Source organism: Mauremys reevesii, linkage group 11 (genome assembly GCF_016161935.1).
Source record: "Mauremys reevesii isolate NIE-2019 linkage group 11, ASM1616193v1, whole genome shotgun sequence".
In the NCBI taxonomy this organism is placed as follows: Eukaryota; Metazoa; Chordata; order Testudines; family Geoemydidae; genus Mauremys; species Mauremys reevesii.
Genome location: NC_052633.1, coordinates 69,438,258 through 69,582,436, shown reverse-complemented (window position 1 = coordinate 69,582,436; position 144,179 = coordinate 69,438,258). Strand labels below are relative to the sequence as shown.

Genomic DNA, 144,179 nt, shown 5'->3' with positions numbered 1-144,179 from the left:
TAGCAAACACCACAACTCAGTCTGTTTTACATGGACCAAGACACTGAGCCAAATCTTCCCGCAGTTACCCCTTGCAGCCCCAGTGACATCAGTGGGATTGTGTTGGCGTGAATGAAGGCAGAATTAGCTCCTCTATATTAAATGGCTTTCCACATCCTTGTTGGCAATCTCTGTAGGAAAGGCAATGACTGAATGGGCCAAAGGTTACATCTACACTGCAACACAAGACCCACAGCACAGCCGCGGCTGGCCCAGGTCAGTCAGTAAGTACGTTTCAGAGCCAGGGCTCCAGTCTGAGCCCAAATGTCGATCTCCGCAGCCCTAGCCCTGCAAGTCCGAGTCAGCTGACCTAGGCCCTGAGACCCGGCGCTGTGGGTTATCAAAGCGTAGATGTATCCAAAGAGTCCACACTCTGCTCTTCCCACCTCGTGGTGCAGTGTGGAGGAAGCATGTATTGCCCCGCCTCTGTTATAGCTGTTCTGGGGATAGAGAGAAAATCTCAATCTGCAAAGCCTTCATCCACCAGCAACACACTCACTCGGTAAGCTGCTATTAAAGGCAAGCCTGCTGTGCAATATATTGTTGCCATTTCCCTGAAAGGATTCTGGTATTTCAAACTCTTCTCCTTTTTCTTTCAATAGTTTGCCACAGAAAAAATGTAAAACTCTTTCCTTTTTCAACAATCACACGGGCTGAATTGGCTCCACTATGGCTGCTCTTAAAAGTTGTGATCCACGTCTTACCTCCCATTTTCTTGTATGGAGACTAAGATCGGCTCAATTTCTTCCCAGTGTAATTTCAGCTCCAATTGCATCTGCAGCTGCTACGCAGACCGGGAACATCTCTTTGATTCTTGTCTGTCCCAGACTCACTTTGAGGCAGGCCAGAAAGAAAACTCCAGCTCAGAACACTCACCTGGGTTCTTTTCATTATGCCAACTGCTCAGCTTCCATTGGAAGAAGTTTGAATTTAAAACCTGCTTTGGAGGCCTGATTTCCGGGGTGGGTTTTAAACGTTTTTTTAAACTCGTGATAAAAGAGGCTGAAATTACAGCCCTGGAAAATGAAATGCTGCTAGTGCTACAGAACACACACATTGTATGGCCAGGGCAAGTTTCCCAGACATTATACCATTCTGCCAATGTGCTTCAGCCTTCGCTGGCTATCGGGGGTGCTTATTACCAGGGTGCCGTTACTATGGTACGGGGGAGTCAATTATTATTTGTCAAGGTCCAAATTTCTTGGTCAAGTGATAGTCAAGGTCCAGACTCCAGAGAAAATAATTTTAAAATGATTACAATGATAATAAGGAAATAAAAACATTTTGGGTCTGTTCAAAAGCATCTGGGAGTCTGGATTTGGCCCAAGGTCCACCTATTGACTACCTCTGCTGTAGTATCTAAGCATCTCACGGCCTTTTAACATATTTATCCTCACAACATCCAAACAGATAGGGAAGTGGTATTACCCACATTGTACAGAAGGGGAACTGAGGCCCAGAGAAGCTAAGTCAGTGGTCCCCAACGCAGTGCCCGCGGGTGCCATGGCGCCCGCGGGGGCATCTTAATGCGCCCGCGTCCTGGCCCCCGGGAGAGCACCCACCAAAATGCCGCAGAATTTCAGCAGCATTTCGGCGGGGACGCCTCTCGCTGATGACGCTTGCCATCGACAAGTGACGTCATCGAGAGGCATCGCTCCCGAATTTCGGCGGCGACACCTCTCGATGACGCTGCTTGCCATCGACAAGTGACGTCATCGAGAGGCGTCGCTCCCGAATTTCGCCGGGAACGCTTCTTGATGATGTCGCTTGTCGACGGCAAGCGGTGTCGTCAAGAGGCGTCACCGCCAAAATTCAGCGGCATTTCAGTGGGTGCTTCACTGCCACAGTGGTCCTTCGGCTGGCGCCCGCCAGCTAAAAAGGTTGGGGACCACTGGGCTAAGTGATTTCACACAGTAAAGCTATGGCAGAGCAGGGACTTGAGTTGATACCTCCCAAGTCCTGGGCTAGAATCCTAATCTCTGGCCCATCTTTCCTTTGACTTGGAGGGCCCACTTGTAGGAGACAGTAGGATTTTCCATTATTGTGATCCTTGCCTTCTCTCCTGAGGCTACCAGCTGTGGCGGCTGAGCTGCGGTGGTGTCTTTGCAGTTTAGACATGTGTCCACTAGCAGCCGAACTGAGACCCACCAACTCAGTCAGATGATCTTTGACTGGAGCTGAATCTCTCACCTAGGGATGACACGGTTGCTCCTTTTTGACCTGAGCATCTAGTCAAATTTCAGGGTTCTGTGGATGTTCCAGCCGAGAGTAGATATTGGTGATACTCGGTTATTTTTGTACAGTTTTGTTTATTTACAAAGAATATACAAAATCCAGTGTATCTGAATGCAGAAGGACCCAAGAGCAAAAGGAGCAGTGTCTTAGCTTATATCCCCCAAGGTGTTATCCATGTACTAAGTACAAAAGAACATGGCCAGAACAGGTCATATCAAAGAGTGGGTGCACTCGCTAGGAAAACCACTGCTAGGTGGAAGACTGGGTACAGACAGTCATGTGGAAGGTGTGGATCACAGCATGGCCCCAAACAGTGTGTTACCTTTGGGAAACTCTGCCATAATTTTGCAAAATGATTATTTTACCCACATTTCTGCTCCCGGTAAAGGTCCCAAACCCTGCACTTTACAACATTGCTACTAACATACGTGGGATACATACTGTAGAACTTTGTAGGGTTTGGGGGTTGTAGAGAAAAACAAGGTAAAAGAATAATGCTGTTGACAGCCCTTATGGAAAAGTTCTATTGAAGCAAATATGGATGAAACTAACGGGGCTTGATAGAAAGTAATAGGGTTCTATAGAGACTACTCTAAAAACCTGTAGACTATTGTTAAGAATGATCTCCTTCCTATAGTATATTTAATCCAGCCTATAGTCCTGCCACAGAATTCTACAGGATGGGTATATGATTCCTATCACCTGATTGTTTCCCTCTGTAAACTTCTGTAAGCCCTCCTCGATGGGGAAGGAAGGGAAACAGCTTCTGCTTCAAAATACACATTGAAGTTCCTCTTATAAAGTGCTGTATCGGGCAGGTGGATCAATAATAAATAAAATTATCCCTTCTGTTTCCCTAAAATTACTACTAGAATGTGACTCAGACTATGTGTGGATTTATGTAGGAATGTAAGGGAGTGAGGGGCCCTGGGATCTGGACATCTAATTCCCTTGGATTCCTTTGTCACCAATTGGCATCATCAGTCTCTTCAAAGAGGCCAAGGACTGAATGAGCCATGGAGACTGATGAGGGAGCCCCCAGGAGACCTGGGCATATGCCTTCCATGATGGGATTGAGGCATATCAGTGGAGGCAATGTGGGGAAACTTGCACTGCTTCCAGGGATGTTAGTAGCTCAGATTACCTGTACTCCTGATGATGGTTGAATTTATTTTTCCTTAAGAGAAGGTAAACTCGGAGGCCTGAAATGGATTGAGGTGACAGACTCTTCAGTGGTCAAGGTTGTTCTGTCTAAACACTTTGCAGTGATTTTAGAGGATTTTCCTAATGACACTTAACCATCTGTAAACAACACCAAAAAGTCCTATCTTTGTTTTCTATCAGGGATTTGTTAGAGGATAATATTTGTACTTGCATTTGTCTTTTCAGTTTCTTGGTGCTTGTGTTTGCTCTTTATTTGTCTGAATGTCTGAAGGGAGTAAAAGAGAGATGCTGTCTTATACATGCTAAAAAAATACAGTAAAAAAGAACCTACCCTATTTCTTTCCATTGAATGTTTGGATATGTTAATTCTTGACTATATTAGAAATGCGCGGTACACTGTAAGAAAGGTGCATGTGATAAACCAAGCAACACATTCAGGTCTGGTCCTCAAAGGAGTTACAACAGGGATGGGCATGGTCCTTTGTGACAGAAAGCATCTGTCCTGCTAATGTTTTCCACTGTTCAGATTCTGCATCCTGCATAATAAGACATTTTGTGGCGTGTAGACAATCCAGAGCCCTGCCTGGGACTGTGTTAATGGCCACTGAGCTATGGTATTTCACAGGGAGACCATTGCAAATTCCATACACATTCTCTCACCTGGGAAAATACTTCACCCTTGTTTATGTGCGGATCAGTCAGGGTCATCAAGGTGAATTCTGAAATGACCTTGGAACTGCGGAAACAAATCCTTTGAATAGAGATCAGTATGATTTGCTTGATAGTCACTCATGACTTGGATGGAAAATCATGATGAAACCAGTTCTTTTATGGGGAACAACAAAACCTTAACTCTTCCAATGTGCTGATTTACTATGGAATGTTACAATTAGTGCTGGTCAGAGAGTGGTCTCTATTCCCTGATCCTAGTCCCATCGCATAGATTACAATTACAAAAGGATATGGCCTTGTGACACAGTCAGGATCTCTATCCACTGAAAGTAGTGGCTATTGATAAACAGAAAGCTAGTAACCTATTGCTGCTGCTTCTGTAAATTGAATCCCTTAATACTGAAATTCAATCATGAGAGATTGCGGTTGGTTACTATGAACAAGTTCCTCCACCGTTTTTTTTATTTAGGACAGGTTCCATGTGGACTAGCATCCCTCTGTTGTGCTGCCTGAGTATATAGATTGAGCATTAGTGAGGTGAGGAGAGGCAGGACAAATCCTTGCTGGTCAAAGGTGTCCCAGGAAGTCAGTTTCTTAGTAGATTATATAAGGAACTCAGCTCTTTTCCTGAAAATGTTTATCGGGGCATTGGTCTAGTTTGTCATTGTCTTATTATTTGTACTACAGTGGCACCTGAGGTCTCAGCCGAGATTGGGGTCCCATGGTGCCAGACACTGGATAGAGCTGATTGAAAACCAGGATCTCGGCCCTACAGGAAATTCTGATATTTCTACATTTGTATTCATCCCAATTTGGGACAAAAAGTGAAAATATTGCAACTTTTCTTGGGATGAGAAGTTCAGAAAAATTACAAATTGGAAATGTCAAAACGTTTCATTTCCGGTCAGTTCAACATTAATTGTGTCCTCCTTAGCTACTGTGGTGCTTCGTGGGAATTATAGTTCAGGTGCATCTCATCCCCATTCTTACTGATGGGACAGACTCCTTGCCCAGACGCCATCTCCCATGATGCACTGTGGTAGCTCTGTCAAAGGGGAGACCACAGTGCATCATGGGAGATATAGTCAAGCCAGGATGCCCAATCTGCTCTAGCACATATATATACACAGTGAGAGAAAGTCCCTGCTCCCAAACAATTCACAGTCTAAATAGATGAGAGGGGAAACAGAAGGACAAAGAGGATCCTTGATTTGCCCAAGGTCACACTGAGCTGGGAGAGAGCCCAGGTCTCCTGACACCCATTCCATTGTCCTGTCCACTAGAGACCACACTGCAGTTCCTAAATTCTTCTACCTGCTCCCTTGAATGAGATACAGAGATTGGGTATCATTGTCAGTTTCCATGTAGGCAGGCCACACTTCTGATAGGTCAAGTTATGGATGGCAGTTCTGGATACATTGTTAGTATCCAGAAAAATGAAACCCCCAGTGGAAAATTTTCTTCGCAGATCCTTGCAAGAAAGAGGTAGGGCACAGAGGAGAGACTGGGCTTGAAATTTAAGTTCTGCTCTCCACACTATATGCCTTTTACCCTCTGGATGGGACTCCTTCCAAAGAGGATGGAATTTCAGAACCAACTTCCCTTATTATGAGCCCACTCCTAGAATCTGTTTTGCCCCTTTAATCATCATAATTAGCATTTAGTGGCTCATTCAAACTTATTTACCGCCATGCTTTCAGCACAGGATACTGTAATACGACATACCATCTTTAGCTATGTGACTCATAATTTTAGCCCAAACTGCTGCACAAGAATTAAGCACTGCCCCCAATAGCCATCATTTTTTGTCCATTAGGGCTGGGCAAATAACTTTGTCATACGTTGTGTATTTGACTTTCCCATGTCCTTTCAATTCAAGGATTGTCTCTTAACAGATGGTGATTTTCTTGAATTTATTCCTTATAAGAAATTATTTGCTGAATAATTTTAGTAAATGATTCATAGTCAATAGATTGTGGGTAGATTACTTCATTTATTGTCCGGTAAGGCACTTCTTGCACCTTTCTCTGAAGTCTCTGGGTCTGGCCACCATCAGAGGACACAATAATGAACTGGATGGGCCACTGTTCTGATCAAATACAGCAATTCATATGTTCTGCAACTCATTGGGAGTATTTGATTTTCAAATTTTGAAATTCCACCTGTTCCCACTGCTCACATAGGTCATATGGCTTGTTTATTCCCTTGATTGGGTGAGCATAATGCTTAGAATCGGGTTTCCAGAAAAATAAAAATGTTGAAATTTGCTTTCACTCAAATATTCTGTAACCTTCTCATTAAAATATGCTGCTTTGGAACCACATGAGACAGATGCTAGACAGGTCTTTATATGCACTACTGGAAGTTGCTCAGATATCAGGGTAATGGGCATAGTTTAATAGCCAGGATACTATAGAATTCTGTCAATAAATTCATTGACTAGACTAGTCAAGGAGAGTGAACACACAAGGGATGCTAACACATCTGAAGCAAATTTATTTTAAAACTCAAACAAATATTTGCAGAGCATTTTCTGCAATATTTGTCCAGTTCCAGTCATCAAGTGGATTGACTGACTGTGAGCTGAACAAAGGTCTTTGCTCCTGTATCTTCTATTTCCTTCATTTCTCTTTGTGTCTGGGAGTAAAACAGAAGAATTTGTAATATCGCCAGTTATTTATTGTATTTATTGATATGTCAGCTGGTGCGTGAAATTCTACAAGGATGATCCTCTTAAAGTCTTCCTACTTACTGAAGAGGATGCATGTCAGAGTCAAGACCTGGCTCAGAGAAGCACAGCCAGCATTGAGGCTACAACTTGCTACCTAAGCAGCTTTGTCGTGTCCTCCATAATGGTTCACAAATGTCATGGTTGAAAACCATGACATGAATAGCCAATTTTATCTCCAAGCAATTTCCTTCCCCAAGTAATAAGGTGACATTAGTCTCTTGAAACACCCTGGATCAGAGGCTGCTGAGGAGCATAGTCCTCAGTCTTCACAATGTGTAGCTATTTACTTCTACCGCCTTGATGGAATGATGAAAATTTGTCACCCAGCAGCACTAATAGTGGGTCATGGAGACTGCCATCTACAGAGTTGAACTGATAATACCTAGTGACCATGATTATAAACAAAAACAAAACTAAATAAGGCAATGGGAGCATGTAGGTTCTCAGAACTTTTGAAGATCAGGCCAGTTATTTAGGTGCCTAAGTAGGGATTTAGGGCCATATTTTCAAAGGTATTTAGGCACCTACAAGTGCCTAGTAGGAAGGCAATGTGAGTTAGGTATTTAACCTGTTTAAGCACTCTTGTAAATCCCAAGTGCCTATCTGCATCCTTAGGTGCCTAAATACCTTGACAATCTGGCCCTTAGAAACCTAATTTTAGTCTCCTAATCTTGGCTAGTGTATACAAACAACAAATATTGGTTATTGCCTTCGTAGCCATTTTCAGCATTAACTATGACCCATAAGCCTAGCAACTACATGCGTATCTGAGATGAATGTCGCTGGTTTTCAGCCTTAGCAGCCCCTACTGGTTTTTTCCTCCATTATCAATACAGACAAAGTTACTTTGGGTCCAAGATTCAATTTATTCTGCATAAGAAAAGCAATGTTGAAAGAAACCAATGATCCATCTCATCCTTTAGACTGTCTCCAAGAGTATCCAGTGCTGGTTGCTTCAGAGGAAGGTGTAATACTCCAGTTCACGCATCTTATTTTGTAATATTACATAGAGACACTTATCTGAGCAATGTTGCACATGCATGATCCCATGAAGTCTGCTTCAAATGCCCACCATGGATCAGATTCTGATCTTATTTGTACCAGTGTAAATCTGGAGTAACTCCACTGACTTTTAGACTTACACCTGGATAATGGAATCAGGCCTCACGAATGATCATCCTGGCAACATCTCATCCTATCTTCTTTCTCTGAATCTCCTTTTAGTCTCAGTCACTGTAGAGAAAATCCCATTGACCACAGTGGGGCCAAGATTTCACCCACTGCAAATAAAATGTATGGGGACTGCTTCTCCATTGCCTTACATCTTATTGAGTCATTTGCCCCAACAGAAAGTGGTTTAACAGTGTTGTATGTTCACCTGGCACTGGTGTAAATGACTGAACAAGGTGCAGGACAGTGGAGATCAGGCTCATTCATTGTAGTAACTAAGAAGGGACAAGCAAGGCTTGGTGCATGCAAGTTTTGAAGTGCCTGTAATGTCCTGGGATTTAGCTGTGAAAAGGAAATGTGGCTTGAAGGCATGAGACAGAATCAAAGAGAAGGGAAACATGGGACCAAGAGGTGAGAAGGTGGAGAAACAAATGAGGAAAGGGAATTGAAACAACTAGGTGGTCCGTGAGGGAAAAAGTAGACAGAGACAAACGTACTATGAGAGCAGGAAAATGAGAAAAATGGCAGAGAGGTGAAAGGACAGAAGCAGACAGCGGGTACCTCTAAACTGCAATTAAAAACCTGTGGCTGGCACATGCATGTAGCCAAACTTCAGTGTTGAGTCCCCAGTGAGAGAGATGGTTCCTACTCTGTCTGTGAGACCAAGAGAGAGGTGGAAATGCCTGGTAGTAGGTGAAGTGATAGGGAAGTTACAAGGATCGTGATGATCTGCTCCTTGCAAACTCTACTTTGACCATTACAAACAGTCACACCACATAGTCATAGGGGAGAGTATTGAATTTGTATGGTGCAAGATGAAATAGCTGAGAGCGTAAATGTAGATAACAATGCTAAATATGATGCATGAAGCTTAACTGATATGAGTACATAACATTAAGATGTGGTAGCATTTTCCTTTCCCGTCTCATTGGCAAACACCACTGTCAGAAGACATAGGTAGTTCTCCACACAGCTGGTTTTAATTCACATCGGGGTTCACCTGTGGAGACAAACAGTTCTGCAGTGTTGATACCAGCTAGTATTTAACATGTATAAACTCAGTAACTAGAGCTTCCTCCTTGTATGAGCAAGATGGGGCCAGGTTTTAAAGGTACTAAAGTGCCTAAAGATGCAGACAGGCAGCTAGTGGGATTTTCAAAAGCACCTCAGTGCCTAACACCCATTGAAATCCTAGTAGTTCTTTACCAGAATAGATCTAGTGTGTGTTAGAATCTCAAGACTTCATCTAATGGTTGCTTCACCATAGCACATTCCCACTGGAGTCCTCTAGGGATGATTGCAATGGGGTACATTGAATCCTCCACAAGCATAATTCAACAGAAGTGCAAAAGAAGCTCCTCTGCCTGTTTCCTCTTCCCTGCTTCCTGCATCCCATACACACAGAAGTACTTCTGGATGTTCCACAGGGTCTGGGCTCTGCTGGCTGGAAAGCAGATGGGAAGGCTCAGAGGAATAACCCACTGTGGAGATTTTTTTGGCATGAGTTAATACAGTGGACTTTGATAGCTGAAGCCCTGGTTAGTTCCTTCTGTCCTCAACTACTGGCAAAAGAATAGAGGGGAAACCCATGTCTGAATAACATCTGATTTGATTAGCCTGGTAATTCTTTCATGGTGATCGTCTCGCTCAGGGTAGGATTCATCTTTGGTGCTAGGGGCCAGTATGAGGTCTATGCATCATTTAAGTCCTAGTCAAGCCTGACTTTGAAAGCTTAAGTGGCTGGGTCTTGTGCTGGCATTTGTCAATGGCTTAATTTCACTGGCAGTTCATGCTTTTATACACAGATCCCTCTTTGTTATGTACACCCATTTATTACATCTGGGTGTCAGGCTCCTTTGGTAATCCCAGCCTAGAACTATATTCAGTAGAATTATTTTATGCAACATGAACTCCTACCACAATTTACTTTTTGTTTGTTGCCTTCTGAATTTATGTTAAACAATAAAATCCTACCTAAGCGATGAGGGGAGATTTTCCCTTGCAATGGAACAATGACATCTGCAGGGGTGTTAAAGACAATGTAACATCTGTCAGACATCCATGACTCTCAGTCAGCACTGAATACGTATTTATAAAAACCTTTTAAATGAGCTGCTTTTCAACTGGTTCAATTAGAAAAAGCACATAAAATAGAGAACAGCCTGAACTACGTTGCAAACTGCATTGTTCTAATAAATGATAAAATTGCAACACTAAGATAACAGCAACAAAGATACCAGAGAGCAATGAAGAAACATACTCAGTCCAAAAAACTGAGTGGAATGTTAAGGATGAGATTTACAACCAAACCCCCAATTCATTTAAAGATCTGATTGTGTTATTCTGTTCCCTCCAAATCTAATAGTGTGTCTAGGGTGACCAGATGTCCCGATTTTATAGGGACAGTCCCGATTTTTGAGTCTTTTTCTTGTATAGGCTCCTATTACTCCCCACCCCCTGTCCCAATTTTTCACATTTGCTGTCTGGTCACCCTAATTGTGTCACACCCTGTGGGTCTCGAGCCCAGCTTTGTGGGGACTCTAGGAATCTTCACACTCCAATGCTCCACCTAGCTCCTTGCAGACAGCAGCTGAGACCATAGTCCATGAAGCCCAGCTGGGAGATAAGCCCCACCCACTACCCTCTGATTGAGAGCTCCCAGGCTCCTGCTTGGGCCACAGACCCTATTTAACCCAGAGGAGGCAACAGGAAGTTGTCTGTAGAACTGGGCTTCATACTCTTGTCGACTGCTGGTATGCCTGTTCCTGCCTTCTGATCCCGACCTTCTGATATCCTGACTCAGCCTGACTCTTGATCCCTGCCCTCTGGTTTGTCTCTTGATTCCCATCTCCTGGAATTCCAGCTTGGCCTGATTCCTGGTAATTGGTCTCTGGACCCTCAGCCCATGCCCAGTGGTAACTCCTGGGCCAGGCCACCCACACCCCAACCCTAACATATTTGTACCTCTCCCTTCGCTGCCATCCCTATGTCTAATATGCCTCTCTTTCATATACATAGTATATGGTTCTTCGTTGTATTATCGTATGGCACTGTGCAATGAGAGGGACTGAACCATGCTTTCAAGATAACTGTGTGAATTTGCATGCCTAACTTGTGCACATCGTTAAATGAAGGGGCGGGGGGCAGGTAGCTCCCTTTTATGGCCACCCAGCCAGCCAGTTAGCTATAAAGTCCCTCTTGGTGGCTGTTCTCTGCTTGCTTTACCTGTAAAGGGTTAAAAAATGTTAAAGGAAAGGGAGTGGGCACCTGACCAAAAGAGCCAATGGGAAGGCTAGAACTTTTTAAAATGGGGGGGGAGCTTTCCCTTTGTTCTGTGGCTGTTCTCCGGAGAGAGGGAACAGAGCAAAGTCAGGGCTATGACTATGCTGTAAAAAGTTTTTTGCCGGATATGGAAATCATCCGATTATACCTAGAACTACCCAAATACATAAGTAGATTAGGAAATGTCTAAAAAGATGCAATTAGGTTTATTTCTTTTATTTTCTGTAAGGCTTGTGAACTCCTCTGTACAAACCCCAGATGCTTTTGTTTTGCTTGTAACCTTTAAGTGGAACCTCAAGAGAACTATCTTGATGCTTAATTTTTGTAATTGTGTCTTTTAAGATGTAGCAAAAAGCCTAAGTTCCGTATGTATTTTCTTTCTTTTTGTTTTTAATAAAATTTACCTTTTTTAAGAACAGGGTTGGATTTTTGGTGTCCTAGGAGGTTTGTGCACATTGTTTAATTAGCTGGTGGCAACAGCTGATTTCCTTTGTTTTCTTTCTCAGCTCTTCCTTGGAGGGGGGTTGAAAGGGCTTGAAGGTACCCCACAGGGAGGAATTCCCAAGTGCACCTTCCTGGGTCCCAAGGGGTTTTTGCATTTGGGTGGTGGCAGCATTTACCAAGCCAAGGTCAGAGAAAAGCTGTAACCTTGGGAGTTTAATACAAGCCTGGAGTGGCAAGTATTAATTTTTAGAATCCTTGTGGGCCCCCACCTTCTGCACTCGAAGTGCCAGAGTGGGGAATCAGCCTTGACAAACGTGCTTTAATTTTTTAATTTTCTTACTACTTTTTATTATTTGTTTATTTATTTAGCAAAATGCATGTTTAATTTTCTGTATCTGTCCCACTGTTTGGGAAAACATTCTTGTGCAAGTTTTTTTCAGTTGGGATGAATGTATTCTAGCAATCTACATAGGTTGTCTCACTGGTATGAAAGTGATTCTAGTAGATCACACAGGTATAATCAACTGCGGAGAGGTTCCCCTCTGTAATTACCACTCTGGGAAGGTTCATCATTGAGATAAGAATGGAAAAATGAGAAAACATCTAGGCATATGCATGATGGGGTTTCACTTGTTATTTACAGGGAATGAATGCCTGAACATTAAGCAACCAAATTGCTTGACTCTTATGATTGAGATTATCTTGCCTTCCTTCTTAGAGCCTGGTTTTAACATATCCCTGCTGAGAATCAATAGATTTTTGTGCATTTGCATCATGCAGTTTATAATGGTGGAAGCAGGATACTGATGCTCTAATGAATGTCCTGGTTGGGCTGAAAACGTGACCTAATGTGCCAGTGATGGAGAGACGCCCAGTGAGTTGAGAAGAGAAGTGCAATGCGCTGAATGAGCTTTGCCATATCCCGTACACAGTTCCTTGGCTCTGAGAGCCGGAATCCTCTGCAGGTTTAATAATGTGCACAATCCAACATAGCATGTTAAGGGACAGATGATCCCCATCACATTTGTACATATGGTACCACTTGCAAGATTAAAAACCTGAAAATATCCACTAATGGGGATCTATTGTGGGATGAAAAGTGATATAAAAATGTAAGAAGCTATTAATTGTTGATGATTATTCATAGTAATAGTGGATCCTATTAAAATAAACATCACAGGCTGGACCAGCACTGGTCTTTCTGTCCCTTTCTAATCTCCTGACAACTTCTCTTTTCCTGAGGGGATCAGCATCGTCTTGCTGCGTGCCAAGATTGGAGGATCCTGTGTAAGCGGATATTGCAGCAAAAGGAGAAGAGAGAGCAGAGATACAAGCTTGTTTGTGTCTTTGGAAAGCAGTGCCCCTTGACTGGACATCTAAGGTTAAGCTAGACCTCTGGGGTGAAATTCACTGCTGTGCAGAGGGCAACTGCAAAGCCTTTGCACCCATTTAAGTCTCACTTGAGCCCTGAGGTTCCTTTCTTTCCCTCTCCCTCCTGCAGTGCCCACACACAAAAAGAAGCCATAAATTGGCTACAGGCACTGGGGAGAGCAAACGAGTGTGCTGGCTGTGCTGCTCATGGCCCCAGAAAGGGCTCAGGGGGAGCCTTGTGAAGTCAACAAGCACAGGTCGGAAAGGGCAGCAATGGGTACACAAAAAGAATAGCCAACTCCCCTCCTCAGTGTGCTCCCCAACAGTGCCCTTTCCATGTTCTGAGTGCTAGACCTGGGGATTAATCAACTAGCCTAATTATTAATTAAGGGTGACATTTTCAAAAATGCTTAAGTCCCTTGTTATTTTCAAAAGTGACTTAGGTGCTTAGAAGCCATTGACTTGCAGTGAGATTTAAGCTCCTAAGGGTAGATTTTTAAGGCTAAAGATGCAACTAGACACCTAATGCAATTCTCAAAGGTGCCTAGTCTAAGGCAAATACCGTTGAAACTCTGACCTTCGGGAGGCCAAATCTCTTGAAAATGGGACTTAGGGCCACATTTTCAAAAATGCCTTAATGATTTAGGAACCAAGATCCTTTCTTTCTCAGGGTTGTCAGCTAAACATAGTAACATTCCGGTATCCAAATGATTATTTTATGGCTTGTTCTACAAAACCAGGCTAGTAGTTCCCTTGTCACAGGGTACTTCTCTTGGCCTGAGAGAATATTTCTGGCCCCGTTCTCTCCCAGCTACATGTGTACACACCAAGGTGGAGGAAAAAGCTGAAAGTGGCCATCAAAGACTATTGGAATTACAGTGCACGGAGAGACTAAACAAATGGGTGAGTGAGCGAGGAGAAGGGCATTTTGAAGACCCGCACGCCGTTGTGGCTGCACTTCTATATTTAGCATGCTAGCTCCACCCCGAGGTGGAAATTACATCTTCAAGCTGCAGTACAGATGCATCCTGAGACAGCTAAAGGACCAGGTAAATCAGCACAAGTCAACTGAAGTCAGTGCAATTATGCATATACATCCCGCTGAAGATCATCCCAAGAGTGGCAAAAAGCCGGCCGTATCACACAAAGGAGCTTAAGCTGGACTACACATAAAACAGATGAACGGGGAGTACAGAGGAAGACAGCAACTGGTAGCCTAGACATGATCAATATGTCCAGGGACTACGGTGTTTGCACAATAGTGAGCCCTCCACTAAGAAGTGAAGAAGTTCCCTACAGCTGTAATTTAGATTTGCTTGTCGGTTTAGGCCACAATGCAGTGTGCAGCCAACCACTCTTTTGTTTCAGGGTTTGTCTTTGTTTCATGAATCTTTGGATCCACTTTTGATCCCAGACTGTGAGCTCACTTGGAAGGCTTTCCTGGCCCCTGCCTGCTAATATCCCAATTATCTCAGAAGTAGACTTGTGTCATTTTCACCTTGCAAGTGCTGTCAATATCCAGATTGATAATGCTTAGAAGGATGTGTGTGCATGTCGTCCTGTAGAAACTGTCGATATTGGATAAATGGATGACTAGCATATAGGTTAGCCCAGGGGTAGCCAACCTGAGCCTGAGAAGGAGCCAGAATTTACCAATGTGCATTGCCGAAGAGCCACAGTAATACATCAGCAGCCCCCCGCCCCCGCATCAGCTCCTCACCCTGCTCCCAGCACCTCCCCCTCCCCACCATGCCTCCCGTGATCAGCTGTTTTGCATGTGCAGGATGCTCTGGGGGGTAGTGGGGAGGAGGGAGGGCATAGCATGTTCAGGGGCAGGGGCATTGGGGGAAGGGGTGGAGTGGGGACAGAGCAGGGGGTTGAGCAGGGAGCACCCCCCCTCCTCACATTGGAAAGTTGGTGTCTGTAGCTCCAGTGTCAACACCTATGCAAGGAGCCACATATTAACCTCTGAAGAGCCGCATGCAGCTCTGGAGCCACAGGTTGGCCACCCCTGGGTGAGCCAGTCTCTGAAGGATTAATAACATCCCAGCCTGTTGCATGCTTTGCCTCCATGATCCCTCTTAGGCTACCATACATTGCTTAGCTTTTCTTTTATCTCTCAGATGCGTTCCCAAAACTCCCGTCCAGCCAACCCCCTGCTAAAGTTTGCCAGGAGAGCTCAGGGATCAGTCCCTGAAGGGAGAGGTGATTTTTTTTTTAAACCCAGATTCCATCTAATTTAAACCAGACTGCTTCTATCCTGCCCGCCACTGGAATGTGCTTGAAGTTGCGGCATGTCCACGTTAGGTGGTGCTAAACGCCTATAAATGCAAACCAAGTGATTGCCAAGGTTGGCTTCTCTGTACTGTTTGCCTTACTTGGCAGTGCTGACGGCTCATCTTAATGCAACGAATGTATCCCTGGGGTGCTTGTAGCCCGCACTAAAGGTCACTTGGCCTGCTCAGAGGCTTGCCAGTCTGTGCTTAACACACTGTAAAATAAATCTAGACACATTATGCGAATAAAAAACTTCCAGCCTATTTATTTTCTGAAAATTATGGCCAGCATTATCAAACTTGAGAACCTGAAATTAGGCATCTGGGCCAAGATGTTCTGATCTGAAGTGACCAGTGAGTCTGAGTGCCCCAGTTCTGGGGTACTCACCTTGAGACACATTCAAAGGGTGGCTGATTTTCAGTGGATGGGTGCTCAGCACTTCAGAAAATCAGGCCCTTTAAAAGTGTCTGAAGTTGGGCCCATCAAATTACTAGAAATCTTGGCCCATGAATGAGATTGTCAGCAATGCTCAGCACCCAGCCTCTGCCATTTGGACACTTTACTACCTGAGGTCTGTAAACGGGAGCTGACCTCTTTGAAAAAATCTAACTCCAGCTGTGGGTGCAGAGCACTTTTGCAAATCTGGCCCCTAAATAGAGCTTTAGGGGACTGGAATAAATGCCTTGATTTTTTTAACAGCACGTCCAACTCCCAAAAGCATTGGGATAGGTTGATATGAAATTTAGATGCCTAGCTTTGGTCAGTTACATTTGAAAATCCTGACTGATGCCCTAACTCAACTGTGCATAGCTGGGTAATGGGACAAAGAACCTGGATAAAATACAAAAGGCACCTAGAGATGCATTCCTGAGAATGTAAAGTTCTGTGTGTATTTTTCACTGCAATATCCACACTTGCTGTAGTTTGGCTTTATTTGGATTCCATATGCCAGTTTTAATGACTAAGCATAAAAAAAATTAGATCAATGTTTCATTCAGAAAAGTACCCACTTCTTTACATGAGAACCTGAAACTTCTTTACTCTGCAAAGCTGAGCTGGAAACCTAATGAAAATAAGTCTTTTCATGATCTTCCTGCCATTTCTGCTTCTGGGCTCTGCAGGAAATAATAAGAATACATTTTAAGCACACATATATAATTAACCTGTGGAACTTATTGCCAGAAGATATTATCCAGGCAAAGATATGACTTGCCAAGATAGCTATTATAAGGGATAACAGCTTGTGACAAAGTTGGGACTCACCACCGTGGCGCCTCCCACTGGTTACCTCCGGGAATTAGCTCAGTTCATGGGGAGCGCCCTCTGCCAGTGGTGTCCCATCCGTCATCAGTTCCTCGCTGGTGTCTGGATCCACACTGCTCCCCGCTCAGCGGCATCCTCTTCAGGATGAATGCTTACCCACAGGAGTAGTGCCACTGAGTATCTGTTCACTAGTATGACCGATACTATTTGAGCTCAGTTTTTAACATGGTCAAAGCTGTGTCTGGAGGGGAGGTGGTTTCTGATCCAGCATGGATGCTGACTGAAGTGTTCTGGAAATGGCTCAGTGTAGAATGACTCTCCAGCAGTGCCCCCTAGTCCATCCTCATCCCCTTCCGGTGGGGGAGAGGGGAGGGTTAGCAACAGTCCTTACACTGGCCTCCGTGGCCAACCACAACCTCCAAAGTCTAGCCCCTTATCTCAAGGGCCGGTTGCTGTTTGTTTCAGCCACCCTACTGCATGGGCAGGTGCAGTACAAGGGGGTGGGGGGGACCCAAACCCGCCCACTACTCTGGGTTCCAACCCAGGGATCCTTTAGTGGCAACCTCCCTGCCCTCCTCTCCCCTTGTCCAACTGTCTCTGGGCCACTTCCCCTTCGGCCCCTTTGCACCAGCTAGGCCCTTCCCTCAGGGCCTGCAGCCTGGCAGGTAGTGAGCTGGAGTTCCCCTCTGCTCCCCTGAGCCTGCCCAGCACTGCGCTGTCCCAGGTGCTGGTTTCCTCACTCAGGAGACGGACCTTCCCCACTCCTTGCCTAGGCAGCCTTTATATAGGGCCTAGCCTAGCCATGATTGGCTGGCTCTAATGTCAGCCCTGATTGGCTCCCAGTAAGCCCTTTTTTAATTGGCTGCTGGCCTGCGCAGCCACTCTGACCTACTCTAGCCCCCTCTCACATGAGAGTGGGGCAGCTGCCCCACCACACAGCTCTTGTGTTGCAAGCCAAAAATTAATTGCTTGGGATTGGAAGAAATTTCTTCCATGCATGTGTTGTTGCATAATTCTCCATTCTGTTTTTGTAGCAGCTGAGGAGAAATCAATAGTGAAAAGAAAGGTTATCCCAATTTAACATTACTTACATGGCGGGAAAGAGTAATTCGCTCCAATGCAGGAATTACTGGGTGAAATGATAGGGACTGTGTCATTCAGGTCAGGCTAGGTGACCATAATGGCGCTTTCTGTTGTTAAAATCTGTGGGCTATGTTTAGCAACCCTTTCACTGGTGAATGCTTACCCACAGGAGTAGTGCCACTGAGTATCTGTTCACTAGTATGACCAAGAGCCTCAGTCTAGCCCCTTTACATCTGTCATTAAAGAACCTTAACGAAGATCCTATTTGAGCTCAGTTTTTTCCATGGTCAAAGCTGTGTCTGGAGGGGAGGTGGTTTCTGATCCAGCATGGATGCTGACTGAAGTGTTCTGGAAATGGCTCAGTGTAGAATGACAGCCTGCAGCGGATGGCTAGGGGTCGGCCTTAAAGCGAGCTGTTGAGTAATGAACAATCACAGGGAGTTCCGATGAGAAGGAGAACAGCACTGTACTACCTTCTTCTCTTTCTTCAGGCAAGCTGTGTTTGTGCAGTTAGAAGGGCTACATTTTTTTTCTTCCAGAACAAAATAAAAATCACTCACTGGGGCCCCCGGAAAACACTTTGAAGCTCAGGAATGAAAGAGAATTCTGCTGATGTCTGAAGTGCATATTCCTTAGCACTGTTACAATAAAACTCACTCATTCAGTTCACCAAGGGAAATGTCATTTAAGATTCAACACCCACCCCACCCCCAGCCAAATTATCCCTAGTATAACTCCATTGAAGGAGTGAGTGTAACTGCACTACAGCCGGATCAGCCCACTGCACTCATCTCTCGCATCTTTCCATGGTGAGGGCTGGAACTGTGAGAGGCTTCACCCAAACCTTTCATTGGGTTGTTGTCACTGTTCATATCCCAGTGCTGCTAAAAGCCCCAACCGAGATCAGGGAATCTGTTGTGCCGGGTGCTGTACAGTCATGGAGTAAGAGAAGGTCCTTTCCCAGAAAGAGCTTTCAATGTAACTAGATGAGACAAACGTCGTAGTGTTATCTCTTTGGGGTAGATACCATCTTTATGTTCTGTGTTTGTACATCAGCTAGCAATGTGGGGCCCTGGTCCATGACCAGGGCTCCTACAATCTATAATAATACAAATAATAATTATCCCCATTTTACAGATGGGGAACTGAGGCATACAGTAGATTTAGAAGACTTTGGCTGAGCCACAGATTGAACCCATGTTTCCCAAGCTCCTATATGTTAACGTCAAATCCGTCCCCAGCAGTCTTTGAAAGGGCACTTCTAATACACCAACCCAGCTCCACTCTGCACCTGCTCCTCTACCCCGTGCAGTGGTTAGCACCATTGACCCAAGTAGTATGGAACAGTCCTTTTGCATAGGGGTGCAAGAGGGACTCCTTCTGCCTGCTTGACCTCGACCACTCCCAATTGCATTCCGACCAGGCCCATTATGGTGCTGAAATTTTAATATCCCTGGGGCACAAGTCAATCATTGTTCACGTGTCCAGGAAGAACTATTCACACCCATTCCAGTGCTGTTTCTTGTGATGTGTGTGCACCGTGCCAGAGAGGCATTGCTCCTACAAGTCACCTTCAACAATTATTTGTTTCTAATGAATACATGTGTTTGGTTCAGTAGAGCGTGACGTTCTGCCTCTTTGTCTGAGCTCAGCCAGAGGCTGGGGGGAGGAGAAGGGGCTAACCAGCAAAATACAAAACTATACATTTTAGCTTACGGTGAAGAAACACACTGCATGTTTTATATTTTGGGAGCGCAAAGTGCACGCTGGGTGACATTAATGCTGAGTTAATGTTTCATGAGCCGGGGTCCCAATGGGCTTTATTCCTGCTATGCAAATGCTGTAGTGCTTGAGATGGTTCAAGTGCCTTAAAGATCGTGCCATGGTACCTTCCTGACAGCTGAGGTAGCCCTCAAGAGTTAGCAGGGTTCTGTTTAAATAAACCCTTGCCTGGATCTGGCCATGCAGGCAAAAATCAGAATTTTACTTTTAGGGAGAAGAATTATCATGCAGGATGTTCCCTATGGGTCAGACATAGTCCTGGGATCTCCAACTATCACCTGTCCTGCAGGATGGTAATATCTTTCTGCTCCAGAGGGCCTGGGCCTGGGCCTATTCTGTATTGCTGTTGCCCAGCCCCTGCTCCAGAGGGCCTGGGCCTATTTTGTACTGCTGTTGCCCAGCCCCTGCTCCAGAGGGCCTGGGCCTATTTTGCACTGCTGTTGCCCAGCCCCTGCTCCAGAGGGCCTGGGCCTCCTAACGTTGTTCCCTGTCACTCAAGCAGACTAACAGGAGACAAGAAGTGAGTTGGTGTGGCTCCCCTCCTGCCCACTGGAGGGTCGAGCCCCGACCAACTGATTACACTTTCTCATACCAAAACTCTTCCGTGAAATTCAGCCTGCATATATTGCATTGGTGGGCATACCGCATTGATGGATAGGCTATGGGCTTGTCTACCCTTGATATACTACACAGGCACAGCTGCAGCACTTCAGCGTAGACGCTTGCTCGAGCGATGGGAGGGTTTCTCCCATCAGCATAGGTAATCCACCTCCCCAAATGACGGTAGGTTAGGTCGACAGAAGAATTCTTCCAGTGACCTAGTGCTGTCTACACCAGGGGTTGGGTCAGCTTAACTACATCGTTCAGGTGGTGTGGATGTTTCACACCCCCTGAGCAATGTAGCTGGGTTGACTTAACTGTTTAGCGTAGACCAGGCCTATAACTTGCGTTGTAAATTTCATTTTTGTGACACTCACAAACTAGTTCAGTGGCAGATCTGAATGATTATCAGGCAGGCACGTAGATTAGAGATAGCCCATGGTTGCAAGCACATAAATTATTTAAGGTACTGTAGAGGCAGGCTGTTATTTTCAGTAGCTTCATTGCAAACTCATGTGCCTTCTGGACAGCAGTGATCACTCCTGAGAGTTCTCAACACTTTGTTTTCCATCCAGTTCTAAAGTGGCCGTTAGTACAGTTTGCAAACAATATAATGGACATGGGCGGTTTGGTTTGCATGGGGAAAAGGGGAAGGGCCTTTGCTTTAGTGTTACAGGTAGGATAAAGATAAAATACAGAGCATCCTCTCAGCTGAAGCCTTGGAGATGTAGCACAGCAGAACAAAAGACACTTATCAAACCTCCTGAGGTTCAACCGTCAAAGGGAATGCTCTTGTCATTCAGCTGGCTTACAATGGAGCTGGCAGCAACCAGTGCAAACTGTTCAGGTGAAGAGGAAGAATGTCAATGTTAATTTATTTCTGTGTTGATGGAAGGGGCTATCGAATTGGATAGCAGTAAGGTTTATTCAAATGCTGTGTACTTAGGGATAGGGTTTCAAAAGGGAACAGGATCCCGTTTTTCAAATGCTTGGAACCTATAACTAGGGCCAGATTTTCAGCATCCAGTATGCTCAGGTTTTGGAAATCTGGCCCTTAACACTGAATGCAATGGGAGCCTTCCAGGTTCTCACTGAAGTCAGTGGGAACTTGGATCAGGCCCTTTTATCACATCTTTTAACCATGGAGCTGAAAGAACATTTACCCACTGTATAATAAGCCTCACAACACTCCTTGGATACAGAAAAGTTATTGTTATCATGAATTATAATATCACACCCAAAAGTGTGCTGGATGCCTTAAAGAAACCACTCAAAGACTCTGAGCCCAAAACAATGTATAATTTAAAATTAAGATGCAATAATATAAGGAAGAGATCGCTCAGTGGTTTGAGCATTCACCTGCTAAACCCAGGGCTGTGAGTTCAATCCTTTAGGGAACTGGGGTAAAAATCTGTCTGGGGATTGGTTCTGCTTTGAGCAGGAGGTTGGACTAGATGCCCTCCTGAGGTCCCTTCCAACTCTAATAATCTATGATTCTATGAAACAGGTTTGGAGTGCAGAAAGATGTTAGAAGAAAAAGGAGCAGGTTGACCGAGAGGCAGACTTGAGTACAAGCTTCTTTATTGCAATAACTTGTTCCCCTCAACCCAATTGTTGAGTAAGCACTGGATTTGTTACAACACATTCTTTTTATTTAAGTTAGTATGTAAATGTCTACATCCAGTACAACACCCCAAAAACCCTTATTAAGTAATAGAAACACCCATGCAATTAGTATATCCACCCCTTTCTATTGTTCACAACATTACGCATATTATACAGACATTTTTACCTTGAAAATACATTTCTTTGCAGTAATTTATTGCTACAAATTTCCCTAATCAGCAGTGCTCGGGGGGGGGGGGGGGAAGGGGCCATGACCCAGGGCTCATTTATGTAGCTAGGAAAGGAAGGGAGGGGGAGATAACACTTTTTTTTTTTCACACAAAGGGTATACTTTAGACAACTACATTTCTTGTGCAGCTGCAAGGCTTATCAATTTTCAACAAGCAACAGGGAAGGGAAAAGAATGGCAACTTATTTATTAAATGAAGCAATACTGCTTGTCTGTGCCTTTCTTCCCTAATGCCATGTTTTTAAGAGGTTTTTAAGGTCAGGCTTGACAAAGCCCTGGCTGGGATGATTTAGCTGGGGAATTGGTCCCGATGTCCCTTCCAACCCTGATATTCTATGATTCTATGATTCATGTCAGCGTACAAGCAGCTTCCCATGTTTTTACTTAACCCTAACATCTCCCAACAAAAGACAAGGGTTATAATATACAGAATACATCTTACTTAGACTATAATTTCTTTAGCACAGGGACTGTCTTTCTGTTCTGTGTTTGTACATGCCTAGCACAACTGGTCCATGTTTCCTGGGTGCTACTGGAATACTACTAATAATAATTAAATAGCCTGTTTAGGCATATGAACCACATGGTGATTGTATATATAATATGGAGAAAGAGCTGGTTGTAATTTTTGAATCCCATTGTTACTCAACAATGGCCTTTTTTTCCTAAATCAAAAATTAGTAAAAATTGTCCATTTTTCATTTTAAACTTGTTGTTGTCAATATCATGTTTTGCTATTTGTCTTTTATCATTTTTGTTTCAATTTTTCTTTTTCTTTTTTTCCAGTTCCCCTATTTTTTTCCTTTCTTTAATTCCCTGGTTAATTTCAAAAATATTTTTAAAGTGCCTGGGGAAAAGAAGGAAAGGAACAGGGGGGTGGAGAAAGCAAAGGGGGAAACAAAAGGAAAATGAAAAATAGCAAAAAATACATCAAAACTTTTTAAATTAATAATGAGTTCATTTCAAAGTCTGCAAAATTTAAACAACTTCAAAATATCAACATTTTTCTATCAACTAATATATATTAGTTACAAGAAAACTAAGGTAGAGAAAGGTTAAGTGACCTACCCAAGATCAACTAGATCTTCAGTGGTGGGGCTAGTGTCCAACCCCAGGACCCTGGCTCCCAGGACCCTACTCCATCCATTAGACTGTTGTTTATTCTGTGAGGTCTATTCCAGAGACCACTCAATTCTTTGCTTTTGATACCAATCCCTCATGGTAAAAGACAAACTCCCTTATCCTCTATGATCCCAGGAAGCAACTGAAATACCTTGGCAAGCACTGGGGTGTTATTTACACAACTCTCCACTCAGTGTCCTCATCTGCTCGCTTTTGAACGAGTTGAAAAAAATGTGTATTATGTTTGTTAGAGGCAACGCCTGAATATCCACCCATATGTATAATCTCAACTTCTGTTCTGGTCACTGAGGAACATAAACATGTATTCTTCCACTCCATCAGTTTAACTCTCCATTAAGGATACAGGGTCTAAGTGTTTTAGGAGCTTAAGTTTCTTAAACGTACACTCTGATCATGTGATTTACTGTCAGCAGCGCCGGGAATATGCATGGAGTGCCACTGACGTCAGTAGGGGTTCGCATGGGCACATTGGTCCACCCATGCTTTGTAAATGGCACAGCTGAGGCCTAAAGGCTCAATCCAACTCCTTACAAAGTCAATGGGCGCCTTAACTTGGCTTCCACAAGAGCCAGATCAAACAATAAGAGTCTGATCCAAAGCCCCCAATAAAATCAATGGAAAGACTCCCAGTGACTTCAGAGGGTGTTGGATCAAGCCCTTAGACAACAAGAAATTATGAGCCTCATCATCTAAATAAATATCTTGAAGTATCAGATATAATACAAAATTTTGCTGGACCAACTATATTGAGCGTATACTGTAGGCCCTGATTCTGCAAAACACTTAGGTACATCTCTTAGGTGGCCTTTCTGTTGTTCCAGACACCACATCCTCATTCAGGGCCGGCTCCAGACCCCAGCGCGCCAAGGACGCGCTTGGGGCGGCATTTTGCCAGGAGGGGGGGCGCGGGCGCGGGACCTTCTCCGCAGTCTGCTGCCTGCTGGCCTGGTGCCGCCCCTCCCGTGGTGGTCTGCAGGCTGCAGTCAGCGGATGCTCCACCGCGGCCGTGGGACAGCGACCCCTCCAGAGGCACGTCTGGCAGCAGAGGGACCGAGGGCCGCCGTGCGGGGGCGTGGCGGCGCGCGGCAATTTGTCCTCATTATACAATTTTTTTTAATCTTTCTAATTTATTTTTAAAACATTTTCACAAACACTGAAGATAAAAATAAATAAATAAATAAAAACAGAACTCAACAGCTAAGTACAAATTTCCCTGCCCTCAACACTTTCCTCTCTTCAAATGGCTCAAGGGGAAGATAAATGAAAAGCTTTTTTTTATTTTTTTTGTATTATTATTTTTTGTATGGACAACGCCGGTCAGATTTTTCACCCAACAATTCCCCACTAATTTTGACAGTGTAATCAGAGGATTATCTCCCTCCAGGCCTTTTTCTCAAGCTTATTCCTTGTGGAAATCAAGGCCCTTTGTCCGATAGAGCATTATCTTGTACATGTGTATTTGATAACATTTTAAGGCTTTTTAATCCAGCTTAATTTGATCTTGATCCTTTGTTAGATGCTTTTAGTGGTTTTCTGTCTACTTTATTGAAGTTACAAACTTCTGAATCATAGTGATGTGGTACTGTGATGGGGTGTCCACCCCCACAGCAGCCCAGAAGGGCTTAAGGTGGCCTAGAAGAGGCCCCTTAAGCTTCACAGTTGCAGCTGAAGGGAATCCCAGGGATTTACGAATACAAATGGCTGACGAAGCCAAGCTGGGTAAGAACTATAAAGAGAGGAAGGTTGTAGCTGTACTGAGTGAATCTGCAGCCACTGGCTAGGAGCAGAAGTAGGAGGGGAATGGGAATGGGCCCAAGCCCAAGCCCTGGAAGAGGAGTGAGCTCCAGATGAGCTGTGATGAAAGAGAGCCTGAGAAGGCAGAAAAAAAGCCCAGGGAAATAGCAGCCAAGAAGGGCAATTATGTAGACCTTGGCTGCTGCTTATAGTGTCCCTGTCTGGAATCCAGTGTGAAGGGAGGGCCCTGGGTTCCCCTATCAGTGGCTGGGAAGTTGAGAGGTGCAATCTGGACAGCTGGTTCAGTGAGACTTCAATACCCTGGAAGGGAGGAGGACCATGTAGTGACCTAACCAGAGGGCTGAGACATGAAGAGGGAACACACTGAATTATAGAAAGAGATGCCACCGCAGCGACTGAGTGACCATCGTCATGGGGCACCATGTGGGTTGGAAGCTGCTATGCCATGCCTGGCCAGGAGGAGGTGCTCTTGTGGTGAGAGCTGTTACAGGCTTTTTTCTTTTTTTTTAATGTTAGATGCTAGCAGGCTACCTGGCTGTACCTAGCAGAAGTTCCTGGTACAGTCATGAAGACTGAGTCCCTTGGGCTGGGCACAGAGACAGGGCTGTGGAGGAAGGTGAAAAAGCCACAGAAGCTACTCCTTTCAGTTGGCTGGAGTGGCCATAAGGCAGTTCTCTTATGCTTCAAGGCTTGTTAAGCAGTGTGGGCTATTCGAGTCTCTCCTACCCTGAAGAGCTCCCTAGCAGCAAGTCAAGTTACTCAAGCTGGGTACCAAGAGCAGGATTTGTGCTGAAATACAAACTGACTATACAACTCTAAAGTCTCACCACACTCTTCTCTAGCCAAAAAGACCGAGCAAGAAAACCAATTCTATTTGGGTGTTTTGCATTATAGGAATATTGCTATTTATAAACAGTGATTGCTTTGGATTTGATCTGAAATACAATGAATTGCGAGTTGGAATTATGCACCAGTTAGTGTAATTATTGTGAAAGCCCAGCAAGGAAAGATTTGTAACAGCTAATGCACTCACTTCAGGGAACATTATAATTTTGCACTTATGAAATGTTGCTCTTTCACTGCTGATTGCAATAATTTTTTAATCAAGAAAACAGTGGGTAGAAATTTTGCTCCTTGGGAAAAAGTGAGAGGTTCATTCTGTGAAGTTAATTTGAAAAAGGAATATTTTGGAACAAAATGTTGATGCAGGCTAAGGAAGGAGAAATGGGCCTCTCATAGGAAGGGCTGAAAGTATTTTGAAAAATGAAGAAAAAGGGTAGACTGTGACTTTGAGCCCAGCCCTGAAGCAAAGGGTGGTGCTTGTGTTGCACCACCCCAGGAGTAGCCCTGGGACACAGATGTCCTGTAAGGAACAATTAATTCATAGATTATAATGCCAGAAGGGACCACTGTGATCATCTAGTCTGACTTCCTGCATAACACAGGCCATAGGACTTCCCTGAATTAATTCCTATTTGAATAGAGCATCTGTTAGAAAAATATCCACTCTTGATTTAAAAATGCCCAGTGATGGAGAATCCACCACTGCCCTGGGTAAATTGTTCCAGTTTTTTAATCACCCTCCCTGTCTAAATAATCTGCACCTTATTTCTACTTTGAATTTACCAAGCTTCAGCTTCCACCCATTGGATCTGGATAGACCTTTGTCTGCTAGACTGAGGAGCCCTCTCATTCAATTTCTGTTCCCCTTGTAGGTACTTAATTCATCCCCTGCTTCTGCCTTGCTCTACCTGTGCATGGGAGGGGAATAAGCTACTGATGACCTATGCCAGTAGCAATTTATGATCCAGTCACCGCATCAGCCAGCATGTAGGGAAGCTGAATGCAATTCCACCCACTTTGCACTCACCTCCAGGGCATGCAGTGCCTGATTACTCTTGTGTGCCTGAATCCAAGGTCTGATTGACCTGATGTATAAGGGAGTTTCTCACTGACTCCTTACCCTTTCATGAGCGTGGAGTACCTTCTCACAGCCTAGGTTAAACAGAAACAGAAAGCAAAGCAAGCTGCTTCACAGCCGCCCCGTACCATGTCACCTTCTCCCCTAGGGAGAAAGTAGGAGATGCTAGATATGGAAATGACTGACTGATTACCTTGCCCAGTTGCTACTTCCATGGTAGGTTATTCCCCACTACACCTGGTCGCATGATGGTTATCAACAAAAATGAAAAATGTTGTGTATTTATGGAATCATTTCTTCCAGTTTTCTGGGGAGGTCGTCAAAACCAATTTTGTTTTCAATTTTTTGTAACCAAAAATCCCTAAAAGGTGTGGGGGGATTGTTTGGTTTTAATGAAAACTCAACTAGTTTTGAAGAAAGTGACATTTAAATTGTTTTTAAAAGCCATTTTCTATTTAAAAAAAAAAGACTTTTTCCAGAAATTTTTCAACCAGCTGTATTCCATGCAACATATTTTCCAGTGCTTTGTCCATCTCTTTTATTAAAGCATTTGAATCATAGTCTATAATATTGCATGTGAACACCTGGCTGTCCAGTTATAAATGACACAAGTATCAGGACTTGAATCACTAATTCCTTGAAGGCCATTTCACAGTTGAAAAGTTGCCAGTAAGTATTTGGCTTAAATTGTTTAGCCACAAACAAATTTGTTTAGCTTTAAAGGACTAGATCACGCTGTATAAGCACAGCCCTCCCTTGGGACAGTAATAAAGCCATGCTGCCGTAAGGAAAGCAAAGGAGAAAATCAGTTTCTCAGAGGCTGCAATTCTAGCTGGCCCTTTCTCAGACCATGCAGGTTTTGAGGGTGCTTTATTCCCTCACTGTATTGGGTGCTCTCAGAAAGGCCAACCAGAATCAAGCCCAAAGAGATTTTTTAATGATTCTGAGATGTATCCATTGGTCAGAATTATCAAGGTTTGAAATATGAGGCCAAGTATCTGCAATAGATGAGCCGAGCTCTGAAATCCTGCTGAACTCTGCTTTCACTTTACATTAATGTAAATCTAGTGCAGGGGTCAGCAACCTTTCAGAAGTGGTGTGCCGAGTCTTCATTTATTCACTTTCATTTAAGGTTTCACGTGACGATAATGCATTGAATGTTTTTTAGAAGGTCTCTCTCTATAAGTCTATATATTATATAACTAAACTATTGTTGTATTGTAAAATAAACAAGGTTTTCAAAATGTTTAAGCAGCTTCATTTAAAATAAAATTAAAATGTTGATATTACGCCGCCGGCCCACTCAGCCCGCTGCTGGTCTGGGGTTCCGTTCACCTAGGCTGGCAGCGGGCTCAGCAGGGCCGGCAGCCGGGACCCCAAACCAGCAGTGGACTGAGCGGCTTAGCCCACTCAGGGGTTCCATCCGCCGGCTCCTGCCAGCCGGGATCCCAGCTGCCGGACCCGCTCAGCCCGCTGCCGGTCTGGGGTCCCGGCCCTGCCCACATACAGTGGGTACCTACCTTCTCCCTGGTTCTGGCCCATTCTCTTCCTCTCTCTCTGCACTGAGCTGAGGGTGGGAGTGCACTGAGCACAGGGCTGGGGGTGAAGGAGCAGGCTGGGGGTTGGGGTGGAGGGTCTGGACGGGAGCTAGAATGAGGGAGGGGGCTCAGGGTTGTGGCAGGAGGTTTGGGTGTGGAGTGCTTACCTGCGCTGCTCCCATTTGGTGCTCAGGGTGGGTGTGGGGATGATGCAAGAGTCAGGATGTGGGGGGTGCATGGGGTGTGGAGGGGCTAGGTATGTGGGGGTGTGCAAGAGTCGGGGCAGAGGGCTGGGGGATGTGAGGGGAGGTGCTGGTGTCAGGGTATGGGGGGGCCTGGGTATGTGTGGGGGTGCCAGAGTCAGGGCTGAGTCATGGGGGAAGGTGAAGGAGTCAAGCAGAGGGCTGGGTGTGTGTGAGGGGGGTACAGGACTCAGGGCAGGGGCCTGGAGGGTGTGCAGGGATGCAGGGCTCAGGGCAGGGGCCTGGGGGGGTGCGGGCTGCAGGGCTCAGGGCAGAGGGCTGGGTGTGGGGGGGGGTCAGGGCAGAGGGCTGGGGTTTGGGCTGGGGTCATGGGGTGTTCACGGCAGGGGGCTGGAGGGGATATGCCCCGATTCCACCCCCCCTTCCCCAAGGCCCCAGCCCCGCTTCTTCTTTGCCTCTACTGGGAGCAACGAGCACACTGACTCCACTCCTCCCCAACCCCCTCCCTCGCAAGGGCCATCAGCTGATCAGCCAGCAGGGAGGGAGGGACGGAAAGGAGGAGGAGGAGCAGGGGCAGAAACCTAGCACACTGTGGGAAGAGGCAGGGGAGCCGTCAGGACCAAGCTTCGGCCCCCACGGGAAGGGGTGGGGAGGGTGAAGGGCGGAGAAGAGTGGGACGGGCTGGGCTGGGCAGGATTTTTAATGGCACACTGCTGCCTGCCGGGACCCCAGCAGGCAGCAGCGTGCCATTAAAAATCGGCTTGCGTGCTGTCTTTGGCATGCGGGCCATAGGTTGCTGACCCCTGATCTAGTGACTAATGTAAATCCCAGTGAGTTCATTTGGATTTGGATCACACCACATTTCCCTGGACTTCAGTAGAGTTGCTCTGGATTTACAAAGGTGTGATTAGGTGACCACCTATGCCTTATTTTTTTCCACGTAAACTCTTGTTAACTTCAGTGGGAGTTTTGCCTAACTCAGGACTATGGCCCATTATTGTTACTGCAACAAAAGCCAATGAAAAATCACTATTTCGGGCTGTCATTACTAGCTATTTCATTGGTTTATTCTTAACGTAGATACATAGTCATGATTACTATCTTCTGTTGCCCAATGGAGGACAATCCTATGAAATGTTGCTAGGGACTGGCAGACAAAAAGACATTCAAAACTGATCCTGACAAACACAAACGGATTAGTAAATGCAAGAGAACTTTCTATTAAGTTAAAACATTTTGCCCTGTAGAACTGCTCAACTCTGTATGACATGATCCACTCTCGCTACTCCATATTTTCTGCACAGAAAAAGTGAAATTGACATATTTAATATGGTTATATTTCCCTTACCTTTTTCAACGGTGTCAACTGGACTTGTAAATCCTCTGTGGAAACTTCCAAAACAAAGATGATGCTAAAAAATATAATCCCCTTGGAAACTTAGTTTATCTGTAATGAGGATTTTCCCAGCAATCAGCTGCTGGGTTTCCAAGAACCTTTCCTGAACGTGAAACTTTTCAGAGCGCTCCATCAGAGTTCAAAAGCACAGAGAGAACGAGATTTGAGAACAATGCTTTTCTAGGCTACCAGAGCTGGCAGTCACCCCGGCCTTTACAATTTCAGCCTTTGAGCGATGACTCCTGTGGATTTACACAGTGCATGTGTGAGCACTTCCACAGAGTTCTGCATGCAGAAGTGGAGTTTTTAAGTATTTAATCTAAAAGCAAAAGAAGCTTGTCCTCCTTGCCATTGGGCCATTAATGGTGGTTTGGAATCTTGATGGCTCCCATCAACCAGGACAATTGACTTTAGATGGCTCTGTTTTACTTGTAAGTCTTCCTGTATACGTGTGTGTTGGCAAGTGGTAATGACGTCTTGTCACCTGAATTGGAATCCATCTTTAACCTGGTGTTTTTCCATTGAGAAGGAGGGGGTGGGAACCCAGAGAGAGACAAAGGATTCCCTCCTTAATCAAAAGATATATAAGTGGGTGGAACAGAACAAAAGGGGCGACCATCATGAGAAATCCTCTAGCTACCACCTGAGCTGGAACAAGGGCTGTACCAGGGGTAAGGATTGTGCCCAGGCTAGGAAGGTGTCCAGTCTGTGAAAGAAACTTATTGAAACATCTCTGAGGGTGAGATTTTTATCTGTATTCAGTTTTATTACTGTATTAGGCTTAGACTTGCATGTTTGATTTTATTTTACTTGGTAATTCACTTTGTTCTCTCTGTTACTACGTGGAACCACTTAAATCCTACTTTCTGTATTTAATAAAATCACTTCTTACTTATTAATTAACCCAGAGTATGTATTAATACTCTTAATTCAAACAGCTGTGCATCTCTCTCTATCAGCGTTAGAGAGGGCAAACAATTTATGAGTTTCTCCTGTATAAGCTTTATACAAGGTAAAACGGATTTATTTGGGGTTTATACCCCATTGGGAGTTGGGCATCTGAGTGTTAGTCAGGAACACTTCTCAAGTTGTTTTCAGTTAAGTCTGCAGCTTTGGGGCACATGGTTCCAACCCTGGGTCTGTGTTGGAGCAGACGGGCGTGTCTGGCTCAACAAGACAGGGTGCTGGAGTCCCAGGCTGGCAGGGAAAGCAGGGGCAGAAGTAGTCTTGGCACATCAGTTGGCATTTCCCAAGGGGGTTTCTGTGATCCAACCCGTCACACAGTGTTTTCTCCTGAACTGTGAAAATCAAACATTAGTCTTCTGATAAGCAACAAAAAGTTGGAAAGATGCAGGAGGCGCTTGTCAGACCCGGCAAGCAAGGCATAGCCTAACCAAGAATTCCCCAAAACCTTCAAAATACATTTTGCATATTCCTCTTTCATTGATGCATTTGTACGGATGTAAGGACACATTGTGACTTGATTTAAATGTCACAACTTGCTCTCTCCAGGAGCAAAATGCAAGGCTGGTAAGTTCGAAGAATGTAGCGCTGCGTGAGACTCAAATCTTGGGTAGCTAATAGTGCCTCAAGAAGCTGCCTTGTTACCGTGGCAATTTGCCACACCCAGGAGTCACCTTTATGGGTGTTGCTGTGGTACCACTGCTTGGTGAGGCCACAGTAGGATTGTTACACTTAAGCCCAGACTTCAGGGGGTTTGCAGCGTGTAGGGAAGGGGAAGGGGGGGCTGCATCCTGTGTCTCCTTGGCCTCCTCCCCCACGGATCAGGCCCTATGTGTCTTCACAAGGAGCAACCGCTAAGCCAGGCCTCCCTTGTGCTCTGGCCTTTATGCAAGCTCCAGCTCACAGGTCCTCCTGCTGCTGCTTCACTATAAACAAGGTAAGCTTTAAATAGCTATTATATATACACTGAATGGAGGTGGCAATGACTATCTTGTGATTTGTGTCTCACCTGTCAAAGTCACAAGCTACCACTGGAAGTCAGCATGTGATTTTTTTTTTCTTCTTTTTTCTTTTTTTGTGACATTGCTGGAAAAATGCAGGTTTCTGACTAGTTTAAAAGACACACCAGTTTCACTTTTATTGGCACTTTCGTTTCTTTAGTGAATTAAAAGCTGTTGAAAGCTGCCAGACTGACAGCACGGCAGATCGCAGACCTTTAGTGTTATGGCAGGAGTCACCAGGTGCCGCTATTATACATAGTCTGACATGTTCCCTTACTTCACGTGCGAGGAACATACTGTCTTCGAAGAAAGTCTCTCTTTTGTGATGTGAATTTTCTGAGGAACTGTTGCAAATAGCAAGAAAGTTTGCACTCTGCCTTAATCTCTCTAACAAGGATCAATTCTTGAGGCAGAGTTGCTTCCTGGCAACTGGGCACTGGTGTTTGGGTTGTGATTGCCTGCATGTTTGTGGCTACCTTTGTTCACGGATGGACTGATGCATATAGTGTAAATAAACAAGTAGCACTAAAAATATACCCAGACCCTGTGTCACTGATGTCTCCTCCAATGGGAAACAGATCTACAAGCCTCCAACATCTGCTACAACTTGGCAGAGGGGCAAAAATATCTGCAGAGCAGTTAAAGCCCAAGCAGCAGTAGTGCAAATCCCCACACTGTGCTCTGACCCTGTATTGCAGTGACTACTTTCAGGGTGAGCGTGTTGCTCCACCTTTTTTATGACGGTTTCAAGGGTACATCTACATTTCAAGTGGAGACGTGACTATAGCAGTGGTTCCCAAACTTGTTCCACTGCTTCTGCGGGGAAAGCCCCTGGCGGGCCGGGACGGTTTGGGTACCTGCCGCGTCTGCAGGTTCGGCCGATCGCAGCTCCCAGTGGCCGCATTCACTACTCCACTGGGAGTCATGATCGGGCGAACCTGTGGACGAGGTAGGTACCCAAACCGGCCCAGCCCGCCAGGGTCTTTCCCCGCAGAAGCGGTGGAACAAGTTTGGGAGTCACTGGACTATAGCATGGATAGGCATAGCCATGCTGGCTTTAATCTAACTACCACAGGTAACAGTAGTAGTGGAGAAGTGATGGCATGGGATGTACTGCAATAATCAGCTCCTTTTTCTTAGTGCTCTCAGAAAAGACTAGCCTCAGTTTCCCCATATGTAAATCTGAGACAGCAATCCTTACAAAAGACCGATTGTGAGGCTTGATTGCTCAGTGTTTGTCATGCACTATGAGATTGTTGGATGAAAAGTTCTAAGGGCCAGATTCTAAACTGATATTAATCCACTGACTTCAATGAAGCTATATTGATTTGCACCGGATGAGAATCTGTCTATTGTACTTTGCAGCTACTGGCACTCTAATTAACTCATTTCACATAGGCCATCAGGGCCAGATTTAAATCAGTGACTTCATGCTTGAAAAGGTTCCTGTCCTATAGTTAATTCTGTGAGCCACGCTGGCCCTATTCTCAGAGCCCCGTAATTTTTTGTTTCTTTTTGGAACGATTGCCTCTTTACTGATGCCAGAACATTATTCCCTAGCCCTTTATTTTAACTGTCCCTGAGTTTTTATTTTAAAATTAAAATGTGATTTAGCAGCAGCATGATGATCACTGTTGTTCCCTACTAAATCTTCCTTTTGCTTTATTAAATGTCCCTCGATGACAATAGTAGATAATGTAATGATCCTTCTCTGATGAATATAGATGGGTTCCCATAGTTTAAGCTATTAGCTGAGTGTGTCTGGCTATTCTATTTCTTGCGTGCTGGACACCAACCATGTCTTCCCAGCTGATCATAGAATATCAGGGTTGGAAGAGACATCAGGAGGTCATCTAGTCCAACCCCATGCTCAAAGCAGGACCAATCCCCACATAGATTTTTGCCCCAGATCGCTAAATGGCTCCCTCAAAGATTGAACTCACAACCCTGAATTTAGCAGGCCAGTGCTCAAACCACTGAGCTATCCCTCCCCTTGGTACTTTATACATGCAAATGAACAATGAAGTGTGAGAGCCTGTGTGGTCCAGACTTGAGAGCATGGGATCAATATTCAGGACTCCTTGTTTCTACTCCCGACTGTCACGGACCTTTTGGTAAGCCACTGGACCTCTCTGATCTGTCTACCCTGCAATAAAAGACCAGTGGCTTGGCTGCAGCTCTCTCAGGTCAGCTGACTCTGGCTTGCAGGGCTTGGGCTGAGGGGCTAAAAATTGCAGCGTAGATGTTAGGGCTCAGGCTGGTGCCTGGGATCTGAGCATCGGTGCTGTAGGTTTTTATTGCAGTGTAGACATGCCTTCAATGTCTTCGCTGTTCCATCAATCCACACGGTGTAGTGATAGTTATTTTGTCACACGGAGGTTGTTTCACTAACTGTTTGTAGCATGCTTTCAGATACTCCGGAGAAATTTGCCTATTTCAGGGTCCCATCCAAGGCCCATTGAAGACGATGGTGAGAATCTCATTGGGTTCAATGGGCATTGGATCAGTCCCTAAGTGCAAGAGAATTATAAAGCAGGCATTTGGGGCTGCTTACGGGACTCCTTCAGTAAACACCTAGGATAGGTGCCTTTTATAACAGTGATTATAAATTAAAGGAAATAAATAAAGAACTGAGCCATTTGAGAAAGAAGGAAGGGGTCTAGCCTTGGGATGGGTTGAGGTAAGGTAAATGAGATGTGTCTGTGCTGTTTTATCTGGGTTAGATGCTCACAACTCCTCTTAAGAAAATGGGTTGAGCGAGAGGGGAGGGTCTTGCAGTTCAGGCACAGCAGGGACGAGTTGGGAGTCCTGGTTTCGGTTTCCAGATCTGCCACAGACTCTGTGCTCTTGGGCAAGTCATTGTAGGGTCAGATGTTGAAAACAGCTGATGCCATGTAGGAGCCTACTCCTCAGTTCTCAGTCCCTCACTTCCCGGGTGAGGCTGAGAATGCTGCTTTTCTCCCACATTTTGTTTATTGAGACTGTAAACTTTTGAGGGTAGGGACTGTCTCTCACTATGGGCCAGATTCTGCCACCCTTACTCACGTTGAGTAGTGCCTTGCTCAACAATAGTCCAACAGTGATTTAATTATGGAGTAAGGTCCAATGCAGTGTGAGTTAGGATATCAAATCTGGCTGGTTTTGAACACTGAATGCAATGGGGCTCGGATCTTGTTTGGGAGCAGAGGGACTAATGGATACAAATAATAACAGTGCACATATGTATTTACCTTGCGGGGTGGCATGCCTTCTGTGAGTCACAAGAACAGTGTTATGGGGATAGAAAGGATTAGTGAATAATAAAAATGCCTCATTTTGTGACTCTTCCTTTAAACCACAGGTGCCGACTTTCCAAAGTGCCGGGGGTGCTCAACCCCTGGCACTGTCCCAGGCTTAGCCGCCATCCCGCCCCCGCTCCACTCCTGCCTCACCTGGTTCCCGCCTAGTTCTGCCCCCGAGCATGCCATGTCCTCGCTCTTCCCCCCTCCCTCCCAGCCTCCTGCACACCGCAAAACAACTGTTCGCCGTGAGCGGGAGGCATGGGGAGGGAGAGGGAGGTGCTGATCCATGGGGCCTGCCAGAGGGTGGGAGGTGGTGGGGGGTGAGCTAATAGGGGGGCTGCTGGTGGGTGCTCAGCACCCACCATTTTTTCCCCGGGGGTTCTCCAGCTGCAGAACACCCACGGACTCAGCACCTCTGCTTTAAGCTTTTGTTCCCTACTGAATTTAGCAAATGACAGGACTGATAACTCAGTTTAGGCACTGCTGTCATACCAATAAATTAGAGACCTCAGCCAAGATCAGGGCCCCATTGTGCTGAGCACTGTACAAACACAGAGTGTGGAATAGTTCATGCCATGAAGACATGACAGACAAAGGGGTGGAGGGAAGGGATGTAACATGCAAGAAGAGTGGACAATGGGCTGCAAATGAAATGGCCATACTGCCTTTTTAGGGGGAGGGCAGTTGTTCTTTTTCTATATCAACTTTGTGGGTGGGGGTTTTGTTGACAGGGAATTGGCTAAACAGAGCGATTCATAGACTTTAAGGTCAGAAGGGACCATCATGATCATCTCATCTGACCTCCTGCACATTGCAGGCTACAGAACCTCACCCACCAACTGCTGTAAAACACCCCTAACTTCTGGCTGAGTTACTGATGTCCTCAAATCATTATTTAAATACTTCAAGTTACAGAACATCCACCATTGACACTAGTTTAAGCCTGTAAGTGAACCATACTCCAGGCTGCAGAGGAAGGAGAAAACCCCCCAGGATTTCTGCCAATCTAACCCGGGAGAAAATTCCTTCCTGACCCCAGATACAACGATCAGTTAGACCCTGAGCATGGGGCAAGACCCACCAGCCAGACCCCTGGAAAAGAATTCACTGTGGTAACTCAGAGCCCTCCCCAGCTAGTGCCCCCTCGCAGCCATTCCGTACCCCTAAAAACCTAATGCTAGCTCCAAGTGCCCTACCCACAGGAACCCAATGCTAGGCCAGGCAGCCCTACCCAGAGGAACACTAAACCTAGGCTGGGCAGCCTTACCTATAGAAACCCTAAACCTAGCTCCAAGTGCCTTATGTATAGGAGCCCTAATGCAGGGGTGGAGAGCTGTAACCATGGACACCCTAACCCTACCCATGGGAACCTAACCCTAGATTCAAATATCCTGTCCATACGAACCCAAACTCTAGGGCATGGAGCCCTACCCATAGGATCCCTAACCCTGGGGTGGGGAGCCCTACTCATGGGAATCCTAACCTTAGCTCCAAGTACCTTGCCCATAGGAACCCTAACCTCAAGGTGTGGAAGCCTTACCCATGGGAACACTAACCCTAGCTCCAAGTAGCATACCTATAAGTACCCAAACCCCAAGTATCCTACCCTTAGGGACCCAACCTTTGCTCCAAATATGCTACACATAGGAACCTTTACTCTAAGGTGAAGAGCCCTACTCACAGTAACCCTAATCCTAGGGCAGAGAGCCCTACTGAAAGACAAATGGAGGGAGAGGCAATATCAGAGAGAGGGGAAGTAGGGAACATGGACAGCAGGTAGTGGGAGGCTGAGTTAAGAGACTATGAAGAAGTGGGCCAAGAGCAGGGGGTGTTCAAGCAAACACTCAATCAGCAAAAGGGAATGAATGTCTAGCATACAGCTACTCAGAAAAGGAAATATTTTTTCCCATGGAAAACATTGACTTGTATCACCAAAAGACCAAAAACTCACAACCCATATATTTTTTTTTTGGTTCTCAGGTTGTTAGTTTTCAAACGAAAAGTTGAACATTCTCATGGAATGCAGGAAAAAAATGTTTTTCTGCAGCTCTTCTTGAGAATAAAAAGTGTCTGCAGGTCCCTGTGGCAACTGCTTCTCAATGTTCCTGCTGAACAAGTTTCTGGGTGGTTCTCCCCAGTAGTTTTTTTTCTTTCCAAGCTCATGTGGCTGGAGGAAGGGGAGAGTTATATATAGCCTGGTGTCCCCAGCTGGGGGCTTGTTCCATCTCCTCTTGTCTATTAACAGACATAAAGCACTATCATAACGCTCTCCCCTGCACAGTTCTGCGATTGGGAGTGCTGGGAAGAGGGAGAGGTAACTCCCCATCTTCCCTTCCTGGGAGTTAAATATGCCTCAGCTCTCTGGAGAAAGCTGAGAGCTAGGTGCTCACTTGTCTGAACCTATAATTGGTAGCCAATGCAAAATGTCCTTTTCATCACAAGAAGCTGGATCTGTTAAGTACTAGCCAGAAAACTTCAGGTCGTTTTCTGGTTCACAAATATGCTGCCTGGCAAAGTTTTCATCTGCAGGGGCTCTGTGCAGGGAAATGGGAATTAGAAACCCCTAGAGGAATTGTCAGTCACTAGGGGCTGGAAAGGAAAACAAATAAAATCCCCACGGAGTAGGGGGGCATGAGGGATCCCTGTGACTCCAAAGAGGATTTTTTAGGGAAAAGTCCCATCAAAATGAATAGGTTTTTAACAGAAATGATATGAGGGTCTATAGAAGTTAGCCTAGAAACCTTCAGAATTTCCTAGAGAACGGTGTTCTCTCTACATAAAACTACCCTTGATACACCTGAGACAATCATCTCCCTGCACTGCATGTTGATTTAAAATCCTGATCGCAACACTTCCCCTCATTTCTGTAGGACTTTCCCTTAACGGGGACATGGGAGGAACAGGATTCTAGTTTACACATAGCTGAAGGGAGTCTAAGGCCAGATGTTACCACACTGATGCCGGCAAAGGGAATTTTGTCTGTCTAAGGATTTGGGTCCTGTCGTATAATCTAGATGGGGAGAAGGCAAGAAGCTAGTTGATGGGCTGGAGCTGCTGTTATTGTTAAAGTCCGATCCCATTTCCTAGAAGACAAAACAAGACAAACACTCACAAAAGGTTTCAGAGTAGCAGCCGTGTTAGTCTGTATCCGCAAAAAGAACAGGAGTACTTGTGGCAGCTTAGAGACTAACAAATGTATTAGAGCATAGGCTTTCGTGGGCTACAGCCCACTTCATCGGATGCATGGAGTGGAAAATACCACACTAAACCAGGGCAAGGCATAGAGCAGCACTGGGCTAGGGAGGCCCCGACCCACACCCAGGGCATTTGCCAGGTAGAGGGATAACATAAAAGGACCCGGGTACCCCAGAAGCAAGAGCTACAGGCTGCACCGGGAAGTGTGGTTGATGCCTGGAGCTGTGAGAGGAGTGGCTGCAGCATTCCTAAGGCTGCGCTGGAAGCAGCGGTCCAGATTTCCCCCCTCCTCTTTGGGAGCTGATAACTCATATGAGACGGTGAGGAATGGCATGTTGTCCCCTGACAGACGAAGCACATATCCCCCAAACAGAGGAGCCACAGCCTGATAGGAAGCAACCTGGAGCACAATATAATCTCAGGCCCAGGGTCAGGACCCAGTGGAGTGGGTGGGCCTGGGCCCCTATACCTCTGCTGTGACAAACCCATGAGGGGAGTGGAAGAGACACTCGGGATGGATTGAGGCCCTCCGCATACAACGTGTCTGGGGCACCTGTAGAACAGGGGTTCTCAGCCCACCGGCCTCCTGCAGCCCAATTAGCACACAGTTATGGCCCAGCTGTGTGCTAGAGGCTGCAGGCAATGCAGGTCCGGGTTACCGGCTGCCTGACCGCCCAGCGCTGCAGGGTCTGGGCTGCCTGGCTGGTCAGAGCGCGGCTGGGTCAGGGTCACCGGCTGGCCCTGAGTGAAGGGGTGCGGCAGGGCCCGGGGCTGCTGCCGGCCAGCCAGCCCTGCAGAGGGTCTGGGGTTGGTGTCAGGGCTGGCAGCCGGCCCCGGGGTTGGGGTCCAGGATGCTGCCTGGCTGCCCTGCCACCCAGCCCCAAGTGGCCAGGTCCAGTGTCGGGGCTGCCACCAGGCCCCGCACAGCAGGGTCCGGGTCCCTGCTGCTGGGCCCCCACGCAGGGCCCAATCCTGGCCCTACTTTGTGGAGAGGCCTCTGGGCGGGAGGCGCTGAGCATAGGAGGCCTGTGGGGGGGCGGGATCTGTGCGGGATATGCTGTGGTTCTCAACCTGCAGCCCAGGTAACATGTTGTGGGCCACATAAATAGGTTAAGAACCACTGCTCTAGAACAACCAAGCCAGAAATAAATGTGTCACTGCATAACCACTAGGCCAGCTGGCTATCAGACTGACATGGAACAAAAAGTTCTGAAAATTTGTTATTTGAAAACAATGAAACGTTTCATGCTGGGTCAGGCCAACATTACTCCCTGTGTCTGCTTGAGCCCACATGGTGCCTCATGGGAGTTGTAGCTCCAGGTCTGTCATATCTCTTCTCTTCTATGTGCCCGACTCCTGGCTGGACTGCATCTCCCATGATGCTTCAGGGTTTCCCCCTGTCACCGAGCTAGACAGGGACTCATTGAGCCACTGCACCATTCCAGGCAGAAGCAGAGATCACTGTTGACCTAGCCTGAAGTAGAAGCCCCTTTCTACTGCAATTATTACAGCTCTCCCCCATATAATATTTTCCATATTTGGTTACTGCCTTAAAATGCGCTTCTTTGGGAATTTTTATGCAAAATAAACTGCTCCACCACTAGTATCTGGGAACTGCATTATAATGTCAAAGTTAGACTCAGGACTCACAGTTTGTCAGACCACTCTGTTTTATTAGCACAGCGCTCTGCTAATAACACCCAGATAATGTGAGCACCATGCAAGACACAAACTATCTGATTTATACAGATAAAAGGGTGAGAACTTAACAAGGTAACAAAGGAAGCAGAATCAGATACGTTTACTGGGCTAGGCATGCATATCTTATTTCCTTACTAACTATTACCCATCTTCTGTTAATGTTTTGCCATTAGCACCATTGTTTATGCCTAATGTTTCTTTTCCTGGCACCTGTATTTTAACATTTTTTATTTCTGCTTAAAGGTACATACAACATTTCTTTAATCCATTCTTATTTTTACAATATAATTTATTCTACTTTCACAATCCCTCCTTTTGGTCAAGCTCACGCCATGACCAAAATTTTACGGGGTTCCACATATTTACCCGTTTTATCTATTTGTTCATCAGCAATATTCAAAATCATCATATTAGCACTCTGTTCTGGGGCAGTCACCTGAGTGGCATGCCTTACACAATTTTGGGTACAACAGGAGACTAACTGAAAACATACAAAAATTATTAGGATTCCAAACAGGATAGTCAGGGCTCCCTGAAACAACCAGTTTTCTATGCCAGAGAATGCTTAGCCACTTCCATAAAGAACTTGGCTCTTCATGGGGAAGATATGCGATTTGTTCTAAGTGGCTAGCGTGATCTATTACCTCATTGGTATCGTCAGGTATAAACACACAACATTGTTTTCCAGTAAGAGCACAGGTCCCTCCTTTGGCCGCCAGCACTATGTACAATGCCTGACGGTTTTGGAGGCCACCTGTCGGATTGCCCCTGTTTCTTTGGCCAGGGCTCTTAAACTTTCTCCAGTTTTATTTGCCATTATTTTAACTACTTCTTTTAACCTCAGGAGCCTTTTTTTTTTTGCCTGGTGTATTACTCCCCCAAGTGGGTTAAAGGAACTGCCAATAGTCTCTTCCCAGGTGTCATTACTGTTCCATATTGTGTTAAACGGACAAGGTCCTCCAGTGAGGTCTGGGGAACTGAGTGGGATAGCCAGGACAGGAGCATCAGTTTGAGAGTGGGCTGGGATGTGACTGCAGACCCAGCATTTAGAAATATTAAGGGTCTGAGCTATCCACACTTGCTGCTGGATAAAAGAATTGTCATTGTGGACTCCCCAGACCTTCAGACACCAATAGCCGAGGAACAGGCACCACCAGAGGCGCATGTTGGAGGCAGGGCCCTTCTGGTTCTGACAACCTTAACTGAGGGAACTGTAGTCACAGTTTTATGTCCAGGCAGGCGCTAGGCTCACTACTGCTTTTCTTGGGCCTTGCTTTAGGTAGTCGTCTGCTTCTGGCAACCCTTATGAGAACATAGATTGTAAGGTATTGCAGGCTGTTCCTCTACGTCATCTTCTGGAGTCAAAATTGACTCTGCGTGGTCCTGAGGTGATGATTGGTTCGCTGGGGGTGGTGCATTCTTACACGGCAAAGCATGTATTCATGCTGCGGATGCCAGACAGTTTAACAGCTGTCTGGGTAGTAAGCAGTGCCTGATGATTCTTTGATACTCTTTAAGTCTTTTTGCTTCTTTCCTTGACTCTGGCTATAACAATGGCCTTCACACCTTATCTTTTCCTGATGCATTCATTCCTCATTCACACAAACAGATTGAGAATACAAACAGTAGTATTTTATATCGAGCAAAAAGGCATTGCAAATTAAACCTTGGTAAGTTTTACAATTAATAACCAAGACAATTTACATTGAGACCCAGGCCTTCAATGTTTCTCTAATTTACTTAACATAGACACAATAGAGAATCCTGTCTCTTACTACCTAAATCTTAAAACAAAGAGTTAGAGAGGGCCCAATTTGTAATGCATATGGGAAAACAGAATCTTATAGTCCCAGAGGGTCATTTCTTTCTGCTATTCAAAAGGATGGCTAGCAGGATGAAATCAAATTATACATTATAAAGTCCAGCTCCTACATATCCCCTTTTGACACTAAGATTATCAATCGCCAGTGTCACTTCTTATGTAGTAAAAATACTGGGAGGTGATTTGGGCCTGAGGCTCTAGCTTTGCATACATTTGTTTTATTCACCAGCATATTTTAAACATTTCAGTTAAACACATACAATTTAAAACCAAAAACAATTAGGGGTAGTAACATTAGTATGCCAGTAGTTGTGGGAGTCCATCCAGATAATATGAATGGTTCTGTTTCCCACATTGTTTTGTTTGTTTGTTTTTAGGAACTATGTTACCTTTTTACCTTTTTAAACAGATAATTGGTAACTGTTTGCCATTTAATGCCAAGACTGATAGAGAACTGAGCTAAATCAGTGCTTACAGTAAGCTGAGACTTTTTGGTTGTGGCAAATAGTAAATGTGATTATTGGTAAACACAGTACTTACATTACATGTACATTTGTCTACTGGTGGGTTGCTAACACTTTTATTGTTTTAAAACACTTCTTTCCAAGAATTAACACACACATTGCCCGTTATACAATACTTTGGTGTAATTATTAATTTTATTCCACATACAGGATTCTAGTGAGATGTCTTTGCTACAGGGCTTTAGAGCAACAGGCATGGATAAGCATACCCACTTTTGAGGAGTTCACTTGGTACAACCTTTAGTGTCCAATAGTTTCCCTTCCTCCCCAGCCCACTGGCTTGAGGTTTGAGGTAGCCAGAAGGATCCCAGGTGCAATCTGTGGAGTGGGCTAACTTTCCATCTCTTTGCTTTCAGAGCCTGTTGGTGTGCAATTTTAACAATTTCTTCACTTAACAAATTTTGTCTTACCGTACTGAAGACATACTGCATCCAGTTATATTGATAGGTATTAAACAATTATTTTTTTCTTTGCTTTAACAGATGTATTAAAGCCTTAATATTTTCTGATATTACCCAAAACATCTTATGTTCTAAATATCTGCATTTTAGTACATTTCATAGCTATTGCAGTATGTTGTGTTGTTTTTTTTTTAACTTATTTGTTTTTGTAATAGGTTGTTCTGTAGCTGGTATTAGCTTTTTCTGATTTTCTGAAAGACAAAAATAACATTTTTCTACCCTTTTCAGGGTGGCATTGATTGTTGCTTTAAATATTCCTTTCTTTTACAAATACCCTTGCTGATTGCAGGCAAAACAGAGGAATTACCCCCATATTTTCCTATTGTTTTTTTGTTGTTGTTGTTGTTGTTGTTTTAATATAGGCAGGCCAGGTTTTAATGGATTTTACTTTTTAAGGGTTATGGGGAAATTATTTCACTGTTTAGTTATTAAATTCATGAGGTGGTGTACCTCAAGTTTTTTTCTTATATAGCAGACCAAGTTTGTAATGTTTTTCCTGCTGCGTTAAGCTTTAAGTTTATTCACAGGTAATAGCTGAGAAGCATCATTACCATATTACCTTAAAGGATTTTTCCAAAAATCATACACACTATACGTTGTTACCGGGGTACTTACTAACATTAAATTTATTTCAGTGTTTAATATTAACAATAACATTTAGCATCAAATCTGTTAAAGGGATCTTGTTATACCATGTCTTTTATTTAGGCAATTTCTTTTGTGCTGGCAGTTTTCACCTTTCTTTATCAGTTAGGTAATTTGCTTCAACACAGGCTTGGCTTTTGGATTATTCCGAATTTGCATAAACCGGTTTTGTAAAACAGAATTTATAAAATCGGGTGGAGCGCGGCCATACTAAGCACATTAAATCGGTGGTGTATTTCTGGAGTGTTGCACTGTGGGTAGCTATTAGCTATCCCATAGTTGGTTGAGATCCCAGTGCCTGATGGGGCAAAAATCATTGGTGGTTCTGGGTAAATGTCAGTCAGCAGACAAGCATTTCGCGCTTTTTCCCTGGATTGCCCTGGCAGATGCCATAGCATGGCAATCATGGAGCTTGTTTTGCCGTTTGTGACTCTCACCGTATGTGTACTAGATGCCGCTCACAGAGGCAATTCAGCAGCGCTACACAGAAGCATGCTTTTGCTTTTGCATGACAGCAGAGATGGTTACTAGCCATATTGCACCATCCAAACCCTTCCATAAATTAGAACTGAGGATGATCATGGCTACCAGTCCTTTTGTACCATTTGCTGCTAGTGCCCCGATCAGCCAAGATTGGTTACTAGCCATATTGCACCTTCCATCGTTTTGTACCATTTGGGAATGACTCCTGAGTCAATCCTCCTTTTGGTATCTAAAAATAGAATCAGTGCTGCCTAATATAGGCAAGTGTACTAGAGAACCACCGTATCATAGAACCAGAGCACAGCTGCTCTGTGTCAGAGCCTGCAGAAATTATGATCTGTATGCTATTCACCACCTGTTGATTCCGTTCTTCCCCCAGCCTTTCTTGGCCGTAGCATTGTCCCCACTTGTGTGATGAATTAATAAAGAATGCAGGAATAAGACACACTGACTTGTTAGTGAGAAATGAGTGGAAGGCAGCCTCCAGCTGCTATGATAGTCCAGACAGGACATTAAGCAGTGTAGGAGAGAAGCCCAGCATCCCACTGCTAGTCCAGGGGCAACTGAATCTTTTCTTTACACATGAAGGGTGGGGCTGATGGAGCTCAGCCCCTGTTGCTATGATGAGGATGGTTACCAGCCATATTGCATCATCCATCCACCAGAAAAATTAGTTACCAGTCCTTTTGTACCATCAGCTGAGGCTGATGATGAGGATGGATTTCCATCATTTTGTACCATCAGCCACCCATGGCAGGTTGTTGGTGTTGAGTGCTGCACTATCGCGTCTATCTGCAGCATTCAGTAAAGATAGGGTGACATGTAAAAGAGTCAGAGGATTGTTTTACCTTGACCCTAGAAGCATTTGGAGCTCAGCCAAGAATGCAAATACTTTTGGAGGCTGCAGGAACTGTGGGATAGCTTCAGTCCTCCAGTCCATGAGCATCCATTTCATTCTTTGGCCGCTGCAGTGCGCTGAGTCCCTGCGATGGCGTCTGTCTGGAGATTTTTAAAAGGATTCTGAATTTCATCTTCTGTAACGGAGCGCTGATAGAACGGATTTGCCTGCCCTTACAGCGATCACATCCGCATGGTCCATGCTGGGCAAACAGGAAATATTCAAAAGTTCGCGGGCTTTTCCTGTTTACCTGACCACTGCATCCGAGTTCAGATTGCGGTCCAGAGCGGTCACTGGTGCACTGTGCCAATACCGTCGATCAGCGTCACAAGGCCAATACCGCTGATCAGCGCACACACCCTAATCCGATATGTTAATAGAGCCATTAAAATCGATATAAGGTGCCTCCTAGTGTGGATAGTGTAGACCAGGCTTCTGTCTTAAAAGGGACACAATCAACTTCCACCAGAGTTTTGATTTCTTTCCACTTTCAACTGCTGCTTACAAAACACACACAGATCTGAAAAAGAAAACAGTCTATTGCAGCTCTTTTTGGAGTCCTAATAGGATTTTAATTCAGTAACATATTTTATTTGTATTTCTTTTACCCCTTTTTACAATATACACTGCACATGTTCTAGGGAAAAAGCACATTCCTTCTATACTACAACTTTTTTTTTTCAACATTAGCCATATCAATTTTTACGTACAATGTAACTGTTTCTTTTTTCTTACAGAGTTTTCATGTACCCTTATCAAAAGTGACAGTCTGATTACACAGAGCCATTTTAAGGCTCAGTATTTTTAACATTGCTTCTTTTTGTTTTATGCACCTTACCTTTGCTGTTGCTTCAGAGGGGCACTGTTAATTTTTTTTTTTATTTTTTTACTACAGCTCTTATCTGCTATTGTTACAAAAAAAAAAAACCACCAACAACCAACCAAACAAAAAGACTCCAGAATCTCTCCCTATTCTCCTGATTTTGACTGCCCTATTGCAGCCATGACTTGGTTTTTATTTAAAAAACATTTTAAATTTTATAAAGAATCTTAAATGCTAAATCCCAAAGCCAAACAACACTAATTACCTGTGTCTTGCAAAAAGGTCTGTCAGTTTTGCAACTTTGAATTAAGAGTCAAATGAATTTTTAGTGGCATTAAAAACAAAAACAAAACCAATTTATCTTACACCTACAAAACAGGAATTTTACAAACCAGATGTGCTGGTTTAGATTTTTAGAACTTTACATCTTTTCACAGACAAATAGATACATACACATGTTCTTTTCCTTAACATTCCTTTTTTTTTACATAGCTCTATATATATTTGGATTATTTACAGGCATTCTTTTGGAAAAGGGCCCATTTTCCCTTCAGAATGGCTGCAAAGAAACCAAGAATTCTCTCTTTAACATGGTCCTTTTTAACGTTTTTACAAAGTTTAACTGCTTAATTCTCTCCAGCCTTTGTAGAGTTAACTTTTCACTCTCTTTCCATAAATCACTTGTTTATCTCCCAAAATAACACCTTTATCACCTCAGATTTCACCATTTTAAGTATTGTTCCAGGGGTTCATGCCTGCACTTACTGCTTTTCTTACTCCTTACACTATGCCCTTAGGGCTTCCAACCTGTTTTTCAGTTTCTTTATCTGTTGCTTGCCTGCTTTTCTGGGCCTGATCCTGCTCTTTTTTTTTTTTTCCCCAATGAACCGTTTGTGAGTGATATTGTGGTCACTTCACAATTTTGAAATAAATGTTCAAGGAAAGGGAACAGGAAGGGTGGGGGCTAGTTGAGGAGCCGACCTTCTTTGCTGAATTGGTAGTGGAACACTAAAGAATCAGTTTTTGAGGCAGACAACAAAGGGGAACAGAACAAGGGGCTTTTTGTGTTTTTTACAATGAGATGGGAGTATTAAGGGGGTTGGATCGATCCAGGGTGGGTTTTTGAGAACGTCTGGTGGTGGGAGAGGAGGCTTTTAATAAAGCTTTCAACTTATTATTTGAATATTTGAGAGATTTTATTTTGTCCAGCTACGATTTGCCTCTTCCCACCACTGAATGAAACAATTAACCTCTTCTTTAGCCAATTTAGTTTTAGGTTGGCCGAGTTTGTTCTTTAAGATGTCCACTCGGTCTTGTTCCAAGATTTTAACAGTGGCCACTGAATTTTGGGATCCCCCTGAGTTAGCCTAGACCATTTTTCCAGAAATTTACAGGAGTCCGGACCCTTCTTACAGGAATCTGGACCCATCCTAAATACATAAAATGAGCCGCGTTCGTTTGGAACTGTCCCGACTTAGACGTCTGGTTACCCATACAGGAGGACTTCACACAACAATAGCAATGCCTGGTGCAACACACAAAAGGAGCCACAGGCTACTGCCTCGCAGATTCCACTCACTCAGACCGCCGATCCTGGACGGAGATGGCACCCAGACTCAAACACTCCACAGGAAGACGGATAGACACAGAGACAGAACAGTCCTCAGTCCGGACAAAACACAGAAATAATTACCTGACCAGATTCCTGATGTCAGATCCCGGGATCCCTACCAGAACAGAGTGGGAACCAACAGGTTCAGCACCTTTCTGTTCTGGTGGAGGACCGCGCCAAATGCCCAGGTGCCAAAACAGTCAGGAATTACACAGCCCTAGTGAAGACGGTTGCCATCTCGGTGGAACCTCCAAATTGTCAAAGTTAGACTCAGGACTCACAGTTTGTCAGACCACTCTGTTTTATTAGCACAGCGCTCTGCTAATAACACCCAGATAATGTGAGCACCATGCAAGACACAAACTATCTGATTTATACAGATAAAAGGGTGAGAACTTAACAAGGTAACAAAGGAAGCAGAATCAGATAAGTTTACTGGGCTAGGCATGCATATCTTATTTCCTTACTAACTATTACCCATCTTCTGTTAATGTTTTGCCATTAGCACCATTGTTTATGCCTAATGTTTCTTTTCCTGGCACCTGTATTTTAACATTTTTTATTTCTGCTTAAAGGTACATACAACATTTCTTTAATCCATTCTTATTTTTACAATATAATTTATTCTACTTTCACAATAAGTAGGCTACTTTAACTGGCCTTTTCAAAGCAACACTCTCAAGAATATAAAATCTGTCATAGGTATTTCTTTCGATAGTTAAGACTGTAATAAAAGTCCCATTTACTATTTACCAACTCCCATGTCTGTGTTTTATTTTCTGCATTTCATTCTGCTTGGGCCTAATTCTCCTTTCTCTGATGTAAGCATTAGGGTTGCCAGGTGTATAGTTTTCGACCAGAACACCTAGTCAAAAGGGCGCCCTGCCCAGCTCTGCGTGGCTCCCGGAAGCGGATGGCATGTCCCTCCTGGTCCTAGATGGAGGGATGGCCACAGGGGCTCCGTGCACTGCCCTCCCCCCGCCCCCGAAGCACCAGCTCTGCAGCTCCCATTGGCCAGGAACTGTGGCCAATGGGAGCTGCGGGGGCAGCGCCTGCAGCCAGGGGCAGTGCACAGAGTCCCGTGCACGCCCCTTCACCTAGGAATTGGAGGGACATGCCGGCCACTTCCCACCCTGGAGTCCACACCCCAAGCCCAGAGTCCATATCCCCTCCCACATCCCAACCCCCTGCCTCAGCCCAGAGCCCCCTCCCACACTCTGAACCCCTGGGCCCTACCCCCCATCCTGGAGCCCCCTCCTGTACCCCAAGCTGCTCATCACTGGGCCCACCCCAGAGCCCTCACTCACTCCCACACTCCAGCCCCCTACCCAGCCCAGAGCCCCTTCCCATACTCCAAACGCCTTGGCTCCACCCCGCCATCCTGGAGCCCCCTCCTGCACCCCAAACCTCTCATCCCCGACCCACCCCAGAGCCCATACCCCCAGCCAGAGCCATCACCCCCTCCTGCACCCCAACCCCCTGCCCCAGCCCAGTGAAAATGAGCAAGAGTGGGGGAGAGTGAGTAACAAAGGGAGGGCTGGTGGAGTGAGCAGGGGCAGGGCCTCAGGGAAGGGGCGGGGCAAGGGGGTTTGGTTTTCTGCAATTAGAAAGTTGGCAACCCTAGTAAGCCCATGACCCCATTCGTATCACTCTGGTTTCAGGTGAGAACCCAGCATGTTGTAACTAGACTAGTTTGCAGGGCCGGCAGTTGAGGGGGAGGCATGTGGGGGCTATAGCCATCCCAAAACTTGCATTGCCCTCCCATAATAGCTGCTGCTCTCCAGCCACCAAGCTCTGAAGGCAGAACGGAGAGAGTGGCGGCTGCTGGCCGGTCACCCAGCTCCAACAACAGAGGAGAAGTAAGCCTGGGTTGGAGGGTGGGGGGCCTGAAAGCAGCCCCTGGCCTGTGTCCCTGCCCACCAGGGCATGCTGCCCAAGGCAGGTGTAGGGTCCAGGGCTCCCCACAGCAGCCCAAACTGACCTACACCAGCCCAGGCTCCTGGGCCCTGCTCCCCAAGGGCTCTGCCAACCCTGGAGCCGGATCCCCCCACCCAGGCAGCTCTTACTGGCTGCGAGTAGCCAGCGCCCCACACTGCCCGGCTCTGGCTTCTGGCATCAGACCTGGCCAGGGGGTGGTACCTAGTGATGAAGGGGGTGCAGGTCCCCCTCCAATTTTCTGTCTAGGCCACTTCAGCCCTAGCACTAAGCAGAGGCTGGCACTGCTCCTGCTAGTCAGTTTCACTTCCTGTTTCTAGTCGGTTTCCCTTGCAGCCGGGAAATGTTTCCATTTAAGGAACCCTTTTCAGTAACTTTAAATATTTCTCTTGAGATGATGTAAAATCCTATTTTAGCAGAAGTTAAATTTTGGGCCTACTCTGCTTAGCAGTGTCCCTTCAAGTTTAAATCCATGTGTTTTTATCCATGAATATCTGTGAAATGAACACTTCGCTGGTTGCAATGTCCCTGGTGGTTGTTCTAAGTTCCTAAGAGGAAAGCGAATTGCCTTTTACGCTCAGAAATGTTAAATTCAGCTGGAGCTAATTCCTCAATAGTTAAGTGAATCAGTCATCACGATTTCAGCAAGGAAGCAGCACAACCACAGTGACCCTTTTACAACTATATATCACACAATCTCGCTCTTGGGCGAAATATATGCAGGTCATCTTTAATCTGTTCCATCTCTTCACATGCGGCTCATTGAACAGAGTATGAACAAACTGCTTGGAAATGTCATCAATAGGCTTCATCTGGCATTATCTCCCTCTCTCTCTCTGGGTCATTGATTTCCTCATCTCTTTTGCCTTAAAACCCGCGTCGTCATAACACGCCGGGCTACCTGCCAAGCTGAAGGAGCTGCATTGTGCCTTTGGTGTTTAACACTGGAAGCTTTCAACGACCCAAGTGTCCTTTTATTGCTGCTCGCATGAAGACCACCTGGATGCATCTGAAGTGTCTTTCTTTAGTGCCTCAGCCCACTAAATAGCCGTATTCACTTGGCCGGCTTTTGTTTCGTCATGAGAAAAGAGGCTAGAGCTGTTCTGCTTTTGAAAATTAGGCAAGATTCAATCTCCTTCCTACAATACCTCAGTACACCAGAGAAATGGCCTCAGATCGTTATGTACAACTGTAGCAGCTTACAAGGTTATAGCTAAGCAGTACCACCCTATACTGGCCACCATCTCCCATCCACTTAAAGGTGCTTTAACCCACCATGGAGTTAAGGATATTCCAAGACCTACTCTTTGGAGCAGCCCAAGATACACAGGCAGTTTGAATGAATACGGGGAGAGCTGAGTCCTGAAAGCCCTCTGTGCACGGAATTCATTATTTCAATAAGAATTCTACACACAAGAGTTTCCAGGATCAGGCCTTCCAAGTAGGATTCTACTCTGAGAATTGAGTCTGTAAACATTTCATTGCAGGGTTCCAAGTGGAGGGCCCAATAACTCAACCCTCCCCCCTGGAGTAGAACACAATCATACATAAACCATGCATAGCTGTAATACAGTGGTCCCCAAACGTAATGCATGGGGTTGCAATATCTGTCCCAGTCCCACTGAGTTCTAAATGCAAGGTAAGGGGAGTGGCTACATCCCCAGAGAACACTGCACACCTCAGAATCCCTTCCGGTCCTTGTCTGCAGCTATGCTTCTCATTCAGGCCTTGGTGTCTATACTGAGGTATGTAAAATAACAGGCAAGCATAGAGAAGGTACATTTGAAAGGGAGGTATCCTGTTTATCCTTCTTGTAAAGTAAGAAGAAAGGGGTATTCCATGAAAGGAAACATGGACACTTTTTCTTTTCATACATGACACATCCGGGCCCTGAAGTGAATAGGGGTGCCAATTTACACCAGCTGATGTTCTGGCCCAGAATTCAACTCGTCCCATTTCCACCACAGTTCAACTGAAATGGAAGACGGTGCAGTGGCCAGCACTGGTTGTCAGGAATGAGGTGCCATTCCTGGATCCGTGCGACATGGTAAATTGTATCATCTTTCTGTGCCCTACTTTCCCCATCTGTAAAATGGGAGCTTACAATAGCTACTTTATAAAAATGCTGTGTGAGCCTTAGTTTACTGTTTGTGACGCACATGGAGAGTGTCACATGGAAGAGGCAATGGAAGGGCAAATCAGCCTAAATCAGGATCAGAGTAAAGAGGCCCAAAAGAAATCCTCTGATTTAACCTTCGAGTCCCACCTTACAAGTTGCTTTCTGTTACAATGAGAGCACTGTGCTTCCTATTAGTATCTCACTTATCGAGAGTATGATGTGCCCATCTTTCCTTGCAGGGCATGAAGAGATATAGCCCGAAAGGGTATTTATTAATTGCTTCTCTATAACCATTGCATAAATTTGTTAGTAGCCAAATCAGTCACATGGGTTGTTTCTTCTTTCCATCTTGGTCTGCTTAAAAGGATCCTCCTTGATCAGCTTGTCATAAAGCTCTTGTAAATGTTACAATCAGCCCAGACCCCACCATGATCAACAAATCCTGGCCCATTTCTTTAGCAGTAACGTGTAAACTTCCATCTGCATATGCGGCTACATCTCAATACCACTAGATGTCCTCTATTACTAACTAGCGCTCAGTGAGAGGCATTAAACACCAGGATAAGTCGTGGGCTGTTTAAGCTGTCATTTGTATAGCCTGGTTGCACAGTTCCCATGCCATCTAAACAACGATTGTCCTTCGGGACGATGAACCAGGGACCGTTATTAGCTGAGAGTTGAACTATTGTCACAGTGGTAACATTTATAATTTCAGCAAAGCTCTTGCACTGGCTTGGTTCCGATCCCAAGCAGTCAGGAGCTCCAAGTGTGGTTGATTTGAGTGTCTCTAGCTCACGCTGTCTCTCTCTCGCTCGCTTTTTTTCCTTCTCCATTTAAAAAGGTTATTTACAAAACACCAATCACGCATGGAAAGCAGATCAGTCTTTGGACTTGGCTTCCTGGTGCTACTCTCCAGACTTTGTTATAGAACACACGTAAGTAATATCGGGCTTGAGTCCTCTCTGTGGCAAAGCTTCCATCAGCACAAGGCAGCGTGTGTATGGGCAGGGATGGGGGCATCAAGGGTCAGTTACAGATCGCTGCTTCTGCATGGCCTCACGGGACTGTACGCCAGTGGAAGATTGGTGTAGCATAGCACAGCCACATGCCCTCACCACCCCGCCACTCCCTCCCCCTCCCCTATGCTGGGGGGGCTGGCATGGGAGCCAGTTCCATGCTTTTCGGGAGTATCCCTCCATAAGGCTATTTGCAGCCAGAATTCACCCCTTTGTGCTGCCTTAATGGAAAGAGAACACCACATACTGTATGTAAGCAGCCCACCTAGCTCCGCCACATACCCCCCCTCCCCCCCCGCATTACACTCTGGAGATAATCACAAATGCGTGTGTCCGCCCACACACATGCGTGCACGCACTGCCGAGATGATTCCAATTTAACATGCAACTAATACCCTTCAGGCAATAGGAATCTCACCTACAATTAGAAAATATTTCTGCCAAAAGCAAACAGAACAAAGTCAATGGAACGGCGCTCGTGCTTGATTAATCAATGAGGTCAAATGGAGGTTTGCATAGGCGTGAGGATGTCAGGATTTGCTCACTTGTTGTTTTAAAGTGATTTTCTTTTAACTTTGATTCATGCAATCCCTCAGTACCTGAATTCTGTTTTCGTTATGAAATGCTCACCACTTTGTGAGTGTAGGGCTGCTTGTGATTGCCAGCAGTTATGCAGACACCAGTTCCATAGGAACTAGACTTTGACCGCCAACTCACACAGACCACTGCCTAAATGTGACTTTGGGTCACTCTCAGTCTAGGCTAGGTGTGAACTGCTGACCAAGCTGTTGAGCATTCTGGGAGCCATTTCCAACCGCCCTGAGTCATCTGCTCACACTTCAAGCGATTTACTGATACTATAGATATGCAGCTTGCTGGTGACTGTGCTGACGGCATCTATATGTGGCCACAGATAGTTATGGTCCTAACTGCAGAATAATATGCTGTCCAAACAATGTACGCCATTGGTAAACAAAATCTACTGGCCCCCCGCCCTGCCCCCTAGACAATTCAGAGGGTTCATAGCCACTTTTATCCAAAGTCAAATTCTGCCAGGAAACCAAAATCCAGTGTTCGAGCAGGCTGGGAAAAAGAAAACATTTTGTGAAAATTTAATCCAAAAATTGCCAATTTTGAATTTATTTTTATTTTTTTAAGAAAATTTCCTCCAAGTTTTGACTAGCTCTATTCAGCGCTCCACTACATAACGTAGCTATAGAGAAGACCAACAGTGGGGATCTCTTCACTGATAAAGTGTCCTTTGAATAAAACGTCTTCAGCTTTATTTGAGTGTGACAGTCTGATTCTGCAGCCTGCTGAAGTGCACTGCAATAGGCATCACATTATGTACGGCCTCAACCCTGGGAGAAATGTACATCCCATTGTTTAGCTAATATGTCCCAGGATTGGAATAGTCTGCTGCTGCAGCTGCCCCAGATAGCAGCCAGAATTTAGATGAAAGCTGGATTGTCACTTCGCATTTTACCTGGTTTACATTTATTTTTTATTTTATGTGGGTGATCTGAATGAAGAGAGGCTTATATCCTGATTGGAACAATCACGGCTAAAGCCCAGGAGTCAGGAAATGTGAGTTCTCCTCTTGACTTTGTTGTGTGACAAATTAAGCCGACACTTTCATACTTGGGTGGCCTAAGAGTAGGCTCCTAAATCCTTATGGGGGTGGCCTGATTTTCAAAGAAAAGAGATGTTTGAGGTTAATGAGAGCAGTGAGTAGTCAGCCACTCTGACCATCTGACCATATTAGGGGCCCAAACAGGTATTTGGGTGCCTGGATTTAGGTGGATGGTGGCTTGACTTCTGCCTCACTTTGCTGACCTAAGGACTTCCCAATTCTGCCTGCCAGGTGATTAATAAATGGCTACCTTGTTTGGAAAAGGCTGCCTGTGTCACTGCCAGTATAGAGAGCACTCCAACCTGAAGGCTACAGTAACAGCCTCCCGCAGGAGTCTGACTTGGCTGGATTTGCAACAAGGAGCCATGGAGAGAAACAGGGTTTGCCGGTGCCAAAGGTCCAGTCTCAGAGTCTTGGAGGCCATGAGCTTGTCCTTGTGGAATTGTGGGTCCTTGGGGCATGGCATATTAAAGGTGTCACTCCCAGCAGACTGGTTAAAGGCTGGGCATAGACCAAACTCTTGAACTCAGTGACAGGCCCTGACTCAGAAAGATACTTAAGTATCTAATCTCAAGGACACTACTCAGCTATGTAAAGTTAGGTGCAGGGTTAAGTATCTCGCTGAATTGTGGCCCAAGATCAGAGCCTGATCCTACAAACCCTTATTCACACAAAAGCAACAAAGAGTCCTGTGGCACCTTAAAGACTAACCGATGTATTGGAGCATAAGCTTTTGTGGGTGAATACCCACTTCGTCACCCACGAAAGCTTATGCTCCAGTACATCTGTTAGTCTTTAAGGTGCCATGGGGCTCTTTGTTGCTTTTTACAGATCCAGACTAACACGGCTACCCTCTGATACTTATTCACACAAGTAATCTTCACTGATGGAACAAATCTCAGCATCTTTAATAGGGCCAGGCAAGTGAAAAGGGTGTGATGGGGTTTACAGGACCCGGATCTCCACTTCCTGGGAAAATAGTAGTTGGCTGAGGTTGGCAGCATTCAGCACTATGGGTATAGGTATAATGAGGATGTAACACAACCGGCTGATTTGATTTCTCAGCCCTAGACAAATAAGTAGGTCAGGGTTACCAAAAGGTTAATATCCCTGCCACTCCTGTCAGGAGGGGGCCTGCTATATTAAATAAAACTTCAGTGTCTGTGCTCAACTTGGTAAGTTTAAAACAATTCTTAACTCCACAAGATCTTGTTCTGATGAACCAGCCACTGTTCAATCCTGGAAATGCAAATCCTGCTGTGAATTCAGAGTGGTGTTTCAGACTGTGCTCAACAAATAATCATTTCTTTTGTGCTGGACGAGGTAGAAAATTCTTAGGGCTAACAAAATCCATTCGCTTCATTTATGTGACAAAACTAGTGAACAAGCCCGTGTGTAAATAGCTCTGTCTGGATTCTGGATGACTAATGAAATGGTCTCACACTCCAGAAACGCCTTAAGGTCCCACTGCCAAATTTCCCACCCCTCAGTCCACCTTAAAGCCAACTCATTGGAGTACACTAGGCGGACTAGTCCATTTGTCAAAGGGAGGGTCCATTGCTTTTTCTGATCCAGATTTAAAGAGCAACTTTGGCCCTCAGGGCTAGACTGGCCCCAGTGGGGAAGGGCTGGCGGCTCTGGAGCACCCCGCCTCTTTCCAAAAGACCCCAAACAGCTGATATTTTGCCCGCCTAATTAGAAACTAAGCCACCCAGCCTCCCCCTTTAGAGCCGTTCTATTTTTAGCCGCAGATATTGCAATATAAAGAATGGTTGGGGTGTAAATCTGCCTGCAGAGAGGCTGCTGCAGCTTTAAGGGCAGCTGGGGCAATTAGACTGAAAGGGATGGTGGTGGGGGTCTGATGATCCTCACTTCTTAGGCACTGCTGGGTCTCCAAAGGCATGGGGCTACTGTAGGAGGGAAAGGAGCAGCTGGATCCAGACAGGGCACTTTCCCTGGGACAGGACAAGACTTGGGTCTGCCTGGTGAGTGTAATGAACTGTGATCATTGAGTGTTGCGCTTGAATCCTGTAAGCACTTTCATTATTACAGAAGGCTTGGGTTGTCAGCTGGGCTTGTGCAGACTGAACTGACAGCTGCTTGTGATTCTTTACCTCGCGTTGGAAGGCAGGGGGGCTGGCGTGTGTAGCTTTCTTTGAATACTTCTCCATGTAGGACTGTGAAATGGACAGATCTGTTGTGATCCACTCCTGTATTGAGTCTGGAGAGAGAGAGGGGTGTGTGTGTGTATGTGTGTGTAGTTGTGTTTGAAACGTGTCATAAACAAACTTGCTGTTTAGAAACAAAAAAAAAAGTTGAAGTTCCCCTTGCAGTTCTGGGGGTGGGGGTTAAAACACTTTCTTTTTAAAAAGAGAAGTGAGCTGAGGTTTGATAGGACAGTGAAGCATTACAGCTCTGTTGGGAGACAAAACATGAAATGTTTCTTAACTGTCTAAAGATGCTTTTTCTTTCTAAAACACCCAGTACGTTCTAGCTCAAACTTTGCTGTAGCGTGTGGCACTCTCCGTTATTTTCTCTTACTCCCAGCAAGATATGGTCACTATGGACATTTTTCCCTTGATTTGGTATGAGCCACGTTTCATAGACTCCTCTGTGGAGAGAGATTCCTGGGCCATGTCACTTTCTCTTTTTCTACAGTCAGTGTCAGAAAGAAATGACTTATCCACAATAGTGGTTTTGTAGGCAGCAACTTCAAGGGTCACCTTCTCAAAAATATTTCAGGGGTGCTGGAACTAGGGCTGCTGGGGTGTGGCAGCACTCTCTGGCTTGAAGTGGTTTCTATCATATACAGGGTTTACAGTTTAGTTCAATGGCTCTCAACACCCCAACTATACAAATTGTTCCAACACCACTGAACATTTGCTACTTTCTGTTTTCCATTGACATGATCACCTTTTTAAAAAGAGAGGGAAAAAAGTGGGTCTGATTATCTGTAAAGAAAATTCAAAGATAGTGCCCAAAGTATAGAGGGGCAGGGGGAGATTCTTAGTGATAATCTGTAAATTAAATACCTTCTTTTATTAAGTGTCTCTCTCGCTCTCTCACAAGAGTGAACCAGCAAGTTCAGGCTTACATTTTTTCAAGCTGCCTAGGAGGTTTGGATGCCTATGTATCATTAACTTTAATGGCATGTAGATGTCTAGATCTCTAAAATTCCCTGCTTCGTTGTCTTGTGTTAAGCTGGTTTTGGACTATAGCATATATTTGAAAGCTGCCTGGGAAGTGGAGCCTTTCATTTTGTATTTTGGTTCTAGAGCCCAGAGTAGTTTGCTAGACTTCTAACTGGGATCTGTAGATAGAGAAGCTTCTGTCTTAGAGGTAATGGAAACATTTTGTTACCAAAGACAATGCAAAATATATTTAATAAGACAACTAATTGGCTCTTATTTACAAAGTTCTGTAAACTTGTGGCGAAAACTCCCCAACTACTTCAACTTGTATCTGTGACCATTGGTGTTGTGAATTAGTAATGATACTTTTGTACTACTTTCCACCAAGAGCTCTACTTTGCAAAAGTAGTAAATCCCCATTTTACAGACTGAGAAACTGAGGCACAGAGAAGTTGCCTCAACATCTCAAGATGAGGCAGGAAAGATCAGTGCTGGAATTAGAACTCCCCATCCTGTGCTCTAATCACCAGGTCATGCCGTGCAGCAGAATAAGTCTGATTTATTAACCGTCAGTGTTACGCTAATGATTTTATATATATATTTCTAACAGTTCCAGGGTGAAAGATGTAAACTTTAGACTGTAAGCTTTTGTATATACAGTCTGTAGCACAATGAGACCCTGGCTGAGCCCTCAAGGAACTGCCGCAATGCAAATAAATAACATTAATCCTGGAGCATTACTCTGTGTAAAGTCAGTTGGCCAAAATCTTCAACTTTGGTTACCTAATATTAAGTATCTTGGCCATTGCTATACTGGGTCTCATTTAAGGTTACAGTTTTAATACCAGGCTTATTGCAGCTTTTAAGGGGCACCATCAACAGGAAAATCATATTTGTCTGATCTGGAAAATATTGTTGATACAGTCGCTACGAGTAACAATTAATGCAACACTCTTGCGGTCAGATCTGAATGTTTGTATTTGCAGAGTGTGCCACTGAAGTCAATGGGACCCTGCATGGGAGCAAGGAGCTGTCCACACCAATCTGATTGCAGGGTTGGGGCCTGGGATTGCAATAATCAGTTTTCGCTGTTTATTTTTTTTATGTGTATTTGGAAGCACACTCCCCCTCTGTGTTGCCTCGAACCTGAAGCCCATTTTGCACAGGAGACACCATTGCAAAAGCAGGCCTCAATCAATTTGTTCCTTGATAGAAAGACTCTTTGGATGAAAAGACCTTTTGCAGAGGAAATAAAAAAATATATAATTTTCAAAAAAAATCGAGCCCAGGCTGTTTAATAGGAATCCAGCTTTTTGTTGAGAGCCCTTCTCTATTACTCGGTTCCCAAAACCTAAAGCTGACAATATCCATATAAATAATGGTGCAAAAATGGGAGGGACAGACAGACAGACACACACCTGTTCAGCACCAGCTATTATTCATAACTCTTCCTTTAATTATTTGAATTTCTTCTTCCTTCGCTCCAGTGCATCCCACAAAATACCATGTATAGCCTGACTATGCAAAATGGGCTAAATTCATCTCGGGCGTGACTGCACTGAAGTCAACAGTGCCCATTTTTCTGGAATGATATGAAAGGCAGTTTATATTTATTGGAGCATTTGGTGGGGATTTTCATAAGCTCAAGATTTTGACAAAAGTAATTAAAAAAACAAAGCTTTCCTTTTTCACAGGGTGTTTTGTTTCGTTTTTAAACAGGGACTGAACCTAGCAAAAGCAGGGAGAAAAACTGGCAGTGCAACCAAAAGAGATTTTTTTTTCCTCTTGGCACTGAAAAAGATACATTGACATTTTGGGGGTGGAGGGAGGGGAGAGAGATGAACGGTTTTTAAAATAAAACCTGAAGGAGAAGATGTTTTACTCTTCCAAACTGGCAGGACTGCTGCCCCATACCTGCACTAGTGCTGGAACTGGCACTGAAGCAATTGATGTAAGTCCAAATGAATGTAGTGCAAATGAGTGTAATGAATCATCATAACTGGCATCTTGCCCTAGATTCCCTTGCACTTTCTGGCACAAAATACAGAGATGGTTTTTTACACCGGGGTTCGCTTTCACAGCTATTTCAAACCACAGAGTATTCTGGGGTGATCTGAGGAGTCCCTGTCATGCCTAGCAGGGCTTACACTCTGCTCCGCTGATAATTCTGTTTGCACAGTCCATTTGGAGGTCTTTGTGAGGGTGGTGAGGGAACTTGTGGTGTTTGCTGTGTCTGTCCTTTTCTTTTCTTCTTTCCTTTGCTTTCTTTTATTTTCCTACCTCCCTATAGTGGGGGTCACGCAAGGCCCTAGGCATCACCTAAACTCTCAAAATAGTGCCTTTGCACTGGCTCAGTGCATAGGGATGGATTTCATGCTAAATAAGGCAGGAAGTGAAACCAAGTCTCCTGAGTCATAATTCAGTGCTTTAACCACAGGCCCAGCCGTCCTCTTAAAAGGGCCCATCTTTCCTCAGGATGTGATGTTCTGTGGATTTTATCGAATTGGTCTAGCCCGCTTGTGTGGGGTTTGCTCCACTGGTTCCAGCCACTGGGAAACAAGGAGAAACTCTCCAACAGTTGGACCTTCTCTCCAGTCTAGCCTGCTTTCTTGCACCCAAGAACTCTGCCATCCTGAAGAAAGAAGGGTGGGTCTCAGGAGGACAGTTGTGTTTTGTGATTAAAGTTCTGGATTATGACTCAGGAGACTTGGGCCCACTTCCTTCCTCTGCCACAGACTTTCACTGTGACCTTGGCTAACTCATTTGATTTCTCTGTGCCTTATTTCCCCAGCTTCTGCTTGCATGGTACATCTTTCTCTGTCTTGTCTATTTCGATTGCAGGGAGGAAGGGATTCTCTTTTCCTATGTATACATGCAGCCCCTAGTACAGTGGGGCCTCTTGACACAACTGTAATACAAATAACATTAGTGAGACCATAATAACAATGACATGAGACGAGTGTCTTCAGAAGCTGCTCTGTAATGACAAAGTGTATAGGGGGCAGTGGGAAAGAGACTCTGATAAGGAATTCATTTTCAAGTCTCCAGGAGGTTATTATAAACAGGGCCGAGAAAGAGAAATCCAAGTTGTTATTCTCAGTGTCTGAGGCACTGAAAAGTTAATGGAATATAGATCACAGGGGATTTGGAGAATTCAAACTAACTGAAAACAGAACTGGCATGAAATCGGCAGATGGGAGGAACGTACGCTGCTCAGCTTAGGGGCGATGGCACTTCTTGCTGCTACTGCAGTTGAGAACAGAGAAGATCCTTGGGAGGAGAGAACATAACCAGGCTGCCATCCTCAAATGTCACCACTACAGACTAGCTAGAGGAAAAACACAGCTAAGGGGAAAATCCAAGATTGAGACAGAAGCAGCCAACATCTCTGTGGGTCAATTCTGCTTGGGTACGTCAATGTAAATCCAGAGTAACTCCATTGGCTTCAGCAGCTTTTACAATAAGCTTGGCTGTACAGATCTTTCCAAACAGAAGGGAGCAACAGATTGATAGATACAAAGGCCAGAAGGGACCATTGTGATCATCTAGTTCGACTCCTGCATAACACAGGCCAGAGAACTGCCCCAAAATAATTCCTGTTTGGTTTTAAGATTGACGGCTCTCTGATTAGCTGTTTTAGAATCCAATGAAGTGGTCACTCCGTAGGGGCAAATATTGGTGAGGGAGTGATGTGGAGGGAAAATCTGCATGGGAATACAACTGACTAGCTGTCTGCTGCCAGGTGATGATGAAATAACTATGGTGAGAACTATTGAGGGAGCTGGGGGGAAAGCTTGATTTATTTTTATTTTTATTAAATAGCTTACTGTTTTTTTTATGGGTAATCTGGTTTCATATTGGCTGCGTTTGTGTGTAATTTCACTTTTTCAGTAAGTGATGGCAAGTCATTCACGTGTATTGAGCTGGCAGCAGTTTCAGTTGAGGAAAGATGGTCCAGTGGTTAGGGAACCATCCTAATAGGTGAGAGACCTGTGCTCAATTCCCTACTCCATCAGACTTCCTGGGTGACCTGGGACAACTTACTTAGGCACAGATTTTTAAAGGCACTTGGACATTGCCACCCTCAGTATGGCAACACCCAACTCTCATTTTCAAAAGAGGTTTAGACACTTGAACATGAAATGTAGGCTCATAAATCAGTTAGGCATTGCCACGCTGAGTGGAGCAACACCTAAATACCTTTTAAAAATCTGGGCTTTAGCCTTGCTGTGCTCATTTCTTCATCTGTATCATGGGAATAACAGCACTTCCCTACCTCACAGGGGTGCTGTGAAGATAAATACATTAGATTGTGAGGTGCTCAGATACTACAGTAAACGGGGCCATATACGTACCCAAGGTAGATCAATCACAGAATAGCTTTTACTACAGCATTTCCTTCAAAATGGTGTTGAGCCTCTGCTCTCTGCAGCAGCAGCAAAACTCTTGGGGCTGGTTTCTCTAGTCTGTGTCCACTTTACACCCGACAGAAATGGCCAGGAGAGAATTCCCCTTGTATTGTGGCTGCTCAGCCCTTCTGAAAACTAGTCCCTTGGTAACTTGCGTCCAAAATCTGCCAGCCTTGATTTCCATTGCCGTTGTCTCCACTGCTTGATTACGAACCACAGAGCTTAGCTCGTTGACTTCGAATTGAAGTTTTCTAAGTAGCTCCCTGTGATGCAGCTCTGCACTGTGCTGGCTTCCCAGGAAATGCAATGCCTGTGTAGCCTGCTCACTCCAGCTCTGGTTTTGGGGATACAAATGGCCTGACTCTATGCCCTGGTCTACACTACGTGTTTAGGTCAAATTTAGCAGCATTAGATTGATTTAACCCTGCACCCATCCACACGACGAAGCCATTTTTGTTGACTTAAGGGGCTCTTTAAATCGATTTCTGTACTTATCCCCAATGAGGGGATTCGTGCTGAAATTGACATTGCCGGGTTGAATTTGGGGTAGTGTGGACTCAATTCGATGGTATTGGCCTACAATCTATCCCAGCTATCCCAGAGTGCTCCATTGTGACTGCTCTGGACAGCACTTTGAACTCAGATGCACTAGCCAGGTACACAGGAAAAGCCCCGGGAACTTTTGAATTTCATTTCCTGTTTGGCCAGTGTGGTGAACTCAGAGGAGGATAGCCATGTCTGTCCAGGCTCCCCTGGTCAACCTCACCGAGGTCTGCCGGCTGAGCGGGACCCTGGCTGGTGGGAGCCGGCGGATGGAGCCCCAGACCGGCAGCGGGCTGAGCCGCTCAGCCTGCTGCCAGTCTGGGCCTCTGTCCACCAGCCCCCACTGCCTGCCTGGGGTTCCGATCATCCTGGCAGGCAGCAGGCTGAGCGGGTCTGGCGGATGGGACCCCGGGAAAAAAGGCGTGAAATGATTGTCTGCCATTCCTTTCACAGAAGGAGGGAGGGAGGGGGGCCTGACGACATGTACCCAAAACCACCCGCGACAAAGTTTTTACCCCATCAGGCATTGGGCGCTTAACCCAGAATTCCATGGGCAGCGGAGACTGCAGGAACTATGGGATAGCTACCCACAGTGCACCACTCTGTAAGTCGATGCTAGCTGCGGTAGTGAGGACGCACTCTGCCGACTTAATGTGCTTAGTGAGGACATATGCAATAGACTGTATAAAATCGAATTATATAAAATTGACCTAATTTCATAGTGTAGACATACCCTAACTGGCCTGCAAGTTCAGCTTTTGCTCTGTAAATAAGAATGCTGGTGACCATCGAAACCCTGAAAGGTCTGTTTTAAATTCTTTCCAAATAGTTGAGGTGTAACTTAATACAATGAATATGATTTTTCATCATAGAAGCCTTTTTATTGCTACAGAGTCTGGACACATAGTCTGTCATGCAGCAGCTCACTTCCAAATATGTTCATGTTAGTACTTCAGGTTAACAAAGAGATGGGGATGGAGGGGGCCCAGGATTTTCACAACCATAGAAAAATGTCTCCTGCTGGATCACTGATAGCTCTTCCTGCAGCAGCCAGACGTAAACTGAGGTTCTCCTTGCCAAATACAGACTAGACTCGTCTAGTCTCAAACTAAGTAAAGAGCACGGCTGAGGTGTTTATGGATCCTCTGTCTCTTTATCAGATTAACTGGTAATTGGAATCTCTCTGATTAAAGCATGATGGACCAGATCCTCAGCTGGTGTAAACTGGTGTAGTTCCATTGAAGTAAAAGGGGTTGCACTAATTTACACTGAATGAGGGAGAAGTCAAATTCTGCTACACTGATTTACACTGAGAATCTGACCTGTTGTATGTGTCCAATTCTAATCTCAGAGTTATATTGATGTAACAAACTTCAGTAGTATAACTCCTGATTTACTCCAATGGAAGTAAGAAGAGAATAGGTTCCTGAGTTAAAAACTCATTTATCAACTGCTTGTTGTTAGTCTATGATGATAGAAATAACAATCTCATTTTTAAAAAAAAAAAAAAACCTTGATTGCTTAATTATTGTAAAGGATAGCATGTTCAAAAACATATGCCTATGTTTAGGCTCAAATCCCTAAGAAAACCCTAAGTCCATTTTGAAATGGGAAATCCGGCTTCAAAGTCACTTGGATGCAGATCTTACAAGGTATTTAGGTGCCTAACTCCTATTGAAATCAGCGCATCACTGAAACCAATTTCCCATTGACTAAGTCCCTTTGAGGAGCTGGGCCTTATGTACTGCTGAAAACATTTACCCAGAAGATTTATTATGACTTAATTTCTTTAAATTCTCTATTCCAAGATAAACCTGGGTGCGCCCCTTTCCAGATAATGGCTGAAAGGGTTGAAAATTGCAGACTTTTAAAAAACATGGCTACCATAGATAATCTTGCTAGACAGGTCTGAGAAGCAAGCAATGCCCATTCTTTAACTTGCTGAAACAGCTGCAGTGGAACTTGTTCATTGTTAATTGTCCATAACCCTGACTGGAAGATGTATGGAAACATTCTTAAGCTACTTAGAAAAGACAATTATCATGATGATTGATATCTCGGCCAGCATCGCAGACAGCGCTAAATCAAGCGTTTCTCCAAAGAGAACCAGTGTTGTGGCTTCCCATAGTTTGAGAATAGATCTATGTTTTAGTAGCAGTTAATTTTCAAATCATCAATCCAAATGCAGTTATCAGTGGAAATCGATATACTTGCAAGAGTTCCGTAATCATGTTTCGGATAGGTAAGACTTCAATTTTCTTACAAGGTTTGATTTCTTTAATACTGATCTCAGGTACTTACTTGGATTCCATTACCATAACAGCTGAGCACTTCACAATCTTGAATGGATTTATACCCACGACACCCTTGTGAAATAGGGAAGTGCTACTGTCCTACTTTTTATAGCTAGGGAACTGAGACAGAGACACTAAGAGCATGTCTACACTACGGTTAAAAAACCCGTGGCACCAAGTCTCCGAGGCTGGGTCAGCTGGCTTGGGCTGCAGGGCTATAAATTAGCAGTGCAGATGTTCTGGCTCTGGCTAGTGCCCAGGCTCTGAGACCCCAGGAGAGGGGAGGTTCTGTGGCCTGCAATGTGTGGGAGGTCAGACTAGATGATCATGATGGTCCCTTCTGGCCTTAAGTCTGAGTCTGTGTAGCTTCTTCTTGCAGTCTTGCAAAACAGTTTAAGTGTTTGGGATTTGAATGATTAAATAGCAGAGCAGTTTCTGCCTATTCTCTCATTAATGTCCCTGACAACCCATTTTCCCTATATTTTAAAATGGTGAAAGTAAAATAACATGACGTGATGCAGAATTTAAGATCATTTAGACCCACAAGACAAAGTCTGCTCTTGAGATTATGGCTTTGTAGCAGATTGTGAGGGGAAGGGGGTATTGCCAGCTCAGGGAGATGTACCCCCAAGCTAGGGTACACTAAAAATAGCAGCATGGCCACAGTGGCAGACAGGGCTGTCTCGGTCTAGCTGCCCCAGTATAACCTCTTCCAGAGTCCTAGATACACACTCAGGCAGCTAGCTGGAGCCACTGCAGCTACATTGCTATTTTTTGTGCACTAGCATGAGCAAAGCTAGCATCTGTGTGTCTGTCTGTGCTGGGAATTCCACCTCCCAGCTGCTGTGTAGACATACCCTTGATGAGAAAAGCAAAGCAGACTTATTTTGTAGGGTGTCCGTATCGCAATATGCTCTGCAGACTTGGAGGCAAATAACAAAGGGAGAGAAACATTAGGATGTAAAAGCAAAGGAGAAAATGTTTTGGATTTAGACTGGATGAAGGGTCTGTTCCCTTACGATTTGGGAAGAATAATTCCTCCCACTGCAGAAATCACTGAGTGTGGAATTCTCTGGCATGTGTCATGCAGGAGGTCAGACGAGATGACCATAATGGTCCCTTGTGGCCTTTAAAATCTACGAGGTAGATGAAGCATGACTGTGCCAGATGAAATGAGCTTGGGGAGACTTACAAAGACAGATGAAGAGCCCAGATGAACAGTGGAGAAAAAGATGAGGTAGTCAGAGTAAGCAATCTTGGAAAGGCTTTTAAAACCAAGAGTTGGAGGGATGGGGGTTGTACATTAAAATTTCCCCTCAAAATTGCTAGTGTTGACCAGGATCTTTAAATGAATGGGGAGCCACTGGAGTTGTTTGAGGGTTGGGGCTATGAAGTGTGACTATAATATTAAATAATAATGCACAGTTCTGATGTAATGCTTCTCAGCAGTAGGTCTCAAAGTGTTCTACGAAGGCGGTCAGGATCATTATCCTCATTTTACAAATGGGGAAACTGAGGCACAGAGAGGCTGACTGGTGCCACAGTCTATGACCAGAGCCCCTATAAGTTTATAACACATCTGATTTGAAAGTCACCTTTTGATACAATTTTAAAAAATACTTTCTGATAGCTGTGACTGAGACTATGGGAAACTGGCTAGTGAGATGATTATGAATTACAGCAAATTATCCCTGGGTTACTGTGCACTAAACACTGTTTAGAAGCCAATGAACTAAAAAGCTTCTAATTTTAAATATGGGGAAGTTGGCACAGTGGGCAGAACTGACTGACTGAACTGTCATTTTCCCCTTCCTTAAGACTGGGTGTATACTGAATTCAGGCAATGCTTGCATGTGGTAAAAGAACATGGACCCAAAAATGCTGAGGGTTGCAGTGGTTAAACTGAAACATGCTGTGGCAGGAAATAATCTTGTCCCTTAGCAGCCCTGATTTTGGGTTTATAAAAGGCAGCTGGAATCTGTACCATCACCTATTATGCTTCTGTGCCTTTTAATAGAAAGAATTATATATCCAGAAACTTGTCAAGATGTTGTCAAACCTGCTTATGTTGTATTACAGCTCATATGGTCAAGGTAAAAAAAAATAGCACTGTTTATAGTTCTTTCAACTGATAAGATCGAGACTGAGGCAGATCTTGGCTGTGTCCTTGAGACCTTGTCAAAGCATGCGCACGCACGCGCACACACAAAGTCTGTGGGTGCACCGCGAGTCCTTGAGGAGAGAAAATTTGGAGTTCTATTGAATTCAGTGTCAAAACTCTTGTTGACCTCAGGATTTAGCTCAGAAAGAATACAAAGCACAGTAGGATCCTTACCTGGAGAGACACCTCAAGCCAAATGATGTAAGCCAAGACACTTCACTGCAAAAAAGTGTTTGATTTTTCTTTCCCAGTGAGATATTACCATATTAGCTGTCCCACTGTAAAATCCTAGTGGAGACAAGGGACCTTTTTTTTTTTTTTGTTTGTTTTTTGTTTTTTTTTTTTTTTTTTGAGATAGCTAGGACATATTATACACTGGCACATGGTTGTCCTTGCCTAATCTACCTCATAACAAAACTACAGATGCTTTTTCTCTGCTAGGATTTTACAGTGGGATAGCTAACGTGTTAGTTATCCTATGGAAAAACTGCATAATAATAAAGGTGTATGAAGACAAAGTCTAAATATATGGTTCAGTGAAACATTCCACGGAGGAGTTCACCAAAAGTACTTAAAACTCATGAGAATTAAAGCAATGAAGTTTGTTTAGAAGAGGAATACCAGCTTGTTCAGCAAGTTTTCATAACACAAAAACTAGGAGTCACCAAGTGAAATGAACAGGCAGCAAGTTTAAAACAAACAAAAGGAAGTATTTTTTTCACGCAACACACAGTCAGTCTGTGGAACTCTTTGCCATAAGATGTTGTGAAGGCCAAGACTATAACAGGGTTCAAAAAAGGACTAGGTAAGTTCATGGAGGATAGGTCCATTGATGGCTATTAGCCAGGATGGGCAGGGATGGTGTCCCTAGCCTCTGTTTGCCAGAAGCGGAGAATGGGTGATAGGGGATGGATCACTTGATTCCCTGTTCTGTTCATTCCCTCTGGGGCACCTGGCATTGGCCACTGTCGGAAGACAGGATACTGAGCTATATGGACCTTTGGTCTGACCCAGTGTGGCCATTCTTAAGTATGATGCCTCATCAAAAGGCAAGGATCTGAGTGACTTTTTTGGAAGACTTTAGTATTTTGGGATACCCATCCGCCTTTGATTCCTTGGATCAGATCACTGAATGTCAGAAGGAAGCCAATGGGATTATTTTTTTATGCAGCATTCCTATTTTTATTGTGTCCAGTTCTATTTGATGCATTGATCCAAAGTGATGCTGCCAGTTGTTTAGGAAATGTGTCATACCTTTTGGTTAAATGAAGGTGAATTCCATGCAGCATGGCTGGGAGTTGTGTATATGGATAATATACGTGTAGAATACTCCAATGATGCCACTGCCTTCTAAGGCAAGTAAATGTGGCAAGGACCAAATCAGGATGACTGTGTCCTCTTTAAACAGTGCTTATATTGGTGCTTTAACTACAAATCTTCCGACCTTCCTAGAAAGGTCCCTGACACAGCTATTAAAGTCCAATTTTTTTCCCTAGTAAAAGTGTTTCCTAATCTCCAACCTAGACCTCCGACACTGCAACTTGAGACCATTGCTCCTTGTTCTGTCATCTGCCACCACTGAGAACAGCCTAGCTCCATCCTCTTTGGAACCCCCCTTCAGGTAGTTGAAAGCTGCTATCAAATCCCACCTCACTCTTCGATTCTGCAGACTAAATCACCCCAGTTCCCTCATAAGTCATGTGTCCCAGCCCCCTAATCATTTTTGTTGCCCTCCGCTGGACTCTCTCCAATTTGTCCACATCTCTTCAGTAGTGGGGGGACCAAAACTGGATGCAGTACTCCAGGTGTAGCCTCACCAGCGCCAATAGAGGGGAATAATCACTTCCCTCGATCTGCTGGTAATGCTCCTACAAGGGCACACTGACTCATATCCAGCTTCTCATCCACTGTAATCCCAAGGTGGTTTTCTGCAGAACTGCTGCTTAGCCAGTCGGTCCCCAGCCTGTAGCGGTGCATGGGATTCTTCCTTCCTAAGTGCAGGTCTCTGCACTTGTCCTTGTTGAACCTCATCAGATTATTAGACTTGAGGCTTCCTCTTTAGTATGCGGCGTCTGGGGTGGGCTGAGCACTTCTGAGACAAGCATCTGATGCTGGAGCAGTTATTTTTGTAGTGAATTAAACTAATTGGACAACCACACCATGGACTCACTTATGGGGCAAAAGCAGAAGAATTAGATTGTTCGATGTGAAAGCTGCTCAGTGGCTGTGAGAACGGAGGGGTTCTTCAGATGAGATTTATTTTTATTTTTTTGCTTGCAGCTTTAAGAAAATCTCTGTGAAGTGATTATGTAACTGATGCCAGTTGGAGCTGTGCTGCTGTTTCTAGACTCCCACGTGTTCTGGTTTGAATCTGGAATGTCAGTGCCTTAGGTGACTTTGTTGCCTTAAGAATAATGTATGCCCAAAGTAATTCACTGAGTGGAACGGTCTAAACTCACTCGCTGACTGTCAAAACCATATCTGCCAAACCACAGCTTATAATGAAAGTGTTCACGGAAAAGTAGTGAGATGTGGCAAATGATTTGAGCAACTCTGGTTGAAGCATACCGTATGGATAGCTTTAAGAGGAGTGATGTGGTGGTGACTTAGGATTTCTACTCTTGGTTTTTTTCTTTTCTTTTTTTCGTAGAGTATCTCTTTACTGAAACTGTATCCCCTACAAATCAGACCTATCATGCATATTTCTAAAGTGTATTAATCTTGGACTTCTATCATGTCGTGTCATGACACCCCAGTTTCATAATTGTTTGCACTGTTGTTTATAGGCATGTTTGTCCCAGGATATTAGAGAGACAACTTAGATGAGGCAGTATCTTTTATTGGTTCAATTTCTGTTTGTGAAAGAGACAAGCTTTCAAACTCTCTGTGGCACTCAAAAGCTTGTCTCTCTGGCCAATAGAAGTTGGTCCAATAAAAGATATTGGTTCACCCACCTTGTCTCCCCAGTTCCATAAGTCATTTAAATAGAAAACTCAGAATATGCATTAGCAAAGCATAGACAGCGAGAAGTAATAAAATAATTAGAAACATATTGCAATGCCTGATTATTGACCTTGTTCGTTAAGAACAGTCATTCAAACTAAGGAAAAACTGTCCTCTCTGCTACACAGACTCCTGCATTTATACGTTTCTTATTGCAGGTGCCAGTGGGGTTAGTGCATAAGGCAAGAGGGAAGACCTGAGCCATGTATTTTAAACTCCCTTACTTAGTGATTTTGGCAGTTAAGCTGCAGTTGCATTAGCACCTCTTACATGGCTGAGCATCAAGGCATGGCTACCCCATCAAGAGGTCCTGCTCTCTCTGGAAGGGAGCACAAGGATGGAAGCCAGATGGTAGCCATAATGCACATAACAGAGGCCACTTGCGGTTTTCAGGGCTTAGCTGGGAAAGAGTGACTGCAGATTAGATGCTGGGATTCTATAGGGGAACATCTACACTGATGTGACATAAAGTACAGGAGTTGAGCAAATGCCTGGAAAATAGAACTTGGAACTCTATGGAAGACCACAGCAGTCGAATGCCATGAAAACAGCCATGTGTATTCTCAGAATATGGGGAAACCACCATGTCTGAAAGTCAACATTTGAATTATAGATAGATAGGCAGAATCTATCTATCTAACTTCAAACCTACTCAGCAGTTGTGTTTACACAAAGTTTAGGGACAATTCTGCCCAGGGCCGCTCAGAGGATTCAGGGGGCCTGGGGCAAAGCAATTTTGGGGGGCCCTTCCATAAAAAAAAGTTGTAATACTATAGAATACTATATTCTCATGGGGGCCCTTGTGGGGCCTGGGGCCTTGGGAAAATTGCCCCACTTACCCCCCCCCCCTTCTGGGCGGCCCTGATTCTGCCTCCTGTTCAAACTCTCACACTGCCCAGCAGTGCAAGGTGTGGGGGAGGGGGACTGTAAAAGATGAGGCTCATAGCCTAGGAATCCACACTGTGGGACTGAAGAGAAGATGTACCTCTCAGCCCCACCACAAGTCACAGCCTCCTCGATACCCACCATCTCCGTGCTCTTACAAGCAGCAGCGTGAGAGGATCAGGGCTCAGAAGCAGTCCAACCCGAATCCACAACCTCTCAGAGCACCTCTTCTAAGCACTTTTGATGAGTTGGTTGAGGGCCTGACCAATTATACCTTGCAACATCAGCTGCCATCTACACACCTGTCATGCCCCTTCAGCAGTTCCTGGCTCTCTTTCACAGCAGTTGGGAGAATATCGCCTCTGAAATAGTCTCCAGGATCCATCTGTCAAAGGGTTATGCCATTCATGTCCCTCCCCACTCCCCATTCCAACCCTCCTTCCCCATTCCGGGAAGACTGAGGGGAAATCTGGTAGCATCCTTCAACTACCTGAAGGGGGGGTTCCAAAGAGGATGGAACTAGGCTGTTCTCAGTGGTGATAGATGACAGAACAAGGAGCAATGGTCTCAAGTTGCAGTAGGGGAGGTCTAGGTTGGATATTGGGAAACATTATTTTACTAGGAGGGTGGTGAAGCACTGGAATGGGTTACCTAGGGAGGTGGTGGAATCTCCATCCTTAGAGGTTTTTAAGGTCAGGCTGGACAAAGCCCTGGCTGGGATGGTTTAGTTGGGGTTGGTCCTGCTTTGAGCAGGGGGTTGGACTAGATGACTTCCTGAGGTCTCTGCCACTTCTGATCTATGATCACCTTGGTTCAGGAGCTCTGTACGCTTGACATAAGTGGCCCCTCCTTATAGACCCTGATGTAGCGGGAGGGAAGGGAGCAGCATTGCACATGGTGCTACAGTAATTCTAGGTGGCCCTGCAGCCGGTAAGCAGACCTGTGAAGCTTAAACGGAGTAGAGAGTGAGGAGAATGCAGAACAAGTCAGTGGGATTGTACAAAAAGGCATAGGGTGAAAAATTCTTGTGTGTGCAAGTGCTTAGACACACAATGTCCCTTTTAACATAGACAGCAGCATTCACTGGGGCTAGAAAGTGTGTAGTGTTGAATCAGCTTTAGAGAAGATGTGTACCAACAGGTTGACGGCTTTGGAACTAGTTTCGCAATCCCCCTCCCCCACCGCCCAAAAAAATCCAACTGCCTCAGAAAAGCTTAGACTCCACACGGTTTACCCATCTCTAATATGAACCCATCGTTCAAGGGGGAAGTGAGCACTGTGCTGCGCAACTGCTGTTCACTCTTTGCGGCTGTGAAAGAGAGTGCAAAATGGGTGTGAAAAGGGCCCATGTCACTCCTTAAGCTGTACAGCAATAATTCTGCAGAAGTGTAAAAGACAGTTCAGTTAGGTACTTCGAGCATGTGGAGCAGGAGTGCAAAGCCAAATGCACCATTAAGATGCAAGGGGAGGGCATTCTGGGTAAAACAGGCGTGTATCTTTACTGTGACTGTCCATCCTGGGGTGTGGGACCTGCCCAAAGTGGACACAGGTCCCAATCTAGTCCCTCCTGAGCACTACACAATATCTGTGAGACCACACCGCAAAGGGCCACTGAGGAGCTGAACAGTGGTAGGTAAACAATGCAGTCAAAGTCAAATCCAGCAGGTCCTGCCACAGGTCACTTTACGAGGAACACCTCCACCTGGATATGTAGCCAGGGGAAAAGGAAGGCTGGGCCAGGGGGTGTTGACAGCCTATCCAGGGAAGGTATCTATTGCTCTGGATAATAAACATGCAATTTAAAAATTTTTGTAAAACCAGGTGTGTTTACCCACCCCTCACTGGGATCTGTGAATTCCCCACCCCCAACAGCTTAGTCGCCTCTGTCTCCACTCTTCCACTCCCTGCAGAGCTGGCTAACACCAGTTAGGTTCTTCCACACACATCCTCTGCCATGAGAAGGCGATCATGTCTGTTGCCCTCTTACCAGTCAGTCACTGGCTTGTTTCTGTCACTGCTGGTTGTTCCCTGTTGACTGCAAAAAGCTGGCTTGGATTTACACCTCCCTGGCTATAATTCTACCAGTCTCCCCCAGATTCACACCTCAGTCACAGGACAGCTGCAGAGGAAAGGCCAATGGAGGCAAAAGTTTTGATGATCTACATGGCACTGCAAAAAACTGAGGGTAAAATCCCGGCTCAGTTGATGTTAATGGCAAAACTGCCATTGATGTGAGTGGGGCTAGGATTTAATTCAGAGCCTTTAGGATACGCTGATGTATAACGAAGTCCCTATGGTATTTGGGGATTACATAAATATAGAAAGGGAGAGAATGTAAGGTCAGCATGAAAAGTGCATCTTCCGTTGAACACAGGCAGTTGGCATGCGCAGTTGCTAGCCACTGTTACTCAGAATGGCATGGGTGCCATTTTCAGTACTGACCTGGCACTTTTGGCCTTCAAAGGCTTTTGCTAGCAATTAAACTTCAGAAGGGCTAAAATGATCCTGGTTTGGGGTTTTGCTCAGTTTTTGAGATCTGCAGCGAGGCATTCAATCTCTGACAAGAAAAGGGCTCGTTTTGCTAGCCCTAGTGGTGCCTATCGCTTCATGCAACCTGAGGGCCTGATTTTTTGAAGTCCAATGGGAAGACTCCCTTTGACTTAAAATTAGTTTTGGATCAGGGCCTAAAGGAGCAAATACCTCGGCATTTTGTCCATGTCTGCTGTCTTGTGAGGTTAATGGACTCTTGTCTCTTCACATACACCTTAGGTAGGGGAAGGGGGAGCTGAAGTGGAGATTGGGAATATGGGGCATTATACAGTACCTGCACTTCTGGCAGGGAAAAGCATATTTATGCAAAGAAACCTGTCGGATCCATGTGGGCAGAGTCTGTCACTGAGACCCATTGGAAACACCGCTCCCTCTCCTTCCTACCCCACCCTTTCCACGGGAAATCAGAATTCCAGCACCTACTGTATTTCTTGCAAGACTTTCTTATCCCCTCATCATCTCCATCTGAGATACCCACTCGCCCCCCCCCCAGCTGTCAAACCCTTCCACCTCCTCTTCCAGGTGTGCAGGTTATTGAGGGAAGCGGCACAGGCCAGGCCAGCACTTCCCACAGCTCCCTTTGGCTGGGAACGATGAACCACGGCTACTGGGAGCTGCGACTGGCTGTACCTGCGGACACTCAGATAGACAAAGCGTCTCGCGGCTTGCCAGGGGCTTACCCTGAACAAGCCACGAACCAAGTTTTGGAACCCCTGCTTAAGAGTCTCCTGGATTTGTTTAAAAGACTAGACGAAGTAGCCAACAGTGGTGGATTCTGGGGGGTTTATTGGCGTGTCAGTGAGCTCTGATGTGTAAGCGGGAAGTTGCCAATTTCCAGGGATTGTACTTAACAGGAAGGGCAGTCATTGGAATTCCGAGGCATTTCCTCCTGTGCAGATTTGTTCTTTCTATTATCTCTGTATGGGCAGGGCCGGTGAACATCTCAGATATCTGATTTCTTTCTACAGAATGTTTAGTTCAGCTTCAGTATTTCCATGATAACATAATACAGGCATCTCTGGCTTCAGTGGTAAAGAGTTTAAGAGCAAAACTGGGCTTTCTGTCATCCCTTTACACTTCCGATAGGGCTTCTGATCAGAAATAAATTAGTAAGGGAAGCGATTTTCCATGTTGTAGCTAAATGCACAAGGAGTGAAGGGGAATTAAGAGTAAGAGAAAGATCCATTTTCCTCAAACCCCTGTCTGCTGTAACGTACAGCGAATTTTTCCTTTATCTCTGATGCAGAGTTCAGAACAACTTTTAGTAGAAACAATCCCAAATAAGTCATTTAGTTATAACAAAGACCAATTTTATGCTGAGATAGTACTTTTGGTTTAGCCCTCCAGTGCCACCAGCTACATTCCTAGAAAGTTGCTGGCTTCTTTTTAAAAAAAAAAAAAAAAAAAAAGAGATGAGCCAAAGCTGTGAGTTAATTGCCTAAAAATGTGGACACCCACGTATAAAAATGTTGGCCTGTTTTGTCCCCAGTTTCTGGAAAGATCTGCCTAGACCCAGATTTTCATTTGCATTTTGAGAAGAACTACAGCTCAAAGAGAAAAGTGCTGAGGATTAAAGACGCTGAGCTTGAGGGAAGAGTAATATCAGTTGATGCTTGTCAGTAAGGTGACTGATACTTGCTGCTCTGTATTGGACTTGTGCCAAAAGACACCCTCGTTTAAGTAAATAAATCTGAGCATTCAGATCCAGTTTGGCCAAGAGAGATGCAGCCATTTGTTACAGCTCCGTGCTTTAGTAGGGGCTCCAGCTGCCTGTTGTCACTTAAGAATTTGCAGTGGAAAGAGGGGAGCCGGAGAGAGAAACGCCTACTCGAGTAATTTTCAGTGACTTTGCGGGGGGTGGGGGGGTTATTATTCAGGCTATAATTTTGTGTTTCCTGAAATAACTACTAAGTGCTCATCAGGCAGCAGCTGCCTTTTGTGTGAATCTCAAGCGCATTACACCCCCGGTGTGTCTTCTCTTACAGTCAATCTGAGAGGTGTTGTGATCTTTTGTTCAACCTGAGGTAGAAAGGTCTAGCTGGCACAGAAAGTGGATGGGGTTCTGTCCCCCAGAGCCAGGGTATAAAACTCTCAGCCCTGTATGAGGACATGAAAGGGCAGGCCACTTCCTCAGGTGGCAGTAGGCCTGGGAGCTGCGGTTCCATCCCAACAATTCAGCCCAAGGTTTTAAATCTCTTCCACTGAAGACCTTTATTGATGGGAGATAATTTTACTTTTAAAGCCTGATTTGGTTCCTGCTGGGGGAGACCTCTAAATTAATAGAAGCCAGGAGAGGCACATCCCAATTCTGTTTGGATCCCTGCTCCAAAAGGAAATGGCTGCAGTTCACCTGCCTGGTCTTGCCAAGAACTGAGCTCCATCAAGTCCCATGGAAACCAATGGGAGTTAAGGGCATTCAGCACCTGACAGGATATTCTCACTAAGAAATCGACGAGCATTAATCTTCACTCTGATGCTGAAGGCCTTCAGTAGCTCTACTTCTGGAGGAGTTTTGATATCAGTTGCCTGTACCAGTAATCACTCCTAACATCTCTCTTTCAAGCAGTTAGCATAGAATGTCCACCTTTTGCTCTAGATCTGTGTGAGGTTCTGTTGGGGCACTGGTTGAGCAGCAGACCCATAGTACAAGTGAAACCCAGTTCTCAGAGCCATTTGTCAATTGCCCTACTTTTGTAACTACGTGTTGGCGGTTATTTCACATGTATCTGAAGAGGCAAACAGACCCAGAAGGTTCAAACTGACAAAAAGGTAGTTCTTGGAGTCTGCCTAATCTTGACTGGCCTAACTCTCATGACGTAGCTTCTCCTGTGTTCAGTAGTCTGCACTAGCTCCCAGTTCCTTTTTGGGTATGAGTCAAAGTGTTGGTTGTGATCTATAAAGACCCAAATAGTTGAGTTCCTGGTTGTCCTCTCTTGGTGCATCAGGTGGTGACTGCTACATCTGGTGAAGATAATCTCAAGTGCTTCAGTTAACTGCATAGAACAGGAGGCGATGTGCTGGTGCAAAAGCACCCCAAACTTTGGAATTTACTTTCTCCTCAATCCAACGCAGCCAGAGTTCTGGCCTTTGGGACATGCTGCAAAACTTGCCTGTTAGGGTTCTGTGGAAGCGTTGAGTTAAGGAGTTGGTACGGGTGAGCTGTGGGTAGGGGAAGAGTTATTAGTCATGACATCTGCCGGAGTTGGCAGGACTTTGCTGTTGATACTGGTCCAATTTGGAGCTGTGGAGGAATGTCTCTTTAGTGAAATTGTTCACCAAGAGCATGTGACAGCAGCTTTCTACAAATCAAAGCAAGTCAATAGTCAATAAATTCCTTGGCCACAGGCAGCTCAATCTCAATTCCTATAAAAACACCATTGAGACTTACATATAGTTTCCAGCTATAAATAAGCCCAACTCAAACACCCTGCTGTGGCACTGCTCAAGCAATGAGTTCCCTGCCGTGGGTGTCGTTTCAGCGAGAAGCTGAAGGAAGGAAGTGAACTGGTTGGACACCATGGAGACCAGCTGCAGTTTTCTCAAAGTTTCATAACTGGATTAAGCAATTCCAACATTGCATGTTACTATGGATACTGTAAATTCATTGTCATGCAGAGCTGCTCTGTCGAAGTCTGGATCTTTAATTGCAGTCACTTTAACAGCAAGACAAGGGGCTTGGTTTTGATCTTGACTTTAGATGCCAACTCTGTGAAACCAGAATCAGAGCTGAGGTAGGCTGACTTACACCAGCTGAGGATCTGGCTTATCATTTGTAAAGTGCTTTTGGATCCTCTGGAATAAATTACTGTATTATAAGATTATCACCACTCAGTTTACTATCACATGCTGCTTTGAATTCAGACAGTAAAGAAAAAAATTGTGCATGCTTCATACTTCTGTCACACCAACTGCAGATTCTTTCTTCCTTGCAGTGCCTCATGTCTCCCCCTTCCTTCCCAGTCTGCACACTCTACCTGTATTTTTTTTTACCAAACACAAGCGAGTAAGTCAGCCTGAATGTCGTGTATTTGACATAGTAACATGATCTGCTAATGTTCAACTTCTGTGCATCCTGGTGCACTTTCCAATAGGCATCAAGCTTTCTGGTTTAAGGTTTGACCTATTTGCCTATGTAGATGGTAACCTCTTCAAGATGGCACTGTAATTTTTGTTGTGTTTGTACATTGCTTAGCAAAATGAGCCTTGATCCCAGCTTGCAGGATGAGGGGTTGGGGGGGCAGGAGGGGAATCAGGGCTGGGGCGGGGGTTGGGGCGCAGTCTCCAGGTGGCACTTGCTTCAAGTGGCTCCCAGAAGCAGCAGCATGTCCATCCTCCGGCTCCTACGCGGAGGTGCGGCCAGGCAGCTCTCCATGCTGCCCCATCTGCAAGTGCCACCCCTGCAGTTCCCGTTGGCTGTGGTTCCCAGCCAATGGGAGCTGCGGAGGCAGCGCTTGGGGCAGAAACAACGTGCGGAGTCCCCCGTCTAGCTCCTACACTTAAGGGACATGCCGCTGCTTCCAGGAGCCACGCGGAGCCACAGCACATGCACAGTGGGGCAAGCCACTGACCCTGCTCCCTGGCTGGAGCGCCGGAGCAAGGAAAGCCCTGGACCCTACTCCCCAGCAGGAGCTCAAGGGCCGGATTAAAACATCTGGAGGGCCGGATGCAGCCCCTGGGCCATAGTTTGCCCACCCCTGTGCCATGAGGAACATTCTGTCCAAGTACCATGTAAGGCTTTAGCTCGGACTTTAACGGAAGGCATGCTTATTTAGAAGCTGGCCTTTTCTATTGCAAGTTTGTGTACACTGTAGGAAAATCATTAGAAATATTTAAGTAATTCTGCCTTTTAGGTCCACTTTCATCCACACTGGGCTGATATGATTTAAAAGATTCCTGTTGGTGTGTGTTTGCTCTGAACAAACTAATTTAATGTCTGAATTTTCAATTCAATTTTCTGCCGCTTCTCTGTAACTGGGATGGAGATGCCCCGCCCCCGAGGTGTGGCTCAAGCCTTCTCTGTCTTGCTTGCTGCTAGTAGTGGCTTCTCCCCTGATCTTGGGTTGTTTTTTGTGATGCCTAGTGACTCCTCCCTGTGCCTACGCACAAGGAGTGTTTTTTTTTTCTCTTGGGAAAGTGAATAAAGTACACAGCACAAACCCCTGCAAAAGAGGTGACACACCCCAACATAATATAACAAATGGGGGGGGGGACTTTATTGGGAGCAGGAAAATAGGATCTGGGGAGGGAAAGGGTTACGGGTAACTTATACATTTATAAACATCAACAATTTTCCACCTCCCAGCACTCAACTCTTCTCAACCCCCAGCTCCTTCCCTGGTAAATGACATACTGGAGATGTGTATGGAGATGAGGGCTGCAGCGCTGTGAACATTGGCCACCTTAAGTCTCCTTACAGTATCTTCATCCCTGGATGGAGCAGGGTCCTCTCCTGGGTCCCTAGTCTGCAGTTCTGTGGAGGTCTCAGCTGGCCCTCAGTAGCTAGTGCTGGTTAGATCTTTGCTACTCTGATTGCTCGTCTGTGCTGTGCTGGAACTGCCTGACTCGTGCACTGGATCCCATAGCCGTGCAAAGACTCCCTTTGACAGAATTAATTGGAGACTCCCTGAGCTGTTCTGCTTCTCTCTGAGCTCCCAAACTCAAAGCTCAAAAGCAGCCTCTGTCTCCAAGTCAGGCCCTCTCCTGGCACTGGCTCATCACTGGCCCAGCAAACTCTTGTTCATCTCACCCCATGCAGAAGTCTCCCTGTTGGCCTCAGCAGGAGTTTCTAGTCTATTCTGTGCCTGCCACTGACTCAGTGCATGCTGGGAAATGGTGTCTGAGGGTTCTGGTAGCCACTATTGCTGTAGTGCCTTGGGTAGGACCCCTTTGAAGCTCAGTCCACAGTTGGCCAACTCCAGTTGAGGGATTACACTATTCAGTGTTGCCAGTTCCTCACTAGTTCTTCTAATGTGCACAAGGGCTATAGTTGAAATTTACACTATGGACTAATTATTATCATTGTACTTTTTGAAAATATTTCATGGGGGTCAAGGTTGGGATTTCTGAGAAAGTTGAAGGGCTTAGTACTGAAAATGTAACTCTGTCTACCGAGAAATAGCTTGTGGTTTATGGTGAGGTCAGCAAGTTGCATATATTCATTCTCACTTGTGGCCTCTGCTACCAGATGAATGACAGCTTGGCTTTCAAGCAGCTTGTCCAGAAACATTTACGAGGACTAATATCTGCATATACTGTGAAGCACCTGGAAAAGAGGTGAAAGCCTGGCCCCGTTGAAGTCAATGGGAGTTTTGCCATTTACTTGAGTGGGGCCTGGTCTTCACTCAAGGTCTTTGCCCTTTGGAGTGTTCAAGGAAAGGGTTTAGCCGGCTTTTATGGGATTGCACTGGGTACAAAGAAAAGGAGGATTTGACCTGCAACATGCAAAAGCAAGCAGTTATATTGATATGCTTGGTTGCTTGGCTGAAAGTTTTGAGGCACATCAGTCATGTATATGATGAGCTTGTGGTTAAGGAGACCATGATCCAGGAGATAAGGGTTCATTTGTTAGCTCTGACAAAGTGTGTGTGTGCGCGCACTCCCTAGGCAAGTCATTTAATCTTTTTATGCCTCAGATTCCCATCTGTAAATTGGGAATAACACTGCCCTACCTTGCAGGAATGTTGTGAGGATAAATTCACTAAGTTATCTGAGCATGTCACATAGACTTTGTGATGGACACCATATAAATACCTAGGTACCCTCTTTTTTTTTTCCCCCTCCCCCAATTCAGATGTTGCTGCTTGTCCCAGTTATTATGGAGGAGTTTCTGCAATTCCATTCTGAAAGTAGGGATGTTTCTCTAAATATCTAATTACCTATGACTGTTCATTAATACTGGCAGGTGTCCCCAGTATTTCTCTTTCCTATTAGAATGTCAACCCTCAGCTCAGGTGAGACAGAACCACTTGTCTTTTTACCTTGCAGTCTGTGTAGTCTCAATGTCCCATTCCTATGGCAACACTGTAATATTTCTCCTCCTTTTATGCTTTCTCTTGAAAGAAAAGATGAAAGTTCAGTGAACCAATTCTAGGAGTATAAGGAGAGATTTCTAGTGTGTGATTCTGATGGGAGTTCAAGGAATTCAGCTCCTTACAAAACCTGGATCTGAATTTGTGTAACCGGAATTTATTCCCGCATTTGCAGAAGTACTACAGGCTCAAGTTGTTCTCTATGGTGTATATTATATGGGGTAAAAAATCCCCATTTGGAAAATCACATCTCAGCATTTAGCAGTGACTGTAATTGGGAATGAAATATCCAAACTTGTGTTCTACTTCTCAACAGCAGGGGCGGCTCCAGGCAGCAGCGCAGCAAGCACGTGCCTGGGGCGGGGGGCGGCCTGCTGGTCGCCATGAGGGCGGCAGTCAGGCTGCCTTCGGCGGCATGCCTGTGGGAAGTCTGCCAGTCCCACAGCTTTGGTGGCAATTCAGCGGTGGGTACGCCAAAAGCACGGGACCGGCGGACCTCCCACAGGCATGCTGCCGAAAGCCACCTCACTGCCGTGCTTGGGGCGGCAAAATACATAGAGCTGCCCCTGCTCAACAGTTTAGTCTCTGTGATGATCAGAGAAGAGTAATGAGAACTGGATTCTGAAAAGCACTGATGCATGTTCCCTCATGTTTTGTTTTTTATTTTGACAAAAACCCACATGTCACAGCACAGCGAATCTTTTTGGTTGCATTGTCCTTATGCTTTCTAGGCATGTCACTGCTGCTACACTTTGAGTACAACTCTGAGGTCACTATCCTACATTCTAGAACACATGGAGCACAAGGAGCAGGGAAATGTGCCACTGAAAAATTAGACAAAATGTATCTCTAGCTGGAAGAGGTAGAGGGTGAGTGACTGGGAAAGAGTAGGCTCCAGTGCTTATAGCAGAGGAAGAGGAGCAGGGACTCACAAGTCTTATTCATGGTTCAAAGGCCATCCAACAGAAGCTGCACTGAACTTGTCTCGAGTGGAAGTCACTGTTGGCATTTCATAGGAACCAGAGGCTTTCTGTCCCATATCCTGTATTGGACTGCTGAGCACGTTGTACATTCTGACATGCCAGTCATTTGCACACACTTTCCTGTTGTGGAATCAGCAAAGGATTCTGGGGCTGCCTCTTATTCATTGGACACCATGCAAAACATTTCCTCCTGCTCAGATGAAATATGCAGTGAGGGTCAATCCCTGTGGTCCTAGCTCCATGTTAACTCCCTCAACTAAATCTCCAACAGAAGGCATTGGGAGGTTTTTCGCATATGCAAGGACGGAATGAAAAGTGAGTTAAGGTCTCTGGGATTTGGCCCTGAGTAACTAAAAGGCAAGTGCTTTAATGGCATATTCCAGCTGAGTGGTGACCAGTGCAAAAATCTCTCCTTCCCAGTGGAGAGCTCTGGGGAAGCCTGTACCCCAGGGAAGTACAGTACCTAATTGGTGTCTGCCCCCTGGGGAATGCAGCAGCTGTTCCACCTGGTCATATGAGCTCTCGTCTACTGCCAGACAACCCTGCTAGAACTAGCACTAGCTAGAAGTGGGCTTGCCAAAATCTGTGTAGTCTCTAGAAAGCTGCTGGTTCTTTCCTCGTGGCATGTGTTGCCTTGTGTTGTGGTAGCAATGCTCCTATGTGCATACACACAGAGTTAAAACCAAAATATAAATACTCTTCCTGGAAGGTTGCAACATAACACTCTTAGATTATTTCTTAGAATTCAGAAGCAAACACAACTATAACCAAATACAGAGTGCTGCATAGCAGGCTGCTGCCGAAGAGTGGCAAGCCCTAACCTACATTGTGCCAGATTGTCAGCAAAAGAGCCAGACTGCTGAGGCCCATTCCCTCAGAACCCCCTAGCCTGCAACAAGGACCAGGGAATCCTTTAGAATTGAAGGTGATAGCCTTCCTGACCGTGAACTTGAATCCTGCATTGCTACCCTGGATTCTCCTGTGCAAGCTATTCTAAACTTTATAGTGAGAGAGGACAAGCCTGCTAAGTGCCTTTTCATATGTCAGCTGAACCAGCATTTGAACTCTAACCTGCTGCATCATCCATCACACCCGATTATGGGTGTTGACTGGCGTTTAGCAGGCAAGGCCCAAACTATAACTGTCTCTTGGATGTATGATGTATGTAATATGACACGCTCAAGGAACTGCTGGCTCGGGATTCCTAATGGATTACGGTCACTGGTTCAAGTGCAACAAGAGTTGATAGTGACTGAAGAATCATTTGTAACTTAGCAGCTGCTTTGACCTTGTGTGCAGATGATTTCATTGTCTCAGGCTCGTTGCTAGTGGAGAGGGAGCTGTGGGTGGGAGCTTTGTGTGACAGACTCTGTAGAAAGGGAATAAGCCGTGGAAACGTGGCCACCTTCCCTCCCATAGCAGTGGTCCATCTAGGTCAAGGTTGAGACGTGCTGGTATGTGCGGGAAAAGGGGGAAGAGTTTGCATTGCCACTGCGCTCTGCCAGTCCTGTTGCTAAAAGGCCTTTGTCCTTCAGCGCTGTCCAGCCAGCACTGAAATCCTAATAAGAGCCCAGATTGTGAATGGCTTCTTGGAAACCAATGGGGATTAACAAGCGTCCACCCTCACGCTTCCCACAGTCCCAGAGGGCAGCTGCTTGCAATAGCAGTCCCTATGGCGTACAGAAACTGCTCACTCCTGCTCTTCTCCAGGATGCTGGAAAGGGAGCAGGGAAGATGCAAGGTCATGGTCCACCTTCTCCCTCAACCAGTTTAGAGTGAGGTTAATGGAAGGAATCCCAGCTGTCACTCCTCATGGAAACTGGTATCCAGGTAGCTGTCTTGTTATTGCTAATGCACGATATGAGTCAGCCTCTCTTTCTCCTTCAGGTCTGACCCACTGGAAACATGGCTACGAGTGCTGTTCCAAGTGAAAACCTGCCCACATATAAACTGGTGGTGGTTGGGGATGGTGGCGTGGGGAAGAGCGCTCTCACCATTCAGTTCTTCCAGAAGATTTTTGTGCCAGACTATGACCCAACCATTGAAGATTCCTACCTGAAACACACGGAAATAGATGGCCAGTGGGCAATTCTTGATGGTGAGTAACCTACTTCCACTTGGATCTGTCCATTCTGACAGTACCCAAGCACATCTGTGTACTGACCTTTTCTATATCTTGTTGGGTTTACAAGCATCTTCTACTCCAATTTAGGCTGTTTGTAATTATACCGCAAACCACCTTGTGAGCTATTTGTATGTGCTAGGCAACTGGCTTCTTGTAAAGCTACAGTACTCTGCTGTATCATTTCATACAGGTTTATTAAATCCTATGCATTACCAGGGAAGTTTATATGGGGGGATGCACTATGTTTAATGGCCCTATTTATGTGCCACATCAGTTCTTGTACAAATCATTTTGCAAATAGTAAATTCCCTTCATTGTGATGCCCTGGTGGGCAATCTTTCCCTTTCTGTGGCCCCCGTAATTCCTGATCACCTGTTATAATCAGTGTGTGGAAAAACCTCTTGCCTCAGGTATGTGAGTGTGAAATTTGCCCTGGCAAGTGAGGGACCTGGAATATGAACATAGACTGATATACACCTGAGTCATCTGAAGGCATCCACATTAAGCAGAATTATAGTGCCCGTTGTTAAACTGTCATTGCTATTAAATATCATTTGGGGTTAAATTGATTCTCTGGGGTGACGTCCTGCCTAAGTGGTGTATGCTGTAGTAATAGTAAATGGATACCTGAGATGAGGACTAAAATTAAAATATCCACTGCAGAAGATTTTATCCTCCAATAATTAAAGAACTGTGGTACCAATTGCATCCCATCATGTGCAGGAATTGGTTCTGTGATGGGTTACGTTTAAGTCCATCTTTTAACGTACCAGTCAGATGCCTGTCTGCTGTGTGGTGCTTGTAACTGAGGACAGATCACTTGTGCGTCCGTTCTTGTTCATGCAAGAAAAATAAACTGAACTGGCTAAAATTGCAACATACCTTTTTTTTTTTTTTTAAAGGAAAACAAGTTGATCAGATGCTCTAAGGGAAATTGTTCACTGTCAGAATCAAACTCTTGAGATGGTTTTATTTACAATGTACTATATCCAATATTAATACAGATGTATACTTGTAGTTGGATGATATAAACTGTGCTTCACTATGGTTTCTGTGATAAGTTAAGGAAATTCACTCCCCCCGCCCCCCCCAGCATTTCAACGCAATCACTAAAAAGCAACAAAATCAGCCTGAAAATGGTATTGGTCAATAGTAATGCAGAAAAGTCTGAAGTATTCAATAAATATTTCTGTATGTATTTGGGGGGGGAAAGATGATGTAGTCACTTGATATTGTGAGGATAATGTTCTTTCCAGTCCACTAATATCTCAGGATGATATTAAACAGCAGCTACTAAAGACAGACATTCTTAAATCAGCAGGTCCAGATAATTTGCATCCAAGAGTTTGAAAAGAGCTGGCTGAAGAGCTCATTGGACAGTTAATGGTGATTTTTTTTCAATAAGTCTTGAGGCGTTAGGGAAGTTCCACACGACTGGAAGAAAGCTAGTGCTGTGCCAATTTTTAAAAAGGGTAAAACAGGCTGACCCAGATAATTTATAGGCCTGTCAGTCCGACATTGGTCCCAGGCAAGATAATGGAGTGGCTGATATGGAACTCGATTAATGAAGAATTAAAGGAAGGTAATATAATTAATGCTAGTCACGTGGTTCTGGAAAATAGATCCTGTCAGACTAACTTGATTTTTTTTTAATGAGATTACAAGTTGCATTGATAAAGATAATAGTGTTGCTGTAATATACTTCTATAAGGTGTTTGACTTGGTATTGCATGACATTTTGGATTTTTAAAAAAACTAGAGCAATATAAAACTAACATGGCACACATTAAATGGATTAAAAGTTGGCTAGTAGATTTCAAAATGTAACTGGGAAATCAACATACCTGCTCAGTGATACTAGTGGGATCCCACAGGGACTACCTCTTGGCCTTATACTATTTTGACATATATATCAGTGACCTGGAAGAGAACATAAAATCATCACTGATCACATTTGCAGATAACACAAAAGCCAGGGGATGATAAATAATGACGTGGACGGATCACTGATACAGAGCAATCTGGATCTCTTGGTTAGCTGGGTATGAGCAATCAATACATGTTTTAATACAACTAAATGTAAGAGTACACCTCTAGGAACAAAAAATGCAGGCCATGCTTACAGAATGGGGGACTATCCTGGGAACCAGTGACTCTTGGGGGGGGGGGGGGAATTGGAAGTCATGGTGGAATAATCCACTGAACATGAGGTCCAAGTGCAACGGTGTGGCCAAAAGGGGTAATGCAATCCTGGGATGCATTAAACAGGGAAAAATTTGAGTAGGAATAGAGATTCTTTCACCTCCGTATTTAGCACTGGTGCGACCTCTGCTGGAATACTTCTTGCTGTTCACGGTTCAAGAAGATTGTTGATAAATTGGAGATGGTTTAAAGAAGAGCCCCAAGAATGATTAAAGAATTAGAAAACCTGCCTTACTGTGGTAGACTCAAGGGGCTCAATCTAGTTTAACAAAGAGAAGGTTAAGAGGTGACTTGTAAGTACCAGCATGGGGAACAAATATTTAATAATGGCCTCTTCAGTAGAGCAGCAAAAGATATAAAATGATGCAATGGCTGAAAGTTGAAGCTAGACAAATTCAGACTGGAAATAAGGTGTAACATTTTGAAGAGTGAGGGTAATTAACCACTGGAAGACTTCACCAAGAGTCATGGTGGATTCTCCATCACTGGCAATTTTTTAAAACCAGATTGGATATTTTTTCTAAAAGATCTGCTCTAGGAATTATTTTGGTCATTCTGTATCCTCTGTTATACAGAAGATGAGACTAGATCATCACAGTGGTCCCTTCTGGCCTTGGGATCTAAATCTATGAACCATTAAGACATAATCATCCAGTCCACAAATCACATGTATGAACACCCCCGCAGACTCCTGAGTTCCAATATCATGAACCAGTCTCAAAGCACGTGTCCAATTTCTCATAAGCGCATAGTCAACCCAAAAACATAATTTTAGCCTGGAATGCTATTTTTATTTTTTTTTAATGGTAGTGCTCAAGATGTTCTGGGGCTTTGGATATGTGACGTTTGGCATTTGTGGCAACTGTCATTTTTTAAACTACAGCCAGGCAGAAAAATAAGAGGGAGGGGAAGCCACCAGTATCTTTTTTAAAGGAGCTTTTTTAAATCTTCAAAAATTCTTAATTTTTTTTTTTTGATCAAAATTATTTTACTGAGAATTCAGTTGCATGCTAAGATGTTATGGTTACCTTTTAGAGAAGAAAAGCAGTGCCTAAAGTGTTTAAAGGAAGGCTATAAATCTTGCTTCAAGGCCTCAATCCTGAAAACATGTATGTGCTTAACTGACTACTAATGTGCTTAAAATCACTCATCCTTAACTTTTAAGCATGTGTGAGTGTTTGCAGGTTCAGGGCATAAATCTGTATTGTGATGTTTGCTTTATTGCTTCCCTCCCCGCCAAGTGAGCTTTTATTTAACTAATTATTTTTATTCCAGTATTACATCAGATACAAGCCAGATCCTGCTGTTAACTGTAGCCTGCCACTGTCTGATTTGCCGCCTCTGTCCAGAACCCTGCCTTCTAAAGTGACAAGTGATTTTTGCTCTGCAGCCACGCCATGCAATCTTACATCACAATAACAGCTGCTCCACACTAGGGCTGGTCAAAACCATGTATTTTGTTTTCAGCAGAAAAAAATTCCAAGAAAACAATTTTTTTTTATACTTGTATGTAACTTTTTGGGGGTTTTCATCAAAAACACCAAAAAGTTCCAAAGAATCAACTTTTTTCTGCTGTCAACAAATGGAAGTTTTCTCACAGAACATTCTGTTTCAATAAAAAGCCATTTTTCACCCCTCAGAAAAAACGCTTTGAATAAACCATTTTGACTAGCTCTTCTCCACACACCTCATCACATCCGGAATTTAATTCAGCCATAACCTGGAACTGCATTCTGGGAATCCCACTTGGCTTTAGAATCCTCATGCTACTGCTGTCCTACTGCTCAAAGGTAAAACTGCAGCAGCTTCTATCTTTTCCTTTATTCATCCAGCATTAGAAACTCACCGTACACCCCTGAGGCCAGCTAGTGGGGAAGAAAAGGACGTTCTTGTTTGAAACTGCATGTGGCCCTGCCATTCCCCTTGAGAGAAAATTAAAGGGTGTTTCTTACCTGTTTCCTTTGACACTGTTCCTTAAGGACCTGTTGTAAAGCCCATTAAGATCAATGGGTGTCTCTTTTTTTTTTTTTTTTTCCATTGAGTTATCTGGGCTTTTGATCAGATACTAGTATCACAGAATAATACAAATCCTTAGACAGCTGCTCTCATGCTAGGTACATACTTTTAGCATGAGTGGTTAAAGCAATACAGTCAGGGAGAAGCATGACCGAAGTATAAAGATGCATCACGCTACCCTTCAAACTCATCTGCCTTCCTTTAATTATACTTCATTTGCAGTTCAATCCTTCACGGGGTGATTTCCCCCTCCCACCCCCCCAGTGCTTGTAAAAAAAGGATTAGGACTGGCTGTGGAGGATGTGATTGCCAAGTGAAGACATATGATGCGGGGGCTTTATAAGCATCTAGTGATGCAGAAGTAAATATAACACACAAGCTGGAATGGGTAGGCATTTGACGACTTTGTTCCAAAACCACAATCCACCTTCTTTGGAGTTCCCCTCCAAGCCTCTGTACTGTCCATGAGCTGTAATAATGTTCCAACGCTGCCCTGTAAAATGCTTTGTGCTAACCAAAACAAGACCTACACTTGCCCTTCTTGTGTAACAGAAGCTGGCAACATGATGGAATGTTTTTATTTGGGCTATATAATTTCTTTACTCCTTCTCACTTGAACTAGGTTTAAATGCAGTTTGCTTTTATTTCAGTTTTCAGACCCATCTACGGGGGGGATTTGCTCTCTGAGCTTGTTCAGGTCACTTATTCTCTGTATCTGTTTTCTCTAATTATAAAGAGGGGACAATAGTATTTCCCTACCTCAAGGAGGTATTGTGAGACTTAGTGGTAAGAGGATTGTATGAAAGATACTGCTACAAAAGTGCAAAGATAATTATTAATGGTCCTAACCAGTCCAGCGTGCAGGACTGTCCCTGCGGCGTTTGGGGCACATTGCTGGTGAATGCTGTAGAGTGCTTTATTAAATACAGGACGTGCCCCTAAAGGCAAGTGCTAACTGGGAATTATAGGGTGCTGTCTCCTTAGGGATGTTTTATGAGAGCAGGCTCCATTGTCTCTGCACTCAGCTATTTTCATTATTTCCTGCTGTCCTGTGAGGTCAAAGTGGCCATATCGTACTGGGTTAGAGGCAGTCACACATCGTGTACAGGCTCATGTTGCAGGTTAGAATTAAATAGCTCCCTGAGTTAATCTAATTTGGTTAGCTGTATCTTTAAGTGAGTTTCAATCACCAATTTTCTTACCCCTCTTTCTGTACACAGGCTGAATTAGTAACCAGCAGAGGATTTATTTTTATATGACTATTAAATGCCAATCTGGAATTATTATTCTGTATGTGGAGCCACCATGGAATGCTTTCACAAGGCTAAAATTCCTAGGGGCTCAAGCCACACTCAGGGAAATGGGGGAATCCAAAACAGCCTTGTTTCGCTGACAAGATGAAGGTTTGGTTGGCACATTGCTGGACTCAACTTGTCATGATTGACTTGTCTGCACCCTTTGTAGGCTCCCTGGGCTAGATTCTCAGCTGGTGTAAAGCAGTGTAACTGTATTGACTTTGGATCTACACTGAATTCCACCAGCTGAGGATCCGATCCTCTGCAAAATTTCAGACTGGGGTAAGGAGGCGAAGCTGGTAACTGTTGCCTACACGTTTTGGGTGCAGAAGCTACTTTTTTTTCCTGGGCATTACTGTTACACCCGTGTGTGTTTTGTTTGTGAAGACCCACATAAACTCCAAGTCTGTGCTCGGTCTCCTGATTGCTAAACCAGTTAGTGAAAGTGACCCATTCCCTGGGGGCCAGTGCGTGGTGACCCCTGCATTCTCTGGTGGTTTGTGCAGTCTAGTTTTAAGTGCCTCACCTTTTGGGACCTCCCAGTTACAAGGTGTCATAAACATACAGCCAAGGGTAGCATAAAATCCCTCCTTACCCTGTAAAGGTTTAATCTCTCCTTTACCTGTAAAAGGTTAAGAAGCTCAGATAACCTGGTTGGCACCTGACCAAAAGGACCAATAAGGGGAGAAGATGCTTTCAAATCTGTGGGGGGAGGTTTTTTGTTTTTGTGTGTGTGTGTTCTCTCTGGGTCAGCGAGGAGCCAGGGCAGGGAAAATACATCTCCCTAAGCCATATCTGAACTAAGCATCTAATATTACAGAAATAGTAAGTAATAGAAAGGAAATACATTAGATTATCTTTTGTTTTAGCTTGTGAATCTTCCCTGTGCTAAGAGGGAGGTTTATCCCTGTTTTTGTAACTTTAAAGTTTCCCCTAGAGGGGAAATCCTCTGTGTTTGGAATCTTTTTGTTATCTTCCATCCTGATTTTACAGAGGAGATTGTTTTATGGTTGTGTTTTGTTTTGGTTTTTTTTTTAAATAAACTTATTTTAAGAACCTGATTATTTTTCAGTGTCCTAAAGACCCAGGGGGGTTGATCTGTGCTCACTTTGTAACCAATTGGTTAGAATATTTATTCTCAAGCCTCCCCAAGAAAGGGGGTGTATGGGTTTGGGGGCGGTATGGCTCCAAGTGGCCCTCCCTGGAATGTTTGTTTAAATAACTTGGTGGTGGCAGCGATACCAAGGGCAAGGAAGGAATTTGTGCCTTGGAAGTTTTTAACCTAAGCTGGTACAAATAAGCTTAGGGGGTCGTTCGTGCAGGTCCCCACATCTGTACCCTAGAGTTTAGAGTGGGGAGGGAACCCTGACACGAGGTTATTCCAATCTTTCTAGCAGCACTTACTAGAAGGAAGATTTTTTCCTGATATTCAGTTTTTTCTTTTTAGTTCATGCCTTTGCTCCTAGTTATATCTTTGAGCATACTAAACTAGGAGCTGGATCCAAACCCATCAAGTCAATGGAAAGACTCCAAGAGACTTGGATCAGGCCCTACATAATCCATAATCCCACTCCATCCTGTGTTTAAACCCTTGAAATAATTGCAGACAGTTCGTGTGTGTGTGTGTGTAAAGCAGAACAGAGAGATCCTGAGCATTTCTCACTGTGAGGCAGGACGTTGCTGCTGGTTCTAAGACCACTTGCATTTGACTGTCTGTCTGCTTTTCCACTAAAGAAGCTTGGGAATTGTCTGACCAGAAGGTGAAGGGTTAGGGGTGTCTTCAGGCTCCTTCAGTCTTGCCTGGTGGTGGCTGTTTTTTAATCAGGTAGTTTCACTGAATGAGCTAAATTTTAGCTTAAGCTGCTTCTTTTATTGCTTGGGGGTTTGTGACCTTCTAAGAGGCTTATTTTATTTTTGTCTTTCTGCCAGGAAAATGTCAATGTTGCAACATGGAAAACGCAAGGCTTTGAATTCTTGCCTATTTGTCAGAGAAAAGGCCCTTTTTTACTAATCGGCTCTTTACTCTGTTTGTTGAAATGGAAGCTGTTCTTTAAAGGGCTTCTCCTCTTCGTAAAGGCCCTTTTCTTTCCCCTAAAGAAAGGGCAAGAATTCAAGTACTTGTGTTTTTCCATGTTACAACATCTGTGTGTTTAGTTAGAGCACAATGCAGAGGCTCATAAAGGCCCAAGTGTTTCCTCCATTGCATGGCTTTCCCCTGCAGAAAACTATCACATGATAAGAGCAGGATGGGAGCAACAGAAAGCTGACTAGGCCAAAGGCAAATCCATCGTGAAAACTGGTACAGTGAGCTAGTTTTCACTGGAGATGGGCCCAAGATGTGGCATTCAGATCCAGACCTGAACTCTTTCCCTCACCCCCCCCCCCACACACACACACACCCACACACCTCCAGAGGGTTCAGATCTGGTTGTCTGGGTCAGATCTAACTTTAGTTTACACCAAATAAGGAACACTGAATAATATTAAATATAAGTGTTACTTACCATCAACTCTGCATGTGTTTACCACGTCCTTCCCACAGATATATTAATGGGAGTTATGCCTGTGGGCATATGCTCCAAAAAGCTCAACCAGGTCCACGTTCTCTGGCTAATGGACTAAATCATGGATTCAATATATTTCGCTCCATTTGGAGCCTAGATTCACTGGGCTAAATTCATTCCTAGTGTAATTCCACTAAAGTCCCTGAACTACTCCAGGGATGAACTTGTGTGTATCTTGCAGTTGCTGCAGCCAAGTATTAAACCCAGCACCTGCTGCGATTCAGAAGGCTCTGTCATAGGGATATCTACCAGCTGAGCTGATTAAAATGGAGCCATACAAGCTTAGGGATGGAAACCACCCATTTGCTTGACCCAAAGCCTGCAAAGACTAATGCTTATGCATAACTTCACTCATGCAAAGTAGCTGTATTGAAGTCAATGGGGCTACTTAGGTAAGTTAAAGTAAGCACATGCATCGGTCTTTGTAGGCCAGGATCAGGCCTCTAGTCTATTCCACAGCTGATGTGTGATTGCTCCATCTAGTGGGGATTCCACCACTCCACTGAGTGACTGCTCGCCTGCCGAATGGGTGTCACCATTGAGTAATCTCTCTTCTCGCTATTCACCCGAAAGCTTCCTTTGCTTGATATACCCCCTTGCTTCCCCATGCCTGTTAGAACTGAGTTACTCAGCAGGAAGTTCTTCTTTGCGTATCTTGAGTCAGATTTCAATTCTCACTAGATGGGGTGGGGGAAATCACTGCCCCCTGGTGTCCAGGTCAATGTTGTGACTTCAATGTCAGCAATATGTGTTGCCAAATGAGAGAAAATCTTAACTGCAGATTTAAAAGAGAAGAAATCCTGTAATCGGTGTATCTCTACTTCTTATTTCTGTCCAGACTGGGTAGACTGGCCTTATGCAACACCGAGACTGGGAATTTGAGAAGAACTTAAGTACTCAATTTCCATTGAAATCATAAATTCCTTAGGCTCATCTGAAAACCCCAGCCTAAGCAAACTCTTACTTGGAAGAATAGCACTATTGACCTCAGTGCCTCCGGATAAGCCCCATTAAGGTCAATGGGGATATTTGAATCAGTAAGGACCATTGATAAGAGTATGAGTTGTAGGCTTGAGTCCTTTGCCTCTAAGCAAAGTATGTTGTTAATCAGAAGCAAAAAAATGCGGGTGGTTGGAGTATACTTTGTGCCCAAAACTTTAAGTGGGGGGGAAAAAAACCCACAACACTTAAACTACACCAAAAAGTTGTACAAAATCTATTACTAAAAATGCTTTAATTTTTCTAATAGTCATTTTGTTTTAGATTTACACTTAACACAACACAATGCTGCAAGGGAATTGTAAGCATGGGAAAACCCTGAAGGAGAAATAGACAAGATGTGAATGAAACTGACAGGTCCAATATTTGTATTGTCTGAACTAAGGGGAATGCAGGGTGCTGGGGAAAGCATACATTGTGGGCAAGTAAGTTTTCAGTAATCTAAGGAGTTTTGTCATATTGTTAAAGATTTTTTTTTCTTAATGTTTTTTAACTTGACAATGTCCTTCTTCTAAAAACAGAATTGGTATTTGCTTTTTGTCTATTTTTCCTTCGGGTTCTCCAGCATAATACAGTGCTGTAAGGAAACGTTTAACTCAAAAACAAAATGAGTGTTCAAAAAATCATTTTTGTATTGGATTAGTCTCTGAGTAGCCATAGTATGTTGTTACCTCACCGTCTTTAATGGTTTTTATGGCCACGACACATGTGAGACAGGGAAGTGCCGTTAGCCTTGGTTTATATATAGGGAACTGAGGCCCAGTCAGGCAATGCTCTGCCTTTTTAAAAGATGGATGGTAGCCCAGTAGACAGCTCTTCAAAAAGTTGGCTTTTAATGATCTGTTGAAAGCCATGTCTATTGGTCAGAGCAGGGTCTTGGCAACAAGACTGTTCCTGGGTTCCATTTCCAAGTTCTATTACGGATTCACTGAGGCGCTAATCCTGCAACATACCAAGTGTTGCCAAGGAGATGGTGAGCAACCTGGGCCTTGAAGGATTGTTTTTAACCACTCTGTGCCTCACTTTAACCATAGGTAAAATGGGAGGAAACTTTCTTCTTCAAGTGCTGATACCGGTACCTATGTGTATTCCACTGTGAGTGCATATGTGCTGCATGTACCTGAGACCACAGATTTCTAACTCATAGTGGAGATATGCCTATCTGATAGAACTGGAAGGGCCCCAGATCCCTAAGGGGCCCCCTCAAGGATTGAGCTCACAATCCTGGGTTTAGCAGGCCAGTGCTCAAACCACTGAGCTATCCCTCCCCACAATGCTCTGTACAGAGTGTATAAGTGGAGGTGCAAATCAACGCCTCTATATTTCCTTCTGATCAGCATGTAGCCTGAGTCAGACTCTTCTGTGTCTATAGCAATCTTCAGAATCGGCAAATATAGTTGTATGTAGTTTTACTATTCTTAGTGTTTAAGTAGTTTCAGTGTTTTTTATAGTCTAGTTCGTTTGAGTCTTCCCCCGCCTTGGAGAAGGACTATGCCCAGAATCCTGGAGTTCAATGACTGTTTGTCCTACCCATACTCCTTTTCCATCTGCAACTAATGCCAGCATGGCCTTGAGAAGGTGCCCAGCACTGCCAAGCGCAGCATTTGTTACTTCTCCTCTCCCTGAACCTATAAGGGACAAGAGTTTCACCTGTGGAAACACTTCATGGAAAATGCCCTGAGACACCAGTCAGATCCAGGCTGGGGAGACCCCTCTGTACGATGGCCTCTGAGCACACGCTCAGAAGCAGAGCCCAAAACAGCTAAGCCTGAGGAGTCTCTGCTTCACGCCTCTTGCAAGAGTAAGGGACATTGTCATGGCTGTAAGGACAGATTCCCCTGGGAAGAAACTACGCCAGTGAGAGAGAATCCTGCTTGTACAAGACTTTCTGGTCTTCAAAAAAGTGTTCTATAATTGCTACCTCCTATTAAGATTTTTGTACTTCAGCAGTTCCTATTACTGGACCCATCAATGTTGGAAAAACATGTGAGAAGGGGTGTAAATTATATCTAGAACATATGGGTACCTGGTATATCCTCTCTCCCAGTTTACATAGCACTGAACACTTATATTCTAAAGGAATCTGCTAGAAATTAAACTGAGGCTCTTGCCATTCAATTACATGACCCTTAACTATTCACACAATCTAAGATGTACTGAACCTTCATCCCTTTCTGTTTTATAGTTTAATTGTGTCCTGGCACGGCTTAACCAATGTACACTCTCAGCAGGGGCCCCGACCATCAGGTTTGGGAGGGTGGCACTACGACAGGCCACACCTGAGCAGCACTGTGCCCTGTGCATTAGGTCATAACACCACACACTCAAATTTGTCCCGAGGGGTGGCCGGGCCAAATTTGAGTGAGTGGTGTTGCGATCTGGTGCACAGGGTCACAGTACTGCTCAGGTTTGGCCCGGCTGCCCCTCTGTCATGACAGGGGAGTTGTCTGGGCCAAGTTGAGTAAAGATGGAGGAGGCCTCCAGTTCCATGGTGTGCAGGGCCCCAAAATGCTTTGATCTGGTGCCAGATGCTGTTTTACAACTGGAATGCTCACTCGCCGTTCTATGAACACCGTGACCAAAAGCCCTTTAAATAGAAGCTGCTGACTCGGCAACGCTGTCAATGGTGGCAAAGGTCCAAGTGAGGCGGGAGCCCACCCCCATGATGTCAGAGTCTGGTGTTCCATGCTGCCCCAAGGGAGTAGTAACTGGAGACCGTAATGCTTGCTGATTCCATAACTAAGGAGGGAGGAGAGGCAGCTCTGGAGGGGAGGTTGTAGAAATGTTTGTGTCTCATGGAAGGCTTGAGCTGTTGGAGAGCAAGGAAAATATTTCTCTAACCAGGCTAGTCTGCAGTGTGGTGTGCTGCAATAGAGAGTGAGACACAAGGCATCCCTGCCTGGACCGTGTACTCCGTAAGTCGTGAACAAGACAGGGCACAGCAAACACCAGAAGGGCTGAGGAATTCCGCAGGAAAAACCATAGGCTGTGGCAAGCCTTTGATCTGAGGTTACAGATTGAAGCTGCAGCCCATTTTGGATGAAGGGCCATGCTGCAGTAAGAGCCCTGGGGAAGGGATTCTAGCTGACTCAGCCAGAATTCTCCCAAGGACTCTAGGGGAGGGAGTGCAGTGGAGGATGGCTCCAGGGTACAGCTCGTCCCTGCCCCACCAGAGATACTGGCTGGTATGGGATTGGGACTGTGGCATCGTCTTCTCTGTGTGGAGTCTGCCCCCACACCTCCATCCAATTGTAGCTGGTCCTTGTTCATGGGTACAAGGAATGTGTGGAAGGATGAAGCTTCTCCCATCCTCTTCCTCCCATACCCATTTTCTTGGCTCCATGCGCTTCAGCCCGAGGCATGGAAATTGGTGAGACATAAAGTAGCCCAGGTTTTCTCTCACTGTAATTGGCACTAAAGGACAAGCCTGCACCCTTCCAAGGTTCTAGAGGAGGGGGAGGAGATGTTTACTAGTTCCAGGTTTTCATTCCTTATGTGGATCAGGAATGAGTCCTTCAGTTTCAGGGGTAGCTGTATTAGACAGATAATTGGGAGTAGCAAAGGGCCTGCATGCTGGGGCTGGGAGCAGGTAGGCCCCGTGATGTGAGGTTTTAGAAGTTCTCTCAACACAATACCTATGATCTCCAAAAGCTTGTGCTTTGACCAATCACTTTTCCTTAATATGAAGGCCTAATGCACAGGGGCAGATAGCAGAGCACACTTCTACAGGTGTTATGTTTGGCAGGTTGGCATGGCTGGCTACTGATGCTGACTCTGCAGGTACCACCAGGACTGAAGCAGTTCCAAGGTGCTTATCCTCTAGAAACCAAGGCAGCCTCAACATCTGACGCAAACAAGGAGTGCCTTGTTAGGGTCACAAACCTGCACAACAAGAGAACCCTATGTCAAGCACCCTCAGTCCAGTCAGTAGATTGCTTATGGCCCGATGCCTCCTTTTCTGGTGCGTATGTGGGCAGCAAACGCTGATAGGCAACGTGTCTAGTTGCCCCAGCTCTCCGCTTTACTTTTCTAACTCAGTACCTTCCCTACTCATTTGAATAGCCAATATCCCACTCTGTATAGTGTTCTCATTTCTGCTTGGAGGATACCATGTTAGCTGCTACCCGTCTGCTTCCTCTCATGCTCCATGACTTCAAAGGTCACCATTTTGGGGCATTCCCGCTGCCTACGGAGGCGAACCTATGTGTGCAGATTTGGCTGGCTGAACCCATAGGAATGCGTCAGACCTGAGGTCCCCTAGGCTGCCTCTGAGAGGGGCCAGCACAGGATGCATTGGAGGAAGGCTGTAGGAATCCTGCAGTAAGCCAACATGAGATAACCCACCCCCCTCATCCTGATCTCTAATAGTTTGTGCTTCAGGGCCCAAGCCAATCACGACGTTTTTATATCCCTTCTGAAATGTTTATTACCTGTAACTCTGGCCATTCTTAATAAATCTCCAGTCTCTTGTAGAATCCTATTAAGCTCTTGACCTCCATGACTTCCTGTGTTTCTTCTCATGCCTTCCTTCCACCCTTGTTCCCCTGCACAGGTGGGTTTGATTGGCAAACTAAGCCTTCAGTACTGGTAATAAAACATTAAGATCTCCAATATTTCACTGTGAAACAGGTGATGTAGAATGACTGAAGAAGGACAAGACTAAGGTTGATGCTCATGGCTCTGTTCCTCCAGCGTTCTTAGGGTATATCGATTATGTGAGAGACAATCGTAGCTCCCCATAGATAGAGCAAGAAGTTGATGGTTTGTAACAAGGGAGATTTAGGTTGAATATTAGGAGCAACTTTCTAATTATAAGGATGGTTAAAGTACTGGAACAGATTACTTAGGCGGAGTGTGGAATCCCCCTTGTTGGAGGCTTTTTAAGAACTGGTAAAACAAACACATGTCAGGGATGGTCTAGGTATTCTTAATCCTGCCTCAGCACAGAGGGATGGGCTAGATGACTTCCTTAGGTTCCTTCTAGCCCTACATTTCTCCCCCTTACAGATGATCCCTGCATACTGCGCTAAACTAAAATGAAACATTTCCAAGATCCTCCTCAATATGCCCTCATAGGATACTTCCCTCACCCCCAACTTAAAACCTGGTGATTCATTTAACCCTGTGATGGAGAATCGGCACACCCCTTAAGTATCTACGTTCAGTGTTTATCTAGAATACAGCTGTCGTTTCCCCCTGCTCCGGCTCCTGACGTAGCTGACTGGGACCCCAGCTGCCTAGAGTGGTATGACAGAATGAATTACAGAGACAGTAAGAGGAGACTAACCCATTGGAGCCAGTGTGGAGCCGGAGCACAGCAGTCACTGCCCAGCGTGGTTGCTACTCTGATGGTGGTGGTCTGGTGGGGTGTGGTACGGGTGACAGATTGCTAAGCTGCATCACTGACAGATGCAGGATATAAGCACGCTTACAGAAGCCTGACTAGACTGCAGACTGAACCGCCGACAAGGAGGTCACTTAAAACTTGACCGTCTTTCCTAGCCAGCTAGTGGCTTTAGGGTGATATATTTAGGAGTGGCCCTGTGGCTCTCCTCCTTTGGCCGGGAGCAAAGAACTGTGCAAAATAATTTTTGGTCTTGGATGAGGACTGTAAACAAAAAGTAATTATTCCAAAGTGTGGCCCAGCTCCATGTGGTCAGCTGGTTAATGGAGTTGCCGAGTCATCTGAACTGCTGTCTACCTAGTCTCCTGTTTGGGGAAACAGTGAGATTGGCAAGGCGGAAATTGAGGATGTTAGCCATGACCTGTCAGAGGGCTGATGCACCTAATTCAGTATCCTGCTCTTGGCAGCAACTGATGCTTGTTGCTTTGGAGGAAGGTGGAAGCCATCTAATCTTGTGTAGGGGTGGTAGGTGTAGCGAAGGAAATGGCACAATGAAGGTTGGATAGCAATGGCACAATGATTGGGGGTGCGGGGGATGATAGCACTTCTCACTTGACTAGTTCATGTGGCTAGTAATGTTCTGTGGTCCCCCAACCAAACTTTCTACTTGATTTAACCAAGGAAGCAAACCAGTAGCCTTGAATGGCACCTGTTGGATCCCGACAGTCATCTCAGTGAAGGTAGGAACGTGAAGAAAGATGTAATGTAGTGATGGCAATGCCAGCAGAATGACTAACAATCTTCTCCCCTCCTCCCCTATACTAGTTCTAGACACTGCAGGACAAGAGGAGTTCAGCGCTATGCGGGAGCAATACATGCGGACGGGGGACGGGTTCCTTATAGTCTATTCAGTCACGGACAAAGCCAGCTTTGAACATGTGGACAGGTTCCACCAACTGATTCTCCGAGTCAAAGACAGGTGAGTGCACTGGAGGGAAGAGCTCCCTTAACACAAGCCCTTGCTGCTTTGGAGACATTATGATTCAGCAGGCAGAGCACTGCACTGGGATTTAGGAGACCTGGGTTCTAGTCCTAGCTCTGCCACTGGCCATTGGCAAGTCACTTCCCCACTCTATGCCTCAGTTTCCAGATCCATAAAATGGGGTAAGGTCACTTAACCCCCCCTTTGCCAAGTGCTTTGTGATCTATAGATGGAAAGCACTGAGAGCTAGGTGGAATTATTATTATTTGAACAGCATCTCTGTGTACTTGCATTTAGGTCTCTGGGAATGAATGGTTGATGGAAGATTTACATGGGGTGGATAGTTCAGTTGTCTAACATTTGTGAATAAAAGAGAAAAGGCAATATTAGAGCACTAAACCAGTGGTAAGCCAATACTTCAGAAAGATCAAAGAGGAAGCTCACAGGGTCTTGTTAATAATTCACTCTTCTCCATCCTACCACATAAGTGTTTTCCATTTTCACTGTGTGGAGTGTGAATTTAGATCATACATCCCTGCAGCTTTAAAGCACTTAATTTTTCCATTCCTAATTTTTTTTTAATCAAGGGAGCCCTCAAGAGAAGTTGCCAAAGGGAGTCTGTCCTTGTTGCTGGCTTTTTGGCTCTGAATAACTCCCCAAAAGGAGGGGTGGACTTATGAGAGGTTTACTGCTGGAATGCTTTTCCACTGAAGTGTCCAACACACAGCCCACACGAGTGGGAAATGAAGGAAAAGCTATCCTTTTACTGCATCTAGATTAACATAAATAGCAATTGTTTCATTTGCCTCCTAGATATAGAATTGGGATTTTCTCCATATCTACCACGTTCTCTTAAAACCTGAGCCTAAGCTAAGTCCACAATGAAGTCTTTGTAAGTTGAGAGAGAACAAGACAGGGTTCTATAACCTGTTATGAATAGACATGCGTTTTATCTAATTACATTCAATGAAAATGGGTCACCCTTTTGGTTTTGATATGAAACTTTCCTCTCTCCCCCCGCCCTTTCAGCCATGTTGTTAACTCAAACCCAACAGCTTATGTATGAGAACTGGGAAGTGAAATTGACTAGAAAGAAAAATGTTCTCCTTTTCCAGCTCAACCTGAGTGAAGTGCATAAAGTAAAGAAACAGTTCAAATGATAAAAAGTAAAGTTAGCTGATTTAAAAGCTGGAATCATTTTAATTAGCCAATGCTCTTTTAGCAGCCTGGATAAAGCGTTTTTCATACTACATGGCACTGAATTCTGAACTGAGCTCGGTAGTTACTCCAGATTCATACCAGTGTAACTGAGAACAGAATTGGGCTGTGTTTTCATCTTACCAATCATATGTCCCCCTTAAGCATTTATTTTTGGAGATTTGAAATCCAAGAGGTTTCCTTCTTTGGACGAGTTGTTTAAAAGACAGTGCTTTTTTCAGTACATTTAACTGTTGTGTAGTCAATAGCTGCATTTGCCCTGTTCAACTAGCAATCATACAACTCACTACAGGGAACAATGTCCAGAGTTTTATTTCTGACGTAAACAAGGCAAATTACATACTGTCCAAATTTAGTCTGTTTCTACCACTGTGCTGCCAACCAGAGAAGAATGGATCACTGAAGACAGCAAAGCATTTACCCCAGAATAGACATAGAATCAAGATCCATTATTGCTCAGACATTTAATTAAATCCATATTATCATCATTAACTGTAAGAGTAAATGGAAATTCAAAATCCTGTGTTCAGTGTATCTCCAGCCACAGTTATGAAGCAGTATATTAGAGAAAAGACGGAGTCCTTCTCTGTATCAGTGGAAAAAAAAGACATGGAAACAGATGCTGCAAATTCATTTGAATTTAAAGTAACTCCAGTCAAAAGTTTTATACAAATAAGTGAGGCTTGCTACTTGTCATGGCCAATATTATGGCTCTGTCATTGCAAGAAATATAGAAATCATAATTTTAGAAAGTAAAGGAAAAAATGCTGCCCACGACATTTTTTTTTTTTCCAAGAAGAAATAGAGTTGGGGAAAATCAATTGTTTTACAGTAAAATAGTAAAAACCATTTCATCTTATTTAGCAGTTTCAAAACTAGTTAAACTGTATTCAGTACTCCACTCCATTGGATGTACATAGGGCCTGGTGGGTAAAAATTCATGGGAGAGTCTTGCTCAGTAGAATACTAGCATTAATGACCAATCATGATTGTTTTGGGGGACAGGACCTAAAAGACACATGGCCAGATCCTCAGTTGGTGTACACTGGCATAGTTCCATTGACTTCAGTGGATCTATGCTGATTTACACCAGGTCAGGATTTAGCCCAGTTTTTGTCATAGAAGCCATAGAAGTGTCTGTAGACTGTTACTTAGACCAGAGCAATTATTGTAAAGTTAGGCAACTTTTGATACTTAAGGATAGTAGTTCATTCCCTTGTATTTTTAGAGGCAGGAGGCACTAGGTAATAGTATTGTTCCTGTAGTCCACCAGCTCCTGAACAGGGAATATTCCAAATAGGCCTTCAGCATATTTTTGGTACCTCGCAATAACTGTGTATCGAAACCAATTTGTTCTCAGCCACGAAAATATACCCAATATGTTCCTCTGTCCCCCGCAAAATAATGTTGCCATATGGACATCGCATAATTTCCCTCCAGTTCTCATTTGCGAGCATAGTTCTGAGACATGGCTTGAGTGAAACTAATCAGAAGCCATAACGAGAAACGTTGGTAATCTGCCCATTTTCTCTTGATCACAATGTCTTTGGATGCCTACACTAATTTTCTGCCATGCGTATGGACCAATATTAGTTAAGTACTGAAGTTGTGTAACTGTTAGGAATCTTGGATCATGGTGGAGCTTATTCTTAAACTATAAGAAAACAGCAGCTTTGATCACTTACAGGCACATCAGCTGTTTATGTGTACAACTTGTAATGTACTAACTACCAAGGAAAATATCTTGCCTAGGTAATGTATAAATAGTCCTGCTTTTGTGATAATGTATGATTCCTTGATCCTGCTTGTAATTATACCTAGGCTTGGCAGAATTTGATTTTTATCTTTTATAATTTCAAAAGATAATATTGATGTTTATTTTTAAGCCTTTTTTTTTTTTTTTAGATCATCAATTTTCACAATTCCATGAAGTTTTGGGTTTTAAGCATTTTTTCTTGTTTTTAATTGATTTTCAATTTTAACAGTTGCAGGAAATTAGGGGGAGGGGGGCTGATAATTATTTAATGACAATAGACATTGAGATTCAAAAGTTAACACAAATTGTCAATATCTCACATCAAAATGTACAAAGTAAATATTCTTAAATCAACAAATCATATCTGTTTTCACTATTCATTCACTAGTCCATTTGTTACATGTGTAATCCAAAAATCTAAATCCCTGGATTTTGGCTCTAATAAATTCTCAGGCGGTGTTTTTCATTGATGATGATCAAAATATACAGATAGTGTTTTTCATCAGTTTGTGTGTACAATGAAATCTATGTTTACCAATATTTACCGATTTTAAAAATCTAATCCTTCCGAGCCTAATTATAACTAATCTGCTAAATGCATACATGCTGCATCTTTCTAGCTGAAAATGCTAGATGGTGGTAGTCTTTCAAAAGGAAGCTTACGCTGAACACTTTACACTGAAAGTCTCCTCCTATTGCTTTCTTGCAGAGAGTCTTTTCCAATGATATTGGTGGCCAACAAAGTTGATCTAATGCATTTGCGGAAAATCACTCGGGAACAAGGAAGAGAAATGGCAACTAAACATAACGTAAGTTTGTGGGTGTTTCTTTGTTTGCATGTTGTTTTGGCAGTTGCACTGCTTTTAAGTTCCATTACAGGCATTCAGAATGGGATTCATTCCGCATTTGGAGTTTAATTGGATCACTTATCTTATAATTAAATACTTGCAATTACATTTTCAAATAAAAGGCAAAGAAAGTAGCAGAGAGAGAGGTTACTTCCAGTGGGGCCAGTTCTGTACACCATACTATAGCAGAGTTTGATGATGATAAAGTCATTAGAGAGATAAGGTGGGTGAGGTAATATCTTTTATTGGACCAATTACTGTTGGTGAGAGAGACAAGCTCTTCAGGTCTGGAAAAGGACACACACACCCCCACCCACCCTTCTCAAAAGCTGGTCTCTCTCACGGGCAGAAGTTGGTGCAATAAAAGATATTACCTCACCCACCCACCTGACCTCTCTAATATCTTGGGACCCTCATGGCTACAGCTACACTGCACACATGATCATAAAGTCATGTAATGCAAGTTATTTGCAGGTGGGTGAAATGTGCATGTAAAATGGGCAGAATGCACTCCAAATAAAAATGCAGAAAAGGTAGTTAGAGATACACAGGGCCTGATTCTGATCTCGGACGGTTGTCAACCAGGAGTAAGTCCATTAATAATGATGGAATTACATGAGTGTAAAATGCATATAAATCAGACCCAATATCTCAGTTCCCTGTTATCCTTACTGCAGTTTGGCTCCAGAAATGGCTCCCAAGGAAGATTATAATCACCATTATTCTGGGTTAATCACTTCTAAATGCCCACAATCATGGAAAAGACTTAATGGAACTTGCCGCACCCCAATGGACTTTTAAAGATAACATAATGTGAATTATTCAGGGTATATTTATTCCCACCCCTGTAAAGAAGCTTTTGTGGAAGAGCAGAGAGCCAGTCAACCTAAACAAGAACAGAACACACAGCTCCTGTGTTGTGCTCAGTTTCAGTGGTGTGGAAGGTGCTGTATGTGCAAATGCAGAATTTTCACGTTCAGTATCAGAAGCCAGGGTTACAAATATGGCTCTTTGCTAGGTATGTACGCTACAAGTGATCACAAAAGTCCATTTGGCTGTTAATAGAAAATGACCTTCTCTGTCAGCTGAACAGGTTTTCTAAGCCTGAAAGGTAACTCTAGAAATCTTCATTCAAGGACCTTAAAATGCAGTGTAGCAAGGAAGTAATCTTTGGCAGATGTTAGTTTTTCAGCAATCTCCAACAAACTTCTGGCAGGCATGGTAGATAGTTTGTCTTTGTTTATGTGGTCTTCATGTCCTCAAGTACATCTCAGGGAAAAAGAACATCTCTCCTAATAAACTCTGCAATTACTCTTTTTCCCCCCTCCCCCCAAAATCTAGAACTTTATGCTTCCAGCTGTTTTGTATGTTGCACATTTTATAGGATGGGGTGATCTTTTGTAATGTTTTTGTGTCCTTTCTGCCAATTAACCTTGATATCATGGCAACATTTCACTTACCTGCCTTTCTCCTGGCAGTTTCATTTGAATATAACTTTCACTTTGTGCCCCAAACTCCAGTGTAGCACAGCTGTACGTTGTTACACAGAGGCTACATTCCACCCTTTGCTCATTTCAGTGGTGAGTGAAGTGATCTCTATATGTAAGGTGAAATCTTGGCTCCATTAAAACCAGTGGCAAAGCTCCCATTGACTTCAATGGGGCAAGGAATTCCGTGGTTGAGAACACCCTTATTAAACAGTTTGTTGTTCTAAGAGACTACCCGAAAGTGTCCCCAAATATATTCAGTACAGTCTTTCTCCATTAGTCATTCTAGGACAACCCTCTGTTTTCCATCTAGTCCTTTGGGTTGTCACTTGAAATAGGTTCATTGTCCACATGTAAGATGTTACTAGTATTTATTATGCTGGGCTTTTGTCTTTCAGATCCCGTACATAGAAACTAGTGCGAAGGACCCACCTCTGAATGTTGATAAAGCCTTCCATGATCTTGTTAGAGTAATCAGGTGAGCCATAAAACACTTTACTCAGCCATCTATTAACCTCCATTGTCAGGAGGCTCATGAATCATTATAACACATGGGACCAAGAGCCTGATCTTTTATTCTTTATTAGGGCTGCTTGTTCCATACCTGCACACAACTATCAAAACGTGTCAAGTATCAGAGGGGTAGCCATGTTAGCCTGGATCTGTAAAAAGCGATAGTCAGACACATGGGCATTCACCCACGAAAGCTTATGCTCCAATACTTCTGTTAGTCTGTAAGGTGCCACAGGACTCTTTGTCGCTATCAAAATGTAGTTATCTTTTAAGGTATAAAATCTTCATTGTCAGTGCTAAACATTTTTGAGATCTAACTGCATATAAAAAATTTAAAATCTAGTAGATTCACCTACAATACATCCAGACACTATGTTAGTGATCAATAACAACATGCGTATTGGCATACGAAAACTGTGGGCCAGATCTTCCGCTAATGTAAATCAGCATAACTCCATTGAGGTCCATGGAGTTATACCAATTGACACTATGTATCTGGCGTAGTATTGTATTCCTGAAAGTCAGATGGAACACCAGAGCAAAAATCAGAAAATAAAATTTAAAACAGTATATCTACATGTATAACCTTCTCCTGCAAATACTCACAGACATACTGTCCATTTCCCCTACCCAATCTTCCACATACATCATGGGTCACATCCAGACATCCTTAACTCTGACCTCTGTTTTGATGCCAGTAATCTTTTGAGTGTGGCTCACACCTGTCTTTGAAATTTTGCTCATGGTTCTCCCAGGTATCCTTCTTGTTTTAAGGCTTGGAATCTTTTGATTTCCATAACTCCACTACATGTTTCACCCAGTTTAAGATGTGACTTCCAATACAGAGAGAGTTTTAATTTTGAAGTAATATAAAGTAGAACCCCATTTAACCAAAGTTAACAGCAGGAGTCCCAGTCTCCAGGGCTGACAGCCAGAGCCCTGCCACCCATTCTCCGGTTTATCTGGATTTTCGATTATCTGATCTGGCCCCTCCCAGTTAGATAACCAGGGTCCCATTGTATTTAATATATAGCATTGCTTATAGGACAGTACTCCAAAGTACTTTAGACAGTAGCGTGAATAATATTACAGTAGAACCTCAAAGATATGAACGCCAGAGTTACAGACTGACTGGTCTGCAAGCAGCATTTAGTCCTGTATATGACCTAATCCACTGGAATCTGATACACAAATGTGTGTGTCAATCATTGGTTTCAGTTGACCTCATGAGGGCTGTAATATAAAAATACTCTGTGTGTGTGTGTGTATATGTGTGTATATATATATATAAAATCCCTATCACTGAAATGCAGCCACCTTTTGTTGTAGCAGGGGGCTTTGGGGTGTTTTGTTTCTGTTTGGCAGCACACATGCATGTCAAACAGCAGCTTTTTAAGTAGGGGAGGTGAGTAACCCAATTGAAACTCCAGGATGAATTTTCATTAGGTAGAATTTAATCACAAATGGACAAAAACACTAGGGTTTTGGTAAGAATGCACCTACTCTGAGATAAGTGCAGGGGGACCCTCAACTGTCATGAGTGGCTAAGGCCCCCATTTCACTTATAGTCCAAAACACGATATAGATAACAGCATCTGGCATTTGCTGAGCAAAATTACTGTAGAGGCAGATAAACTATTGTACTGTACAGAAGAGTCTTAAAGCTATTTCCACCCTGCTTTTGTTTGCTGACTTCCTGAATCAGTGTAAGTCTGTGAATGAGGATGGCACTGTTTGGATTTCCATTATACTGTCATTTTGATTATGTCTGGTGGTTTTCTTGTGGCCAAAATTTGAAGGAATTGGCTATTTTCTATTCTGAAGGTGACATTTCACTTTTTCTACCCACTAAGTAGTGAAATGTAACCCAATTTGTATGAGAAACAATGAGATCTACTGGATAAGCCATGGGTCTTCCATCTTGGAGAGCAGGGTTTTGTTTCCAGTCTTGTCACAAACTCCATCTATGGCCTTTGACAAATCAGTTTCACTCTGGGTGAAATCCTGGGCAAAATTCCATTAATGTCAGCAGAGCCAGGATTTCACCCCTGTTCTTCAGTTGCTCAATCTGGAATATGGACCTTTGTATGTTTTCCACCTCCAACACTGATAACTTCTGTAAAATATTTGGTCTCTGTCTTCTTTTTATGACACCAATTGTGCCACTTGCAGAATCTTTAAAGGCCTTAGATTTGAGTGTGGTTTTTTTTCCTATGTCAGTGACCTGTATTTCTGCAAACAGTTTTCTTCTATAATCGTAGGACTGGAAGGGATCTTGAGAGGTCATCTAGTTCACTCAAGGCAGAACTAAGTATTGTGTAGACATTTTCCTAACAGGTGTTTGTCCAACCTCAACTGCCCTTGCTGCAATTTAAGCCCATTGCTTCTTGTCCTGTCTTCAGAGGTTAAGAAGAACAATTCTTCCCCCTCCTCCTTGTAATAACAGTTTTCAAGTACATAAAAAGTTATCTCAGTCTACTCTTCTCCAGATTAAATAAACCAGTTTTTTCAATTTTCCCTCATAGGTCATATTTTCCAGACCTTTAATCATGTTTGTTGCTCTTCTCTGGACCTTCTCCAATTTGTCCACATCCTTCCTGAAATGTGGTGCACAAAACTGGACACAATACTCCAGCTGAGACCTAATCAGTGCGGAGTAGAGCTGAAAAATTCCTTCTTGTGTCTTGCCTACAGTACTCCTGCTAATACATCCGAGAATGATGTTGGCTTTTTTTTGCAACAGTGTTAAATGTTGACTTATATTTAGCTTGTGATCCACTGTGACCCCCAGATCCCTTTCCGCAGTATTCCTTTCTAGGCAGTCATTTCCCATTTTGTATGCGTACAACTTATTGTTCCTTCCTAAGTGGAGTACTTTGTGTTTGTCCTTTATTGAATTTCATCCTATTTACTTCAGACCATTTCACGAGTTTTTCCAGACAATTTTGAATTTTAATCCTATCCTCCAAAGCACTTGCAACCCCTCCCAGCTTGGTATCGTACGTAACTTTACAAGTGTACACTCTATGCCATCCTCTAAATCATTGATGAAGATATTGAACAGACCTGGACCCAGAACCGATCCCTCTGGGACCCCACTTAATATGCCCTTCCAGGTTGATTGTGAATAGTTTTCCAATGAGTTTTGCACCCACATTGTAGTAGCTCCATCTAGGTTGTATTTCCATAGTTTGTTTATGAGAAGGTCATGCAAGACAGAATCAAAAGCCTTACTAAAGTCAAGTTATACCACGTCTACCTCTTCTACCCCCCAACCACAAGGCTTGTTACTCTGTCAAAGAAACCTATTAGGTTAATAACTAATGCTATCAGGTGAAGCTATCGTTTTTCCAAATGAGGTGGAAGAATTGGCTTCCCCAGCAATGAAACTTGTTAGGCATTTATGCACAGGTGCCTCTCTGTTAGTGTTTATCTTACCACAGCTTCGAGTCAGCATCCATCAAAAGCAGATGGTACTACCCACTCTTCCAAAATCCTGTCAAGCTGGCAGACGGAGGGTGTGGGTGGATAATTATTGGAGGGTTACAGATATATGTTGGCAATGTCCCTGGATGTTTCTGAACTATTCTGTACCATGTAATTAGTAGCTAGGCATTAGTATTTATTACATTGAGCTCTTATCAGTATCCAATGCTATTCTGAAAAATCACTACAAAATAGTTGGTGTGGTGGGTCTCCCTATATATTGTTTCTCAGTGACTCCAGGTCAAATGTTCTCAGTTAACAAGTTAAATTTGAAAATGTATATTCTGTATGTGCCAGCCCTCCAAATGGACCCCAGAGCCTTACAGTCATGTTTGGGTTCTTTCCTTCGTGTGTATCAGTAGTTGTTATAAAGGTTCCACCAGCCAAATTAGAGACCTGTTTAGTCTTGTTGCCTTCAGTATCAAAAAAATTTGTGCATTCATTCAATTAAAGAATAGAAACGATGCCACATGACTTAGCTGGCCAATTGAAACTAACTACATTTTGCTGAACTGTTTTGAGAAGACTGTTGAAAGACTATGAAGGATTAGCCACAATCAGAAATAGGATAAAATCATCTGTTAAATTTTTTATCACAAATTGTTAGCTCAGCTGTAGTCAGGAAAATGTCATTAAAACTTCCTAATGCTCTGCACCTATCTCCAAATTGCTTCACGAACGTAAGGGACTAGCTCTTGACAGGACCTGGGGCATGAGTCATACTCTGATGGATACCGTGGCAACTGTCAGCCAATGGTTGTGCTCCTTCTGAGTAGAGCTGCATTTGGTTGATTCCCAATTTTTCTTCCAAGTGCTGGGATTGGCTGGAAGGAGCCTGGGGCAATCCATATAGTTGGTGGTACCAGCAGCTAACTGGTAGGTAGATCTATCAGGATCTTCCTGATCTGCCCTCTGTTCTGCTGTAAATTTGCCATGGAGCATTCTTCCACTGTAACACAGGGCAGGGGGTAATTCTCTGTCTCTGGGATCATCTTCCAGAAATCAGCTTTGTATAATGCTGCTAATGTTGCCTTGCTTCCTAATAATACTTCTAAACAATAGATTTAGGTTTGGTCCGTTCTCTGAAGATTTACCTGTCTGGAAAGAACTCACTAAACATGTCTTTCAAAATTTTATCTCAATAGACTGTGGTAGGAGGTGAGGGGAAGAAGTCAAGGACCAATCACTTATCTTTAGCTATGCAGTACTGGCAACCCCAAGCATTCCAAAATCATGAATCAGGCTCCACACATCATAAGATCGGCTTAATATTTTTTTGTGTGTTTGGTTTTTGAATGAATTTTTTTGCTTTCTAGCCTTTGAGCCCTTCAGGATCTCATTTTTATGCTTTTCTCTGCAACCATAAGAGCTAGTAGCATTTTTAAAAACAAATCAAAGCTAAGATTCTCACATAAGTAACAGAACTCCAGGAGCTGGGGCTTTGAGGGGGAAAGAAACACCAAATATCTCAAGGCTCGCGATCAAATCACAAGAGTTGGCAACACTGGCTGCGTCCCGTATCTGGTGTGGTCAGCTCGTCCTTTCTGTTCAGCGCTCAGTATGCAACAAGCTGAGGAGATGGTTAAAGAAGCTCCCCAACACACAGATTTGATTTATTCCTGAGACTATGGTTCAGCCCTTTGTGAGTTGCCAAGGACACACAGCCAGTCTGTGCAATCAAACCCACTGACTCCTAGTCCTGCATTTAACTACGCAGCCTTCCCTTCTCCTATTTATTCTGCAACTCTGGACGAGATCTTCAGCTGGTGTAAACTCCCATTAGTGTTAAAGGAAAACTATCTAGTGGTTGACAGAGCTATGTCCATTTATACCAGCTGAGGATCTGGCCCTGTTTAGCAGCCAGTCCCCTTTTCTAAATGACGTGACTCTGGATAGTGTGTAACCTAGAGAATTTGGGAGGCCCTCAGTGACACAGAAATGTAAATCGAATGGAATTGTAGGAGCATTAAAGATATTGCTCATCCAACACCCCCAGAAGTTGCTGAATGAAGTGATTGAGGGCTGCAGTGGCATACAGCAGTGAGGGAATCCCAGCTGTGCATTTCTGATTGCTTTGATTTCATGCTGCCTGGAGTGTCCTCCTTAAGGACTGGTGATGACCCAGAGCACTTTCTCCTTCTGAACCACTCAGCACTTTAGATTGGAAAATGTTTTATTTATCAGCCCAGGGCAGAACCCATTTGAACAGCAGGTTTAAAAAAACCCAATGCTAATTGATTCCAAATCAGTTCATTTGTCTAGGGGGAAATTCCAGCCAGATGTAAATCTTTAACAGGCTTTCGTTCTCCCCTGATTTCTGTTTCTCTGTAGTCTCTTGCACAGAACTCCGTTTCCCCAGTGGTGGAGTAAGCTATAATGCAGCATGTCAGAATACTAGGGTAACCATATTTACCAGATGACGGGGGCCCAGCCTGCCATTAGGGGCAGAGGGAAGGGTTGTGTTTTAACCAGGACCCAGTATATTGCCTTCTCACTTCAGCCATTATAACTCCCATTAGCATTAATATGTTGTGCATGCTCCTCTCCCCTGTGCCTTGAACACTGGCTAACTACTCACCATGGTAAATCATCTGGTGGGGGCAGGGTGAGTAGCGGTCACACTCCCTCTAGCAGAAGGAGTAAGAACAGCAAATCTCCTCGCAAATATGGCTCTGCAATCCACTGCCATGGCAACATCACCCTAGCCCCCTTTTGTAACCTTTGCTGTAGCCACAATACTTCCCTTCCTTCTTCCTAGCAGCTGCTGCTGCAGAGGCTTCCCTTCCCCCATCCCAGATGGATGGCTGTTCTTCACTCCTAACTTCATTAACTTCAGCTCCTTGACGCTAATGGGGCGGCTGGCAGTGATCTGGTGCATTATTACTATTCTCAAGTACCAGGAGGGCCTACCATGGGTTCGGTGCTGCTCATGCACCCAGGAGGCCACTGTCCCTGACTCAAAGAACTAGCAATCTAAGAAACTGGCCAGAAACACGGCGAGGGAGCCCTGGATAAATGCAGCGCCTGCTGGTCTGAGCCCAGGAAAAACAGTTTGTTCCTGAACAAATTCTCGCTCTCTCTTTATGGCAGCGTAAGTAGGAGCTGTGCCAGGGTGCTGGCTCTTTTAACAGCGCAGCTATTTAAATTCTCACCAACAGAGTCCCGTCCCTTTTGTTCTTTCTTTCTTTTGGCCCCGTGTCTCCTTGTGCAGGAGGGAAGAAGAGAGGTTCACCTGTTGTAGGGGTCAGTGAGTGGGGTCTCTTCTGACTGATTCCTAGCGCTCTAGAGATCCTCGTCTATCTACCCATAAGTCTAAACAGTAGGGATGGTTCACTAGGTTTGCTTCTTTCTTTCCTCCAAACAGGCAACAGATCCCAGAGAAAAGCCAGAAGAAGAAGAAGACCAAATGGCGAGGAGACAGAGCGACCGGCTCCCACAAACTGCAGTGTGTGATTTTGTGACCCGGGGGCTCTTGGCACCCCCGCCTGACCTAATGTGAACTAAAAAAGCACTAACGAGATGCACTGTACCACCTAACTGCACCGTAACGCTTCTAACAGTGGACCTTACACCGAGGAACTTGCCAAGGGGGGGTTGGACTCGCTGACATACTTGAGCGGCGGCCAAACTGCTAGAGCTTGGCCTGGTTTGCGTGCGGTGCAGAGTGGATTGCAAGCGTGGCGAGGAGGAGGGAATATCCAGGACCAGGACTCTCAGAGGTCAACAATCCCCAGCTCCTTGGTGTTTGTTTTAAAAAGTGTGGGGGGTGGGTTTAAAGTGTTGGTTTTATCTGCAAACATTTCTCCATGTGACCCATTTCTAGCAGCCGTGAATGACCCTTTGTTTGGTACAGTCAGTCGAGTGTGTATGTGTGGGGGAAGGGGAAGGGCTTTTTTTTTCTCTCAGTGAGCACTGGGTTGGAAAGAAACCCGGCTGGGGTTAGTTCCTTTTGCACTGAACTCTCTCTTAAACGGAGATGCCAAAAGGCAGCTTCACATGAGAGTGCATCGATTTGAAGAAAGAAAATGAATTCCAGCTGCTCTCTGCACTCCAGACCTTGTGTCAGACCCTGGAGGGCAGCCAGCTCATAGTCCATAAACTCCAATGTCGAAAGAACGGGCGGGGGGTTACCCTCTGTGAGGAGGTTCTGTTTCTGTTTTTGTATTTTGGGGGCATGTCTGATTCAAAAGGTATTTTGTTAACCTCAAAATATTTAAATTAAAGTAATTTACAAATGGAAGGAACGGGCTTGGGTTTTTTTAAGACAAACCTGCACTGATTTATTTAGAGGAACAGACATTAGGAGCTGCATGCCTCTTTCCAAGTGTATGTAAAGCAGCCCTTGGATTCCAAGTAGCTCTTGGAATCTCCCTTGCCTTTCCCTGCAAAACCAGTAACTGCACAATATGGAGATGGCTAATTGGTTTGTTCTCCCCATCCAAGCTCTCAGTTCAGGAGGATTGGCTCCATCTCCTTATTCTTTTTTCGTTCCTACCACCTTCGGTTAGTTCCTGTTGCCTTTGACATCGTTTCAGAGTTTTGCTGTTGACTCAAGTGGGATTTGTCCCTCCATGACTTTAGTGAGCCATTGACAGCGTGGAGATGAAAGATGTCGGACCCTCAGAGCAGGTGCAGGTATTCAAGCTGCCTTCCATCACCTCACAGAAGTGTTGACCTTAGGCCTGAGAGACCATCCTTCAGATTGAGGGAGGAATTGAAATATCCGTTCAGTCCTTGGCCTCTCTCACTGCTAATTGTGGTGAGGGTTTTTTTTAATAGAATGGACAGTCGTCCACCGGACTGAGACCACCAGCTCATTCAGCGTGGGCTGCCAAGCACCTGTAAGAGTAACAAAATGTTCATTTGTCACCAGCCCAGGCTGTACTCAATTCTATTCGGTTACACCTTATTTGGCATGACCAGCTATAAAAATGTTACCAAAGCTTGAAAGCCAGAAACCCTGGTTATCTGAAAGCTGTAGATACTTGTACGAAACATAAAGGATGTGCCCGTGATGGGGCTCCACCAACTTGCCTATTTGCATTTGTCCCTGTGTCCATTTGTCATTGTCTATTTCTTGATTTGGGGCCAGGCTGTTTCATAGGACATCTTTGCACAATTCTCCTTGCCACGAGTGAGTAAACTTTTTGGACAGGTAAGTAAAACTAATGAAAACTCCTAACCAGATTGTATTCTCCTAAGTCATACTAGTAGATTTTGTTCCTTGGCTGGTAACTGTCCAAGGCTGTTTTACCGGGCTGAATAGTGTAATGCTAGCTCAGCTGGTGTTTTCCTTCCTCCTAGGTTGCAGACCTCATTTTTCTTCAATGCATTTTCATGGAAAAATGTTTATTTCTGAAAACATGAGGAAATATTTCTCCTGGACCCCCATATTTTAGACAGTGGAGTAGGAAAGGCCAACTGACTTCAGTGGAGCTAGCGCAGTATATTTCAGCTGAGAATCTGGCCCAAAATTCTCTGTCTTATAGAATCATAGAATCTCAGGGTTGGAAGGGACCTCAGGAGGTCATCTAGTCCAACCCCCGAAAACTAAATGGCCCCCTGAAGGATTGAACTCACGACCCTGAGTTTAGCAGGCCAATGCTCAAACCACTGAGCTATCTCTCCCCCTATCCTGCTTCTGTCACATAGTTTGCTCAGTGGCTGAGCTGTTGTGGCCTGGTAGCCTAAAAGTGAAATCTTGGCCCTTTTGATGTTAAAAGGAGTTTTGCCATTGACTTCAATGGGATCAGAATTTCACCCTTGGAATTTATACTTTCCCTGCTGTTGTCATAGAGAAGTGAATGGCTCAGTATCAATTAATCTGCAAGTTACCCAGTCCACAGTCCACGATGACTCTAAAGTGTAGAAAGACTAGAGTTGACTCTGTTGCATCCCTGGTGGAATGAATCCCTTTCTACTGTGATTTACCAGGTAGTTTTAAAATCAAATTTATATTAACATCTGATACCATGAGGTCCCTTCTACAAAGAGTTCCACATCTACCACCCTTAGGACCATCCTGTTTAGAAATAATCTGGGTTTTATGTAATGTTTCTAGGGGGATTTATTGATTTTATTTTAATCCAAACTTCTGGGAATACTTCCCGGAAGATCTCTGAATCTTGAGTCACATATGGTGCCAGTGTTCATTGTATACGTGAAACTATAGTCGTGATTTTTGAAATGTCCTAATCATTTCTTCAGCAAACAACTAATAGCATGGAAGATTGTAAAATGGGGAAATAAGCCAGAACAGATGAACTCCTAATTTAAAGTACAAGAGTAGTAAAAAATGGGGAAGAAGGACACAGCACAAACGATGTTAATCAAATTATTTCTAAATGAAAGTGATTCCCAGGAGTAGTCGCATGTCTAAGGCTATGTCGACATTTATGGCAATTTGTACAGTATATACACAGCACACACCCTTTCAGTGGTATAAATAGCAGTGTAGACGGTGGGGCACTGGTTAGGTGAGTAAAGATACTCCGGAACCTTAGGGTAAGTACCCTACCTGGCTCTCTACACGCCCAAGCAGTGCCCCCCTGTCTCCACTGCTGTTTTTAGCAGTGTAGTGTGTCCCATTGCCTCATCACTGCTGGAACCTTTCTCTGCTACAGGAAAAGGCTCCAGCAGTGGGGGAAGTCTCTGGTAGAGGGGAGGCAGTGGGAGCCTTTCCCCATTGCCTCCTGTCTGACGGAGCCTTTCACTGCCACATGTAGCTACACACCACAGTGTGCCATGTAGCTACACATACCCTATATATTGGCACCAGCGTAGACCAGGCCTAATAAGTAAGGATAAGATTATGTCACAGAGGTCTCGCAATCACGGAATCTGTGACATTTTCCGCTTCAGCCCTGGGCAAGCAGGGCTGGAGCTGGCAGGGGCCCCCACAGCTCTCAGTCGACACGGTGGGTGAGAGGACCTGGAGCTCCAAGACACTGCAGTGGAAACCCAGAGTTGTCAGTCACAGTGAAAGCTGCCCCCGCACCCCTTTCCCCTCCTACAGCAGGGCTCAGGCTCTCATCTCCCCCTCAGTCCCATTTTGTCACAGTTATTTTAGCAAAAGTCAGGGATAGGTCACAGGCTTCCATGAATGTTTGTTTATTGCCCATGACCTGTCCCTGACTTTTACTAACAATAACCATGACAAAATCTTAAACCTTACTGATAAGCTGTGAGTTGTGAGGTGGTTGTTTTTCAAGGCACTGGGTTGCTCAGAGTGGAGGTAATGGGTTTTGTTCATCACTTCAGATGCAGCTCAGGTCTGTTGTTATAATGAGATGAGCTGCTATCTCAATATTAGAAGTGGCCAGTCTAGGTCCAGGTTTAGGCATGTTGCTAAGACGGCGTAGTAGAAGCTTGCACCCTCACTGCTTGTGTCGCCATGTCCCTGCCCTGGGGACAGTGTGCACCACACTCTGATCGGGCAACTTTTAAAGTACTCAATTTGCATGAGCAGTTTTGAATTAAAAGAAAAACTGTGTGAGCAATGTACTCCCATGCCCCCCAGGCCTCATGTCTGCAAAGGGCTAGGCCCACACAGATTCCTTGCAAGACCAGGGTCATAACATTCACTGAAACGCATGGAGACGCTAACAGCCTCATAGCACTGTGCTGCTGCTTAAGTGGGGATACTGTAAGAATTGGGGCCAGAGCCTCAAAAGTACTAAGGTGCCTAACTCCCATTGAAATGATTTCAGTGGGAGTTAGGTACCTAAATGCCTTTGAAGATCTGGGCCTGGGTTCCTAACACGGATGTAAGTAGTTTTTCCTCTCTGAAAAGTTATGAGAAAAAAAATAGATAAAATGCCCTCAAAATCAGGCCATTCCTACTCCACGTTTCTGCTTCTCACCTTGCACCAATTTAACTCCCTTGACATCAATAGATCACCACTCCTGGTTAACACCACTATAAATACCAGAGCTGGTCAGGGCTTGGATTTTATTTCCCATGGGGGAAAAGTTTTGTTCGTGGTTTTTTGTTTGTTTGTTTTTTTAAATGCAGAATTTTTCCTTTTTAATGACAACTAGAGAGAGCCTATTTTGGAGTTTTTTCGGTAAAAAAATTGACAAAACCAGAAACCTCCTTTAAAAACTTCTGTTTAGTCCAAAAAGAACATATTTCATCCCAAAAAAATTCCAGCAAAAAACCTGTCAACCAGTCCTAGTAAACAAACTCACAAAGGGGTGGGGGCCGGCTACATATGCACAGGAGGCAGCATGTCGGGGAGGGGGCAGTTAGGACACCTCTGTTATATGCTGAGTGCCCTTGAGAGAGTCCTTTCTAGAGCCCTCTTGGTTACAAAATTTGTATCCGCATCTGATCCGTTTGCAGGGCTCTAGTCATTTCCTCTCTGTGCCTCAGCTTCCTCCCCTCCCCTGCCCCAGTAAATGGGGATAATGGTAGTGAACTCCGTTGTAAAGCACTTCGAGAGCTCCAGATGAAAAGTGCTATGTAAGAACTAGATATTTATTTCTGTCCCACATGCATTCGAAGAAGAGAAGAAGGCAAGTGACAGTGGGAGGAGGAAGCCTAATTAAAATGAATCTCTTCTCTGCCTCCATCTCTAATGTAGCCACTTTGGATTTGTTTCCTCTCTTCATGTGAGCAGCAGATTTATAATAAACCCCTCAGACTGCATCCCCTGAGTTGTGTCCACTGAACAGAAAAACAGGATGGCCAGGTACTGCGGAAGGTGAGTCAGTTACAAACCCCTTTTCGTTGCAAGCATGACCACAGAGTAATAATATCCATTTCAAAGCAAACAGCGGTTATATTGCATGACAGTTTGGGTACATGTGGATGTACAGCGTTCACACCTCTAGACGGGAAAGTTAGAACGACAATGGCAAAGACAGGGCTATATGGGAAATTAAAAGCGAGCTGGTATGGATCACCTGTTCTTATTTAACACGAGTCCATTGCAGGATGTGCTCTGTTCTTTAATCTGTCATCATTCATTCTAGCTGAATAATTAAACCTACAGTTGTACTTTGCGTTTTGTAATCGGGAGTAGGCACTGAGTGTTTTTTAGACACACATAATATGACTAGCCTCTTATGGTAGAAAGAAATATCCAAAGATAATATTTTATGTTGCCCACTCCGTGCTTAATCAGTTCCTTGCAAACGTTGCAGAGCTGTTGGTCTGGCTTTTGCCTCCCTTGCGTCCTGTGGAATGCTATTGACTTCAAGCAGAGGTGGATTTTTGGGTCATGGCAAACTGTGCTCAGTTGCTTGGAGACTGAATGATCTCCATGCTGCATGGCTAAGCAATCATTAGACTATGAAGAACAGGGTTCCTATAGTCTTCCTCTTGCTCTAAGCTTGTTAGACTTTCCTGGGTACAATTTATGGATTATTTTGCTTTTCACCGCTCCTGTGTATATTCAGGGTGGAGCGGTGGATCACAAGGAGAGCTCTATGCAGAGGAAGCTTTAGCAGGGGTTGAATTGCACCCACTGAACACGTGATGCCACTCAAGTTTTGCCCTGCAGTGGGTCGGGTTGCAACCTAGCAAATAGAGTCTCCATGCCACTCAGGTTTGGCACTCACTATCAATAGTGCAGAGAGAGTAACTTGCCTGCCCCAGCAAGGCCCAGAATCCTCCCATTGCTGCCAGACGTGAGGTGACCTGTCAGGCCAAGAGCCCAGACGAGGAATGGGGTTGAGGATACCACTCCAACCAGCAACAAAGCTGGAGGTGGGACTAGGATTAGCCCACAGTTGCATCCAGGACTGAGCCTCCCCCATTTCCTGCAGGGAGGGTAGTAACCCCACAGAGCCCTCTCCAACCCTCACACAGCCCCCCTCCCTTCCCTAGCACAGAGCACCCATTGAATCTGGAGACTACATTCATCCCCTGGCTCCACAAAACCCTTGCTCGCAAAGAATGCAGGGGATACACATGCACATCCTGGCCCTGTGGTCCCAGAACCGATGTGACAGCCATCATCTAGATCAGCCCACCAGGAATTGAACTGGGAACTTGCAGAGCTAAAGCATGAGCCGCTGTGGTTTGAGCTAAAGAACCAAGGCTCTCTAGCTGGTGCTGTAACAGACTCTTGTCCTGCATGGGTCAAGCATAGGGGGAGACATGTAACACGTGCTCACCAGTGGGTTAGGCTCATACACCAACAGTGCTATGAAATAGCTTTGAGCGAGGAACACGATAAGTGATTCCTTTGTTCACATAGTCACAGGGAGTTATACTAAACCAGAGGTGGGAAAACTACGGCCCGCGGGCCACATCCAGCCTGCGGGACTGTCCTGCCCAGCCCCCCGAGCTCCTGGCCCAGGAGGCTAGTCCCAGCCCCTCCCCGCAGCCTCAGCTCACTCACTCCACTGTCAGCACAATGCTCCGGGCAGCAGGGCTGTGAGCTCCTGCTGCGGCAACACAGCTGCAGAGCCAAGCCTGACCTGGTCTCTGTGCTGCGTGGTGGCAGCGGCATGGCCCGGCTCCAGCCAGGTGGCGCGGCTGTAGTGCTGCCAGCTACCAGTGCTCCAGGCAGCACCGTAAGGGGGCAGGGAGCAGGGGGGGTTGGATAGAGGGCAGGGGAGTTCGGGGTGGTGGTTGGGGGTGGGGGTGTGGATAGGATTGGGGTGGTCAGAGGGCAGGGAACGGGGGGGCTGAATGGGGGCAGGGGTACAGGAGGGGACAGGAAGGAGGGCGGATTGGATGGGGCGGCAGGGGGCAGTCAGTGGACAGGGAGAAGGCGTGGTTGGATGGGGGCAGGGGTCCCGGGGGGCGGTGGCATCAGGAATGAGAGGAAAGGTTGGATGGGGCGGCAATGGGAGGCCGGGGGCGTTCAGGAGACAGGGAGCGGGGGGCTGTGGGTGGGCTGGCGTCCCAAAGGAGCCATCTGGGAATGGGGGGGTTGGATGGGGCAGGAGTCCCGGGGAGGGGGGGAAGGTAGATAGGAGGTGGGGGCCGGGCCACAACCACCTCCCCTAACCAGCTCTCCATAGAATTTACAAAACCTGATATGGCCCACAGACCAAAAAGTTTGCCCACCCCTGTACTAGACTGTTGAGGCCTTAGGTGATGACACGTGTCCAGAAATGACACGCAGAGACAAGGAAACCAAGGTTGGTTTTAGTTTTGCAAACTCTTGTTGCTCTGGTGGAGCTATGGAGGGGCTGATTTGACTCGCGTGTTACTACTTCCTCTGGGTTGAGTGCCTTCCGATCCCATCCTTGCTTTCCACTCTGAGGCTGGTACAGACCACTGAAAAGCTGGGCAGGCACTGCCTACCCTGAATTCATCAGGTCAAACAGCCTGTTTGAACCCCTACCTCTGGGGGTGAGGGAGGAAGAAGAGGAAGGGTTCAGATAAAACGCTTCTGGTTTTGCTTTGTATATTTCAATAAGAAATGATGGGCAAAAGCAGGAGGAGACTTTTTGTTAGTGGGGATTTTGTCCTGCAAAACCAAACCCAAAGCTGGTTTGGAGCCTACTTCCTCCAGACCTCAAAGCTTAAACTTGAGGGATGGTCTCTGGTTTTGGTCCACCTCTTCTGCAAATACAGCCTCAGTAAACCCACTCGCGTTAAAAGCCGCTTTTTGGGCCAGTGCTGGACACAGAGAACATTAATATGCAGCCGTTGCAGCTCCCGATTGAAGTCAATCAGCCTGCCTAGGAATGCAGAAGCAAAGCTCACTGCTCTAGTACAGCTGGTGCCTTAGCTCTAGGAACCCAGTGAAAAGTTTTGGCACGTGCTTAGGGTGCAGCGCGTTCCTGTCTGTGCACTTCAGCGTGAAGTCTGGGGTTTGAATAACAGCGCTTGAGATGCAAACCAACAAAAAGCAGGAAATTCAAAGTGAAGGCTGATCCACCCGTCCCTGCTTACACCATTGTGGCAGGTGAACAAAGCACAATGGTGTGAGTTAGACCCTGAACTTCCCTTTTCTGTGAGCTTCCTGCTTCTGAGAATGTTGGTTTCGCAACCTCATAACAGCTTAAGCCAGTTTTTGTATTGACCGTCCTACAGGGTTTTATTCCCACATTTTGCCACTGCTGTGTCAGGGTGGGGTCTACCATTTTCCACATTCGATCTTGTGCTCTGGTTCACAGATGTCCGGTAAGAGCTCCAAGCCCAGTGTCTGCCAGCCTATTTCTGAGGAGGTTGTTGGGTAGGCGGAGGGGAGAAGAGAGGGAAATGGGATCAATCAGAAAAGAGAAGTGTGTTATGGGGAAAGAGAGAGATGTTGGGGGCGAAGATAGGAAATGTAAGGATGTGACGGGGTCCATCAACCCCGCACTGGTAAAGCAAGGGTTAAGAGCAATTTTAGGCCCAAGAGGCCACGCCCCATCATCCCTGCTGGGCATGCTCCCAGTGGAGGGAGCCTTCATAAGGAAGCAGCTCAGCGCAGTCTGCCGGGAAGCAGCTGGGACTCCAAGCCGCCCCGGTCGAGTCTCCTACCAGCCGACTGCAGGAACTGAAGGGAACGACTTGCTCTTGCCAGCAGAGGAGCTGCCAGAGATGAGGCAGAAGGGACGTGAGAGGGAGCCCACAGCCAACCTGGAGACAAAGGGGGAAATTGAGAACACAAAGTAGGAAGACAGTGCTAAGGGGGAGGAGGAAGAGAGGGGGCAAAGAGAAAATGAACCCTGAAACCAAGGCAGGGAAAGATATATCTATCTATATATATTATGCTTCGCTGGGGAATGGTGGGAGTGGGGGAGGCTAAATGGAGTGAAGCCAGGAAATGAAGGAAGATCTAACAAAAGCCTGTGAGTTGTAAAGATGTTCTGTCATCTGCCACCACATCTTGTAAATAACACAAGTTGCAATGGTCTCAAGTTGCAGTGGGGGAGGTCGAGGTTGGATATTAGGAAACACAATTTCACTAGGAGGGTGGTGAAGCACTGGAATGGGTTCCCTAGGGAGGTGGTGGAATCTCCATCCTTAGAGGTTTCTAAGGCCAGGCTTAACAAAGCCCTGGCTGTGATGAGTTAGTTGGGGATTGGTCCTGCTTTGAGCAGGGGGTGGGACTAGATGACCTCCTGAGGTCTCCTCCAACCCTAATCTTCTATGATTCTATGGTTCAGAGACTTGACTGACAATATGGAGGCCCCAAAGGGGTTGTGGCTTTGGCGGCTCAGCAGCACAGGTATTTTTTTCACCCAGGCTTGTAATCTTTAGTCCTGCGACCACCTGGTGTCTGGGAAACTTTCCAAGCTTTTGATAATAGTTTGCACTGATGGTCTTCAATCCAAGGATCTCAAAGCACTTTCCAACCAATCTTTATAACTCCCCTGTGAAGGTGGATAAGTGTTGAAAGCCTTATTTCCTAGACTGGGGAAATGAAAATGAGACACAGAAAGGTTTAGGGCTGGCCATTCAAAACGCTCCAGACAAAACCAGTTGAAGGCAATGGGACTGTGTGCGCTCAGCAGCCCCTCTGACAATCCATGCCTGAGTGTCTCAAGGTGGGCACCCAAAATAAGCAGACACGTGTTTGAAAATTTTGGTTTAGAGACTTGGTTAAACTCACGCAGCAAGTCATCGGGAGCCAGGATAGAGACCAGCTATCTCAGGTCTGTTTGTCCTCCTGTAAATACAGTAAACACTTGGCAGCACACCTGTTCCTAGAAGTTGCGTATTTCTTAGTTTTACAGTTGATTTTTTTTTCTTCTTTTGCTCTGTACCTTTCTTTGCTAGTTCATTTGTCAGCCATTCGATACCTTGTGGGGATAGAAAATAAATATTTAAAGGGACATTAGCTTGGAAGACCCAAAATCTGATCCACTTTGGGGGGGGGGGGAATGTAAAGCTGATAGAATCTTTTATTTGTTTTGTCCCCCAGAATAAATGTTTCAACAGTACTTCTTCCATTTCAAAAATATCAGCCTCAGAATTCCCAGCCCTGAGGAGCATCCTTAGAATAACACATTAGCATGCACCCCCCACGCAGGCTAAACAGTTTGGAAGACAAAACAGCTGGGTTTGTTTCAAGTTTCTAAGGGGCTTATTCCTGAGAGAATAACATTCTTTTTTAAATTACAGCAAATCTTTGGGCAATGTTGTCCTAGGGCAACACAAACAAATGATCAAATAGGCTAAATTATGGCCTGTGCCTGCAAGACAAAACTCCTATAAACTTCAGCAAGACTTCCAGGGTTGGGAGCAAAGGATTTTCAGAATCCGGCACTTAAATAATTTTTACTCTTTCTTTGCCACTCAAAGTGCAACTCTGCCTGTACCAGATTTATCCCTGTGCCAGCTGTAGCATTGGTGCAAGGACGGGGAGGGGGCTATGTGTACCTCCCTGATTTTGCTGCTGCTGCTGGAAGCCAAAATGCAAGCTAGAGCAGCCTTAGGACTGCCCTAAGTTGTGCTTGTCACAGCCATAGCCTCTCTGGTGCCTGCAGCGGTAGAGAATCATGGGTGCAGGTCTAGTCCAGCCCTGGCTCTTCCCATTGCCTATCTGCCCTTGCACAGGAGGGGAGGAAGAGTCCAGCAGTGGCTGCTGTCACACCCTCCCAGCCATCCACAGCGCAACCCATGATGCCAGTAGAAAGTGCAGGGGAGCGGAAGGGCTCTTTAAGCTCCCTTGATACCTGAGTGAGTTCACAGCCAGGGTCATGGTTGAAGATTGAAAAAATGGCAGCTATCTTCTGCCAAGGGAAAAAAAATGTACGTAAACTAAATAAGCTTCAGTTGATTTGAAACTTGCATGGAATTGTCTGGGGTTTTTTTTTTGTTTTTTTTTTTTTTTTTGGTTTGAATCAAAAAATGTTCAGTTTTTCAGGTCTCGATCTTCATTAGTAACCTAAAGCTTTGCAGGCTCTATAGATTTATACTCAAGGAGAGCAGCGTAAAGCAGCTTTTCAAAATGCCTGAGATTCCCATTCTGACCTGAATCTGCAGCATGGCTGATGGGAAAAAGTTTGTTTTAATGTATAATTTATGAGGGGACGCAAACAAACAGAGATGAGTGTTAAAACAAAGAATTATGCAGAAATAAAAAGGGAAGTAGAATGCAAAAAAGTGAGACGCAAAGACAATAGTTTATAATGACCATTCACATACAGATGGAAAGAAAGTTCTAACCAAACACCACTCATCCTCGTAAGGCTCCAAGTAATACAAGGTTCCCAAGACATACAGGTTAGATCAAGTACAGATAATGAATGGTGCCTCTGAAGAAAGATAGCACAGATGTTTGTTATTCTTCAGCGGCCTGATGCAAAGCCCAGTGATGTCAGCGGGAACTTACTGACTTTGGATCAGACCTTAAGTTACTCTAGTGTAGGGACGGCCCATGCTTGATTGAATCAGATGCTGGTAGGAGAACCCTAAGTAAGACGTATTGTAAAAGTCAAGCTCAAATCAGTGTTTTATTCAGTTATGTGATAACCTAAAACTGTAGCTACTGTGCTTTTAGCAGATATCCAGATGGAGTGTCATGAAGAGCTGGTGCACTCTGTTAATTAAATCAGATTCCAGAATGAATTCTTTTTGTGAGGCACCAAGCAGGCATTGGTGACCTGAATAGCCTTGCTCCTCTCTGAACAGCTTCCCAGACTAATGATATGTATCCCCCTGGCTTGTGGCAGGGCAGCAGTGGAAGTTACACTCTGCATCTGAGCTGTTGTGTGTGACGTGATGCAGCCTGGATTTCTCGCCATAGAGACCGGGGCTTGCATATCAGCCTCTCTCAGGCTCTGGCAGCAAGAGGATCTTTCGCATACAGCCCCACATTACATTAAAAGCTGCCTAATGGGAGGCTTTATAACGCTACACTCAAGTGCTTGGACAGCTACAGCAAAGTGATGGGGGTGGGGATAACTTATCCTCTATCGCTGAAGCTCCAAACTGTGGGGTGCACCCGCCTAGGGGGGCATGGAAGAACATCCAGGGGGTGGGGCGGCGCCTGGGCCAGCCCCCGCCCCGGGGGGGACGTGGAGGGAGCACCACCAGCTACATCCTGGGCTCCCAGCCCCCATGCCTGGCCCCATCCCCAGCCTCAGCGCAGCTCCACTCCTGGTCCCGCCCCAGCCTCGGTCACTGGCCTCTGCTCCGTTCTCAGCCCCACCCCCAGCTGCGGCCCCCTTACCCCGTCCACGTCCCCCCCACCCAGCCCAGAGCTGAGGCCCCACTCCCAGCCCGAGGTGGGGCTGGAGGGCAGGGGTTCCCAGATTGGGGGGAGGAGCGGTGCAACCCTTAAAAGTTTGGGGACCACTGCTCTACCTTCATAAAACCATCATACACACACAAACAGTTAAATGTACACCCATTTGTGCTTAAAAGGCTTAGGATATGTCATTAAAAACATAATCCATAATGCACAACTTAAACACCCCTAGAGTTCGCAGGCTCAGATCTGACTTAATAGCATGTTAGATGCCTCATAAGAATGAATTCTACTCTGCACTCTTTGAAATTATGCACAAGGACGTACGTTATCATGTACACTGAGGGACTTTCCAGCAGGGTGCACATTTTTTTTTAAAGAACAAATGTGCCTGTGAGTGCTTTTTATGCGATTCCACATGCTAGTGGCTTGAGGTTAAATGCAACCTTCAGTGGCACTGCTGGGGACACCAGTAAATTGCAGTCTCCGAAACGATCTTCTGACAGTGTATGTTACAGTAATCCATTTCCATGGCAAATAATGGCTGCGCTGGTGTTAGATCATGCCAGCATGTAATAATTGCCTGAATGATAATGGTATCATTTAAAGTCTCTTGCCACTGTGAGCCTTATGTGCCTCAGCAGAACAGATGCTTTCACTGCTCCTTTCAAAGGAAGCCTCAGTCTCTCCTGACTTGCATTGTCTGTTCTGGGGAGCTGTATTCTTGCACTTACATTACTCCTAACTACTTCTTTGTTTATTCACTAGAGCTGGACAGAAAAGAAAACTTTTTCCTCAGGGAAAAATTAACTTTTAATCAAAAAGCCAAAACACACAAACTCAATACTTTTAAACAAAAAGTGCCAATAAAAAAAACAAAATGAACTGAGTTTTGGCAGAAAATATTCAGTTTGAGAGGGCTGGGTTTTCTGACAAAAAAAAAATCAAAAACTTCTGATGGAAAGAAAACACTTTCCACACAAATTTTCCTGTAATCAGTGACCCACTTTTCCAGTCAATAATAGTACTGATGATTTCTTTTTGGACCAGCTCATATATTTACTGAAAAGGACACGCAATACTAGGAAGAACCCAAAAGTCCATCATAACTATGCTCCTCCCATCCAACAATGACCTGTATTCGGCAATTTAGAGTAAGGCCTAATACCCTTCTAAAGCGTCTAGCTCAGTGGTGGGCAACGGGCAGCCCATCAGGGTAATTTGATTGTGGGCCATGAGACATTTTGCTGATGTTGACTCTCCGCAGGCACTGCCTCCCGCAGCTCCCAGTGGCTGCGGTTCTCTGTTCCTGGACAATGTGGGAAGCAGTGGCCAGCACATCCCTGTGGCCCCTTCGCCTGCAGGCACCGCCTCCCACAGCACCCATTGGCTGGGAACAGAGAACCGCGGCTACTGGGAGCTGCGGGAGGCGGTGCCTACAGATGGTCAACGTCAGCAAAATGTCTTACGGCCCGCAATCAGATTATCCTGATGGGCTGCCTGCAGGTTCCCCACCACTGATCTAGCTGATGCACAGTAACAAACATAGGTGAGTATTTATTCCTGGCTTCAGCAGGTGATAAATGTATATACCCTTATACATGTGAATTAATCAGATTTGTAAATGTGAATGTACCTATTCTGAATGAAAATGCTATTCCTATTTGTCTACGCTTTTGAATCTTACTAAACTATGTGCTTCAAGGGCCATCTCTTTGTTCTGTGTTTGTACCGTCACTAGCATAGCGGGATTTTAGCCCTTGACTGGGGTGCCCAGGTGCTAACACTATAGAAATAAGAAATTACAACAATAATGTCCTGCAGTAGTGAGTTATACTGGTCGGTCACTGATAACTGTGGTTGCATTTTTCTTTCTTTTTAATGGTGATCTTTTCATTTGCAGAGGACTGAGGTACATGCTGTGAGCAACCATTGCCAGCAGGTGCAGGAATGCTGTAGGCGAACATATTACACCCAGTCTGAGATGACAGGTACAAGAATCACGCTGCACACGACAGCTTGTCACTAGGAAAGATTATTTTTCTTTTGAACGCATAGGTAACTGCTTTTCCCACCCTCTCTCCTACCCATGCACTCCACTCAGCCGTTACCAGCTGTTCCATCACGGTTGACATGAAAGCCTTCACCTGTCTTTGTTTTTCTATCTCATCAACTCTGCAGCTCGCTTTTAAACATCTTAAATCATCTGCAAATTTCATTTTAAACATTATTTGACACTAAAGTATTTTGGAACCATGTTTGCTTGCAAAACCTTCTGCAAAATAAAGCTGTGCTGTACTGAGGGCCTTATACAAAGCTAATTGGGGTCAAAGGGAGTGTTACCATTGACTTCAACAGGCTTTGGATCTGGTCTTATTGTGTGTATGGGTTTTATAAGGGCTCAGCAAGATTGGCGATTGAAGGGAGTTCACACACACTGGGTGGTGAGTACACAATGTAAAGTTTAACACTGAAGCCATTTTTTTTCCATCTTTCAGCTGAAGGCCTGAAACAGCAGTGCGAGGAGTGTTAGAATTCGGCAATTCTATCTAATTGGAAACCCCACTGTGACTGGCATGCAAGTGCCTTGTGCAAGAGGCCATTTTTCATGGGAATGAGAAGCTCATTTCTGACATGATAGAAAATCCTATGTCAATGGTATGGAGAACAATTATCCTTTTAGGGCACTCATGAGTAAGGCTGCGAGTTTGTCACTGAGGTCATGGACTCCATGACTTTCCGTGACCTCTGTGACTTCTGCAGCAGCTGATGTGGCTGGCCCGGGTGCCGTCTGAGCAGCTTGGGGGGCCCCTGGACCAGCCACACGATCCGCTGCTGGGGCAGTCTCAGGACACCACCCCACTTCCCAAGCAGCAACAGGAGTTTGGGTGGGAGGCTTAGGGCTGGGGGTTGGGAGATTCTCCAATATCAGATGGCCAGAAAAAAAAATCACAAACTAAGACCTCTGGAGGAGGAGGAAACAGAAACTGATAGAACAAGGAATTACAGAATGAAAATGAAGATGGCTAAACCTACATGGAAGAAAGGCCCGAATAACATAACAGGCATTGGACTGGAACCCTCTAGACTAAGAGGTGACAAGGTTAGACCACGGACAAGGTGGAAACACACAAGAGAAGCAAAATTGAAAGCTAAGACTGCAGAAGGAGACCAGCAAAGATAGAAGCCAGTGGTGAAGACCCTATGTTCCACATGGAATAGAGATGCATAAAAGAGATTCCTATTGATGGGCCCAGATTAAACCTCCCTGCTCTGAACAACCAAAATTTGAACTCCTGTTTTGATCTGACTTTTGCAAGTGGCCCTTGTCTTTATAATGGACTGCAGCAAAAACTTGAATCTGGACAGCCCTCAACTTTGTGGCTTTACCACACCAGTGATTCACATGAGGTACTCGTCTTTGTTCTTTGTTCAAAGGAAAACCAGCCTGTGAACAGGGAGCAGCAGCCCGCGCGCGCGCGCTCTCTCTCTCTTTCCTTAACCATAAATTAACTCATTCATATACTACGCCAATCAGCTACAATGTCATTTGGGAAATTTGTTGTCAATTATAATGACATCACATTGAAGATGATTTACAACAGAGAATGGCTGCTGTATAGCAGCCAGCTGTCACTAATCTTGGTTGCAAGAGAACATTGGGTGTGTCCCTAAGCTTATAGCTTTTAAAATAAAAACCTAATACTAGTTCCCCAGAGCTTTTTAATGAACTGCCACCTACAACAGTGCCCTTAAATGAAACCTGCAAGGATTAGCTACATACTCATATAAAAGCTCACTAGCCAAAACAAGAGAAAAGTGGGCACACTTTAAAATGGCTGGAATGGTTCTGCCAGTTCTAATGGGATTTCCCATTTTAATACAGGGGGAATATTTGTAAAATGGGTGGATTCTTTCAAACAGGTGATGATTAAGGATGCTTGCTGTATCTATACCTGCCTATTTAGAGATATTCCAAAAATGAACACATTTCAAAACATCTTTCATAAATGTCAGCCACTGTTCTCATAACTGTGTATGGTGCATAAGGCTCCCTCAGTGAAAGTTGCCATTTGATTGATCTGTCCTAGCAAGAGGCCTAATGTGAGGGTAGAATTTGAAAGGTATAATTTTGCATAATATTGCTGTGATCCTTATCCATGGTTACTGACAAGGCTGGAATACTGCACAAAAGGAAGGTATATTCCACTTGAAGTGAGAAGTAATTCCCTTATCTGTTAGCAGTAGTGGGCCTTCAGGGCCAGATTCTCAAAGGTTTTCAGGTCCTAATTCCCACTGATTTCACCTAAATACCGTCGAGGCTCCGGACTTTAGCCCTTTGTGGACGAGCTACAGAAGTGAGAGAGAGAGCATGTTCTCGGCATATGTCCAGCCCATGTGTACAAAACTCTTGATTCATGGGAACAGTTCTGGATTTTCTCTCACAGTCCCTACTTTATGCACACAGATTATGAATTGCACATACCCAGTGGGAGAGGCACGTGTGAGTCAAATGTGCAGATTTGCATCTTTAAAAACCTGACGCATTGTCTCCCCAAGGACTTGCACAGGTTTTGTTAAACCAGCGCAACTCGCGGTGTGTGCACTCTTATTTTGGTTTAAGAGAGCCTTATTTTGGTTTAACTTAAACCTCTTCCTAATCAGGTTGAACTGAACTGTAATAAGCCTGGTTTAAGGTGAAATCAGTGTATCCACACACAGCCTTTTGCACCAGCTTAACTGAATTGGTTTAAAATCACCTAAAGTGAAACTGGTACAACCAGCATGTAGACAATGTGGAGAATTATGCCACCATTTGAATGCAGGGGGCAATCAGCAATATTCAAAGCTCTTGTTTGCTCTATTGTTTTTCAAAGAATATTGACCACTCGCTATGTATGTTTATTTTCAAATTAATTCCTCCTTCACTGGACCTCTCTCTTCAGCAGGTGCTTTTGAAACCGTACGAGAATGATGGGTGCCATCTGAACAATGCCACATTTCAAAACCCATCTTCAGCATTTCTACAACCACCATTAATAAGGCATGTCATTTGCTATTAATTTGACTATAAAGTTTCCATTTGGTGTCTGGCTGGTTAGAATTCCTGATCATCCTTGTTGCATAATTTAAAAACTGTGATGATGATGTTTGGTTTTTCAAAATCCATTTCTTCCAAGGCTAAAATGACCTGGGGTTTGTCATGCTAATTATATAGTAGCTGCATATTAATGAAGGTTACATGCAGAAGATAGGCACAGAACTATTGGTGACATGGTGGGTAAGTCAAATCCACAATCAAGGTTTATGTATGACATTTTGCACGACTGGCTCTATTATCATTAGAACATTTGACTTGGCAGCTGGTTGTTATTGTGTGTTTCAGGCCCTGGTTACATACAGTAAGCCCAGTAACTCAATTATTTGAGGAGACGCTTGTGAAGCTTGAAGCAGGAGTTCACCCATAGATCAGCAGTAGAGATTAGCCCACCCAGCAGGCAAGCTGCACATATTGTCTTTAAATCAGAAATTCAGCATCCTAAAAGCTCTGAACAACCTACGTTACTGGCTATACTATCCAAAGCATTAAATTATATGACAGGTTTCATGCCCTTCCTATGATAGCATCACTGCTTTCTCTTTCACTACATGGGGCTGATTCTCAGTTACAATAAGGTCCTTTCAAGGCTGCATAAAAAGGCCTTAAAGTGGGTGAAAACAGTCCCCATCAGAATGCCCCTTGGGGAGAGGCCCTATCTGGTGTAAAAATGGCATAAGAACACTATCCTGGCCCTGATCCTGGTATCTGGTGTAGGGGAGGGATTGAGATGTGTCAGGGGCATGGCTGGAGTGCACGGCTCTACAATTGTTCTCTGCTTCCCAGGGCCCATAAGAGGACATGGGAAGCAAAGCATAAGTTAGAGCAGCCCAGAGGCTGCTCTAATTTACATTGGTGACCAGACAGGCCCCTGCACAGCCCCAGAAGACAGACCTCACAAAGCCACCTTAAGACCTACCCCTTCTGTCCCTGCTCCATGCACAAAGACCAAGTAACTAAGAATCAGGTTCTATATATTTAGTATATTTATTTCTCTGCTTTGCATCTCCTATAGATCCCCACCCTATCCCCATTCAACATACACACCTGCCTCTAAGCCAGGGCAGCTGTACTCCTCCACCAAATCTCATCAGCTTTAGCATGTAGGCTCTTCCAATTAAACAAATATAATGTCATTGGGTAGGGCCATACATGTTTCTAGGCCTCCCTAAAAGGCTACAAAACTCTTTGCATTGGAACTCCTTGTTTTCTCTCTCTCTCTCTCTCTCTCTCTCTGAGACACAGACACACACACTCCCCCTTCTCCCTTTCCAAGACATCTATCTCTGGGGGCTGAATTTCTGTTTTTAAAGTACGTGCATGTGAAAACAGGGAGCTATAATAGAAAGACTTGGGTGATGCTCCCGTATAGTGTTGGGAGATTATAGCTTTTGAAGTGTATCTTTTTTATAATCCCATCAGTTGTTTTTTGAGCAACAGACGATGGAGAAGAAACTAATTTTCCAACTTCAAAAAAGTGTGGAAAGAATTTTTGTAACGGGGATGCAGTAAGAACAGCTGGCAACTGAAACTTGGCCTGGGTATAGCCCTCATTTGAGACTAGTGCTTTTGCTTTGCTTAAAAAAATCCTGCTTTGCCTTAACAAAGCTGCTAAGAATCTAGGTCAAGATGATCTGTTGCCTCTTTGTAATGTTGTAAAACACTCAGATAGCACTGTCAAAGGGAGCTGGCCTCAATAAAGATTTAGGTCCCGATCCCACAACTAGCTCCTTCCTAGCAGATCCCTGCAGCCACACAAAGCCACACTGAAAACAGTGCGCTTCTGTGTGGGTACAGGGTCTGCCTATGAGAGCTAATTGGAAGGAGCAAGGTCTAAATATAAGTACGTTCACTGATCACACAGTATTGAATGTGCTTGCTAGAGAACTGCTTTATTCTGTGTCTGGTTCCAACTGGCTGATCATAACAAGAGCTTCAGTGTCATGCCCATATTCTCAGTCTGGGAAGCTCAGCCCTTAAAGGCACAGCCTGCAAGACCACAGTAAGATCTTCCACTTTGCCCCTTGTCACTCCATTACACCTGTGAAAAGCAGGTGTAAAATGCTAGTGTTCTGATCTGATCGTATTTTAGGCCTAGATCCTCAATGGTATTTAGGCTCCTACCTTCCAGGATCTGGGCCTTATACTCTCCCCCCCCACAGGTATATATAACTACACAATGGACCAGACAGTGGGAAGTCAGGCCCATTGTATCTGGCTTCCTTCTGTTGTCTTCAATATGAGTTTGTGTGATGGGGTGTACAATCCCCACGCTGGGCAACACCAGTTAATGATCTATTGTGGGCTCAGTCATCCCTGCCCAGCCATACCTGTGAGGAATGTCAGACCTGTGAGGGAGGAGTTTAGAGGAAAACACAGCACAACTGGTGGCAGACCAAGGAGGAAAGACATATCTGGCTTTAAGATTAAGCTTGATAAGTTTTTATGGAAGGGATGGTATGATGGGTTAGCCTAATTTTGGCAATTGATCTTTGATTATCAGCAGGTAAGTATGCCCAGTGGTCTGTGATGGGATGTTAGATGGGATGGGATCTGAGTTACTGCAGAGAATTCTTCCCTGGGTGCTGGCAGGTGAGTCTTGCCCACATGCTCAGGGTTTAACTGATCGCCATATTTGGGGTCAGGAAGGAATTTTCCTCCAGGGCAGATTGGCAGAGGCCCTGGAGGTTTTTTGCCTTCCTCTGCAGCATGGGGCACAGGTCACTTGCTGAAGGATTCTCTGCAGCTTGAGGTCTTCAAACCACAATTTGAAGACTTCAATAACTCAAACATAGGTTAGGGGTTTGTTACAGAAGTGGATGGGTAAGATTCTGTGGCCTGCTTTGTGCAGGAGGTCAGACTAGATGATCATAATGGTCCCTTCTGACCTTAAAGTCTGAGTCCTTGGCTTCTAGAGCGAGGGTGGACTGAAGGCAAAAATGCCTTGGATGACCGCTGCCTGACAGCCCCTCCCTGAAAGAAGGGAGCGCCTGATGCTGATCTGGGGTCTATTTCTCTATATTAGGTTGTGAGCTTAGTTAGGGCCACAACTTAACAGAAGCCCTTTGAATGAAGAGAGCTTTAGCCCACCTGAGGGATAATTCATTTGTGTTAATTTCTTTTCTTGCTGGTTGACAACCCTGGAAGGGGCAGACTGGGGCTTAGCTGGCAGGCTGAGCTTCTTATGACGGGACTGGCATGGTGAACTACATAGACACTGCAGAGCAGAGGCCTAGCTCAGGACCTAACTGGTGCCCTGGGGAAGGAATCTGACGACAGGGTGCCTAAATAAGGATGAAGTAAACACCAGGGGGCCTGATTCTTGTTTTAAACTGGTGTAACTCCATTGACTTCATCTGCCTTAGGACACAGTTAAGGTTATACGTTCAGCCTTAACTTTCACATTTCCAGATTTTCAAATACTTAACTGTGCAACCTTACCATTGCATTTATGTGGTTTTCCCCATGTAAAAAATAAATGAACCTCTCACTGGAGTTCACAAAAGTTAGATAACCCTAATGATGTTGTAGCAGTTAGTATATACACCCAAGCACTGAAAAAATTCCTAACCATTAGGGGCAAAAATTTTAAAGGCATCTAAGTGACTTACGAGTCTAAGGCCCAAAAGCCACACACAAGGCCAGATTTTTAAAAGGTATTTAAGTACCGAAGTCCTTTTGAAATCAAAGGGAGTTAGGTACCTAGGCGCTTCTGAAAATCCCACAAAGTGCCCATCTGCATCTTTTAAAATATGGCCCTAAATCCCTTTTAAAAATGAGACTTAGGATCCTAAGTCACTGAGGTACTTTGAAAATGTTACCCAGGTTCTATTAGACTGTGAATTAGTCTTCAAAGGATAGTGGTGGAAGCTAAGTACCTTTAAAAATCTGAGCCTAGATGACCCAACAGATCTCTAGGATCCTTTAAAACAGTTGCAGAGAAAATAATTTACCAAGAGTCACTGAAGAACCATTTTAAATACAGAGTTGCAATGCTACATATACTGCAGAATAATTCATAGGGTTAGTCCTACCATCACAAAAGCTGATCAAGCTGAGAACAGGGATATAGGTAAATCAGAGGGTTTTATTCTCAGTATAGAGAGTTGTGATTAAGTGGTCTCTGCTTTCAGAAGGGAGATAAGGCCCTAAAATATGGGGGCCTCTGCAACAGCAGGTAATTCTTATATACGGGCTCCAGCCACTTAGGTTTTAGTGTGATTAATGCCCATCTGTAGAGCTGAGTGAAGCCATAACTCTAGCTTTATAAATGAGGCCTGCACAGCTGATACTGTACATTGTCCCAAATGTACAGCTGTTGTGAATGATAGGCTAAGGTTCAGAAATCCATCTGCAGTGTCTTGGAGGGAAGAAAGGGGGGCAAGTTACTGGTGGGAGGAGGGATTTAAAAAAATCTCTGCAGAGAGAGAGAGAGAGAGAGATTTATGCTCAAAGCAAGCACAGAACTGGAGCCAGCCATTAGAATCTCTGGAATGGGCTTTTGAAGTCCCTCAACCACCCTGTACCTCAGTTTCCCCATCTGTAAAAGGGAGCTCTCGGGCTCACAGGAGTGTTGGGAGATGCCAGTATGTTCAGATGCTGTGGTATTGGGCAGTTGCCATTATCAGCAAGGCCTGAGGCCTAGACATCAAACAAGAGTGACACCAAAACTCACAGATGTTGGTGACAGTGCACTGGGGTCACTCATGAAGTCCCTCTCTGGCTCCCACAGTGGGGTGCCCTGGGGTCTTTTAGGGGTGTGTGCTGTAACCCAGCAGCCCGATAGGCAGGGAATGGGTGAACAGCCTGAAACAGGCACAGCGAAGAGGAATTGTCCACACACACACACCTGGAGAAGCTGCCACTGAGAAGGGAGAATACTGCGCACACTTGGGCTGATGAGGGGCAGAGGCTGGCTGGAGAGGGTGACTAAAAGGAGCAACCTCTTCCCCTTCCTACTTAATACGAAACTAAGGCCAGGCAGGTTTAAGAGCAGGCAACCGCCCTGCTCACTTCCTGAAATGAGCCTTGCTCACTTTGTTTGCTTGTTTAACTTGCAATCTGAATGTGGCTGAGAGAAGCTGTGAGCAAAGCATGTTGGCTCAGGCCCCAGCTCTGCTCCTCCCCTCATGCTTGGACCACAGGCTGTGAGCAGGTCTGGGCTGGGGTGGAGGTGGGAGGTTCTCTCTCTCCTCACAGTCCTGACTTCAGCTCTGAGCCACATATGCAACCCTCTTTCTGGGCACCTCACGCTTTGCACAGAGGTGCTAGGGCTCAGCAGCTTACTAATAATAAGCTACTGGTGGAAACTGTTGTTCCTATAAACATCCAGAGATGTTATCTGTATTCTTCAGTAATGTAGTTTGTGAATTATTTAATGTTGTTTTTAAGGGAGCCAGAGACTGTGAAGGAATGTAAGATATTGTCTGAAAGCACACAGAATTTTTTCAGAGGTCAAGCAATAGGTCAGATATGCTTGAAATAAGCTTAAAGACCCAGTGGCTGAGAAAGGAGGCAGCAGCAGAGACATTCAAAGCTGCCATAGGAAGCAACACTGTGGAAACTGTTAATTGCCTAGCTCGTATACAGTACTTTTCATCCATCGATCACAAAGTGCTCTACGAAGGCAGCAAGTGTCCTTATCCCCATTTTACAGGTGGGGAAACTGAGGCATTGGGGCGATTAAAGTGTCTGCCCAAGGTCACCCGGTTCTCTGCACAGTGGCAAAGCTGGTCACAGAACCCACATATCCTGAGTCATAGGCCAGTGCATGAGCCACTAGACAACACTGCCTCCCTTTTAATAATAAAGAAACAAAACTGTACATTTCACAGGTGCTGACTTTTCCTGGAGGTGCTCTGCTCCACAGCCCTGCTCCCATTCTGCCCCCTTCCCCCCCCCCCAAGCCCCACCTTCACTCTGCCTCTTCCTGCCCCTTGTTCCATCTCCTCCTACCTCCACTCTGTCCCTTCCCTGAGGCCCCCACTCACCCCTCTCCACTCTCCCCCCAAGCCCCTTCCCTAGCCACCAAACAGCTGTTTGGCAGTGGCATTCCTAGGATACCCTCTCTGACTCCATTCACCATACAGCTTCATTCTCTCTCAAGAGTCTCCCCTCCAGGCACCTTTCTACACCCTCATTGCAAACTCTCAGATTTAATAGAGATGATTTTAAAGGCATTAACAGGGGTGTGTAAAACAATACATGTTTATCCTCCTCTGCCCCTGGTCTCCCTAGCCCATCCTTGTGCTGCTTGTGGTCATTCTGACTCTCTATGCTCCTGGGGCAGTGAGATGTAACTTCCAATTGTGTACAGGACACCTGGGACCTGCTTCCATCGGTACAGTGGCCCGGCCTCCGAGTGATCAGATTTCAGTGTAAAAGAAGAGAGACTCCAGGTATTTTCTCCTAGATGGGATAGCTAGCATGTGGGCCTGATGTTCAGAAGCATTGAGCCCACACAGCTGCAGCCAATGAGCATTGCCGGTTCTCTGCACGTCTGATGCTCAAGCCCTATGTGCAGGATTCCAGTCAAGGCCTCCCCATTTCTTCAACTTCAAGGGTAAGATCTGCTCCCTACTAACTAAACCTGCTCCCTCTTCCCCCACACCCCATTAACATTGTTTGTCTGTGATTAATTCAGTTCAGCATCTCCCAGGCCTTTTCTTCTGAATGTTAAGGTGTGTCAAAAATGCTGTCCCTGTCATTCAGGATTTTACCACCCTTCTTCCTGTCCAGCCACACAGTCACTGCTCCTTGCATCCCGCTCTGGAGGGATGGGACAGGGCAGGGTGAGAACTAGCAAGGGTTGAATTATAGTTGAATTTTAGAAGCAGATACTTAACCCACTCTAAAGAGCAGGCTGCAGAAAAGGCACCCTCGGTGCTGTCCCACTGTGACAGGTTAACCCCCCTCCGGCGTGCCACCTGATGTACTGGGTACTACTGAGCCTCCCTGCTTTCCACCAGCCAGGCCCTCTCAAGCCTCCTCCAGCACAAACACAGGTAGGGACACACCCAGCTGCAGAAAGACACAGGCACTGAAATCAACTCTGCCTGGGAAGGCTTCAGCTAGGGAACTGCCCAGCACTCAAGTGCACACCCCCTGTGGAGTGTAAACCCAAAATTGTATTGTCTTGTGCTGCACAGAGAACTATACCACGTAAGCTTATTGAAATTCGCCTCCTCCCTCAAAGTGGAGGAAGATATGCACAGCTTTTTGCCCCTCCCGCAGTTATGAATTCCACAAACTGGATTTAGAAAAGAAAAAAGTTTGACTACAAAAGATAGATTTTAAGTAATTATAAGGGTTAGCAAACAGATCAAAGAAGATTACCCAGCAAATAAAACAAAAGTGCAATACAAACTTAAGATACTAAAGCAGGGGTTCTCAAATTGGGGGTCGGGACCCCCCAGGGGGTCATGAAGTTATTATGTGGGGGGGTCACGAGCTGTCATCCTCCACCCCAATCCTTGCTTTGCCTCCAGCGTTTATAATGGTGTTAAATATATTAAATGTTTTTAATTTATTAGGGGGGCTGCACTCAGAGGCTTGCTATGTGAAAGGGATCACCACTACAAACGCTTGAGAATCACTGTACTAAAGAAACTGGTCACAAGTAATAATTTCTCATCCTAAATGTTGTTTTAGGCAGATTGCAAAGTTTCTTGAAGACAAGCTGCTCTTGCTTGCAGCTTAAAACTCCAGGCATTTCTTTCACAGGCCAGACACCTTTTCCACCCTGGACTCAGTTCTTCTCCCCCCCCTCCCCACTTTGTCTTTGTTTCTTAGATGTTCACAGCATTCATCCTGGGCAGGGATTCAGCGGAGAATGACCCTGAGTATGTGACTCCCCTGCCTTAAATAGGTTTTACAGATGGTGGGAATCCTTTGTTTTCCAGTGTGGTTCCACCCACCCCCTCAGTGGAAAAATACTGGTATTCTATTATGGAGTCCAGTACCAGGTGACTGGATCACATGATCCTGCAGTGTCAAAGCAGTCATGAGTCAGAGGCTGTTTGTAGCATCCCAGGAAAGCTTCTATGGAAGGTGGGAGATTAGCATCTTTTAAGACCTATTATTTTCCCTAATGGTCCATTGACTTGTTCCCAGATAGCCAGCATTCTGTCTCCTGGGTGTTCCCCAGGTGCAAACACTTTGTAGTACAGCTGTATAGTCAATATTCCTAACTTTAGATACAAAAATGATACATGCATACAAATAGGATAATCATATTCAGTAAATCATAACCTTTCCAATGATACCTCACATGACCTCTCTTGCATAAAATACATTATGATTATGACACAATCATATCCTTATTACTATGAAACATATGGGAAGCAGTGTCACAGGCTGCATTTCTGCAGGAGGGAGATGATGTCAGAGATCTCGTCCATCGTTATTTTACCTGATATGGAGGAAGGGATGTGTAGTATATGTAAGCTCCATTAGATTTCCAAGGTGTATGCCAGCTGGATGGCATGCTGTCTAGTCCGTTGGTTGCGTTGACTCAAGGGTCCTGCTTGCTGATGAGTCTCTGTTCTGACTTTCCTTGTTAGATTGGGTACAGCAATTCTTCCAGATTAGAGTGGATATTATTAGCTTGGTAGTGTGGGAGAAACTGACGTGTCAGCTGTCTGCACTGTGCCAGTGATGGAGCTAAACAAAGACCTCTCCTGTTTCAGAGGCTGCCAGTCTGCCAATCTTAGGAGCAAAAGTGGTTGCCCACTCTTTTTTTGTTCCCCTGCTGCTTCTTAAAATAATGCATTACTCCAATTAAAATTTACAAAAGCCCAATTTTTCTCTACCATAAAGTGCCTGGACACTTAAAACAGACTCCTGTTGTGAACAGACAGACGCAGCTTGAAGAGTTTTATGGCAGCAGAAGTGGGTTAAGCTCCATAACTGCCTAAATGGTTCTATGCCATCAGGGTTCAGATGGATTGTTTCAGCACAGCAAGCCGACAGTGAGCATATGCTAGTCGTTTCTTCTGCAGTAAATGAAGTGAGCATGATCAAAGGGTAACCCTTTGGGGGCAGGTCACCCTGCTGCCATTGACTTCAGTGGAAGGACCATGCCCCTAAGTAAACGAATCTAGTTCCAAAACACGCTACAAATAACCCAATTAAACATGAATAGTCTTTTGTTTGATCTATTCAGAATATTTTTTGTCTTCACTTTCCCTGCATATCTCTACAGTACTGAAGCTTCACTACAACCAAGTCTTTAAAAACAAAATGGAATACTTTATCCAGAGGCTCTCCATGTGCCGCCTAGTCATTGTCTGACATGAAGCATTGGGATCTGTATGTGCTCAGCACCTTTGAAAACAGGACACTTGTGTCACAGTTCAGGACAACGGTACCAGTATCCCTCTCTATGGTCCTGCAACAAAACCTGCTTTTAGGCTTCCAACTCCCAGCCATCACCACTCTTGGCCAGAGACCTGCATCTGTCTCTCTCCTGCCTGGGTTTTCCCAGGCTTTCCCTTGCCTACCCCGAGGTCCTCAACAAGTCAGACTGCCCAAGCAGGCCTGCTTTGCTTTCTCTCCAGAGGCTATAAACAGTGTTATTGCCCATAGCTCTAAATTTATCACATGGCACCTTCTAAGCAAGCACATTTGTCTATAATGCTTTCACCTTAAAAATAAAACATATGAAAAACAATAAAAGAACCTACATGCCTGCTAAAAGGCTTACCAGAGATCACCCTCAGTTCCAACAAGGGCTCTAATGGGCAATAAGTCCTTCAACCCCCCCTAAGGAGTTTTTCTGTGGTTACAAGTGTGTGAAATCTTTTGCTTGGAACAAGAACACTCAGGAATCTGAGAGTCACTACTTTATACAGCCTAGATCTTTGATCTGCAGAGACCGCAAAGAGATAATTAGCCAAACAGTAGTTCCTTCCTCAGGGCATGGTTTCAAAAGCTTGGGTCTGGAGGAGGTATTTCCTAGGAAACCCACAACTATGTTCATCCAGAAAGTGCCGCCTTGTCTGGCACATTGTTTAAAGTAGTCCTTTTGAAGCTCAGACCCTTCCCAGGGTTTACCTTGGCCATGGCTCCCTTCAAGAAGTGTGTCATACAATCCCACAATAGTACATAAACTTTGCCTTTATCATACAATGGATTCCAAAGCTATTTAAACGTCATCAATCAGATCTCCCAAAGATATTGCCAGAAATTGCCATATCTGTCACAACCTGTACTTAGAATATCGATAGAAGCCTAATTCGAGTTCCCAGGTTTGAAAAAGTTTTTGTGCCAAATATCTTTGCCTGATAATATCCTCAGCTTATCCACTGAGATGGTCAACAGAAGGCCCATAAGTCTTTTAAGATTCTCCCCTCTTTGAATTGCTACAGGAGATCTTTGCAGGTTGGATGTCTTAGCAAAATTCTGCTAGGCTGGATGTGAGATTTGGGCAAACCCGCAGAAGCAGGCACAGTCTAGCCTTTTGTATATCTTACTTCACCACTGCAGTATAAAGTGTCAAATATGATGCTGTGTGCTGAATATAGGGCAGGAAGCAGAGAATACTGCAGCCAAGACAGCGGTGAGAAAAGGAAGTAGGTGGAATGTAATAATTGAAGTTGGCATTTGGCCAAAACATGTGGGTAAAAATCACTCCCCTCTTCAATAAAGTTCATGAGATCTTTAAGGAGCACCAGGGATCAGGATGTGGGTACTGATCAGCTTACTGAAAAAAATGCATCTGCCTTGTAAAAAACTATTTCAAAAGTCTTTCTTTACTCCATGCATTTATTGCTGAGAGCTTTTTAAGGGTGTCTGATGTTTGAGCTGTGTTGTTTTGTTCTGACTGGTGAGAAGTCACATGGTATTTTTTTCAGTTTCCAGATTGGGTGAGTGCACCAGTACTTCCAATACAAATGGTCACGTGTGCATATCTAAAACTTGGTTACTGCAAATCCACACGTGCTCACCTTGGCACTGTGCTGGCTGTGAACATTCAGGCCAGTGAACCATGGGCACAGCAGTGCTCACAGAAAGTGAACACAAGAATCACAGGTGTATGGCAGAAATGAATTCCCTTTAAGGACTTAAGGAAGTTACCATGGGAAATGGTGGTTTGGTGGGGGGGATGGGTCCAATTCTAGTTCAAGTCTTCCCAAAAAAATGCCAATCCTCCTCTAGCACAATACCTATCCCCAATTACCATTCTGGGGCACTGAGTCAGTATTGACTCCAAGGGAACAATGCATCTTCTGCATCACCAATACCCTTTCCCACAGCATGCTGGGTTATTACAGCCTCAGGCTGGTATCTCTGCATAGACTACAGCATGCTCCCCTCTGTTCTAAGGGAACAATCAGCTAAACTAAATCATCACTCGAAAGTAGTAAGATGTGGAGAACGAACGATCTCACTGCGTGCATGAGGCTGCATGGTGTGGTTTCTCACTTCAGCAAGAGAGTTTGCACCAGCTGCGGCCCTGCCTCACATCTCTGGGTGGAGGGAGGGTAGCTTTGCTCTCAAGCCTTGCACACCCTTTTTCCACATTTTGCATTCTGCCTCCATTCCCTGCATTTGCACCTGCAGTGCTGCGCAGTAATGTGGTGTATGTGAGATTTCAGAGCAGCTCTGCGGCCGGCTGGGAGCTGACAGATGGTGGGTTTGAACTACTTCCAAAACTTGCTGCAAGTTGAATCTCTCTCTCTTTTGATGCCTGCATCAGTAAAGTGAAGTGTGGCTCACTAATAGGTAAAGGGGGAATGCAAATAGAGGGAAACAAACAAGCTAAAGCAGAGATGGGGACCACAGGTGCAAGGTTTGGCTGAGCTCATCCCTAATTTATAGTCCCACCTTCTTGCCTAAATGCCCCGAGTCATTGCTCCATTTTATAAATGGAGCAGCTCCAATGAAATATACAAAGCAGAGAAGCCTTTCTTTAGCACATGCCACTGAGAACTGATGCACAGCTGAAAGCAGAGCTTTTACAGGTATTTTCTTTACCTGATTGCCTGCAAAGAGGCAGCATAGTATAGTGGTTAAAGAAGGGGATGGGTAGTTGGGAGACCTTCATGCTATATCTGAATTTACCACCACCTCCCTATGTGAACTCAGGTGAGTTGTTACATAGCTCTGTGCCTCAGTTTCTCCATCTGTAAAATGAGACTACTAAGGCATTCAGCATGAGATCTTGAGCTGGAAGTGTGTACTATTAAGAGTTTATAGTAATCTTTAAGATAAAGGAGTCCAAACTGTATGGTTCAGGATGCAAACTGAACACCATAAGCCAGGAAAGAATGGGGGGGTCCTTTGATACAACACTGCACAGTTTCCGGTGCATTGTGAATAGTTCGTGCCTTCCTCTGAAGTATGGTCTAGCTCCTGCCTGAGATTAGCTAGCTCTCTCTCAAGACAGTGGCCTGATCCATTAGATCAAACGCTGCTTACATGGCATTGGTCTGTTTCCTTTGCTAAGGTTACTCAGCATCCATGTTCACTAATGAGTTCTGTGACAGGGTGTACAGGTCATTCAGTGCCCCCTGCAGAGGTCCCACCGCCCTCTTGTATCTGAGCAAAGGCCACCAGCTGAGCTCTTCTGAGCCACAAGCAGTAGGGGGGGTTTAGCCAAATCCCGGCAGGAGGTTGCAGAGTCCCAGCTGGGGTTGCTTCTAGGAGTCACTCCGGTGCAGCTGTGCCTTGTTAGGCTCAGACATGTGAGTGAGGGTTGGCTTGCCTCATGCAGGGAGAGACAGCCATTTGCTGATCCCAGGCATCTTGTGCATTGTGTTTAATGCTACCCGCCTGCGAACTCTCTGTCCAGCTGCTCAGCCCTCTATGTCCAGGTCCCATGATAGGCACTCAGGCAGTATAAACACAGACAGACCACAGCCTGCTCCATGCATACGTGGCACTGAAATTCAGTGCTTGAAACTCAGTGTGTTTTTCTAGGCAAAAAAAACCAGGCATTTGCTAAAACCAGAGAGAGAAAAGCAAAATTGAAGACATGTAAAACCATTCTGCACAGGTGAATGAAAATCCTGGCTCAGAGCCTCAAAGGTATTTAGGTTCCTGACTTTCCCTGATTTCAAAGGCAGACAGGAACATAAATACCTCTGAGGATCTGGGCCTTTGTCACCAGCCTTGCCAAGGTTTATTAAAAATCCCTTTAATGAGCAGTGTATTAGCCTAGAACTAAATTTCCTGAGTAGGGGAGGAAAATATTATTTTGGAGGCAGAGGGACACAATCTTGCTTTCAGGAGAAGAGCATCAACTAAAACTGAAATCCCCTGGCGTGGTTTTGCCCTTCAATGCCATTAAGATAATGGCATCGTCATTTAATCTTACTTACCCTGTTCTCGCTCTTCAACACACACCCATTCCTATGGCACCCGTTGATAATCTCACTAGGACTGTCTCCTTTCCTGGATTGCATTTTCATAATCTCCACAAGAGAGTCCAGCTGAGGATTAATGCACACACAGAGCCAAAGGCTTTGGGGAGTGGCTATTGTTCAAAAGGATACTGTTTGTAATTAAAAGAGCAGAAAGCAAGAGCTTTAGAACAGGGACTCTGTCCCTGATTTTCCACTGCTGTCTTCTTTGTGCAGCCACATTTGTGCAAAGTGAGTGTGCTGTAAAACACTCCCATGCCATCCTGGTAGCACAATTAAAGCAACTGCCATTCCACTCACACCCACTTTGCCGAGGTGTAAATTACTGGAGGAGGTGCAAAGCTGTGGGGAATCAGCTGCTGCTTTTTAAAGCACTCAGTACAGTTTGGATGCTACCTAATAGATAGGAGCACACTGTATTTCTAATCTAGACTAAAAGGACACCTATAGTTTTCATGGGAACACAGAAATGGCTGTTGCAGGGAGGAGACTGGAGAAGCAAAACCCACCCCTGCAGGCAGGTGTGAACATCCCTCAGGGCTGCTCGGCTCTTGTTCAGTAGAATAATGTTGCTATTAATTAAGGCTCAGCATAAGATGCTTAACAACAAGTATCCACATAGCCAACTTCTTAGCATGTCTTTGTTGCTGCAACCTTTGTCTTCTCTTCTCCTTGCTCTTGCTTTCCAGTACTTTTATTTATTTCCTGCTTTAATTTCCAGGCAGGATTATACTGAACGGCCTGTAATGCTCACAGCAAATCTCACCCCTACTCCTACTTGCTGAGTTGCTGCCCTTCATTAATGCAGGCTGGGCCGGCCTCAATCACTTTAGCCCAGTGAATGCCAGGATGTCCTATATCTCTTGCCAAACAAATGCTATGGGGTATCATTAAACAATTACAACTCACATACTGAAAGAAATATCTCCCAAATCCTGTTTTCTGCCCTTCAGAGAGTCCCCCAAAACTCATCATCAGAAGCAAGCTCCACCCAGATCAGGACATACCAACTCAAAGTGGCCCCAGACCTGTCAGAACAATGGATGCAAAGCCTACAGAAATATCTCCACTGCTATGATGATACACCTCTCCACACACCTTTCAAAATCCAGGAGTCCTACACATGCCTATCATAACATGTAGTATACCCATCCAGTGCACTAAATGACCCAATAGCAACTATGTGGGTGAAAGGAGACATTCACTAGCCTCTTGACTGCACTCACACAGAAAAATGATAAAATCCCAAACCACCACATCATCCTTGGGTGAACCCTTTTTACAAAGCAATTGTTCCATATCTGACCTCTTAATTACTCCTGGGGGAATTCTGTGCCACTACGCATGCAGAGAATTAATGTCCCCCTTAGAATTCTTTGCTTCCCCTGCAGAAAAATGACTTTCTGACAGGGAAGCTGCAAGAGCAGTCACACACCACTCCCTAGCTGTGCAGGTATATCGTTTCAGGCACCCAGCGCAGCCGATGGAGAAGTGACTCACTGCAGAGCTGGGGACATCCCAGCCAGTGACTCCTACCCTGAGCCGGGATCAGCTGCTAAGCCCAGCTGGGCTGGAAGCATGGGAGGATGGGACTTCCTCTTCCCCCCAAGGAGTGGCTGGGGCTGTGTCTGACCCACCCCCCAGAAACCTCCCCCAGCTACAGGAAGCTCAGCATCCTCCCTGCTTCCTGTCCCCATCATGCCTCAGCTGAGGGGGGGAGAGGGATCACTGTACAGGGAGCTGCTCCCCCATCCACCCAACCCCCATGCAT

At 44.8% G+C, this 144,179-nt stretch overlaps 1 protein-coding gene and 3 long non-coding RNA genes across 5 annotated transcripts; 2 read left to right on the top strand and 2 right to left on the bottom strand.

Annotated features, from left to right (window-relative positions):
* The first annotated feature begins 55,810 nt into the window (after window positions 1-55,810).
* Window positions 55,811-112,098, top strand: MRAS (muscle RAS oncogene homolog). The gene is made up of 6 exons (XM_039495306.1): window positions 55,811-56,021; window positions 82,911-83,121; window positions 98,394-98,547; window positions 102,234-102,333; window positions 104,258-104,337; window positions 111,223-112,098. Exons 2-6 carry the CDS (start codon window positions 82,929-82,931, stop codon window positions 111,317-111,319), a joined length of 624 nt encoding a protein of 207 aa, XP_039351240.1. The 5' UTR covers window positions 55,811-56,021; window positions 82,911-82,928; the 3' UTR covers window positions 111,320-112,098.
* LOC120374901 lies at window positions 83,925-86,700 on the bottom strand. The gene is made up of 3 exons (XR_005586322.1): window positions 86,632-86,700; window positions 84,993-85,068; window positions 83,925-83,981 (listed from the first exon to the last, which is right to left on the bottom strand). It is a non-coding gene; the product is annotated as an uncharacterized LOC120374901 (long non-coding RNA).
* Window positions 112,099-112,112: 14 nt separating the features above from the next.
* On the bottom strand, window positions 112,113-142,652 carry LOC120374899. Its single transcript, XR_005586319.1, has 2 exons — window positions 142,367-142,652; window positions 112,113-112,697 (listed from the first exon to the last, which is right to left on the bottom strand). It is a non-coding gene; the product is annotated as an uncharacterized LOC120374899 (long non-coding RNA).
* LOC120374900 lies at window positions 116,450-128,981 on the top strand. Of its 2 annotated transcripts, XR_005586321.1 has the most exons (4): window positions 116,450-116,563; window positions 125,850-125,937; window positions 126,445-126,604; window positions 128,893-128,981. It is a non-coding gene; the product is annotated as an uncharacterized LOC120374900 (long non-coding RNA). The 2 variants fall into 2 exon arrangements; XR_005586320.1 differs by lacking the exon at window positions 128,893-128,981 and having other exon boundaries at window positions 126,445-127,480.
* Window positions 142,653-144,179: the final 1,527 nt, after the last annotated feature.

Bases quoted from the DNA above. Each gene is read 5' to 3' on its own strand.
- MRAS (XM_039495306.1), top strand. From the start codon at position 82,929: ATGGCTACGAGTGCTGTTCCAAGTGAAAACCTGCCCACATATAAACTG. The intron at 83,122-98,393 runs GTGAGTAACCTA...CCCCTATACTAG, and splicing joins CCAGTGGGCAATTCTTGATG to TTCTAGACACTGCAGGACAA. The intron at 102,334-104,257 runs GTAAGTTTGTGG...TTTGTCTTTCAG, and splicing joins AAATGGCAACTAAACATAAC to ATCCCGTACATAGAAACTAG.